The sequence below is a fragment of the Cupressus sempervirens genome, chromosome 10 (assembly GCF_028749045.1).
Source record: "Cupressus sempervirens isolate cs-2001-9-10 chromosome 10, ASM2874904v1, whole genome shotgun sequence".
NCBI classification, from domain to species: Eukaryota; Viridiplantae; Streptophyta; class Pinopsida; order Cupressales; family Cupressaceae; genus Cupressus; species Cupressus sempervirens.
The window spans coordinates 293,613,761-293,757,939 of NC_143127.1; the positions used below are offsets into that span (position 1 = coordinate 293,613,761).

Below are 144,179 nucleotides of genomic sequence, written 5' to 3' on the forward strand. Positions count from 1 at the left end.
TCTAGGGATTAGCCTATTATTGCGATCCTCGTAGAATAATTATTGTGGATAGAGGGTCTTTTGTGGTAGTGGCTTGGCTTAAGGGGCTCTTATCTTCTCCACATTTCAGTAAGCTATAGGTTGGTCTTCGTTTGGCTTAGATCGGACTTTGTTTGGGCTTAGTTTTGTGTACTTACTATTTGTGGTAAGTTGGTGCTGATTGAGATGGACCCTTTCTATTTTTGTAAAGTGCATTTGGTCACATGGAGAAATAATAGGTATGACTCTTATTTTAGACAACATATTTAAATGATGAGTATTTTGGGAGTTATTATATTTTTAGTGGCCAAATATTATTAATTATTAAATGGTTTATTATAAAGTTATAATTGAACTTTATAATTTCACTTAAGTTGAGAGTTGAGTTATCATTGGAAAGTGTCATTTATTAGTTAGTTAATCCAAGTCAAGTGAGAGAATCTAAAGGAAGCTTCTAATTAGTGTTGTGTGGTGAAGCTTCTTGACTGAAGTTGTGTTTTGGCAACAAAAGGAGATTTGGAGGTTATAAACAAGCCCATTTGTTGGGAAAAGCATGTTGGGATATTTATTTGCTTTTGTTGCCTTTGTGGCTTTTTTTGAGGTTTTAAAGTTTGTGCCCTTGCTAATGTATAAGGGTTTGGAGTTTTAGAATTGAGCATTGATCCTGCAGCTAAGGTATTAAGGATTAATTTCTTAAGGTTTGCATCTCCATTTTTGTACTACTATTGCTTTGGAGAATATCATTAGTGTTGTGAGTTTGTGTAATTTTTCTAGCACTTCTCTAATGTTTATTCTATGCATGAGAAGTGGATCTATGCCAAGAAAATTGACTAGTTTGGAAGACATTCAATTATCTGATATTGTTGTTGGAAGTATTGTGCTTGAATTGGGGAAATTTGTTGTGCATTCAAAGGGTTGTCGTCCATCATTGTGGCATTGTTTGCATCTAATTGTAACCTACGATTATTATCAACAAGGCTGCATTTAATAATCTGGGTAGTAGTTAAGTCTGGAAGGCTTGCGATTTGAATTTAGCTTTGTATAGTAGATTTAGAGGTGACTAGGTTGGGAAAGGTTAGCATTCAACCAACCAACGTGTATTGCAAAAGCAAGTAACAGGTTTCAAAAATAATTGAATCTGCTATAGATAGATTTTCTGCCACTATTAATATAAACAAGTTTTAGTTTTCCAAGTTTGTTGGTTGTGAATTTAAAGTGAATTATGGAGTTAAGTTCCATTAAGAATAATATTGGTTTATTATTGTTTCAGAATTTTATATGATTGAAAAGCTCATAAATTTATATAAATCCATAACAGAAATAAAGGTATCAAGCACTAACAATAGGGATGACACATTTTGGCTACTTCAAAGAACAACTAGTATATTTCCATTTCCAATTTCTTTGATGGATAGTTGATTTTCCAAGTGTTGGACAAAATGCCTAAAATTTGATTTGTGAGGGAAGTTGGTGAAATGGGAGTTGTTCTTGTTATAGTTGGGTGAGGGTTATTACAGATGGGGCTATATAATAGTATATAGTTTTATGGATTTTATAGTTATTCAAATGAGTTTTACCTTTAAGTTCAAAATACTTTTGATCATATTCTCTTTATAAACCTATAATTACTATGCTTTGTTATGGTTCTTTAAAACATAATATGGTTTCATAAATATAATGCTATAGTTAGAACTTATGTTTGATAAATGAGATCATGTGTGTGTATTAATAGATATATTACTTTCTTCCTTAAAACTTTTATGGGGTAGGTTCCTGTAGCCATTTGTCATGAGCAAGGATTAGTCTATCTGTACATTTAATGCTATCTATGAGTTATTGAGATGAATATATGTTTTTTATATTTTGCATTAGTACTAATCTCTTGTAGGAACAAGTAAAAAAAACTAGAAGAAACATGATCCAGGGGAGTAAAGATAGATTCACGTAGTAGCCATATACAAATGGTTGAGCAAAAGATCAAATCAATGCAACCATAAATTGCTCATGCACAAATCTAGAGTTATGATGTGAGCTACATTTGATGAAGACTTGTTTAATTAGGAAGAATGTGTCCTACATTGATGTATTTCATTAATGTCATTGCTAAATCCTTGTTGTTGAAGGGGACTAGATTTAGGGAAGTTGGTTTTCCTTAGATGTTATAAATAAGCTATTGATTTAAACTTCTAGTACTAAATAATGAAACTAGTTTTGTTTCTAGTATTAAACAAAAAGAATGTCCTACAACCACAAATGATAATCTTGAAGATCTTAATGAGGATTATCCTGCATTAAATGTGAATATTATTGATCAAGTTATGGAGCAGATGGTTAATGAAGGGTTAGATACTTTGGTACAATCAACCCAATAAATGGAGGTAGAAAATCCTCCACAACAACCAATAAATGATAACCTAGAAAGGGCACTAGTCTTAGGGATTAGAAATCCAGTTGACGAGACTAGAAAGGATTAATCACAAGATACTATGGGACATGTATGGATTGATATTAATAATCAAGGCCCAATGCCTCCTCCAGATCTATTTGCTGTTGGATACAATTAAGTAATTGTGTATTGTCTTTGATGTTACACAAATGTCATATCAGTTATCAGACAGAGTCTACCGAGTTCTATCAACCAGGAAAACAGTTTACAGAGCTTACCGAGCTCAGTTGGTCAGTAAAAGCCTTTTGCAGTGTATACCGAGCATTCCGGTATGTCACACGGTGAGTTAGTGTTAACCGAGTTAACTCGGTAAGCTAAGGAAAGTTTAGTTCTTACCGAGATCACTCGGGTATCAAAGGATTTTGTAACGAACGGTTAGTGTTAACCGAGTTCGCACGGTAAGCTAAGGAAAGCTGAGTTTTCACCGAGCTCACTCGGTAGTCGAAGACAGCTTTTACCGAGTCCAGTCGGTTTCCAAAGGAAGTGGCAGGATTATCGAATTTCCCAGTAATTGTAGTTCTTACCGAGTTCTGCCGGTTAACACAGGAAGGAAGTTTTTGTTCTGTATTGACCGAGCAACGTCGGCCAGTGAAAGTTTTTTTGTTCAAGCCGACTTTAGAATATGTTTAGTCAAGTTGGTTGGGCAAGCTGACTTTGGAATTGTTTTAACAAATTGGTTGGGCCGACCTGGTATTATGAATAATATATAAAGAGGTGCTCAAGATGAAAAAGAGAAGAGGTGAGAATGAATATACGAAAAGTGCAAGGAAGTGCAAGGAAGAGACTTGCGTGTGCCTAAGCAGAATTGAGCAGAGGGAAATCTTGGAGCTGCAGAGATATATATTTGATTAGTAAGGATCTCGTGGAGCTAAACTGAGATCTGTATTCAGCAAGATAAGTTGCATGTATTTTCAGATCATTCATTGTTGCTTTCTAACCATTGTAACAGTGATTCCAAAATCTCCTAACAGAGTTGGTTTAACAGCCATTTCATAAATCCTTTAACAGGGTGGCAATTCAGTTGAATTGTTCAAAAAGACCTCTTACAAGGCCACTCCTAACAGGGTGATTAAATCCTCTAACAGGGTCACACCTAACAGTGTGTTTTGTAACCTTTAACAGGGTTGGCTCCTAATAGGGCTCACTTCAGAAGAGTGAAAATTGGTGACTAGTTGCTGGTGGTTTTTCCCATATTGGGTTTCCACGTAAATCTGGTGTCTACTGTGTTAATGATTACTTTCTTTTGCATAGTCGCTTATTTCAGTAAATGCTTCATAAATTAACTAAACACCTATCAAGTTTTAAGCAGTGATTTTTGTAGCAGCAGCAACTAAGTTTAAGGCATCTTTGGGACTTTTGAAAATGTTTTTGTGGTAACTGATTCACCCCTCCCCTCTCAGTTACACCATCTTCATTTTCCAACATTTGCACCATTAGTATCAAGTTTGAGCTTATACCAACATGTTTTGATGGAAAAAACTACGTGGTTAGAAGAGAAAAAGAAACTTCAATAGATTATTAACAATCAATAGAAGGAATTATCAAACAAAAAGGAGGAGACCATAATTCTCAAGGATAAGGCTACTCAAATCACCACATTGATACCTAAGTTACTTCAATGTAGGACTCCAACATAGGTATACACTCTGTTCCTTCAAGAGTAGATGTTGAATTTTAAAATGACAAGGATTGTTCTAGGTCTTAGTTCATCTTTGAATACACCAGAGGAATTCTATGATGCATTCCAACATTCTCCTATAGTAATTAAAAATATGTTGTGTGAGTTTTATTTGCATAATGTAGTAGTTCTCGATAATATGGATTGGAATCCCTTGATCTACTTAGGAGACATTCAACTAAGGGCATTTATGTCCTAGATTCATAATAAAATTAGCAGGAAAAATTGAGCCAGACCATATAAGGAAGACAAAATGACAACACCTTTGTTTCTTAGGTTCGAAGCAAGGGATCCAAGGACTTACTACTATGATTGGCTAAAGATAGCAAATAGAAAAGTAGGGAATAAAAGATTAAGCTTCTTAGGGAAGTTTCCTATGTAGAATTTGAATAATTATAGTCAAGAGAGTTACATGAAGCAAAAAGATCAATTATCCAGAGGTGGATAAGACTTCTCCATGATTTATAGGTATGCGAGCCACATTCACCTCAAGGTTTTATTATGACAAGTAGATGGGCTCCATGGTATGTACTGTTGGGAAGGTCCATAAAGAGTTATTGGATTTCACTCAAGTTTCAACTCCCTCTACTTATGCATCCACTCTTAGGTGTCCATGAAGATGTAGATGAACATGATATGGCTACTACAGTACGGATTTGAGAACAACTAAGGGACACTAAAGGATTCTATTGGAGTTGGGACAAAGGAGAAGCATGATATAACACTACAATAGATTTTAGAATGAGAGCTCAGGTCAGGAACCACATGCTTGTTGGAGGACCAACAAGACCTTAAGTTGGGGGGAATGATGGGGCCATATAATATTATACAATTTTATGGGTTTTATAGTAATTTGGAAGGGTTTTTACCCTTAAGTTCAAAAAACTTTTTTTATCTTATGCTCTATGTAAACCTATAATTACTATGCTTTGCTATGATTTTTGAAGACATAATATGGTTCCATAATATAATGCTATAGTTAGAACTTATGTTTGATAAATAAGATCATGTGTGTGTATTTTAATAGATATATTACTTTCTTGCTCAAAAATATTATGGGGTAGGTTGCTGTAGCCATATGTCGTGAGCAAGGATTAGTCTATATGTATTAATGCTTTCTATGAGTTATTGAGATGAATATATGTTTTGATATTGGACATTTGTGCTAATCTCTTGTAGGAACAAGTCAAAAAGAACTAGAAGAAGCATGATCAAGGGATGTAACGACAAATTCATGTGACAACCATATAAAAATGATTAAGTAGAAGATTAGGTTAATCGATTGAGTAGAAGATTAGGTCAATGCAACCATAAATCACTCATGCACAAATCCATAGTTATGATGTGCTACAAGAACATTTGATGAAGACTTGCCCAATTAGGAAAAATGTGTCCCATGTTGATGTATTTCATTAATGTTCTTGCTAAATCCTTGTTGTTGAAGGATCCTAGATTTAAGGGAAGTTGGTTTTTCCTTAAATGTTATAAATAAACTATTGATTCAAACTTATGGAGTTAGTTCATAAGTGATTGTAATTCACATCAACATTCAAATATATAGTTTGTTATTTTTAGTTTGTAATATGGATGGTTCAATATCAATAAAAATGACATTGTCACTTCTCAACACTTTTTCTTGAACATTTGTTCTTTCACTCATCCAAGGGGGCCCACTTGGTGAGTGAACTCAGTTAGTAGAATTAGTTTCCATTTTGCTTAGACTAGTTAGTACTCTATTGTTCCTATAGCCACATGGTAAAAGCATTGTTGGTTGTTCCTACAACATAGGTAGACATACTAGTATCCTATTTGTATTTCTATTTCCATGCAGTAGATTAATTGTTCTATTCTGTATTCAAATTCAAAACTTCAATTTCATAGCTTAAGTAATGACAAATGGGTCAGTTTAGAGCATATACTTTGCAGATACCATATATATTAAATGAGTTCAATAGGTCATTTCATTACCACTTATGGATGTCTAATCCATGAGTTATGAGTGTAATACTCTAGTTTCCAAGCTAATAAATGTTAAGGTTGTGGCTTCATTCAGATTGATTCAATCATAAGAAAAATTGTTGTTGGTAAATCGTATATATATATATATATATATATGATCGTGGTTACTCAATAAGAAATTGGCCAAGCACTAACTTTAAAAAATATTCAAATTTTTATTTATACATTAAAAAAATTGCATCATCTAGCCAATCAAATAAGAAATAAATATTTGTCAATATTATAAACTTAAATTTTTATCAATTTCATAATATAAAAGATAAAGTTTATAAGAAATCAGAATAAAGTTTATAAGAAATCAGAATGGTTTTTAGATATGATTTCAAAAAGTGACACAAGTACTTAGCCTACCCGTAATAATAAAATAAAATGTGAAGTCATCCACATCCAAGCCCACTCGGCAAACACTCCAGCTACTTTTTGATGACATCTATTACTCTAGAATTACTTCCGTGCATTCGGATTGGTTTTACACCTTACTTAGCAGAGAAGGCTCACAGTGAAGGCAATCCAGGTCCTTACATCACGCTTCATATCTATTTCTTCTTATTTATTTTCTAATGGGTTTTCAAGTAATTTGTCACAGAAATGAGTTGCAGCTACGGTTTTTCTTTGCTTTGCATTTTATTCCAGGCCTATTGTGATATTTATTCGTTCAAATTTTAGAATTCTAAGTTGTAAGTGGAGGTCATGAGAGTTGAAAAGGAACGTATGGGAGTCCCATTTGAGTCATTTTAGGGGTTCTGTCTGGGAAATGGTTTTGGGAAAGCAGGTTTTGCATGAATGCCTCTTCGGTTACTTTTAAGGTGTCCCCCTCGCTTTCTTAAATGGACTAGCATGGTGATTTTAGTGTCATGTTCAAATCAATAATATATTTATGCGAGTAAATTTGTCTGAAACCTTATGTTGGTTTGGACCAGGATTCTTTAGTTTTGCTAGTGAAGATTGTAATTCAGTTGTTTTAACTAGATAGAGAACATGGGAACTTAAAAACCAGAGCCCCTTTTACATGGGAAAATTCTGTTTTCCCTTTGTATAAAATGTAGTTTATATTCGGTTTGGACTTCATAGTGTTTCTCGTCTGGACTTCAGTTGGGTTGTTCCAGATGAACTTCACAATACGCATTCTTTGGCTGAGTTAGAATTTGTCTCAGATTACAAATTTGAAGTATTGGGGCGTCAATTCGCCAATTTCTCACCCGAATCATCCCTCCTAAATCAATACACTTTGGATGCTGGCAGAACCCAACTGTGAAGGAACAATGCTGGGTGGCATGCGACTCCACCACGTCCCCCATGTAATGTCTACAAAAAGTACATAAGGTCTTTATACTTGAGGAAAAAACATGGGTTTTAGTATCTGGGGATATTTGTGATATGCGCGTCAAGGTGAATCCAGTATGTAGTCTAAATTGACCCTAGTTAGGAAGTTCTAAGTCTTGGTATGTTTTCTTGAACAGAGGTCTGTACTTTACATAAGAAAAAGTCGGAATCCTTTTTTTTCTCATATTTCTCTTAGATCTTTGCATAGATTAACAATATTGAGGGCTAGAGTGATGTCACAGTAATTCTCCTTGGAACTTGCATAATTTTAATTTTGGACTGGTGTCCTATTTTTATTGGTGCAGACCTTTGATGAGAAGTCACATAACCTATTGAAAATCAAATTGCTTCACATTCCATAGCTTGCCTCTGGGAGAATTGAACCTTAGTTTCTCATGGAACGCAAAGTTGCTTAGTGTCTAGACCGCAGACTTGTTATATTAGTGGCAATCTCAGTGCTCTATCCACTTTGAGATCGGATGTTCTTCTACATTGTGTTATTATAGATTGAACTTAATAGGGGGTGGAGTAATGTTGTCATTCACCCGCTTAGAATCAATGAATTTTCTTAGTATCAAGCCTTTATTAATTAGGATTATTGGAAACTTAAATGGTTCAATCACCATCGACTCTAGGGTCTACAAGCTTCAAGATTTTCCAAGGTGTTAAAATTTTCAAAACTATATAGTTATTGTTGTATAGGTTGAGGAATTAAAATTGTGTGTTCTAAAGTTTTTTCAGAATCAATACATTTTGAAATTTCGGAAAGTGTGCAAGTAGTAATAGCAGGAGTATCTTTAGAAACATTGTATTATGAAACTACCAAAATTGAAATTGCTATACATAAGAGTTTACTAGTAATTGCCCTGGCTTTAGTGTGTAGGAATTAGAAACCTTCATCATCAGGCATTTTTAGAAGCTACCGCAGCACTTATTGTTGGCACTTCCGAAATTCTAATTTTGATATTTTTAAAAATTCACTTAAGCTGTTGGACAATCCTGCAAATTCTTTTCAGGACTTTCTTCTCCAATATTTTAGTTCTTCCCACAGAAAACAGGAATAGAAAATGGAGGCAAAGGAGAAAGGAAAGAATGGGAGAAGAAATCAGATAGAGGATTGTCATGAAAAATAAGAATAAGGATGTGAAAATGGCATTTTTCTGCCCAAAATTTAACTATTTCACTCATGATAAGCTCAAGTGTTGGAGTTGTATTTCAAAACAGATTCCAAAGGGAAACTTAACGTTTTTCTTTCAAGTACTGAAGATGGCCTAACAACAGATATTTATTTTAGGGGTATATCATATTAGTTGTTGTATGTGTAAGATTACGTGGGAATTTAATCTCATGAGGTGCACGAAAAAAGTTACAACTGCAAACAGAAAACAAATGATGCAATATGCATGAACACAAGCTGTTCCATTACAGATAAAATCACTAATCAAATCACCAAAATCAACCATCAAATCAATGGATGAAGCACATATAAATAGGCCATGTGTATGTATTACTCAAGGAGATGACATGTCTAGTGGTAAGGATTTCAATTGTTAATCAATGGATTAGTTAACTCAATCTATTAGGAGAAAGAGTTCAAATTATAATGAGTGGATCAATTTGCTCGAGTAATTAAGACAAAAGTGGCCTTCAATCAAGAAAGGATTGATGACGTGGTGATGGCACTTGTGTAGTTTGAGTAAAACTGTTACACATGTCACCACTAGCTACATAGATGAGGAAACTACATCATTGACTCATTATTAATATTTTAAGTAAACTTATCAAATTGATGTAATATCATGCTTGGGATAGAGACTCATGCAAGTTGAAGTAATATTACAACATGCCACCAACACTGTGGGACTGCTTAAAATGGTAAAAGCAAGCTGAGAACCAAGTCTTCTATGCAAATCTGTAAAGGGTTAAACTCTATAATTCCTCTTAGAATTCTAGCTATAGTTGCTGCATGAATAATATTAAAAACAATAGGATGCGGAGTTACCCACTTTGTAGACATTAGAGCAAACTGCTGGTAAAGTATGGAGCTAGACCAATGTAATGACAAAGGAATCCCTTGCTCTGCCAATGTAATGGGAGCCTCCACCAACACCAACATAAAGAGAGGGGAATCCCCATCTCAATCAATGCATACTTATGATAGAGTGCATTTATGCTTTTGTGCTAATGAAATGAGGCTGAGAAGTGGGAGGGCATGTGTGCTCTTGTGTTCGACAAAAAGGAGGCCAAGGAGTGGGAGGACATTGATGCTCTCATGGCAACAAAAGGAAACTAAGAGGGAAGGGCTTTTAAGCTCTTCATCGTTGAGAGTGGAGGGAACAACTGGGCTTGTTGAACAGGGTGAATAGCTATTTGGTGGGGGGGGTGCGGGGCAGGCTTATCTCTAGACAAAATGCACTGAAGACAAAACAAAGTCAAACCTATTTTTTTCCAGATTCACGAAAACGTTGTGATTTTTTTCCAAAATTTTTGTTGTTTTCAACTACAAACTATGCAGATCATGAAGATCAAATGCTGAAATTTTTGGAAAAATCCACGATGTTTTTGATGTTTTGAAAATTGGTCAACTATACAGTTTGTAGGGAGGATAGCTGTGTCCATTTTGGGGGGTGGGGGGGGGGGGGGGGGGCGGTGGGTTACCCAGTTATTCACAAACACTTTCTTGTGTCTTTTACCGAACTAGTAAACTCACAAAACATCAAATGATAAACTTTTGTTCTATCTATAAGCACTTACAACACTCAAACTTATATTAGATATGAAAATGAGAACCACAAAATATCAACAAAATGAACACCAACATTTACATGGAAATCCAAACTGGGGAAAACCACATAGAAGCCAATTTTCATGAAATGAACACCAGTTAAGGTTATTTTCGCAGATGGCTCACTGTCAGTTTGCTTACTACAATTTGGTTCATTGTCGGTTGGGCTAACTACCCTTATACAATAGATGTATAACAACAGAGATGTTTTGTAGACAAAACATGAAATGATAAGATTGCATCTGAATATGCACGAAACAGTTCTACTATTCAGCATAGTTACCACATTCAACAATAGATTTGATTGCTGATCTTCTCACTGCATGCTACTATTGTATCCATTGCAGCTCTGTATGCAAAGCCTTTCTTGATCTCTCAACAATCTTCCACACTTGGCTTCAACTCACATATATCACTGCCAAGTACTCACAGTCTCGCTCTATATTGTTCCACACTCTTATGCCATAACCCAGATACAAAAGGTTTTCTTTATTTATATAAGTATTCGAACATAAATATGTTGGCCATACCAAAGAATATGTCAGATACAATTAAAAAAGATATTACAATTGTATTTAATGCACTACCATTGATCGTAAATCTAGGTCATAGTTAAGAGATCTTTTACAACACATTACAACAGGACCTAAATATAGGTCATACTTAAGATGTGTGCTATGCATTTTACAATCATCAAAACTGTTGGAACGCCACAATCAAGTCTAAGACTTGATCCAGAAACTATTTAAACCAACTGGTAGATGAAACTAGATTGAACCTGTCTAGAACATGATATAGCCATTATATCAAAACCATCTGATGAACTGCAAGATTTGTCTAGATATTAGGAGCACTTGGAAAAACACTGCAAGCACAGCAGTCAATAGGTATCGGTAGAAAATTCCATTCAACTGTAGTCACTAAAAGCATACAAGAATACGAGAAGATGTAATCCTTAAGTAGATTCAAGTACACCTGTCACTAAGCACCAAAACTGAACGTACTGAACCTGTTCTGTATATAACCTAAACCATTACTTTACCAACAACCAATAGGTATCCAATTGATATTGCCAACAACCAACCAATACTGCCAAAATGTTGGTATGAAGGTTTTGATATCAATGACAACAATAACAACATCTCAATATGTCTAACAATCCCCCCCTTTGGCATTGATGGCAAAACACCAAAAACCACAAGAACTCCAAACAACCAAAAGACCCCCCTTGAGTAGACGCTTTTTTATTTTCATATTTTAGCCTCAATTGCAAAGGGCCAAAATCAGAATATAGAAAATGAAAGAAATACTATAGTCTTTATGACAATTTTTTTTTATACCTTTCTTTCATGATTGCCAGCTTCTTCCACTCAGCAACAACCATCTCCATCCGGGTACATAGACCATCATGCTCCATCAACATGTCAAAAGATGAACTCTAGTTTGAAGATTGAAATCACTATTCATAATCCTCTGCTTCAGGAAAAATAACAGAGATATTCTCTAATCGAACCTCAACCATGTTGTTCACCAACCAAAATGTTTTCACCAGATCTTCTCTTTATTTCTGGAATAGTAGTAATTCAGGTTGTAGCTTACCAATCATCACTATTTGTTTTCCTTCCTTTTCCTTGAAACAGTTATACAGTCGTAAACGGAAACACTTTCATTTGAGACCTTTTAGTCCTCCTTAGTGTGGTTTGGTACATTAGGACCTTCCTTTGCATTTATTTACTTAAATCAAAGTCCTTTCTTCTTCCAAACTTACTCAAAACTCTATGTTGGCACCAGTTTCTATGCATATCTTTCCTTTTATTCACCCAATCACATAAGTCATGCTTTAAATGCATATTTGACCGTTTTCCCTGCATATATTGCCTTTTTTGTTCATTCCCACAATATTTTCAGAGCCCATTTTTGGGCCCCATCACCTCCAGGTCAGCGATAAGGTGGTCCCTTACTTAGGTGTTTTCTTGAAGAAATTTGAGACCCAATGCTAAATGTTGCTTTTTTTCGCTCTCCTGAGTCGGCCCTTCTCGGGGTTTGCTTTGAAATCGCTATAAAAGAAGGCCTTCTCTCCTCATTTGGCTATCCACAAGCATTCATATCACATTCACACGCAAGTTACTCATGCTCAAGCTCTCAAGGTGCATTCCAAGCTCTCAAGTTCATTCAAGGAGTTTCAAGTAAGCAAGACATTCTTCATTCAATCATTCAAGATCCTCAATAACCATCATGAATTCTTCCTTTTAGATCTAGCTTCCATGTGGAGCTTGGCCATCAAAGAGGAGATCTACACTCATACAAGCATTCATCATTGGGGCATATGCAAACATCTACATACTTGAGGTTTTGTCTTACATGATTTCCTTTTGTTTTTTTTGTGTCGAGTCACGGCTATTGCTCTAACATACTTGATCATAGATCAAACATAATTACATCAATACTGCAATGATAGTCTAAATTGTTATATTTGCTTCTACTACACGTTAGCATTCCTTTTCCTTAACCAAGGCTTGACTGAGGCAAGTACTTGTTACAAGCTAGAGTTGCCATTGCACCAAAAGATCGACTTGTCAATGCCCGATACAACCACTAGACTTATAGAACACAGGAGGCGGTTAAGCCATGTCACCAATCCCAAAGGGGAATGTTGGCGGCTAGTCCAACAATCCCCCCCCTTAGCGTTACCTGAGGAGATTCGAACCTGTGAGCAAGCTTTGATACCACTTGTTACAAGCTAGAGTTGCCGTTGCACCAAAAGATCGACCTGTCAATGCCCGATACAACCACTAGACTTATAGAACATAGGAGGCAGTTAAGCCATGTCACGAATCCCAAAGTGGAACGTTGGCGATTAGTCCAACAGTGCTTCCCCGCCAATCCATTTCCCTCCTTGCGCGCAAGTGCAGATTCAAAAGAGAGTTTTAGGTGTGGATCCAAGGGCTATTATAAAAACACTTTCCAATTCTGTATTTTATTCCAAGATCCAACATTCTGAGGCAAGGGACAAGGTCTTCCTTGACCCTGCAGTTACAACGATAGGAGAATTGCAGATTTGACAGTTTAAAGTACAAAATTGGAGATTTTGGCTTCAATTTTTGACCAGGTAAGGGATGAGGTTGTCCCTGTCCAACCCAGAAACAGTTTCCAACCCAGGTCAGATTTGGTGATTTTCGGGGGTTAAGAGCAGAAATCGCGTCAATACGAGCTTTTTGATCGGTGGTAAAACAATCATTTTGCCTTTTCTCCTCTTATCTCTACTTCTTACAGATCTGATTTACACATCTCACGCACATTTTCATAATTTGGGATCAAAACAAAGGAAAGCCCATCAAACTTGCAAGGTCAAGGTCCTGTGCTTTAGCCCTTTTCACTTTAGTGGTTTTAGCTGGATCTACTTTGTAGGTTTGATCTCTTCCTCTTGATCTCCCTGTTGTAAAGGAGGAATTTCAATTGCACCCACATTTTTATGTTTTACCTTTTCCCCTTTATAATAGTCATACATTCTTACCAACTCATTTAATTCTCTTTCAATGACTTCAATTCTTCCTGTACAATTGTCTACAATGACAGGCCACTGAAGACAACATGTGTACATATTTGTACTTTCCTTTATACAATCCTTGGTCTTATTGATTACTCTAGATAGTTTCTATTTTGCATCGATACAGTTTTTCTCAATAGACTCCTTGATCTTTCTGCAATTAACTCCATTATGCAAGAATCCGCTCTCAATATTTCTGACCATTTCAACTAGTAACATACCAAACACACTTGAAACAATGATCGTACATTAGGTGATCAATCACTGACTCCTCTATCTCTGTCCTGCGCAACGGAGAGCAACCAATCCATAAGTCACCAATCCTATCAAATTCATCATCATCTTGCATGGACTGGGTCACATTAGAATCCACAAAGTCAGATGCAAATGGAAAATTCACATTCTTTTCCTCTTTCTCTTCCTCTTCTTTTGCATCTTCATCTTCCACTAGGTCTTCTTCATCCTCTGCGATAGTGACAAGTTCTTTTCCTTTGATACTGGTTTTTCTCCTTTTAGGTTCCAAAGAGGAACAACTGACAATGACAACATCCAAATGCTTTTAACTAGAGGAGGAACCCTCATCACATGAAGCAAAAATATTGGAACAAGCACTCATCTACAATGAAATGAGATATGCTTTACATGCATATGTTCTGTTTTCCAGAAACCCTAGGTATCTGCATATTTGTTTAGTAACAGGGATGATGCTGGTCTTTCACTCTACATTCTTTCTACTTGGCAACGATATCGTGAAGTAAAATGCGATACACATGATTAATGGACCAAATCTAAATCCATAACCTTCCTCAACCATCATCTCCACATTCTCAAGAGAATTTATCAATAACATTTTACACAAATCAAATTGAACATTCTTTATAATCATTTTATGAGCAGTGTGAACAACTATCACTTAAAGTAGTACCATCATGATTCTAAAATTAAATTTTGTAAGAGATGCCGCAGGCAACATAGCTGTATTGGATCTTCAAGGGTATTTATCAAGAGTGTGCACTAATCATGATCAATTCCAGACTTCCTTGTCCTGATCGTCCTCTTTCCTGGCAATTCACCAACATGATACAGTCCCGTGATGACTTTAACTACTTCCTTTGTTACTTGATAAGGTTTGTACAAAACTAGGTTTGCATCCTGAAACTGACTCAACAAGAACAACATGAATTCCTCGTCATTGCACTCGGGGAATTCTCCCCAGTATTTAAAATTAAGAATTCTGTATTATCTGCAATTATTTCATTGACAAGCCTCTCTTCAATTGCCTGATTCTGCTAAGATCAAATTCCTCTAGCACAATCTTCTTTGACACAATTGCACTGGTACCATGAACCACCAGTTGAGACTCTATTAGTAATCTTTTTCAACCTTTCTCTCAAGCTCTGCTAAGAACTTCTAATTTCTTCTTGCAACATTCCCAAATGATTTCAAAAATTCCCCTTTATAACCTCAATCCAACATAGCTGCCCTTTTCCCATTGAACTTTGATTATTGCTAACATAATCAAAATGGATTGTGCACATCAATCAACATAGCTATCTGCAAGCATTATTTCATCATCTAACATATTGGAGACAAGCTAGTTACAACTGGTATCACTTCAGATCAGTGGAAGTGAATAATATAGCATATTAATACTACCTCTGGGCCAAAGTATTCGGCCCAGCTATCAGAAGAGCCAGTACTGGGATTCGGTACCACTGAACTCTACTCATTATCAGATTTCTTCCTCCATACTGTGTTATTCTTTTGAGACTCACTTGATAATGCAACATGATTACTATTTCTAGTATATACTAGAGCACCACCAGATCGACATGCATTAGCTAAATGACTAATCTGACCACATTTGAAACAATTAACATTCCTTTGACACTAATTGAACCCTAGATTTGGATTGATTAGCCTTGTGACCATAATTGTGACATACATAGCGATTCCCATGAAATATATTATTCATTGCATTTTTCTTAACCGGATTGGAAACTTGATCTCTATGCTCATTTGCTTTAGGGCCAAATTTAAGACAACTAAAGCATTGAACCTTCTGTGCCTCCTTCATCTTACATTAAACTGCTGACCAAAATCGTTGCAAATGTAACAACAACCATTAAAGATAAGTACTGTTGACCATTCCGCTGCCTTACCAGATGCCTTCTTCTAGATGTATTTGGATTTCTAACCTTGTTTGTTAACTCAACTTTTGCTTTATTTTCAGCTACCTTCTCTTTGCCTTTGTCCTTCAGATTTGAATATTCACTGGTAAACCTTAATCCTTCTTTATAGTTGTGACCTTTCTGCAGGGCCAGAAGTTGATCCCACGGCTGCATCTTCTCTTCTGCATTTCCCTATTGCTGTGGCTGCCATTTTCTCCATTCAGGTTCTAATCAGCTAGCAATTGACTTCTTGTTAATGAATAGCGTCAGTCAGTTCTCCTGAGACTGCAAACTTTATATATATATATATATGTATGTGAGTGTATGTTTTACATACTCTCACATATATATACATATTATAATCAGATACCGACCAAGCACATCTGAGATGAAATACAATGCATTTATGTATTGCTGATCGATCAATTTGAATATATAAAACAGTCACAATTAGTTAGTATTAACTAACTAATCAGATCTTGTATGAGATTGGATTACTTAGTTAATACTAACTAAATCAGTAAACAAATCGTGACTCTTGTATTAAAAGATCATGACCGATCTTGAGAAGCATCTATTGAAGACAATATATATGTGCATCATTTATTGTGGTATTGACATTGAACTCATGATGAATACCTACAGCAGATCAATAACCAATATCATCACTTATTCTCAACAAGTTGTTATCCAATTTATATTCGCATTTGCAGGTCACAATTCAGTGTGTTCTTACAGGTCGAGATTCAGAATTAGAGATTGACATTATCACAGATCGGATTTATCACTGCAGATCGAGACTAAGACTTGAAGTCTAGATTACCAGCAGATTGTGCTTCTACATACAGTGCGAATTACATCTATTGCAGACATTAAAGATTGATCAAAACTGATAAAAGAACATACAGTCTGATATAAGTTTAATTCATTTACATGGTATTAGAGCTATGATTATAATAAACTTAAAGTTAAACTTGAGAACTCAGACTGCAGACCTTTAACTTATCAAATTCATCTTTCAAAATGACAAGTGCAATAAGACTCGCGGATCACCTTGAGGGAGCTAATAACTTCACAGAATGGAAGTTACGAATCATGATGGTATTAGATGAAAACAAAGTAGACTCATTTGTTAAAAATAAAAGTATTGAGCCTGAGAATGAGCTAGAAAAATCACAATGGATTGAAAACAATGATAAAGCTATGAAATTAATAGCTATGCTCCACGGGGACGCGTCCCCTGCCTCTGTACCCTAGTACCCGTACCGGGTACGAAACGGGGACGCGGGTACGGATTTTGGCCGTACCCTGCGACGTCCCTTTTTTGAAGAATTCAGAAACGTCTCCGAAACGGCCAATTTTTTTGGGCAGGAAACTTGGGGACGGCTAGCAGTATCGGGGACAGTTTTGCCGTCCCCTATCCGTCCCCGAAACTGCTGGCCGTCCCCTTTTTTCCAGTCAATCTGGTAAAGGCAAACCATCCCCAAAAAAACATTTTTTCCTAATTTTTGTTGTTCGTGTGGCCCCTCGTCATCTTAAAGACATAATAACAATATGCAACCCATATTTGGTCCATTAAAACACTAACTCTTCTACTCATTTTTCGATTTAACATACTTGCTAAGAGGAAGGAAAAAAACATAAGAGCAGTAGCAGCAATGAGCAAAGATTGTGTTTAGTGAGGCAAGACTGCGTTCGGTATTTACTATTTACCAACTATTTTAGTTGGACTTCTCTTTATTTCATTCTGATTTCAGCATGATACTTGAAGCCTTTAGGCATTTTAATTTTTGCTATATATGTATGTGATATTGTTATAATGGAAGCACTTAGTATTTGCCATTTGATAATATTCCATGTATTTATCTTCTAAAATGTCTATGGTGAATGGTTTATCAATGTTATGATATACATATTTGAATTTTGTCTCTATATTAAAAAAAATCCCCTATGTTTTTAATCGCCATCCCCTGATGTCCCGTCCCCTAAATTTTGGCTTCGACCTGTACCCGTACCGGAAACACGTCCCCGTACCCTAAAACGTCCCCGTCCCGGAAACTCCGTGGAACATAGATTAATAGTGGATTCCATAAGGAATCACATTGTGCCTATTCTAGCAAAACAAACAACTGCATACCTCATGCTCAAATTCGAAAACACATTTGAGGTAAATAACACCAGAAAAAATTTTGCATAAAAAACGCAACTGAATCTCATTAGCATGAACAAAGGTGAATCCATAAATGCCTACTTTATGAGAATTATAGAATTAAGGGATCAATTGTCCAACGTTGGGTATAAAATAGACAGTAAGGAATTATCTCTAACGGCACTAAGTGGCATCCCAAGTTCATGGCAACTATTCAAACAAGGCATTATTGCAAGATCAAAACTCCCAAAACTAGATTGACTAAGATCTGACTGTCTACAAGAAGAAGCCAGGCTGTTACCAAAATGAATCAAACAAAAATCCTTAGAAGACATACAAGTTCTTAATACAAATACGAAGAAGAAATGAAAGAATAATAACTTCTAAAGAAAGAAGAGTTTTCATGGGAAAGGAAAATATAGAAAAAGATACTTCACAAGTCGAATGTTTTAGATGTGACCAATATGGGAACTATGCTATAAACTGTCCTGATTGAACAAAGAAACAAACATCTTACGCCCACGTTGGAAAAGTAAACTCTCAAGAAGAATCTGAGAAGTTTTTATTTTATTCAGCACTATCAAATCAAGTATTAAACAAATCAAGCACCTGAGTAATTGATAGCGGATCATCCAGACATATGATAGGATTCGGAGAAAATATGGAACTATGGTAGAAGAAATTGATGGAGAAGTGACCATCGGAGATGATTCTACACATCTTGTAAAAGGTGTAGGGACCTGTACCATCAAACTAGAATCAGGCGGAAGTTCAACTAAAGGATGTACTATACATACCTGAAATCAAAAGAAACTTAATATCTATATTGGCTCTTGAAGGTAATGGATACAAAATCACATTCATGAATGGGAGAGTTTTGGCATGGCATAAATCCACCACATTTAAGAAAGCCAAACCTATAGGAATAAGACAAGGTTATCTATATAAACCGTGTACCAAACCTAAACAAGCTCTCATTCTTGAATCTCCCAACATAAATGAAATTTGGCACAAAAGGTTAGGGCACATACACTTTCGAGCCTTAAATGCAATGGATAAATTGGTGACCGGACTACCCAAACTAAACTCCTCACATTGTGGAACATGCAAAGGATGTACTCTAGGGAAAAACACCAAAGGATCATTCCACACCAGTTCAAGCAAAACCAAAAATATATTGGAACTAATCTACTCTGACCTATGTGGACCTATGTCAACACCCTCCAAGGGAGGAGCCCTATACTATGTAATCTTCATAGATGATTTCTTAAGGAAAACATGGATATATTTCCTAAAATGTAAAGAATTTGAAGAAATCCTAAATAGATTCAAAGAGTTCAAAGCTCTAACTGAAAATTTCTCTGGAAAGAAACTTAAGACCTTGAGAACTAACAATGGGATAGAATATGCTTCAAAATTGTTCGAAGAATATTGTGTTAGTTTAGAGATTAAGAGGGAGTTCACTGTACCCTACAATCCTCAACAAAACGGGGTAGCTGAAAGAAAAAAATAGAACTATTGTGGAGACAGCAAAATCCATGATGTTTGATCAAAATCTAGATTCCTCCTTTTGGGCAGAAGCATCTAGAGCAGCTGTTTATATTCAAAATAGATGTCCACATTCTCATCTTGATAACAAAACACCCGAAGAGACATTTACCGGACATAAACCTGACATAGCCATCTAAGGATCTTTGGCTGCCCAGTGTACATTCATGTACCCAAAGAGAAGAGAACAAAACTAGAACCCTCTGGAATAAAATGAATCTTCGTGGGATATAGTAAAACTTTAAAGGCATATGGAATATTCATTCCTGGACAAAGGCAAATAGAACTTAGTCGAGATGTAATATTTGAGGAAGATATTGCCTTTAAAAGGGCAAATAATTATGATGAGTAAGAAAATCAAAATCCAATCATAAACAAGGATATATGTTCTACTCCTAAAATTCTGTCAAAACATCCTGAAGACACCTCAAATGAAAATCCACCTGAATCTGAGATTCAGAAGGAGTGTCATGATGAAAATCAAAATTCCAACAAAAGAAAACAACCACTTTGGGCTAGGAAAATTGTGAAGGAAGCTGAAAACTTTGCAGCACCTAATGGCACATTTAGAGAAAGCAAAAGACCCCACAAACTGACATATAATGCATTAATGAGTGAAATTCTTGTCTTTGAACCAGCCAATGTTGATGAAGCCCTCAAACAACAAGCTTGGAAAGATGCTATGACAGAAGAATACCACTCCATTTTAAAGAATGATGTTTGGGATATAGTTCCTAGACGAAAGGGAAAATTAGTTGTTTCTTCCAAATGGTTGTTCAAAATTAAACATGTTGCAGATGGTAGCATAGAAAAACACAAAGCACGTTTTGTGGCTGGAGGATTCTCTCAGAAGGAAGGCATTGACTACAAGAAAACTTTTGCACCTGTAGCTCGATATACCTCTATTCGAGCTGTGTTAGCCATTGCAGTAGCCAAAGGTTGGAAGGTTCACCAAATGGATGTTAAGACTGCATTTCTAAATGGAACAATAGAAGAAGAAGTCTATCTGGAACAACTTGAAGGATTGATAGTTCATAATATAGAATCTCTTGTATGCAAATTAAAGAAGGCTCTATATGGACTTAAACAGGCTCCTCGAGCTTGGTATGAAAGAATTGACAAATACCTCATGAGATTAAAATTCTCTAAGAATGTTGCTGAGCCAAATCTCTATTTTAAATGTATTAATGGTGATATGCTAATTTTAGTTCTTTATGTTGATGACTTTTTACTCACAGGAGAAGATCATCTTATTTCTCAATGCAAAAGAGATTTAACTTTAGAATTTGAAATGAAAGATTTGGGTTTTCTACACTATTTTCTAGGATTGGAGGTATGGCAGAAACCTGATGGTATCTTTCTAAATTAGGGAAAATACATTGTTGATATACTTAAGAGATTTGGAATGTTAAACTGTAGACCTATGTCCACTCCCATGGAGACAAACTTGCACACATTAAAAGAATCTACATCAAAATCCAGATTTGCATATTCTACACTTTATAGATAGATTATTGGGTCACTCAGGTATTTGGTTAACAGTAGACCTGATATATGCTATGCAGTGAATGCCTTAAGTCAGTTCATGTGTGAGCCTCATGAAATTCATCTTGTTGCTGCTAAACACATTTTGAGATACCTACAGGGTACTGTTGGATATGGCCTTAAATACAAGAAGATTGATCTTGATCTACATGGATTCACAAATTCAGATTGGGCTGGCAATGTAGTAGATCGGAAGAGCACATTTGGGTATTGTTTTAGTTTAGGATCTGCTATAATCTCTTGGACAAGGAGAAAACAATCCTCCGTTGCACAAAGCTCTACTGAAGCAGAATATATTGCAGTAGCTATGGGAGCTAGAGAAGCTATACGTCTTAGGAAGTTGATTGTGCAACTATTTGGAAGACCTCTAAAGCCTACTACCATTCTATGTGATAATCAAAGCTGTATCAAGCTGTCATAAAATCTATTGAAATTCCTTTCACTATGTTAGAGATATGGCAGAGAGGGAAGCAATTCACTTAGAGTATATTAATAGTAGTGATCAAACTGCAGACATTCTCACCAAGCCTCTTTCCAGAGTTAAAGTGGAGCACTTCAGAAAGAAACTTGGTATGATTGAAATGTAATCGAGAAATAGTCTCTAAATTTATTTCATTTGTAAAATTATATATTAAAGATGTTTAATGTGTAAACTCTTTTTGTCATATGTGTGACTTTAGACTTATGGGCCCTCTCCCTGTGTACATTACATTAAGGTGACGGTCTTTTTGATGATGTACACTTGTATTAAACATTGTGAAGTGACAACTTCATAATGTTTCCTACCATGATGGATATCATGTGACATGATATCTTTATGTAGTCATGATAGTAGTATCTCTAGAACTTTTTGATGGATATCATGAAATGTGATACCTTTACACATCATCATGTTCTTTATGAGATAATCATGGTGAGATGCCATTATGAGTTATGGTAAATATCATGTGACGTGAAGTCAGTGCATATAGCATAACTAGGGTATATGAATGTCATGAGATGTGATATTGATGTAGGAGCATCTTGGGTGTAAGAGCAATCTTGCATCACCCCAGAAATATTTGTATTTCAGTCTTTTCTATTTTAATAAGGACTAGTAGACAGGGTGGTTACTATTTATGGGAACTTCCTATTTTTAGTAAGTTTGTCATATGAGCTCAGAATGTTCTCATTTTCTACAGTTTGGTTCATTTTAGAGTTGTAAACCTACTATAAAAATCTCATTGCTCAAGCATAAGTATTAGAGAAGTTATTGCGGATTTTCGGTGGAAAAATTTGCAGAAAAGTCTTTAGGCTCACCGTTGGAGGCCTTAGAGTGCCCGGATGAGGTTCAAAAACTTAATGGAAGGGCACTAGCATTGTTCCAAGCCTGTAGATTAGGAGTTGGCATTTTCGAAAAGTGGTTATAATAGCCAGTCGGAGCAATGGTTTGTGAGTTATGGCCTTTTAAAGTTGGGCTACTTGAAATATCTAAAATAATTGTCAAAGATGTATTCGACCGACTCTATATGTATTGTTATAGTCTGTCGGCCCTAGGTATTAAGTTTCAATATCTAGAACCTTTTCGGGCGACATAAAATTGCCTATTTAAGAAAGGCCCGAACATTGTCTAGGATAGCTTTGGGTGATAGTTCACAACTTGTCTTGCAAATTATTGTAGTGAAGGCGCCCGTGTGGGTTAGCATATTGTACTTGAGAATTCTGTAATTCTGCATTTGCAGTGCAAATAAGAAGTCCATATTTTGTTCTCGCATTGGCTGTTGTTTCTTTGTTTCTGTTATGAGTTTATAGTTTTAAGGGGAGCACCCTTTATCAGATATTCTAAATATACTCCTTGACGTCATGAGTAAGGTGATTTCTAAAATTCATTCATCTTAATTATCTTCCCTAGCTAAGAGGGAGTGTTAATGAATAGCGTCGGTCAGATCTCTTGAGACTACAAATTTTATATATGTGTGTGTGTACTATGTTTTACATACACTCACATATATATACATATTATAATCAGATACCGACCAAGCACAACTGAGATGAAATACGATGCATTTATGTATTGCAGATTGATCAATTTGGATATATAAAACAATCACAATTAGTTAGTATTAACTAACTAATCAGATCTTTTACGAGATTGGATTAGTTAGTGTTTACTGCATAGGGTAAGAAGTTCAACACAAGTATAACACGATTCAATTCATAACAGGTACTTTATTCATGTATGCACTTGCAGATTACAATCCGATTACAATGACTACAAAGATCTCTTCCTGATTCCAAAGTCCATCTCGGACTTATACATATACCTTTCCGAAGGGGTGACTCAAGCGTCACGCGCCCGTTCGGATATTATTCTACCCGTCGGCTACATTATACATTTACCGATAACATCATCCCCCCCCCAAAAGAAAGGTCGTCTCCGGACGACAATTACAAAATATCTGAGACAAATTAACAACAAAATACATTAATTGACTAACTACAACAAGATAGATCTGTTTCTGTCGCATCACTTTCACATTCATCCTATGCTTGCACCAAACTGGTCTCCAACCCACGTTGTATCTGTAGCCTCTGCTAACACAATACTATCTCCTTAGCTGACCTTGATAGCCACCTGTGCTGCTTTCTCTGTTTCCAACTCCTGGTTACACTGAGCCAAGTGTCGCCATACTGCCTTCCACTGGATGATCAGCTCCTCCAGAGCTCTCTACACATCCACCAAGATAGCCTCACGCCCAACACCTACTCCAAGTGCCTCCTCTGACACACAAACACTCATGCCTACAGCAGTAGCTCTAGGTCTCATCAACTGGTCACACTTCCCACGATTGATATCCGCAACGACTGGGTGTCTAGGGGGCAACGCCCCCAGCGGGGTCGAGGGGCAGCGCCCCAGGTGCGCTCCTTGCCACATTAGCACTCCGAAACCCACACAAAACTGCACGGAACACACCATTTCTGTCATTTTTTTCCGATTCCACACTCTTTCTGGCAACTGCTTATGTCTACCCTTCCCTTTGGCATTATGTATTACTCATTCCGAACTGTTTCACTCTGTCGTCGTTTTTTTTTATTTTATTTTTTGCTCTTCCACTTCCTCTTTCCTGCAGACTACATAAATGTCACACCGTTATGGCAATTACTGTTCACAATTTTTCTGGCTTCCGTACTATACGGCTTCTTTGAATCCTGTAAACAATTTCTATGAGACGGCTTGACTGGATTCAACCTCCTAGGTGATGGTACGGCTTCCCTAGTATGATATTCGTTTTGCCTTAGTTTGACTCTTTATGATCTCTTCAATTCCCCTTCTGTACTGCTCTAAATTTCTTGTTTCTTGATCTGTACGGCTCCAACTCATGGCTTATGTGAATTCCTTTTTGATTCTACCATACAGACTCTGTTCCTCCTCTGTACGGACTTCCCTTTATTCCATTTACCTCTGCCTGCTACCGTACGAATTATGCAATATTTATCTGTTATTCCTAGCTGGCCGTACGCTTTATCTTCCTAGAGAACTTATCTCTCAGCCGTACGGTCTCTTGATCTTGTTGTCGGCCATACGATGTCACTGTACGGAGGTTTTGCTATGTTCCTCGTTACTGTACGGTATCCTGTACGGACCTTAGTCCATACTTCCTTGCTTCTGCCTGAAGCCATACAGACATCTTGCTTTCTTTATCTGCCCAGTCCGTACAGGTCATACGATCGTCTGCTCCTAGCTGTGCGGTATCACTGTATGGACTCCTCAGGTATCCTGTATGGGCTTCTCGGGCCGTACGGACTTCAATGCACTCTTCTTTGTCTTAGTCTGGTCGTATGGTCTTCAATTTATATCTCCTATGCTCCAGTCTTGGCCGTACGGTTGCACCTTCAATATTTTCTAAGTCCATACGGAGTCTTGGCTTCTAGCAATTAGCCGTACGGTCTTTCTTATAGTCTTCTACAGTCGTACTACAGGCTTTTGTTCCCCCCGAAAATTCCAATATGTTTTATGCTTCATGTTTCATTTTATCCAAAGTAACAAGAATCGGAATCGGATCGGAATCGGCAAGGCCGAATCAAATTGTGAATCGGCCATGAATCGGAATCGAATCGGCCATGAATCGGAAAATTTAAAAAACCCTTGAAATTTAGTGAGTAACTTATTTCATAAACCCTTTATCGCTGATTCGATTCACCGATTCACAAAAAATCGTTTGGCTTGAATCGAATCGCCGAATCGCGTGAATCGCATGAATCGCCGTGATTCTTGGAACTATGATTTTATCACTTCCTACTTTTACAGTTTATCACTTGATATTTTAACTATATTCGACTTTAATATTATACATATGTACATTATTTACATTATTTACAAACATCTTTTCTTCATTCAATTATTTGCACACAGAGGATCCTTCCTTTCCCTATATATTTTCAACTTTGATCCATTTACGACATCTAGAATCTCTTTTCCATCCAATGTCCATAATTTAATTGCTCCGTTATACCCAACTTCCCGTATCTTGTGTGGTCCAACCCATTTAACTTTAAATTTCCCAAGCCTTATTTCATTTCGTCCATTATACTTTAGTACTAACTGACCAAGTTGAAATCTGTTTAATTTTAAAAGCTTCTGACACCATACCTTCCACCTATTTTGTGCAACTTTCGTGGCCCATGCTACAAAGTTCTTATTCCTTCGGTACGACCGCTTCTGTACAGGTACCGCACCTTCGATTAATGGTGTCCGGTGGACACATAGCTCTAGTGGTACCCCTGTTAAGTCTTTATACGTCCAAGCAAAAACATCTTTATACTCCATGAATATTCTGAATGCTACCACCTTTAGTACTGGGTTCCAATCATCTCCTACAAGAATGTTCTTCGGATTTTCCTCATCACCCAAGTTCATTGTTTTCACCGTCGGCTCTTCATACTTCATCGGTTTATCTTTACTGAACGTATGGGCTGGTGTTTCATCCACCTGCGCTTCTCCTTCCTTCAGTTCATTGTACTCCTTCGGAAACTTATGGCCTTCTTTTCCTTCCTCGACACTCAAAATATTGCAGCTTGGAAAGACCTCATAGTCTTCCATTTGCCAATGTAGCAATCCGTTTACTGAATCTAGGTCGTCATCATTCGACACTCCTATTCTCAGCACCCCTTCATCATCTGGTTCCATCCTCTTTTTCCCTTCGTCATCACTCTCGCCATCGCCTTCTGAGTCCAACGACGTGGCTTTTTCTCCTACCATCTGTGTATGCAAATCGATTATAAATCTCCTACCTCCCTTCTCCATTGACAGGGTGTTCCTTTTCCAATCATGCTTTACCTTAGCCTGCACCAACCACCCCTGTCCTAGGATGGCATCATACCCTCTTCTCTTTAATGGAATAACTACAAAATCCAGTAAAAATGGTTGTGCCCCAATTGTTACTGGCTGCGCCATTAGAGTGCCCAAGGGTTTTATCCCATGTTGATCTGCTGTAAGTAACTGAAAGGTGGGTGGCCATAGTGTAGGTTGTCCCAGTTTTTTCTAGATATCTTCCGGCAGCACGTTTACTCTCGATCCTCCATCTACTATTGTATCCGTTAGCACCGTACCCAAAATGCCCATCTCCACCACTGCTAGATGTCTACCTGTCGTAAGTGCTAGTAACATCGGATCTGTTGTTGTTGCTGTGGTTGTTTCCGTACTATCCTTTGCTTCCTCCATTACTCTCGGGGACGGTGTCATATTTATAATAGCCGTACGTAATTGTGGCATGGTGAGAAGAAGATCATTTAATTTAATTGGTACTTCCATTTGCATTATCTGTTTCACCATGTCTTGTTCCGCCAATTTTCTTTTCGAAGTTTTCGCAGTGTCTTTTACTTGTGACTTCTCCGCTCTCATCTGCTTCTCTATCTCTGTTCGGGCTTTTTGTAACCTCTCCTTCTCTTCTTCCACATTCGGATATTTTGCCTTCCTCTCCTGTTCCCGCGTGATCGCCAACACGTTCTCATTACTTGTTTCAATACTTAATAAATTTATGCTTTGCTTTGGACACTTTGAATCTTCATGGTTCCCTGGACCACACCATCTGCACAGTAGTTGCGACGCCTCTTTCGTAGTACAGTCCCTCGCAAAGTGACCCCAAAGATTACATGCCCGACACTGTATCATCGACCTTCCACTTGCATCATATTGTATTCTACTTCGGCCTCCATTGTTGTTGTTATTGCTTCCGCCCCTTCCACGTCTATTGTTATTTCTATATCCACCTGAAGTTGCATCATTGCCCGCGTTATTGCTATTGTTTGACGCTTCCTGCGTGAGTAACACCTGTTGGTGTCCTTTTGCTTTCAAATTAAACGGGCACTCTTTCAAGGAATGCCCCGCTACTTGGCAGATGTCACAAAACTGCTTCTTCGGGCATGAACCCTTCGTATGTCCGTCCTCCTTGCAATTTTTACACCATAGTTCTCCTTTTACTGTATCTAGATTCTTTTTCAAATTTTTGAATTCTTTCATCATCCGCAGCATGTCTTTCTGTAGCGCTTTCACCTTCTTGTTTGATTCCTCATCACTACTACTACTCTCCGAGGATGAATCACCTGAATCAGAGGACTTATGTTCCTTCTTCTTACTCGTCTTCTGTTTGCTTTCTAAATCCATGGTACGAGTGTATGCATCGGTGTACGATGATGGTGGTACAATCTTCATTTTCTTTTTAAGAGTCGGCCGTAGCCCCTCCACGAACCACCATTTTTTCAACCCATCCGCTGGTTGACTTTCCATCTTTCCGATCAATTCCTTCAGTCGCCTGGCATTGGTTCGGACTGTCTCATTCTTTCCTTGTTTGGTGCTGTAGATTTCTACCACTATTTCATTATCATCTCGGAGTAATCTGAATTTTGCGATAAATTCTTTTTTAACATTCTCCCATGTATTAAGTTTTTGAGGACTAGTGTCAGAAAATCAGTCTATCGCCACACCCCATAGGGTCGCTGGAAATTGTCTTACCCAATCATCCTCATCCGTCACACCATTTGCCATCCATATGGTTTCACACGTTTTACAATGTCTGATAGAGTCTGCTGAACCATCACTGTGAAACTTGGGTAACTTTTCTTTAGGGCCAGCCATTGTTACTTGTCTTTCATTCTGAGGTACTTGTGTACCCGCGCTATTCTGAGCTCTCGCGCTGTTTTGGACTCCCGCGCTGTTCTGTGCTCCTGCGCTGTTCTGGACAACAGTTTTGTTCCCAACAACCGCGTTGTCTGGTGACAAGTCTTCAAGTGATGTTCTATTCTCTGTCTATATCCGTTCGTCCAGTGTATCAGGAACGAAGAGATCCCTCCATGCTTGTGCTCCCTCGACACTCTGAGCCGTGCGGGTTGCTTCCCTTCCGTTCGGACACTCTCCCCTCGGCGTATACAGGTTAAAGAATTCTTCCCTTGTTTCCTCCACCAAATTCAAGCGTTGTCGAGTTTCTTCCAGCAATTCCTCGGCACTCCTCAGCTTACTAGGTGAGTGCACTCCCTCCGTCTGTGCCTCTTCACCCCTTCGGTGCCCCTCGGCAATCTACTGAAGTCTCTGTTTGCGTTCTGCTTGCTATGTTAAAATTAAAATTTCTTTTGCTGTACTTAGTTCATGCTTATCTTTCACCTTATTCCGATCTTTGTTTGGCAAATTTGGCATCAATCTTCATATCATTCCTTCGTTCCAGGTTCGTCTGGCAACGACGCCAAATGTTTACTGCATAGGGTAAGAAGTTCAACACAAGTATAACACGATTCAATTCAGAACAGGTACTTTATTCATGTATGCACTTGCAGATTACAATCCGATTACAATGACTACAATGATCTCTTCCTGATTCCAAAGTCCATCTCGGACGTATACATATACCTTTCCGAAGGGGTGACTCAAGCATCATGCGCCCGTTCGGATACTATTCTACCCATCGGCTACATTATACATTTACCGACAACAGTTAGTTAATACTAACTAAATCAGTAAACAAATTGTGACTCCTATATTGAAAGATCATGACCGATCTTGAGAGGCATCTATTGAAGACAATATATATGTGCATCATTTATTGTGGTATTGACATCGAACTCAATATATGGTCAATACCTACAGCAGATTGATAACCAATATCGTCACTTATTCTCAACAAGTTGTTATCCAATTTATATTCGCATTTGCAGGTCACAATTCAGTGTGTTCTTACAGGTCGAGATTCAGAATTAGAGATTGACATTATCACAGATCGGATTTATCACTGCAGATTGAGACTAAGACTTGAAGTCTATATTACCAGCAGATCGTGCTTCTACATACAACGGGATTTACATCTATTGCAGACATTAAAGATTGATCAAAACTGATAAAAGTACATACAGTCTGATATAAGTTTAATTCATTTACACTTCTTCCCATCGATTTGAAGAGGCATAGCAAGCAAAATGAGCATGGTTCATGCATTCCCATCAACAAAAATCTTTACTTCGAGTAGATTGCCCTTCTTCATCCTAGTCATGCTTCATTGTATATGGAAGTTGAGTCAGTTGTACAGGTTTTGAGGAGTTGCAAGGCTCAAACGACAGAGTTGCAAAGTGGAGGGAATAGAGTTGATTCAAGGCTCAAATGATAAAGTTGCAAAATGGAGGGAGTAGAATTGATTCCAGGTTTGAATGATAAAGTTGCAAAGTGGAGGCAGTATGATTGATCGAAAGGCTCAATGAGGATTTGTATCTTGGGACAGAGTAAATGATTTAGAAAACTTGAAGAAGTTTGGATCTAATGGTTTTCTAGTCAGGCACTTTTGTTGAGGTCTACAAATACCTTGGCATCAAGGTGCAGGTTCTCTGTAGCAATGCTATATGTGAACACAATGTTGTTGCAGGGATCCATTTAGCTGCTACAGGTATCCTATAGCTTGCTGCAGGTGATAATAGACCAAATTTCTATAGAACTTTCAATGGTGCAAAACTAGAATCAATCAAATTGGCTACAACTGGATTAAATTCTAAAATTAAATTCTTTTGAATTGTTTTCTATAAGGGGTTCAATTTTTTTGTGCTAACAGTTTCCCCTTCCGCTTCTGACTCTGATGCAGGGTAGAACCTTGTTCCTTACCTGTTCTTTCCTCTTGATCTTCCAACAGTCATCTTTTAGAATTAGACTTCTCGTTCGCTAGATTTCTTTCTAGTGCATTGCTTTTTATATACTACTTGTTCTAGAGAATACCTGTTTAGGTTACACCTTTCCATCTAGGTCATTTTGCCTCCTATTTCTCTTCTAAGATTTAATATTTTTGGCTGGTGGATCCTTTTAGCACCCCTTTTGTTATACTTTTGAGCTACATTGACTTACTTTGGTCTTAGGAAATCTGTTGGTGAGGTTTCTTTTTCTCTAAACTGAAATATCTCTCAACTAAATAAGGCTAGGGATTTCTGATCTTTATATTGAATGAAGGTCTTCAGTGAGCCCTGCAAATATTGACAAGGAGTGATAATGATAACAAATTGCATGACAGAGACTTAGAGAGGATACCTGAAGATTAAATGATCCCTGGATGTTGGTTCTAAGAGATGTTTTTCACTGATTCAAATCCATCTTGAGAGTTGATATTCTACCTGCATTTAAACCTGTAGAAGAATGTTAGGTCTTTGTATCTACTGCTTAAGTTATGCAAAAATCTGTTGACAGTTGGCTTAAAGGATACATCTCTGTCGTTCTTGAATGACATGCTGCGGTATTTCTTTGATGGTATTTTAGAGCAGTCCTTTCCCTTATAGTCATGGTTGTCTTATTTGCTGCCTGCAACTATAAATGCATGAAATTTATGGTTGTGTTTGTTAAAGATCATTGGACTTGGACATTCAATGAGAAAATAAATCTATTCAATGAGAAAATAAATTGTATTGCTTTTAGTATTGTTCCAAAAGTAATGTGAAAGATCTCTTTATTAATAAACAATAAGGAGAAGATATATAGTTCAATGTGCTTTATGTTCATAAATTTGCAGGCCGCAGTAAGACAGATTTGGCAGAATGCTACTGTGTGTGACATGCCCTCCAGTGCCATACAAGCCTTGTCAAACTTCAACAATTATATCTAGCCAAGCAATCTCCAATTCACGAGTACCTGCTAGATGTTCGTTACGCATTGAAGGAGGAAGTTCTTTCCATAATAATTCCAAACCCTGGCTGTTGGTTGGATTGGGAAATCCAGGGAAGAAGTTTGAAGGCACCAGGCATAATGTATTTAGTAACTTATTTTGTTTTTGTACATTTCTGCCTTCAATTGATTATGCTTCAGATGTTTCCCCAATTTTGCTTTGCTTTCCAGAGTAGATTTTTTGGAATTAGAGCTATATACTTCCTGTAGCTCATTTTGATCAGCTATTTCAATGTTCAAAATAGGTGGGATTTGAGATGATTGATTCCATTGCTAAAGCTGAAGGCATTTCCATGAATGCAATTCAATCAAAAGCACTAATTGGAAAAGGTAAGAGTTTGAAGTGTCCCAGGAGAAACATGACTTTGTTTTTCTAAACAATAGTCAATGCTGCATTTGCAGAGTGAATGCCAGAATGTGGAACATGTAAACATCTTAGTAATCAATAAAAATTGTTGAATTGAGGTTTTTTGTTCTAAAAAATCAAGCAATAGAGAATTTGGACAGAGTCAGTGTCAAATGGCCTGCCCATTATTTTGCTGCTAAAATATTGATACTTGAGCTTATTTTTGCAGGCTATATTTGCAATGCACCAGTTCTCCTTGCTAAACCTCAAACTTATATGAACTTAACCGGTGAATCAGTGAGTGAGAGATTCATATCTTCATAAGTTTATCTTTATGAGTTAGGTTCATTGAGTTTTTTAAACAACATTCTAAATATTTATAAAGCTTCAATACCAACATTCATTACTTCTAGTCATTCTTAGTTAGCCTTTTGAAAATCTCATTAATGAATGGAAATGAGTTACCATTCTATAGTTAATTTGTGAAGTAACTAAGATTTTATGTTTGGCCTTTTAGGACTGCCATAGACTGCCTAGAGATCCCTATGGTGATGGGACTTGCCTTTTCCAGCTATTCACATGTCCTTGTTGGCCTTTATATTGATGCTTATTTAGATAGTTATGTAACATCATACTAATTGACAACCACAAATCGTATAACAGACATACCAATGGTTACACAATTATGCAATACGAATAGATTATAATATTAATTTTCTTTCCCATAAATAGACATTTATAATACTTTAGAAATAACATTTGAAAACATATGAAACCTTCTAATCATATTAGCCAAGCATTTTCATAACAGTTTAGAGGTCTAATACTACAAAGGAGTATTTCGATGAGAAAATAAGAGTCGTCTACTCTTTAAATTAGTAAAGCAATCATTAGATATAACATTGTATGCCAAACCTCTTTTGCCCTTTCTCTGTCATCTAGAGTGGAAAAGGAGAGACAGTATCACTGGAACGATTTCCACCCTGTGATGAAGTCATAGGCTTCTTTGTTCTACCCCATGACAGGATCTCAACTCATCATGACGAGTCTAGTAATGTGTTGCCAACCTGTGTGAAATCTGTGCAACCATGGAATAACTGACATAGCCAACCTATCAATGCTTTTTAATACAAATGTCTATGCACATGCCCCTTTACCCACGAAGTGACTCAGTTTAATTCAAATTATTGTTAATTATTTAAATTAACAGCTTTGGCCAAAGAATATTTGAATTGTCCTTTTACCCATGAAGTGATACAGTTTAGTTCAAACAATCCTTTTTTTTAATTATTTGAATTCTTTGCTTTGGTTAAAGCATTTTTGTATTTTGTTGTTCCCTCAAAGCCTACTTCATAGTCACTTTGCACCCTTTCACGTCCCACATATAAATTTGTTTTTATGTTGTCTCAATAACAGATCATTTTCTTGAAACTTAATAAAATGAATTTGAACTCATACAATTGGGAGAACGATACTGTTTCAAGTGGATAACAATGGATTTTTTAATTTTTCCCAAGCTGTCTTAGTTAGGAGTGAATATTTCTGATGATAGGTAGAAGTATTAGTACGGTATTACAGTTGTTCTTGAGAAGAAATCGATTCTCTTTGGTGTTCTGAGAGACTTAACTATTAGTTGTAAAATATATTTGTTTAAGTACAGTATAGGTTTTGGGAAGAAGTATGTAGAAGTCAGAACTACTCTTTTGACATGTGAACTGTGAACATAATAAATTGATTGGTATGCTTTTGTGAGGTGAGTGAGTGACTTTATCATGGAGATTGCAGGAGACAGGACTGGCAATTGAAAATAAAAAATCAAACCATGCCAAGTAATTATCCTCAACTGTAAACTTTCAGAAGTGAAAGTGAAGAGTGGATGACTCTTTTTCCTGATTCCACCTATGATTCTGGTAAAATCCTTAAAAGTGTCCTTTTTGCTGATTTCATCATGAAGCCTTTTTTAAGCCCATGACCAAAGAAATAATAAACTATGGTAAGTTATCTATGAAGACTTCTTCCTTATCCAATGTCAGAATAAGGTCTGACTGCTTATTAGGATTGATCCATTGAAGTTCCTAGAGTAATAACATTTACCTAAATGGCTGGCCTCAAATACCAGAAGCATAGCATCATTTACCAAAGACAGATCTTGATATGGTACTGGAAAGTGCTTCATTAGTAACACTAGTTGGTACAAAATTGTAAATAGTTGCAACTTAAGCCAAAAAGGATAATGGAAAGATGAAAACTTCAACTTATTAGACTATTTTATTAATATACCTTTTCCACAGTGCAATTTTCTTTCATAGCATTCTGAGTTTGTCATAAATTGTCAATCCATCTGATTCTTGACTTGTTTGTGCATTTTAGGTTTTATGCTATTTCTGATCTGTTTTGGTGTGTGTTTCTTAGATTTTACTGAATGCTACAGCCATGTATTTTTCTTAAATTCTTTCAACCATATATGTCTATGTATTGTACTGTTCTGTTTACAGTTAAACTGATATCTTCTTTTCTTTATTGGCATTAATTGTTCAAGGTTGGACCACTTGCAGTATATTATCGAATACCTTTTCACCGCATTCTTCTGGTACATTTCTGCCTCACACATAATTTGATACTGTGTCAGATAAATATCAATCTTGAACATTGCAGTTTATTTTGTAAATGTCCAGATTTGACATTTTATTAATTATTATGTTTTTGACATGGGTTTTAAATTTCTGTTTCTTTAGATAGTTGACATGACAGAGCTGGCATGTGGTATATTGCGGCTACAAGCAAAGGGTGGGCATAGGCTCCATAATGGGTAATTGCTTTGAAGACACGATTCTTTTCTTCCTTTTTGGTTGTGCATATTCAATCAGCCAACTTGTTAAATGCCATGGAAAATTTAATAATTTAGTTATCACCATTAGTTTACCTTCCCACTTAGCACCAGTGATGTTTGCAATATTCACAAGAAATACCATAGTAGCTATTATCCACGCTCCTGAACAGACTTGGAAGCTAGTGAAAGGATAATCGAATGATATTTCATTGTAAACAAAGGAGAAGAATACTTCTTAAATAAACAATTACAAAATGATCTTTTCATAAAGGAAACAATTGAGAACTAAAGACAACAGAAAGTTACTAAACTAATTAAACTACTTTAAAGAATATAAAATCACTAGAAACTGACTGGCACACTTAAAAGGAAGTTACATATGCGCTTATTATACTAAATATCCCAATATTACTTTAGTACACTCCCTTAATGGTCATTGTACTGACTACCTGCTAAAAGATTGACATAATCTGTAGGTCATTTGGCCAGGAATGCATAGTAGGTTAACTCCTATTTAGTAATGCCTTGCGACATGAGCCTGCGGCTGATACCCTCCCTGATTGCTGCATTTGGCAAAACTTTTGCATTTGACCAAGAACAGGAACAAGTTGAGTGCCTTCCAACATGATGTTGGGTTATGAAGCCATCCCTCCCATCATCAAGAGACCAAAATTGACTTCTCGAAAAACATTGATTTTTGCTGATAAAAAAATGGCAAAAAACTTTGAAGTCGACAATTTCGCCAAAACTTGTCAAAAGAAGTTGATGCACAACAACATGATTTTGTACTATCAAACCCCTTGTTGAATTTTGAACCAGAAAAGAACAGAACCAATTTCCTGAAACTCAGAAAGACACAAGAACAAATTGTACAATTATTTATCCTGGAAAGCTCTTCACCTGAGGGTGAAAAAACCAGCCACATTAAAAATGATCCTTTATTGAATTCAGAAAATCTGAATACACTGTTATCAAGCTGAATCAGAAGAATATCTAATTAGAGATTGTTAACTCTTAACAATCAGCAGAAGTGTCTGTTAACAATTCGAGCTACACACTTGCTTAGCAACAATAATATATATGAAACCTTATGCATCTCACAAATACTAAGTATGAAAATGATTTACTCCTCAAAATTGATCATACATTGATCATACACACAAATGTTTGAAGCAGATGAAACAATAAACAGAAGTAGTAATGTTTAAATTAGACCCAGAGATAGCTGCTCACCATTACAATCACCAACTTATACTTCATTGAACACCAAAAGCTTATCTTGAAAATAAGAGAATTTCACTCTAGGAAGTGGCTTGGTGAGAATGTCAGCTGTCTACTCATCTGTGCAAATGCACTTGAGCTCAACTGCCATTTTTTGAACCATATCTCTTAAATACTTATCTGTGCAAATGTATTTCAGCTCAACTGCCATCCTTTGAACCATATCTCTTAAATAATGATGCTTGATCTCCACATGCTTGGTTCTATCATGAAAAACAGGATTAACTGAAAGCTTCACACAACTGTGGTTGTCACAAAGAATCACAGTTGGTTCCAAAACCTGCCCAAACAGACACGCAAAAAGCTTTCAAAGCCAGACTACTTCTCGAGTTGCCACACAAGTTGCCACATATTTAGCTTATGTTGTACTTTGAGCCACACATGACTATTTCCTACTGCAACAGGAAATCATAGCTGAAACTACGCTGAAACAACTACCAGAAGTTCTCTTCCTGTTAGGCATATACCCTGCCCTGTCTGAATCGGAAAAACTTGCAATTTCAGAACTTCACAAGAAGTATGTTTGAGACCATATCCCACTGTCACACATATCTTAATATATTCTTAGCCACAACAAGATAAATCTGTCTAAGCTCACACATGAACTGACTGAGAGTATTAACAACATAACATTTATCAGGCGCTTCGTATTGACCAAATACATTAGTGAGCCAATCAATTGTCTATACATGGTGGGATCAATTAAATATGAATTGGCTGCAACCTCATGTAACTTTTTCAGAATTGCTTCCATAGAAGTTGACATAGACTTGCAGACCTAACATACTGAATCTTTTCAAAATGTCAGAAGCATATTTCCCTTGACTCCGGATTATCTCATTTGGTCTTTGCCACATTTTTAATCCAAGGAAGTAATGCATAAGACCGAGATCTTTCATCTCGAGTTCAGAAGCTAGCTCTTTCTTACATTTGGCAATAAGCTCATCCGCTCTAGTAATAAAAAGATCATCAACATAAAGAACTAAAATGAATGCTTTATTATCAATTACCTTGAAATAGAGATTTGGATCTGCATCATTTTTAAGGAAGTCCAAGCTCGAATAATAATGGTTAGCTCTTTCATACTATACACAGAATTTGCTTAAGGGCTAAGCCTTTTTCAATCTGCATACAAGTGATTCCTTGTCATGAATCATAAAGCCCTCTGGCTGCTTAATAAATATCTCTTCTTCACTAACACCATTCAAGAATGCCCTCTTTACATCCATTTGATGTAATTTCCACCCTTCAACTGCAATTGCAATGCTAGTTTTGATAGACGTATACCGAGCTGTAGGAGCAAATGTCTCCTCATAATCTATACCTTCCTTTTGAGAAAACTCTCTTGCCACAAATCTAGCTTTATACTTTTCAGCACTTCCATCAGCTACATGTTTAATTTTGAACAACCACTTAGAAGAAACAACAGATTTACCTTTAGGCCTAGGAAAAATATGCCAAACTTCATTCTTGATAATGGATTGATATTCTTCCATCATGACATCTCTCCATACTTGCTAATTTGAAGTCTCTTAACACTTAAAGGCTTGGAACGGGAAACAAGGGCAATAATATCCAAATCTTGAGAAGTCTCATAAGGTTTCATACTTAGGTCTCTTACTTATGAGATCTCTTCTTATTAGGTTCAGGGGCTGAATCAGAATTCGTATCTCTATACCTCTTGAAATTTCTTTTTCTTCCTTTCCTTTTAGAAGTTTGGGCAACAAGGGCATAATCTTCTTCATGGTGAGATTTGCGCCCATTTCTTCTTGCCTCCAATCTACATTTCTCTTGGATACAACTCTGAAACATTCAAACTTGGGAATTTCATCTCTTCTACTAATCCCTTGAATGAAAGATTCCCAAGAATGAGGAAGGCCATTCATATCCAACGTGATCTGGTCTTTGTCCTAATTTGAATCTGGGATTCTTCAATTTTGTGATCTTCATGAAGAAAGAAACAATAGATTCTCCTCTAGCCAATTTAATATGAAGGATTTGATGTCTCAAGGCTAGAGCTCTACTAGTGTTTTTGAATTTATACAAGCTTTGAAGACTCAAAAACATCTGTTTAGCTTAATTCAACCTACATATATCAGGTGCCAGATGATGCTTAATAGAATCAATCAATATCTTCCTTGCCATGCTATTGTTCATCCTCCATTGAGCTTTCTCAATGTCATTAGAAGGTTCAGCTACATCAAACTTCACGTAGTTGAGAAGATCGTTCTCTTCAAGCACAATTATGACTTCAAATTTCCATTAAGTAAAATTAGATACACCATCCAACCCATCTTTATTGAAATATAGTCAAAGAAAGAAGTTTTAAGATTAAACTCAAATAATACGGTGCTCTCAATTTGAACACATAATATATGGCTAATATATAGCCACTTACAAGCTAGAAGATATCCTTTTTTTAATAGTGAGGTGTTATAACAAATATCCCTTCATATTATTCACGTTCATAACATATATTGTTATATAAAAAATATATGCAACTAACCATCCAAACCTATACTAGTGATTTGTTTATTAACAACATAACTACATTTACATAATTATTAGCACTTAAAAAATAATGTAAACATTAATTTTCCTTACATTCCCTCCCCCCACCCCGCCCCTCTCCTTAATGTTCACATGGTAGAAAAATATTCATGCACTCTATTGTAGTACGCTCACCCTTGTGGCATGTCCAATTGATTCATGACCTTGATCCAAAGAAAGTCTCTCCTCCCATGGTTTTAAAACAGGGCTTACTACAAAGACAAGAACCTCCACCATCTGTCCAACTCAGCATGGTTTTCTGGATTTTCTCACAAACCCTTTTAAAATCCATGAATTGACTTACTCTAGTGCTTTGTTCGCCACTATGCTTGCACATTAGGGAATGGAGATCCCCAAACATATCACAAACTGGGAATGGAACATTGTGCATTATTCCTTCTCACGATGTGAAATTTCTTCTTATTCACACCACTTGCAACACTGAAAAACAAAATGTATCAAGCTTCATAAACTGCAACCAAAATTAATGAGCGGCCTCGTAATTGGCAATTGACGAGAGCACTTTGATTGTTCTGTAGCCTCCAATGCTTCCAATCTCTAGTCTTGGATTTATCTAAAGTAGATATTCTTTATCACTAGGACATGATAGCTCTTCATCCATGGTATGGTTTTCCCAATCAATTTCTTTAGGTAATTAAGCATGATGATCTAGTTTATTGTCTAGTAGATCTTGTGCCCTCTTCTTGTAACTTAAGTTTACATGCCCCATTTCATTACAATGTAAGCATTTGATTTTTATTTTTGAAGGAATATGCTTGGATTTGTGTTTGCCTTTTCTTGCTTTGTTATGTACATATAAAGCCTCTTCAAATTCTGAATCTTCATCGAGATCAAGTACAGTAGATATTACTCCTTCAAGACTAGTAGTTACCTTGCTTAATTTGAACACCATTCTAAACATATGTATAGGCAAACTATTCAAAAATATTTCTTTAGCATCATCATCTTTTACTTCCTCACTAATCCTAACTAGCTGGTTTAGAAGAGAGTGAAACTTTGTAATAAGCCTTGTTGGCCCCTCTTCAAATAATGCTGTAGAATAATTTTTTTTGTGTTTTTCGAATTTTGCAAATTTGTTTTTAGGAGATATATGATTTTTTGTTTTTTTCAAATATATAGAATAAATGCTAAACTTGAATGCAATAAATGGATAATAAGTCCTCAATTTTGACATCATAAAATTGAGGCAACCCTACGGAACTTTCTCATGGATTTGTAGGCAAATCCTCTTTGTTTCAATGCATTGGTCAGGCTTCATGAAAACAATTTTTCATCTCTGAATTGTTCTTTTTGTAGTCTTGTCTATGTGTTGTTTTGAAGATTCTTCGTCAAGATTATCCCTAATTCTCCGAGGAGTCATGTCCTATGTATCTCTCTGGGGTCATTCAGAGTTGGTTCTCACCTTCTTCATGCTCAGACCGATCATCATATTGACAGAGGTGAACGTATCTGTGAGTTGTGTACTCTTGATGAGATCAAGACAGAGGCTCACTTTATCTTCCGATTTCCTATCTTTTATGAGATTAGAGGGAGATTTGATTGTTTGTTCCATGACTATTGTTCTCTCTCAACCTTCTTCCATTATTATGACTAGCGATGTCTTGCTCTTTATCTTTAGGAGGCCACTTTGCTTCGTGCGAATACTTTACAGTCACTACTTACTCACTGGCAATACCTCTGATCAGCTTATTATTGCCTTTTTCACACCCTTATCTCCTTTACGGGTTATGAATAGGCCATCTAGTTTTACCGGTTCTACTGGCCATTCCAGATCTGTCAGGCCCGCAACGGTTATTTACGTCAGTGACACTCTTCCACGAGTTAACGCAGACAGTCTAGGGCTTCTATCTACTCACAACCTTATCCTTCTATGGCTGATTTCTTTTTGCCAAGGAAGGACTCTTAGTCTTTGCCTTGGCCTCTCTTTTCTTGTTTCTTGTTTCTTGTTTTTCTTTTCTCTGACACCGTTTGGTGCTCATGCTATTGTCAACTTCCTGGTTGTAAACTTTCAGTACCATAGACCTTTTGTGGTCTTTTGTTGGACATTAATAATCTTATCTTATCTCACACTATAAACCCTTGATTTTTTGTAAATAGCTTTTGGTCTTTTTTTTGCCTTAGGTGAACAACGATTGGAATTCCGCTTGATTCGAGCTAACTTAGATTCAAATTGGAGTTGTCTAGCTCAAGTTATAAGGGAAAAAGTGCGGGTTTTCAGGTCAACTGCATATTTTTATTAAAAACCTTATAAAAGTGGGCTTCTTATTGGCAATTGCACGATATAAAATATTATCTAATGTCTAAGGTGGATTTTGATGTCCATTTTAAAATTTCAACTCAGTTTGAGTTGATTTGAACATAGTTTTTTATGTTTTATGAAAATAGCCTATTTCAAGACTATTTCTGATGTTACTTTATTAAAAACTATATTTGAATATTAAATATAATTACATGAGACAACTTAAGTGCATAAAGTGGGAATTTAATTTCATATTGCATATACCCACATGAAAATACTTAATGAAAATCCACTGCCAATAAATTTTAAGTCCCAACATCATTAAAAGTGTGCCTTTTAAATACAATTGCATATTTTATTGTATTAGAAGTTCTTTTTTAATAATCAAATACATATGTATTTTTAAATCACCATTTAAGTGGGTTTTTGAAATATATTTGCATGTCATTATAACATGTGAATGTATGATTAAAATGAGTTCTTCACCCACAATAAGCCAAAGTGGCGATTTTGTACCCAAATACATATGTTGTTGATTATAAATACATTGTCCCTTTTAACTTAGAGCATAGGTGGCAAATTCAAGGCCAAAAGCATATATTACCAATATATGTTAATGAGTTCCAAAAATGCGTTTGCTCTTCCATTCCATGTTGCTGGAGATTTTTGGTGCTTTGGCATATATTACAAACCCATGTTTTTGACCTTACATAATGCGTTTTGTTCCATGAGAACAAAAGTGGCGATTTTCTTTGCAGAAACATGTTTTTCGAATATGCATGTTTTTCTAAAACACTTTCCTCTTTTTCTTCTATTTTACATGGACGACAATTTTTAGTGGATTAACATGTGTTGAAACACATGCCTTTGCTTTCTTAAAATGCGCTTTTCTTCATATAGAGAGGAGTGGAGATTTTCTTCATATAGAGAGAAGTGGCATTTTTCCAAGGGAAAACATATATTATAAACACGACTTCCGAGAAATGCGTTTTGGTGAAAAAACATCTCATCTTTCCCAAGTGGCGATTTTTAGAAGGAATGCATTTGTTTGAGACATGTAAGAACTCCTCCAAAATGCGTTTTTTCCCTATCTATTCTAGGTGGTGATTTTTGCCAAGAAAGCATGTTTTTGTGATATGTTAATGCTTCAACAAAGGGCGTTGAAGGCTACAAGTTCATTATCAAGAGATGGGCGGTGATTTTTGAAGGATTTGCATATGTTTTAGCATATGCATTTTGCCAAAAACAGCCTGTTTTTATTACGAAGTAATTGGAAAATATTTGCTTGTTATTAACACAGACCGAGAGGTCTATATATACAAAAGAATAAAGCGATGTTTCCTTAGGAAACTATAAAAAAGAATAGAAAATACTATTCTAGTAGAGAAAGCTAAAAAAGGGAAAGCTAACTAGATATTTACAATAGATTACCATTAACTAATAATAGACAATTATCTATTATTGTAATACCCTCCCTTAATGGTTAATCTATTTAGAACACCAAGCTGTTCTCTGAATTTGACAAACTTTTCAGGATCAAGAGGCTTGGTGAGAATGTTTGTAGTCTGATCTATGGTAGGAACATATTGCAAATCTATAGTCCTGTCTTCAACCAACTGTCGTATGTAATGGCAGTGAACATCCACATGCTTGGTTCGTTCATGGAAGACTGGATTTCGTGCTAACTTGATAACACCTTCGTTATCAACAAACAGAGTAGTCAGTCCTGCTGGTGACATCTGCATATCCCCAAGCATCCGACGAAGCCAAACATCTTCACATCCTGCTTTAATAATCCCTATGTATTCGACCTCTGTAGAGGAGAGAGAAACTGCGTGCTGCTTCTTACTGGTCCATGTGACTGCATTGGATCCCAAACTGAACACATCCAGAAGTTGACTTTTTATCATCAATAGAGCCTGCCCAATCTAAATCTGTGAACCCACTGAGTTTAGGATTAGAACTTTGAGAGTACAGAAGTCCATAATCTGAAGTGCCCCTCACATAACGAAGCACACGCTTTGTTGCCATCCAATGATCAGCCTTAGGAGCTGTCATAAAGTGTGAAATATAGCTGACTGCGAAGTTGATATGAGGCCTAGTAGCAGAGAGGTAGATGAGGCTGCCTACTAGTTGCCTGTATGTAGTATCATCAACGGAAGGAGATGTAGACCTTGCTGATAATTTGAGACCTTTCTCCATAGGTGTAGATGTAGGTTTGCAATCCTGCATATGGAATTTGTCTAACAGGGCCCTGACATATTTGGACTGAGAGATGAATATACCAGAAGACTGCTGCCAAACTTCAACGCTTAAGCAATAATGCACGAGCCCAAGGTCAGTAATATCAAAAGACTGACATAAATTTTGTTTGATTCCCTGATCAAAGATACCGAATTGCCAGTGATGATTAGATCATCCACATAAATAACCAGAAGGATGATGTCACTGTTAGTAGTCTTGATGTACAGATTTGAGTCTAAAGAACTCCTCTTGAAGCCTTGATGACTTAGGTACTTATCAATTTTCATGTACCATGCCCGAGGGGCTTGCTTCAAGCCATGGAGGGCTTTTACCAATCTGATAACCTGATAGTCTTTACCAACAACCTTGAAACCAGGAGGCTGCATCATGTAGACCTCTTCATGGAGATCACCATTCAGGAAAGCACTCTTGACATCCATCTGATGAACCTTCCAGCCAAATTGTGCGGCCATCACTAGGACTAATCTGATGGTGCTCATCTTTGCAGTAGGAGCAAAGGTCTCCTCATAATCAATGCCCTGACGCTGAGAAAAGCTCTTCGCCACTAAACGAGCTTTGTACTTGTCCAAAGTACCATCCGATTTGTATTTGATTTTGTAAACTCATTTGTAGCCAATGGGTTTCTTCCTTGATGGAAGATCAAAAAGGACCCAGGTGTTGTTCTTCAGCAGGCTTTGGTGTTTAGATTGCATGGCCTGTTCCTGCCCTGGAATTCCTTTAGCTTTTGAATGTGTTTGAGGTTCAAACACATTGTGAATGTTGGCGATGAGAGGAAAGTTAACAAAATCTGTAGTTTTGCTTTTTTTTTCCAAGTAGTTCTCCCATCAATGAGCTCATCATCACGAAGATCAACAAGTGTCTTAGCACACCACTTAGGCCGGATAGGAGAATGACCAACATGAGTATTAGGAGATGCATGATGATTAGGTTCCTCATCAGAAGAATCTAGATCAAATTCAGGTGAAGCATCTACAAAGCGAGGTGATCTTGCAGGAGAAGCCGGAGGTGTCTGTACAGGTATCGTTGGTATAAGTGGAGTTGCAAGAGCTACTAGAGCCCTCCCAATAGGTGGACCTAATGGAAGCCAAACTCCCAAATCATGAGCTTGCATAGGCTGGTCTGCTAGATTAGGAACAGGAGAAATAGGCATGAAAGGTCCTTCCTGCTCATCAAAGACTACATCACGACTGTAGATGAGACGAGATGTCTCAACATCGATCAGGTGGTAGGCTTTGTGAAGATTGCTATATCCAACAAGCATGAGTTTTTGACTCTTGGCATCCAACTTGGTGCGTGACGCATTAGGGATCCAAACAAAAGTAAGAGAGCTAAAAACCTTCAGGTGACTGATACTGGGCTTGCGACCTGACTAGGCCTCTTCCAGAGATTTACCTTTGCCTGCCACTGTGGGTGACCGGTTCAACAGATAAATTGCAGTGTTAACTGCATTTGCCCAAAACTGCTTCTGAACATCTCTGTGTTCAAGCATGGATCGAGCCATCTTAGTGATTGTCGTGTTTCGACATTTAACTACACTGTTCTATTGCGGCGTGTGGGATGTGGTTAATTGGTGTTTGATGCCATGTGTATCCAAGAAGCTGGAGAAAACATTAGAACAAAATTTTCCCCCATTGTCTGATCTAAGAGTAATAATAGATTTCCTAGACTCTTTTTCAACTAAAGGTTTAAACTTCTGAAATACATGAAATGCATCTAATTTCTTTTTAAGTAAACCCACATTTTTCTACTGAAATCATCAACAAACAACAAAAAATACCTGGACCCAAGAACAGGAGTTGCCATAGGGCCGCATATATCGACATGTACAAGTTGAAGTACCTGAGAAGCTCGCCATGAGTTGCCATTGGTGAAAGGTGTGCGATGTTGCTTCCCAGCCTGACATGCATCACAAACTCCAAGCTGTTGAGTCTGGATCTTTGGAAATCCAAGAACAAGCTCATCTCAAGCAAGTTGTGAGATATAATGCACATTTAAGTGCCCATATCGTTGATGCCAAAGTGTGCTGACAAAAGACCGCCGAGCAGCCATAGCTAAGTCCTGAGAATCACTAGAATTAGTAAGTCTAAAAAGACCACGATCCTCAAGACCCATGACAACAGTAGACTTAGTTGCCCGATCAATAATGGTGCATTGATGTGAACTGAAGGTGACTGCCAAGTGTGGAGAATGTCGCAGCGATTGACTGATAGAGAGTAGATTTAGTTTAGTCCCTGGAACGTAGTACACATCAAGTAATATGAGATCTGAATCTGAATGTTGCCTTTGCCGACAACCATGAACTCTTCACCACCAAAAATAACAGTATGAATAAGGCTGGTTGTCAGTAAACCAGTCTCTGTGGTGAGTGAAATGACGAGAGGCACTTGAATCAATGTACCAGGCAAATGAATTGACATGATCTGCAGGTCTTTTAGCCATTAAGGTGTAAAAGGCAGATTACGCCTGCTTAGTGTGTTCTGCATTGTTTGCTTTGGGCTGCGAACTTGATTTCTTAGACTGTGTAGCTAAGCATTTCCGACATTCAACCTTCATGTGTCCAAACTTGTGGCAGTAGTTGCATTGAATGTTCTTTTGTGCTCCATCTGATGTTGGAGCAGAAGACTTCTGCTGAGATGGCTGCTGAAACTTGCCTTTATCCTTCTGAAAGGATTTCACAACAAAGGCTTGCTCTATGGAGGTGGAACTGGAGTTGTTACGGAACTGTTGTTTCCACCGATCTTGCTGAAGCAATAGTGTGCAGAGATTAGTTAACTTCAAATCAACACTAGAAGATGTGACGTTGAGAGTCTCAATAAAATGCTCATAGGACTTTGGTAAACTCCAAAGAGTGATAACCACAATTCTCTTCCTGCATCTTGCGACCGATGGCAAGTAACTGATCGTGGATTTCTTGAATCTGATTCAGGTATGCCTGGAGTGAGGTGCGCTCATCCATGACAATAGAAAACAGAGTGTTTTTTAGAAAGAAGGATCTGCTTTTGTCAGAAGTCTCATGAAGACCTTTAAGATGTGTCTAGATTTTGGCAGCTGTTGTGCCGGATGGAATCTGCGAAAGCTGATCATCAGCCATGAATAATTTGAGAAGCATCACCGCCTCCCGATTATTTAGATCGCATGTATCTTGATCAGAACCAAGAACAGTCGAATGTTTCGTAACACCCAAAACAATTTGATCGGTGTTCCAATATTCAAAAATTGCGATGATCCGTTGCTTCCAAGTGCCATAATTTCGACCATTGAATTTGGAGTTGTGCTCGAGCAGAATGTTTGTCAAAGATGCCATGACACGTTTTCCAATGAAAAACTATGAAAATTTGTGAAGGCACTTTCTTCAAGGCAAAAAACAGAAGACCTACAAAAAATAGAATGACCCAGAAGAGATCTTGAAAAACCTAGAAGGAATATGTTGTCATTTTTTGGATCCGCTGCCTCGAAAATCGAGGTACCCAGGAAAAATGGATGACAATCTAGTTGAGCTCTTGAAAAACCCACCAAGAATCTGAAATCAAAATATTTTTTCGAGCTTAGAAATTAGGGTTTTCAAGAAAACCCTAGTCGGTAGGAATGGAGGCAAAAAAATGGCAGAAAAAATGTTTGTAGGCAGAAAAATGGCCTATTTCTTCTATAAAGATTGGTTTCTTGCCAGAACCTCACAGATTATGAAGAAATAGACATGAAAAAATGGTGTTTCAGGCACGTTTTTAAAGAAAAACGACAGAAAAACGTGGCTGTTAAAAACGTCTTAAGTAGGAGTTTGCTTCAGATCACGACCATGGAAAAACGACAGCCTTTGCTGTGTATAGGTGTGATTTGTTCTTCAAAAACAAAACCAGACAAACCCTAGTTCGAAGCAAATATTTCAGACAAATAATTTTAGAAAGGAAATTATTATTTTCGAAAAAATTAAAAAACCCTTGCTTTGATACCATATTACGAAGTAATTGGAAAATATTTGCTTGTTATTAATAGAGACCAAGAGGTCTATATATACAAAAGAATAAGGCGATGTTTCCTTAGGAAACTATCAAAAAGAATAGAAATATTCTATTCGAATAGATAAAGCTAAATAAGTGAAAGGTAGCTAGATATTTACAATAGATTACCATTAACTAATAATAGACAATTATCTATAATTGTAATAGTTTTGGGCATAATCTACACCAAAAAATGTTGTTTTCAAAGGTGTTTTGACATTGAATCCCTTCAAGAAGCATTCTAGGGCAAGTGCTCTGATTTCAAACTTGTTTTTCATTATTTTAACAAGCTAATCTTTGCCCTAGACGCCATTTTTACATGCCTTTGCATATAGAGTTGCTAGGTCAAAATTTGGTCCACATTTTGGGCATTACATTTCTCTAACCATCTCCACATGTTCAAATTCGAACCATGTTGTTTGGAGTTCAAAAACTATTTAAGTCTTGGTTTTGGACAAATCTAAAATCCTAAATCTCTTGGATTTATTTCAGATTTGCTCAAGTTTTGGACAAAGACTTGTTTTTCTCATTATTGGTGGAGTTGAGGTAAATTTCCTTGGTTATTTTCCGTAAGGCATTTGTATATATTTGTTTTGATTGTTCTTGCAAATCTTTGCCATTTCCATTTTCAGATTTCCATCTCTTTTTATGTGCATGAAGTTGCTTCTTTTATCTTCCGTTGTCTTTTCCAAGTTGCATATGCAAGGTCTCATTTTACTTGCGTATGCAGTCCGGTGTAAAATCCCGTTCTTAAAGGAAAGGCGAATTCATTTTTCCCTCACATGCGAATGCAAGATAAAACCCCAGCATTACGCATTCCATTTACCTCCATATGGCTGCCCTATAGTTGAAGTTTCTTCCACATGCTTACCAATTGGAGTCTCACATTTTGCATTTGTTAAAACATGTGATGCTCAATGTGTTACTCATTTTTCCCTTGTTCACTTAATTCCAAGCTTGCTGGTCGCATATGCAATTCACTCCAAAAATCCCGTTTTTGGCTATTTTACTCATTTTTTTATATTCTAACTATGATCATATCAAAGTGTTCCCTTATTTGTAACTTTATGGAGAATTTATTTTGCACAAAATTGAATAAATCAAAGTTGCTATTTTCTAGAGCAAATTTGTGTTGTTCACAAAATCAGGACTGTTCTTCCAGTCTTTGGCAGGAACTTTTCTACAATGCAGCTTTTTTTAATTAAATGATAGTGAGAAGATCAGTTCTGTACTTTTCCATGGGAATACTTGCATGGGGAAGTGTGCATTTATTCTCACTATGAAGAGGCCTCTTTGATGGACATGAGCGGGAAGCTTTCTGCCCTCAAGCAAAAGGTAACCACCACTGGTTATACCATGTTCAATTGCTTCAGTAAGGTTATGTTTTAAAATGGAGCCCAAGCAACAAAAGTCCCAAACTGATCATTTGAATTTTAATAATCTTTATAACGCATGCCTACAGGAAGCAAAGATTGAATTCACAACACTGGAAACTACCTTTAGTAGACATGCCATCTGGGAACGACCAGGAATAGGTGCCATACTTCTGGGGATTTAATTTAGTTGGAGGACTCTGTGCTGCTTGTCTTAGGATGTTCAATCTTAGATGCAAACAGTGGTCTTGATATATTTTGTCTATCCAGCTTAGGACTCAATCTGTCCCAAAGTCTTCCAATTAAGGGGGCTGATGAAATCTTGTAATGAGCACAAGTAATTGTTAAATCTCCACAAGACTTTGGGAGAGATTGAGTCCTAAGTTGGATAGATAAAAATATATCAAGCTGGCCAGAAAGTTTTAAATCAGTTTGTTAAAATTGCTCATACTTATGACAATTGGAAATTGATCAAGTTTCAGGCTGGAATTGTGCCAGCCCTATCTGAAAACCATCAACCCCTTGAATTGAACAGGAAATTATATTAAGATGCATCGATTGCAATAATTGAGAAACTAATCTCCATGTTACAGTGCAACCATCTTTGGAAGAAATAATATTGTCTTAACTGCTAATGGTTGCAAGTGGTTCAAGGTTTTTGAATGCACAACATCAGAATTTTTTTTTTTGGAAATGTGGAGACTTCTTAATCCTTTGGCAAGATTAGTTAGTCTATAAATCTCCACAATCATGTTGTTTATAATATATATTATCCAAGTTTTAGAAAAAAAAATCTTAAATTATTTCATTATTGAATTTACCATTGTATGAGTGTGATGGTAATTGATGATTAATTGAATGGCTGAGAGGATACAATTTTGTTCCAGCTTTGACACCATACTATGTGATATTGATCCAGTATTGCTCATTAGAAGAAATGTAGCTCAGTGTCAGAATTGGTTATTTTAGCTACTTGGATGAAGGCTTTTTAAAAAGGATGGCTTGTGTATTGAGTCAAAATGATGGTTAGGCCACAGAGGGGAAAAAATGTATACTGACGTGGCAGAAGAAGAATGCCACCACTAAAAAAGCAAGTCTTCAGAGTTGCAGTCTTTGAGGATACATCTCTATCAGGCATTCTGTCAAACAGTTCACGTGTCTTATTTATCTTGCATATCTTGCTAATATGTCCTAGATTCTACCAGGGCAGATAAACTATGCAAAAATCTCCCCTTCCATTATTGCTCGATAGATGTCCGTACCTTGTTCCAAAGCTGCAATTTCGACACAGGAAGGCAGGATGCTGGAAAAACTAGTGGAATTTGGCTTTGCATGTGCCAATTGCAATGGCTTGAATGTTACAAAGGACTTTTTTCAAAAATCCAAATTGTTAAATTCTGCAGCCATGGCATTCATAAGACTAAATTTCTTTGAGACGTTATGTTAAATGATTCACTGCCTTGTCTATGCCTCCACATTTTGGATACATAAAACAAATTGCAGGTGGTAAATCAATGTAGCTTCCTTGTTGAAAGGTTGGGAAAAACTGATACCCCCTTTCAACATTAGCACTCTGGGTAAACAGTACAACTTCATTCAAATCATTATGGTGCTATGAACCCAAGGTAACCTAAATCAGTCAAACATACAAAAAGTTATACACAAATTATTGGATGAAACAGTCATTCTTGAAGGAAAAAAAAAACCAACCCTTTTTTCTCTGCAGGTCTATGCCTTGAGCTGGCATGTATCCCTATTGGCAATGCAAGGAATTCTGCTTCATCCTTGACCTTCAAACTCCAATAAATGTCCATCGCAATGGATCCAAACATCATATCCTATCAATCAGACAACTTGGAAACTCATATACACCTAATACAAACTAATACCCATGACTGATGTTTTTAAAATTAAAGCACCCCAATCAATCAATAAGAATTTCCTGCAAAACCCTCATTTATAACCCAACTTAAAACCTAAATACAAACCTGATTTTGGTTGAACTCATTAGTAGGAGCCATTGCAACCTGGCCATTAAATTTGGAAGGCAATAGTCAGGATTAGGCTAGCAGTAAATCTTTACAGTGTGTCCGTCTAAAGGAGATAGACTGTAAGAACTATATCTGTAAGAGACATGAGCAGGTTTCTGCTGATTGTGGTGTTGGTGATGACTCTCCACTGCCATAACTGAAAACTGGATGTTTGGTGGTTTTGGAGGCGTGAGACAGGTTTTCATGCATTTCATACATGAGCAAGCTCACAGGAAAAGCCTATCAGCAGAGTTACATACAAAAGATGACCATTAAAGTAAAAACAAATTAAATATTTGAATAATTATTCTTGATATAAAACTGGATACCCTTTTGTCTCTTTATCAGCCATAGCTCATTTTTTGGCCAAAATAGACCTGCCAAATATAGACTTTCTACAAATACTAAGTTGTTCCAAAGTCAAAAAATGGTCAGTTTAGGAGGAGGCAATGAAATTCACTAAAAATAGTCAAGCTAAAAATAGTAAGTTGTTACAAAGTCAAAACAAGGCCAATTTAGGAGGTAGTGGAACTTACTAAAAATAGAGATTTCGAACATAGCAAGTATGTCAAGATGTTCAAAACCTCAGCAACATTCATTTTGAAATATCAGTTCTCATTCATATTGGACCTAATCCACATACAAACAAATAGTTTCCATTCTAGGAGCTAGGTGGACAAAACTTTTCTTGTTTTGAAGGATTTTCTATTATTCTTTGGAATCCATGCTTTGCGTATTTTGGGTTCTAGGCGGACTTTTCTTGTTTTGAAAGATATTCCTTCATTCCATAGAATCCTTGCTCCTTGCATTTTGGGCTTTTGGCAGACTTTTTTTATTTTGGAGGATTTTCCCACATTTGGTGAAAATTTCTTGTTCTGAAGGATTTTCCATCATTCCATGGAATCCTCTTGTTTACTGATAATCTGAACCTTTTCACACTTCGTGAAATTTGGTGTTTCTTTCAGATTTTCCACTTTCAATGCTTTCATGTTCTTTATCATTTTCTTGGACACATTTAGTACCTGTTCAAACTACAATTCAGAAACTTGACATGACAAAAATAGGGGCATCATAAAGATTTTGACATCTTGTTGGCTCTCATAAAAAGATTCACTGTAAAACCCGACACCAAGATACATTTCAAAACTGAAACTTTGAATGGTAGTGGACTAACCTTTACTTAACACTTGGTCAAAATCTTCCACTTCACAGCAAGAATGGAAGGGACCTAGAAACCTCTTTAAATTTTATTGCTCTTGAATGTAACTGTAAGTTTCCCAGTAATTTGTGGAAGGAGTAATGTAACCTTGTTGTTTAAAGTTATATATTAGTTCTCATACAAAATTTCATTCTGTTCTTAACCATTATCAAACGAATTTTACTGTTATGTCTTTCTTCCCAAATCTTGTAATTATACAGAGAGCGCAAACAGCAAAATTGCAAGGTTATCTACTGATACTTTAATTTCCTCATTAAACCATAATAAAATTAGGAGATATTGCACCTGTATGAAATGTTGAATTTGTTCACCCGACTGTATTTTGCCGTTCACCAGAAATCTTCTATGGAAAGGAAATTGAGTTGAATTACCCAGGATTCATGACTCGACTAATTCTGAATAGTCCACAGCTGCATTCATGCAACTTCAATGCAGGTTCATTATATTGACGATATTTGCCAGAACATCCACTGTTAACCTTCTGCGTGCCGGTTACTCACAGGAGTATTGATTCTTTCCTTTCACTAGAATTGAAAGTTGCATGATTAATGGTCATCACTGAATTCCATAATGTCGAGGATGAATGAGTCCCCCATAAAATTCTCTTCTAACTTCTCAGAATCACGAGCCCGCCTGTAATGCTTCCCTGTACTCACGTCCCTTCTTCAGAAATCACCAATTGCTATATGAGAAACTCTATGTTGACACTTTGTGGATGTTCACGATAATCATTCTGATTCAGAGATTTCTTATTGTTTTCTCCACTAGGTCAAACGGTGTTTGACGAAAGGACTACTTTGTCGCATATCATGACACCTGAAATCAGGTTCAATGTTTACTATCAAAACCTTTGATGCCTTCCTCACATGAGGATTCACAATTTATTGTGATCCTGTATGTTCCTGTGGAATAACTGAATGCGGGCAGGATCTATGGAATTTGAATTAACAAAATTTGTTAATAAATATTAATTATAACTCAATTAGTATTTATTTAATATAAGCTTTTTAAAATTATTTAAGCAAATATTAAATATTACTAGTTAATACTGATTTTTAAATAGACAGGTCTGGAGGATAATTTGGGACATTACAAATCTCCCCTTCCCCATGTTGCTTGCCCACAAGCAACTGTAAATTAGGATATTGTAATATATGTTCACTTTCCCATGCAGCATCATCCACGTGGAGATTTTTCCATTGAATGAGATACTCCTTGATAGACCAGTTACGCAACTGCTTTTCATGGGTATCGAGAATCTTCTCAGGTATAGTTTCCAATTTCCCTTCTAAGTCCAATGGGGTTAAATTTGTTGATATAGTGATCTGTTTACCGAGTGTCTTTTTGAGACAAGAGACATGGAAGACATTGTGAAGGTGATTGCTCTCAGGTAATTTCAAGTCATAAGCAACTGCATCAATTTTTCTGACAATCTGATAGGGTCCATAGAAACAAGGTTTCAACTTTTCAGCTTCACTGCGTTTAAGTGAAGATTGTCGAAATGGTTGTAGCCGAAGGTACACCAATTCACCTTCATCAAAACTACACTTGGTACGTTTCCTATCTGCATAAATTTTTTGTTGATTTTGTGCAGCTTGTAAATTGGTTTTGAGGGCTTTTAGAATATCCTAAGTTTCCTAAAGCCAATTCTGCGCTTTGGGTACATTACTATGGGCAAAAGCAAGATCAACAAAAGATATGTAACAAACGGTTTTTCATATCGAAAACAAAGACAATTTAAATAAAGATTTTCTAACATTCATTGATAGATAACTGAAATCTTTTTCATATGACATTATCAGTTTTAACACTTAACTGAAAGAACCATAACCATATCAATGATCATCTGAAAATAACTAGTTTAACGATTAACTGAAGGTAACTGTATCCATGATCATCTGAAATAACTAGATTAACAATTAACTGAACAAAACTGTATCTATGATCAACTGGAATAACTATATTAATGATCAACTGAAAATAACTACATTTATGATCAACTGAAATAACTAGATTAATGATCAACTGAAAATAACTGTATTTATGATCAATTGAAATAACTAGATTAACGATCAATCTAAAATAACTGTATTTATGATCAACTAAAATAACTAAATTATTGATTAACTATCCTTTCTACATACATGTAAATGCTTATCAAGAAAAGAAGAAAAGAAACATACAAGTATCATCTGGAGGGTCTTTAGTTGGTTGTGCAAGCCTCGGCTTTGGTGAGAGGAGAAGCATTTACATAGGCTTAACCTCCCAACCTTGGACCATACTTATCCCTGCACAATCTATTGAATTAGAAAGGCCCTCCCTACCTTGGGATCGAGCTTGGGATGTTCTTAGTCCAACCACCTGAGCATCCTGGTGTTTAGAATGTCCGCACAGTTATGAAATGGACATGTTTGCATAATTGGCACCATTGACATCAAGTGATCATTAGATGGCAAACATGCCTTTAAACTACCTTGGTTAAGGATTTTTGATGGGTCGAACGATTCAATCACCACCGCTCGACTTGACAACAGGAAACATTTTTAGGGACAAGCATAAGCTATTAAGTATGTTTAATTAATTTATAATTCATATCTGATTTCTCTTTTTCTTTCTTGCAGGTTCATTCCACCTTTTGACCTTACTTGGCTATATAGCCGGTGAGTCCCAGGTGTTTGGAATTTTTGAGCAATTTGCTCTATGCATAAATTCTATAAGGATTTCACTGCTTAGGATACTTATCACGAACTGTGACCTGAAAGATTATGTTCTTGAGACTAATTGAAAATATTATTGGATTTTGATTTCCATACAACATATTTCATTTCAAGTTTTATTGCATTTGGAAAACTCTTCCATAAGAGATACTATTCGACTTTTTCTATGATGATTTTGGATGTTATGAAAGTTAAGAAGAAAAATCAATAACAATGACATAGAATATTCAGCAAAGCTTATAACTTATTCATGGAAAGGAAAGAAGTCTCAAAGCTTAATTGGCTGCTATGGAAAATTGATTTAAAACATTGGAATATCACAATCTCGAATGATTAACACATGACCTGATATAAATTTGGAATTGTCTGAAGTTTGCAAATGGACTTGAAATCAGCTTCCCTCCAGTTGCTTGAAGACGTCACCACAATGTATAGGAACTTATATGTTCAGCAAGAAACACTAGTACGACAGGGAGTACAAAATGATGCTGCTTTGAATAAGGTTTTATAAAGAGCGTTGCAGGTATCTGCTAGGTCTAAATGCAGAGACTCGATTGGGAATAAAACCGCATAAGCAAGGAAGTAATGTGATGATGAAAGGAAGAGACGGGAATGAATACTCTCTTGTATCTTTCATCTCACCCGACTCAAGATATAAAAAGGTCTTAAAAGACTTTTTGGCTTTCGTAACTTAAAAGATTATTTGTTAATTAAAGATGCCAAATGTTCAATCGGTTTCAATCAAGAAGAAAAAAATAAAAAGGATGGAAGAAAAGTTGGAAAGTTATAATTCGATTATTATTGTAATTTATATTTACATATGGTCATGTAAATATATTAATGTGGTAACATCATTTTATTATATTATTATAATATAATGGTGCCATTTCATTTTTATATCTATATGTACGTATATACTTATATATTATAATAATATGGTAAAAGATCATTTAAAATCCTTTGAGTTACATTTTATATTTTAATTAGATTATTTTACGTTAGAGTATTTATTTAATAGCTCATGTGGGTCCCACAGATGTATCCTGTGTTCAAGTCATTAGGTCCTTACCAAAGAAGTTTAAGGTCATACCTGTCAATCCTATTGACTGGACTAAGCAAGCATCCCGTTCTGATGATCCTGTTTAGCAACGCTTCCCCCCCTTCATCTTCTCTTGTAATCACTCATGAAAATACTTCCACCATAATAATTTTTATATAAACATTTAAAAGACTTTAAATTATTAACTATAATTCCCAAAATTAAGCAATTGCTAAACATCATATAATAGTTAATGGTTAACGACCATCTTTATTAATAGTTAATACAACAGATATAAATAACTACCTACTTCACATGATCATGAAAGAAAAATTCGTTAAATCCAACGATTATGAGCAAGTTTAAAATTAGGTCAAAAATTTGGGATGTAACAAGGTACAACATCATATCCATATAAAGCTTTGAATGGAGTTATATTGATAGACTTATGATATGTTGTGTTGTAGCAATACTCCCTTAAATACAATCACCTGATCCAAGCCTTTTGATGTCCAACCACATAATTACGAAGATAACCTTCAACCCATTTGTTCACAATTTTTTTTTGCCCGTTTGTTTGTGGGTGGTAACTGGTACTGTGGTTCAAAGCTGTACCTGTTAATCTGAATAATTCTTCCTAGAATGTACTAAAAAATCTGCTATCCCTGTCGCTGATGATATTTTGTGGCAATCCATGTAGGCAGAATACTTTCTTGAAAAATAATTCAGCAACTTGAATGGTGTGAATTCTGTGGTGATAGCAAAGAAATGGGGAAATTTCGTCAGTCAATCAACTACAACAAAAATACAATCTTTACCTTGCACACGGGGTAATCTAGTAATGAAATCTATGGATATACTTTCCCGTTTCTGTGATGGAATGGGTAAAGGCTGAAGCAATCTTGCTAGATAGGAATGCTTGGCTTTATTTTGCTGGCAAGTGATACATTTCTTTACGTATTGTAAGACATCATTTTTGAGCCCTTTCCATGTGAACCGTTCATGGATTTGCCTGTAAATCTTGAAATAACTAGGATGTCCCACTAAAGGTAAATCATGAAATGCCTACATAATCTTCAATTTCAATTTAGATTATGGTACAAGGAAAATTCTATCTTTATAATAAATGATCTCATTTATGACCTTGTATCTTTCATCCTGAATATTCCCATCCAATCAGCTGTTACTCTGGAAATAGCATTTATTTCAGGTTTTGGATAATGCATCAGCAACCACATTGTTCTTACCTTTAAAATATTGAATTTCAAAATCATAAGCTTGGATTTTACTAATCCACTTCTGCTGCCTGTCATTCAAATCTTTCTGGCTCAAGAAATATTTCAAATTGTTATGATCAGTTCTAACTACAAATTTGCCACCAACTAAATATTGCAGAAATTTAGCCAATGCATGCATAATTGCTAACATTTCCTTATCATATATTGAATACAACCTTTCAGCACTAGTGAGTTTCTTGCTTTCATAAGCTATAGGGTGTTTATTTTGCATTATAACTTCTCCTAATCCTTCACCTGAAGCGTAACATTCTAATACAAAAGACTGATTGAAATCAGGGAGTGCAAGAACTGGACAAGAACTCATTACCTTTTTGAGTTTGTCAACAACCTGTTGTGCTTCTTCAGTCCACCTGAATGCTCCCTTTGTGGTAAGATCTGTCAAAGGTGATCTAAGCTGTGAAAATCCCATAACAAATCTTCTGTAGTAACTGCATAGACCTAAGAAACCCCTTAGATCTGAAAGATTCCGTGGAGTTGACCAATCCAAAATGGCTCTAATCTTCTCCTGATGAACTTGCACACCTTTGGCACTGATCATTTGATCTATCATACCAAATTCACATTTTGATGCTTTTGCATAAAGGGACTGTGATTCCATTATACCCAAAATCTCATCAATATGATGTAAATGTTCCTCCCAACTCTTGCTGTAAATTAGTATATCATCAAAGAAAACTATCAAAAAATTCCTCAGTTGTTTGTTAAAAATATGATTCATACAAGATTGAAATGTTGCTGGAGCATTTGTTAGTCCAAATGGCATGACTAAAAACTTATAGTGGCCATAATGGCAATGGAAAGCAGTTTTATGAATATCCTGTTCCTATAATTTTATCTGATGGTATCCAGAGCTTAAATCAATTTAAAAAAAATATACAACACCATGTAATTTATCTACTAGTTCATCAATGCGGAGAATGAGATACTTGTTTCTTATGGTCTTTTAATTGAGAGCATAATAGTCTATACACATGTGAAGTGTTCCATCTTTCTTTGTGACCAGTACTACTGGAGAAGCAAATGGACATGAACTGGGCCTGATATGTGCCATATCCAACACTTCCTTAATGGCCTTTTCTATTTCATCTCTGAATGCCTTAGGATGTCTATAAAGAGTAGTAATAACTGGTTTTGCCCCTTCTTCCAATTCAATAGTATGTTCAAAACCTCTGTCTGGAGGAACTCTTGGGGGTATATCACTGAAAACTAGAGTATGTGAATTTAAAATCTATAACAAATCATTTTGATAATATTTAGATTCAAAACCTGTTACCTTGGTGGAGATAAGGCATTGTGTTGACCAAGCTACACCATTTTGTTAGCAGATACAACATGGGGACCTCCATTTGACATTTCTCTTAGGATTACCTCTTTTCATTTAATTTTGAAAGAGATTTCTAGTCGTTTGGAACTCTTTAAAGATTTATCCAAAGTGATCAACCATTGAATGCCCAACACAACATTAGAGTTAGCCAAATCAACCACATAAAAATCACCGGTTACTGTATAATTACCTAGAGTAATACTTAATAGAGGAACCTTATGTGTGCTTACTAAAGTAGTACCACCTGCTACTCTGACATCAAAACCTTCATGTTTCACTGTATGTGAGTTGCATTTTTTAACAAGAGTTGTATCAATGAAATTATGTGTAGCACCACTATTTATCATAACAATGTCTTGTTGCCCCTGTAAAACTCCACTTATTTTGAAAACATTAAAATGCAGAGTTCCTAGCATTGTTGCTATTTCACCCTTCCCTGGTGGATCTTCTTGATCTCGTCCTATAGTTTTAGGATCTGGTACCTTATTTAGATCTGTATTTTCCTCATCTTCACTATTTGATGCTACTTCAATGTAATGGATTTTTACTTTTCCCAAACATCTATGACTTGGTACCCATGATTCTTTACAATTGAAACACAATTTTTTCCTTCTGAGTTCATCACTTTCTTCCTTTTCGAATTTATTTCTAGGTGGTGTGTTGTTTGGAAAAGGTTTTTTATCAAAATCCGGCTTAGAGGATGGCCCTTTGTTAAATATTTTTCCTTTATAAGTGGGGTCTAGTTCTCTAGCCCTTTTATGGCTAACTGCAAGGGGGATTTAAGGACTTAACCTAATCTTTGATAGTATCAGCTAATCCATCTATAAATATCACTGTTTTTATTACGAAAGTAATTGGTAAATACTTGCTTGATATTAACAGAGACCGAAAAATCAATTTATACAAAAGAATGAGACGATGTTTCCTTAGGAAATGATCGTAAAGAATAGAAACATTCTATTCTAGAGAAAGCAAAAAGCGAAAGCAAACTAAAGCTTATTAGATATTTACAATAGAGATCCATTAATAAATAATAAATGACTTATCTATTATTGAAATACCCTCCCTTAATGGTTTATCTAACTAACACACCAAGCTGTCCTTTGAATTTGACAAACTTATTAGGACCAAGAGGCTTGGTGAGAATGTCTGCAGTCTAATTTGTGGTAGGAACATACTGTAAATCGATAATCTCGTCTTCAACCAGCTGTCATATGTAATGACAGTGAACATCCACATGCTTGGTTCGTTCATGGAAGACTGAATTTTGTGCTAACTTGATAATGCCTTCGTTATCAACAAACAAAGTAGTCGGTCTTGCTGGTGACATTTGCATATCCCCAAGCATTTGACGAAGCCAAACAGCTTCACATCCTGGCTTAATAGTCCCTCTGTATTCAGCCGCTGTAGAAGAGAGAGAAACTGCCTGCTACTTCTTGCTAGTTCATGTGACTGCACCGTATCCCAAATTGAACGCATATCTAGATGTTGACTTTTTATCATCAACAAAGCCTGCCCAATCTGAATCTGTGAACCCACTGAGTTTAGGATTAGAACTTTGAGAGTACAGAAGTCCATAATCTGAAGTGCCCTTCACATAATGAAGCACACGCTTTGCTGCCATCCAAGGATTAGCCTTAGGAGCTGTCATAAAGCATGAAATATAGTAAACTGCAAAGTTGATATGAGGCCTAGTAGCAGAGAGGTAGATGAGGCTGCCTACTAGTTGCCTGTATGTAGTATTATCAAGGGAAGGAGAATCAGACTTTGCTGATAACTTGAGACCTTTCTCCATAGGTGTAGATGTAGGTTTGCAATCTTGCATTCAGAATTTGTCTAACAGAGCCCTGACATATTTGGACTGAGAGATGAATATACTAGAAGATTGTTGCCAAACTTCAACACTTAGGCAATAATGCATGAGCCCAAGGTCAGTCATATCAAAAGACTGACATAAATTCTATTTGATTCCTTGAATCAAAGATGCCGAACTGTCAGTGACGATCAAATCATCCACATATATAACCAGAAGGATGATTTCACTGTCAGTAGTCTTGATGTACAGATTTGAGTCTGAAGAACTCTTGAAGCCTTGATCACTGAGGTACTTATCAATCTTTATGTACCATGCCCAAGGGGCTTGCTTCAAGCCATTGAGAGCTTTTACCAATCTGAGAACCTGATGGTCTTTACCAATAACCTTGAAATCAGGAGACTACGTCATGTAGACCTCTTCATGGAGATCACCATTCAAGAGAGCACTCTTGACGTCCATCTGATGGACCTTCCAGCAAAACCGTGCTGCCATGGCTAGGACTAATCTGATGGTGCTCATCTTTGCAGTAGGAGCAAAGCTTTCCTCATAATCAATGCTCTGATGATGAGAAAAACCCTTCGCCACTAAACGAGCTTTGTACTTGTCCAAAGTACCATCCGATTTGTATTTGATTTTGTAAATCCATTTGCAGCCAATGGGTTTCTTCCTTGGTGGAAGATCAGAAAGGACCCAAGTGTTGTTCTTCAACAGGCTTTGGTGTCCAGATGTCATGGCCTATTCCCACTCTGGAATTCCTTTAGCCTCGAAATATGTGTGAGGTTCAAACACACTATGAATGTTGGCCATAAGAGCAAAGTTAATAGAATCTGTAGTTTTGCTCTTTTTTTGAGCAATTCTCCCATCAATGAGCTCATCATCATGAAGATCAGCAAGTGTCTTAGCCCACCACTTAGGCCGGATAGGAAAATGACCAATAATAGTACTAGGAGATGCTTGATCAGCAGGATGCTCATCAGAAGAATCTGGATCAAACTTATGTGAAGCATTGACAAAGCGAGGTGATCCTGCAGGAGTAGCCGGAGGTGTCTATACAAGTATCACTGGAATAACTGGAGTTGCAGTAGCTACTAGAGCCCTCCCATCAGGTGAACCTAATGGAAGCCAAACTCCCAAATCATGAGCCGTCATAGGCTAGTCTGCTAGAACAGGAACAAGAGAAACAGACATGAAAGGTCCTTATTGCTCATCAAAAACTACATCACGATTGTAGATGAGACGAGATTTCTCAACATCGATCAGGCAGTAGGCTTTGTGAAGACTGCTATATCCAACAAGCATGAGTTTCTGACTCTTGGCATCCAACTTGGTGCGTGACGCCTCAGGGACTCAAACAAAGGCAAGGGAGCCAAAAGCCTTTAGGTGACTGATTCTGGCCTTGTGACCTGACCAGGCCTCTTCTAGAGTTTTAGCTTTGACTACCACTGTGGGTGACCGGTTCAACAGATAAACTGCAGCGTTAACTGCTTTTGCCCAAAATTGCTTCGGAACATGTTTGGGTTTGAGCATGGAACGAATCATCTCGGTGATTGTCCTGTTCTGACATTCAACTACACTGTTCTGTTGTGGTGTGTGGAGTGTGGTTAACTAGCGTTTGATGCCATTTGTATCCAAGAAGTTGGAGAAAGCATTAGAACAAAATTCCCCCCTATTGTTTGATCTAAAAGTAATAATAGATATCCCAGACTCTTTTTCAACTAAAGGTTTAAACTTCTGAAATACAGGAAATGCATCTGATTTCTTTTTAAGGAAATACACCTACATTTTTTTTACTTAAATCATCAACAAACAACAGAAAATACTTGGACCCAAGAACAGAAGGAGTGGCCATAGGGCCACAAATATCGGCATGAACAAGCTGAAGTACCTGAGAAGCTCGCCAAGAATCGCCACTGGTGAAAGATGGGCGATGTTGCTTTCCAACCTGGCATGAGTCACAAACTCCAAAGTGTTGAGTTTGAATCTCTGGCAATCCAAGAACAAGCTCATCTCGAGTAAGTTGTGAGAGATAATGCACATTTAAGTGCCCATATCGCTGATGCCAAAGTGTGCTGACAGGAGATCGCCGAGCAGCCATAGCTAAGTTCTGAGAATCACTAGAATCAGTAAGTCTGAAAAGACCATGATCCTTAAGACCCACTGCAAAAGTAGACTTAGTCGCCTGATAAGTGATGGTGCATTGATGTGAACTGAAGGTGATTGCTAAATGTGGAGAATGTCGCAACAACTGACTGATATCCCTGGAACGTAGTACACATCAAGGAATATGAGATTCCTCCCAACAGATTGAATCTTAATGTTGCCTTTACTGACAACCTTGTACTCTTCTCCACCACCAAAAATAACAGTCTGAATAAGGTTGGTAGTCAGTAAACCAGTCTCTGTGGTGAGTGAAATGATGAGAGGCACCTGAATCAATGTACTAGGCATATGACTTGACATGATCTGCAGGTCTTTTAGCAATGAAGGTGTAAAAGGAAGATTCCACCTGCTCAGTGTGTTCTGCACCGTTCACTTTGGGCTGTGGACTTGATTGCTTAGATTGTGCAGCTAAGTGTTTCCGACATTCAACCTTCATGTGTCCAAACTTGTGGTAGTAGTTGCATTGAATGTTCTTTTTGGAACCATCTAGTGCTGGAGCAGAAGACTTCTGCTGAAACTTGCCCTTATCCTTTTGAAAGGATTTCATAGCAAAGGCTTGCTCTGTGGAGGTGGAATTGGAGCTGCTACCGAATTGTTGTTTTCACCAATCTTGTTGAAGCAGCAGTGTACAGAGATTAGTGAACTTCAATTCAACACCAGAAGATGTGATGTTGAGAGTCTTGATAAAATGCTCATAGGACTTTGGTAAACTCCGAAGAGTGATAACCACAATATCCTCGTCCTCCATCTTGCGACCAATGGCAAGTAATTGATCACGGATTTCCTGAATCCTATTCAGGTGTGCCTGGAGGGAGGTGCGCTCATCCATGACAATAGAAACCAGAGTGTTTTTCAGAAAGACCCCTCTGCTTTTGTTAGAAGTGTCATGAAGACTTTTGAGATGTGTCTAGAGCTCGGTAGCTATCTTGTGGGATGGAATCTGAGAAAGCAAATCGTCAGCCACGGATAATTTGAGAAGCATCACTGCCTCTCGATAATTCAGATCCCATGTATCTTGATCAGGACTCGGAGAAGTCAGACGCTTCGTAACACCCAAAACAAGTTGATTGGTGTTCCGATATTTAAAAATTGCAATGGTCCGCTGCTTCCAAGTGCCATAATTTCGACCATTGAATTTGGAGTTATGCTCGAGCAGAATATTTGTTAGAGATGCCATGGCATATTTTTCAATTAAAAATTGTAAAAATCTGTGAAGGCACGTTCGTTGAGACAAAAAAACGGAACACCCAAAAAAATTAGAGGGACTCAGAAGAGAGCTCGAAAAACCTAGAAGGAATATGTTGTCGTTTTCTGGATCCACTGGCTCAAAAATTGAGGCACAAAAATCGAGGCACCCAAAAAAGCGGACAATCCAGTTGAGCTCTCAAAAATCGTACCGAGAATCGAAAATCAATTTTTTTTCTAACCCCAACTTAAATAGGGTTTCGGGCAAAAAAATCAGTCAGCGGCCATAGAGGTTGAATCTGCAAAAAAAATGGCAGATTTGTGCTAAATGAACACCCGAAACAAGTAGATTTTGCTGGCAAAGAAAGTCGTGAATGTGAATATATAAAAACGACCCTTCAGCAGTTTGAAATACAAGTGTTTTAGCTGGCGTTTTGTGGCTCCCGTAGGTTTTGTTGCAGATGTTTTTGGAAAAAATACAAACATGATTTGGAAGAAATCGCGTAGGTTTCAGACGTTTTTCTAGTCGTGGGTAGCAGTAAATCGCTCGAGATACAATAGTTTCTAGTTGTGGGTAGCAGAAAATCGCTCGGGATGCAGTCAAATGGCCGAAACGGTGGCTTTTGAGTTGTAGACAAATTTGGGAGATGAAAAAACCCTAGCCGAAAACTATTACAGGTGTGATTTTTGGTTACAAATTTCTATGATTCAAACAAAAAACAGAAACCCTAGACAGGTTTTTTCTGAAAGATCAAAAATAATTTCAAAAAATCTTAACAAATAATTTCAATAGAAATTATAAATTTTTCGAAAAAGTTTGAAGTATTTGCTCTAATACCATATTACGAAAGTAATTGGTAAATACTTGCTTGATATTAACAGAGACTGAAAGGTCAATTTATACAAAAAAATGAGACGATGTTTCCTTAGGAAACCATCGTAAAGAATAGAAATATTCTATTCAAGAGAAAGCAAAAAACAAAAGCAAGCTAAAGCTTATTAGATATTTACAATAGATAACCATTAATAAATAATAGACGACTTATCTATTATTGTAATAGTTTTCTGCCTCTCAGTGATTTCTATTACTAATATTGCTAGTTTTTCAAATTCAAAAATATATTGTTCCACCATACTTGTTTGTCAAAGCAGAGTTAAATCTTTGAGATGGAGTTCAGGATCCTTAGAATCAAACCTGTCAATAAGCCTTTCTGTGAAATCAACATAAGTATTAATCTGGTTATGTCCCAATGTAAGCTGTCCATGATGCCACCATTCGTGGGCAATTCCCTCCAAATGTAAGGCAACATATTTGATGGCTTCATTCTCGATCATTGGGTTTAATTGTAAAAATGTGTCAAGTTTTTCTACCCAGGCTCTAGGAGTGGTTTTACTTGACCTGTCAAAATAAGGGACATTTTACCAATCTTCCTTTGTGATTCATTATTTTACCCCCTTTGCCCCTTATTCTTATTTTTCATCTTGACATCCAGAGATTCTCTAAAAGTCATTGAGGATCTGAATTTGTCACCTGCTTGTATACAATCTTGGTATACTTCTTCCTGGAGTTCTCTAATGGAAGGTCCTCTTTCAGGCTGCAGATTTCTAGGAGTGAAGGTTGGCATGAAGGGTCTTGTTGAAGTTGAACTTTTCGGTTGTCTGTTTATTGATTGGTTCTCTTGTTCACCTATTTCCCTTACAATATTCTAATTCTGATTCCTATAATTGTTCATGAATTGTGCCATCAAATTTGCCATACAGTTTACATTGTTTTGCATATCTTGTTGGCTCCTGAGTAAGGCAGTTATGAGATCCCTAGTATCATTTGTGTAACCCATATTGTTTTAAAAAATTATTTCCTCGTCTGACTCAATATGACTATCTTCAATGTCGACAGGTATAGAGGTACTAGATGATTTTAACAATCTATGCTGTCTGACCTTGGTAGTACGGAAATTATAATTTCCTTTTGGCATATGTGTGTTTGTACCCACAGGTTGGCAGGACTGAAAGCTCAGATACCACTGTAAGATTCCGAGTAATTTGTGGAAGGAGTAATGTAACCTTGTTGTCTAAAGGAATATAATAGTTCTCATACAAAATTTCATTTTGTTCTTAACCATTATCAAACTAATTTTACTGTTATGTCTTTCTTCCCAAATCTTGTAATTATACAGAGAGCACAAACAACAAAATTACAAGGTTATCTACTGATACTTCAATATTCTCATTAAACCATAATAAAATTAGGAGATATTGCATCTATATGAAATATTGAATTTGTTCACCCCCAACTATATTTTGCCATTCACCAGGAATCTTCTATGGAAAGGAAATTGAGTTGAATCACCCAGGATTCATAATTCAACCAATTCTGAATAGTCCACAACCGCATTCATGCAACTTCAATGTAGGTTCATTATATTGATGATATTTTCCAGAACATCCACTGTTCACCTTTTGCGTGCCGGTTACTCATAGGAGTACTAATTCTTTCCTTTCACCAGAATTGGAAGTTGTGTGATTAATGGTCATCGCTAAATTCCATTATGTTGAGGATGAATGAGTTCCGCATAAACTTCTCTTCTAACTTCCCAGAATCACGAGCTTGCTTGTAATGCTTCCCTGTACTCACATCCCTTCTTCTTTAGAAATCACCAATTGCTATATGAGAAACTCTATGTTGACACTCTGTGAATGTTCATGATAATCATTCTAATTTAGAGATTTCTTATTGTTCTCTCCACTAGGCCAAACGGTGTTTGATGAGAGGAGTACTTTTCCACATATCACGACACTTGAAACTAGGTTCAATGTTTATTATCAAAACCTTCGATGCCTTCCTCCCATGCAGATTCACGATTTATTGTGATCCTATATGTTCCCGTGGAGTAACTGAATGTAGGCAGGATATACGGAATTTGAATTAACAAAATTTGTAAATAAATATTAATTCTAACTCAATTAGTATTTATTTAATATAAGCTTTTGAAAATTATTTAAGAAAATATTAAATAATTACTTGTTAATATTGATTGTTAAATAGACAAGTCTTGAGGATAATTTGGGACATTACAGTTACTCTTATTTTTTTCGCCACTTTTCCTCTATCTTACTTGTAACTCTTGAATCGAGCATGTATTTGAAAGGGAAAGCTTTCTCTATTTTTGCAATTGCCTTCATAGCAGTGCTCTGTCTTCCGTTTTACTGTAATGCCCCAACTACAATGAGTAAGTGATGTTCACTATTTGGTGATTTTCGGTGCAACAAAGAGTGCAACTATGACTGTATAATAGTGAGAGAAGGGGGCCTTCAATGTTTCCTTATGTACAGTGTGATTGTGGCAGATTGTTGCATGTGTATAGTGGGTTGATTGGTAGCGTACGGTGGAGAGGGTATATGTATGTTCGTATGGTGAGGAAGAACAATTGGGTTTGTACGGAGGGAAGAATGGGTGCGGTTTATGGAGGATGCCGCATGGATGTGTGCGCAGGATTGACGTACGACAATATCGAGGCAAGGCAAAAATTGGATGTTCGGAGGGAGGTGAGGGCATATGGAGTATGAAGTGGAAACTTAGAGACTATACAGTGTTGGAAGCTTGCAAATTGTATGTTTGGTAGGCCGTACGGTCGAAGCCAAGATGTTGGAAACCAATGCAATTTGAGTTAATAAGATAACAAGACCAATCACGATACATACCAACACAAGTATTTACAAATCTATTGAGGAATATAATTGCAGACAAAGATGGTGCTCTAGACGTGCCAAATCGAAGCAAAGTAATACAAAAATGGAATAGGGAGTGGGTTGAATCCTAGCGAAATTGGAATAGCCAAGTAGGGAAGATCTTTCACTTCCGAAATGACGAATAATGAAGAACTCCAACTAGAATTCACAGTACAAAGAAAACAATCCAAATTGCATACCAAAATAACTCAACCTCACAAACATAAGTACCTCGTCAAGGGAGAAACTAAATGCCGACCGGAGGCACGACAAACACCTATGGAGACAATTAAAATAAAATGGGTCCGAGATAAGCTAAATCAATCGGCCCATAAACAATTAATAATTTATTTATTTTATGATGAGAACATTACAGTTCTCCTGTCCCAAAGTTTTCTTGTCCTCAAGCAAACACAACACCGGATGCTGAAGAATGTGTTCACCTTCCCAAGTGGCGTTGTCGAGCGACAAGTGCTTCCATCGTACCAAGTATTCCCTCATGGTATGGTTCCATAGTGTCTTCTCTTGAACATCGATGATTTAGTTTGGTTCCAACACCAGTTTCCCTTCTTCATTGAGCGGTGGAAGATTTGTGGTTATTGTGATGTCTTGTCCCACGACTTTCTTCAGATATGATATATGAAAGACATTGTGGATGCAACTTCCCTTTGGTAGTTCAAGTTCATAGGCAACTTCACCAATGTGGCATGTTATACGGTAGAGATCGTAAAAATGCGGCCTTAGTTTCTCTTTTCCCTTTGCCTTCAATGACGATTCCCTATACGGCTAGAGTCTAAGATAGACTAGATCGCCTAACTCAAAAAATTTCTCGTCTCGATGTTTGTCGGCGTAGGTCTTTTGTTGATTTTGTGCCCTTTGCAAATTTTCCTTCAAGAATCTCAAAATGTCCTGTCCTTGTTGCAAACATTCTTTTGCCCTAGGCATGTGACTCTCATTCAAAACCATGTCCACAAATGAAAGGGGCTCATACCCATAGAGTGCTTTGAAGTGTGCCATCCTGATGGATATGTAATACCTTGTATTGTAACAATATTCCCTAGGATGCAACCATTTGACCCATGCTTGTTGTTATGCTAAAATATAGTTCTGGAGGTAGCCTTCCAACCATTTGTTCACAATCGTTGTTTAACCCATCGGTCTGAGAGTGGTAGTTGGAACTTGGCAATAATGTTCGTGCCATCTGAAAAAATTCTGTCTAGAAGGCACTGAGAAATCGACCATCTCTTTCACTGACAAGTTTCGAGGTAATTCATGCAGGCGGCAAACTTCTCTAGAAAAGAAGTCAGCCACTTGAGCAGCTTGGAAATCTAAGGAGACGGTGAAGAAATGTGTGTACTTGGTCAACCAGTCAACTACCACTTACCTTTTGAAGTATGATGATGAAACCCATAGAGATGCTCTCCCATTTTTTTCTGGAATTGGCAAGGGTTGTAATAATCCGGTCGGCAATGTGTTTGGATTTGTTTTACTGGCATATTGCACATTCCTGCTAGTATTGTAAAACATTATCTTTAAGTCCTTTCCATGAGAACCTTTCCCCGAGCTGTCTATAGGTCTTGAGAAACCCTGGGTGTTCGACCAACGATGAGGCATGCATTTCCTTCAAGATCCTCTACTTCAGTTTGGACTCAGGCACTAAGTAAATCTAGTCCTTGTAGTAGATGATGTCATCAACTACCTTATATTGGTCATCTTGAATGTCACCATCCATTAGCTTACATGCAAATGTGTTGTTGGAGTATTCCACCAATAAGTGTTCTTTTTAATCGGCTAAAACCTATGATAATGAAAAAATGACGGGTTTTCTTGATAGAGCATCTTCTGCCACATTCTTCTTTCCCTTCACATATTCAATGTCGAATCAAAAGCCTAAATCTTACTTACCCATTTATGTTGCCTGTCATTTAGATCCCGCTGCTTCATTGAATATCTCAATTATGATCGATACAGACAATGAACTTGGCACCCACCAGATATTGCCGAAACTTGGTCAGCGCATGCACGATGGCCAACATGTCTTTGTCATAGATGGAACATAGATGCTCAACTTGTGTAAGTTTCCGACTCTCATAGGCTATAGGGTGCCTTTCCTGCATCAACACATCGCCAACGCCCTCTCCGGATGCATTACACTCGAGAACGAATGGTTGAGTGAAGGCAGGCAAGGAAAGAACCGAGCAAGTGTTCATGGCTTCTTTTAAGTTATCAAAAGTTTGTTGTAACTCTTCATCCCACTAGAAGGAGCCCTTCTTAGTTAGATTCTGTTAATGGAGCATTGAGTTGAGAGAACCTTTTCACAAACCTTCAGCAGTAACTGCATAACCCAAAGAAACCTCGCAATTCATTGATTGATTTTGGCGTAGGCCAATCAAGGATAGCATGAATCTTCTCCTAGTGGACTTGTACTCCAAATTTATTAACATGTCCTAAGATAATATCTCCGTCATTCCACATTCATAGTTGATTGCTTGGCGAATAAGGATTGAGCTTCCATGATCTTGAGGAATTCATCCATATGCCTCAAGTGTTCTTCCAATGTTGCACTGAAAAATGGATATCATCAAAGAATAGCAGCAAGTACTTATGCAATTGTTTCTTGAAGATGTAATTCATGTAGGATTGAAAGGTAGTTGGTGCATTCGTCAATCCGAATGGCATGACTAGGAACTCACAATGCTTGTAGTGACAATGGAAAGCCGTCTTTCCACATCTTCATGCATGCAAATCTGATGGTATCCAGAATAGATATCTATTTTAGAGAAATAAACTGCATCATGTAACTCATCCAACAATTCATTGATCCTGGGAATAGGGTATTTGTTTTTTATTGTTTTCTTGTTTAACGCACGGTAGTCCACCCACATGCATAATGTCTCGTCCCTTTTCACCAACACCATTGATGATGCAAAAGGGCTAGAGCTAGACGAATCCATCCCTTCTTGAGAAGATCGTGAATTGTCTTCTCAATTTCATCTTTAAATTTTCTAGGATAGTGATACGATGTAGTGATAACAGGTTTGGTATCTGCTTCCAATTTGATGCTGTGCTCAAAACCATGACGGGGAGGTATGCTAGGAGGAATGTCTACAAAAACTCTATCATATGTATTCAAGATGGCTTGTAGCTCATCATCTTGATACCTCATTGCCCTTTTATTGGTTCTGCCAAAGTGAAGCAATGTGCAACACATACAATGTCATCATGCCAGAAAATGGCTTCCATGCGTTGAGTGGAAACTTCCTTTGGTCCCTCATTGGCCATTCCTTTGAGAACAACTTTTTTTCCATCGACAACAAAAGTGAAGTCTATCCTTTTTAAGCTTTGTGTGTATTCATCTAGTGACTCCATCTACAATATGCTAAGAATAACCTCCATATCATCAAGATCTGCTATAAAGAAATCCTATGTCACTATGTGATTAGCCATTATAATACTCAGTTGGGGAACAAGGTGCGTGCACGGTAAGAGTGTTCTTTCGATGACCTTGTCTTGGAATCTTGCATGCACCTCCATAGGTAGACCTCTTTGTTTCACCAAAGATGAGTTTATAAAGTTTAGAGTGGCTTCGCTATTGAGCATCACAATGACCCTTTGTCCTTGAAGGGTTCCCTGTACCCAAAATATTGTACATCTTGGGCTTTCAGCCAAGGTGACGGTTCCTCTACATTGTACCAAAGTGGCTATCTTCTTTGTACGCTTTAGGTTGATCATCTTGTAGTCCTTTTGTGGGTGACTGCTTTCATGGGGTAGATTTTCTTGATCGCACTTATCATCAGATGCAACTTCAATGTAGTATATGTTTCCTTTTCCTAAGCATCTGTGCCCAGGTTTCTATGGCTCCTTATAGGTGAAACATAATTTCTTCCTTTGAAGTTCCTATTTGGTAGCTTCATCCAATAAAGGTTTCTTCGGTGGGGGCTTGTTATCTTTGTTTCTTTGAACCAATGGCAATTTGGAGTGGGAGTAACCTCAAGAGGATGATGTTGTTGATGTTGCCATACTTCAGGACTTTTTTATAGCTTTCGAGAGGGTTGGAGAATTGATACACTTTATCCACCCCCTCAGTGGTTCTATCAATCGGCCCATGAATAGTACTATCTATCTCCTTTTAGAAACGTCTGTAACTAGAAAAAGGAGTTTTTGGTTGACTACTCCTATTTGGCTTAGTTGTGCCAATTCTTTAAAATTAAGTTCCAGATCTTTACCATCAAACCGATCTATCAGTATTCCAGTGAATTCTGCATAAGTATTTACTTGGTCATGTCCCAACGTAATGGTGCCAGGATGCCACCATTCATGTGCCACTCCCTCCAAGTGGAGTGTTGCAAATTTATTTGCTTCCTCTTTTGGTATTCGATTGAGCTAGAAGTAGGTGTCGACCTTCATTACCCATGCCTGGGCAGATATGGATCCGGATCCATCAAATGGCGACAAGTTCACTTTACTCAATTTCCTTATGAGATCATCGTTAAAATATCCTCGGTTTCCACCTCCAGAATATCACATTCTCAATTCCGTGTAATCTTTGTAGGATATATCTTCTTCCAAGTTTGCATTCTTCCAGACTATTCTTGAACTTCCTCAAAGGTATGTTGCCTTCCTCCATGTGGCACCTTTGTTCATTGAGGGAAAGTTGGTATGGAAGGTCAAGAGTGTACTGGATGAGGATTTGTCTTTCCCAAGACCGAATTAGTAGTGTGACCATTTTGTTTGCCAGATATCTTACTTTTTGCTAATTTCTAGAAAGTTTCTTCCATAATTTGTTGAGTGTCATGGATATATGCCTGATTCCTCGAAAGATCCCTCAGTAGTGCCATGACTTCAATAGGAGTGGGTTCTTGATTTTCCATTCTATCAATTGAGTGGGATCTCCTTTGTTTCCGGCTATAAATTTTCATTTACTGGCCATAGGCTGGCAAGATCACTGGCTCTGATACCACTATAATGTCCCAACTATAATGAGTAAGTGATATCTGGTGATTTTTGGTACAGCAGAGAGTGCAACTGTTATCGTACGGTAGTGAGAGAAGGGTGCCTTCAATGTTTCCTTATGTACGGTGTGGTTGTGGCAGATTGTTGCATGCATATGGTGGGTTGATTGGCAGTGTATGGTAGAGTAGAGTCTATTGTATGGTGGAGGCTACTTGGCAACATATAGTGGAGAGGGGATAGGTATGTTCGTATGGTGAGGAAGGATAGTTGGGTCTGTATGGAGGGAAGAATGGGTGCACCATACAGAGGAGGATGCTACATTGAGGTGTGGGCAGGATTGATGTACGAAAATATCAAGGAAAGGTGGCAATTGGATGTATGACAGAAGGTGAGGGCATAAGAAGTATGAATGGAGAGACTTAGAGACCGTACGGTGTTGGAAGCTTGCAAATTGTACACCTGGCAGGTTGTATGGTTGGAGCCAAGATGCCAGGGACCAGTGCAATTTGAGTTAATCAAATAACAAGACCAATCACGATATGCACCAACACAAGTATTTGCAAATCAATTGAATATAATTGCAGACAAAGATGATGCTCTAGATATACCAGATCTGAAGCAACATAATACAAAAATGGAATAGGGTGAGGGTTGAATCTAACCGAAATCGGAATAGCCAATTAGGGAAGATCTTTCACTTCCAAAATGACAAATAACAGAGAACTCCAACTAGAATTTGCAGTACAAAGAAAATAATCCAAATCACCTACCAAAATAACTCAACCTTACAGAGATAAATACCTCATTGAGGGACAAACTAAGTGCCAAAACGAGGCACAACAAACACCTACAGAAACAATTAAAATAAAATGGGTCCGAGATAAGCTAAATCAATTGGCCCATAAACAAGGGTTTGATAATTTATTTATTTTATGATGGGAACATTACATTTACTGTGATTGCTTTGCCATTTACAATCTTCTTTCAAGGTGTTGTTGATTTGGACTTGAGATTGCATTCATATTAGCCATTGTTCTTAATTGCGATTAGCTCTTCTAGTGCCATTGTTGCATATCTGAGTCTACATTCATAATAGTCATTGTTCTTGTTTGCAAATTGCACTTCTAGTGTTGTTGAAGCATATTTGAGTTTGCAATTATATAAGCTATTGTTTCTCATCTTCTATTTGCACTCATAGTGCGGTGGATTTCCCTACGATTTACATCCATATTAAGGTTGATTCCATACTTGCAATTTTCCTTCTGGTGGATGTTTCAACCAGTGATCACTAGAGGCCTAATAATCTACAACCAAGGGGCCATGCCAGGCACTCCAATTTTCACCAGCAATTGAGGGTGATAAAATCTCAGCTTTACAAAGCTAGGTTATGCATGCTTTTGCACTTCTTCTTTCTCTTTTATTATATATATAGGCTTTGAAATTCTACCCTAAAATCCAAAGGAAACATCGTTAATTAAATAGAGCCAGACAGACTAGGATCTGAATTTGGACTTTATGATTGCATAGATGATTGTTTAGTCGATCTGAACTTTCAGTTGTTGATAATTTCTTTTTCAGAATATAAAATAAAAGAGGATCATTTCAATTATGTGCAATTCTTATACAAAGGCATAGTCCACATCTCTGAGGTAAGAAAAGACTCCATCAGAGATTTATTAATAATAATGAAATGCCAATGAACCTTCTGTTATAATTTGTTATAAGCCCAAGTTGGGTAGAGAAATCACATCTATAGAAAATAGAGTTTGATCAGGAATCGTTGACAGCCACATTGGGATTCATCAAGGATGACCAGTAAGGTTGAGATGAAGGGTGTGAGCTAGTAATCGATGATTATGTGAATTAACCTACAAGTCAAAGATGAATAATTAGTACTAAACAAACCAATAATTGAATATAAGTAAATAACTATAGACCGAGTCAGCTCATGGTGATCAAATGAATATAGTTGTTGTTGTCAACTGGAGCGGTGGGTGATCAGGCACATAGTGTCCATGTAAATCTTTGACCAGGGTAGGTTTAGTGGTTCATGATGCTGCTATGATCGCTAGAGGTCAGGATAGCTTATAGCTGGAAGGATAGGTTGATAAAAGGTATTCATAGCCTGATCGACTGTGAGTTGACACTCTAACACCAGGATGCTTAGAAGGCAAGAGAAGTGGTGTCTCATGCCTAATCCCGCACAGGGAGGGCCTTTCTCTGTTGAGATTGTGTTGGGATACTTAGGGTCTGCAGTTGGGAGGTTAAGCCTCTAACAATGCTTCTCCTCTCCACCAGATGCAAGGATGTGCACAAGACAGATCTATGTTTTGTATTCAAGTTGTCATCTCTTATCTGGTTTCTTTACTTTTATGTACTTGCAAGTGCAATTGATGATATGTTAGATAGTTGATAGTGTTATAATCATTGAAGCAGTTAATTAGTTATTTTCTTCCAATTATCTAGGATTTAGTTAATCTGTTAAAATTGTTAATCTCTTTCATTTGAATATGCAAAGTAGTTTTTATATTTGTCTTTCATGGGATTATGGAAAGAAACATATCTTTCATTTATATTAAATTGTTAAATTTTGGTTTGGAAAATAGCTTGTTACATATGATATCAGAGCCTTGGGTTCAATGCCGAACCTTGGGGCTCATCACTGTCTTCCAAGAAACTAAAAATGCAATTTTAAAGTGGGATAGGATGAAAACCCGAATTACTCCTCGAAAGAAACCTCACAATTCTGTAGTCTTCTTTTTGATTAAGAACATGCCAAAATTGGATTACTCGTATTGTTTTGTACCTAAAGATGATGAGACTCTAGCCCATTCCTTGGTCTGGATCAAGAAGCATATAGTCAGGTGCACTCCTACTAGGAAGGCAATTATGAGAAACAAACTTATTCAAACATGGGATGCCAAGCAAACAAATCCACTTATGATTTATCATTTACCTTGTAAAAGGCGGCAGGATAAGCCCAAGGAAGGAAACAAACAAGATACCCAAGGATAGGGTGTCTGATTTTCTTAAGAATTTGTGATAAACTATCTTGTTATACCCTTAGAAGAGGGGAATTTTGTAAATAAGTATGGTTGTAGTTGCAATAGGCAAAAAGATTTCTATTTTGTTTATTGAAAATAATGAGGACAAATATCATTTCGTACTTGATTCATTTTGAGCAAACAATTGTACCTTCTCTCTTTCATATGTATATAAACATAATATTGATAAAGGAACCAATTGTATATTTTAGGAAACAAAACATACACTACGGCAACCGATGGAAACAATGTAGAGAATGAGGTGTCTAGTGAGGCCAACCCTCAGAGTTCAATGGACTTGCTGGTCCAAGTTTTGTGAGACACAATCAAGAATGGAAAATATGGAGAAAAGAATGAATGATTTGGCAGCCCAATGTGGGCTGGGACAAGAGGATACTCACTCCTCACCCCTTCCTAGAACTGAGCTAGAGTTATCTACTCACAGTGCACAAGAAACAAGACCTCCATTAACACCATTTGAAATGCAAAAGAAACAAGAAATGGTTAGTGATCTGTCAACTGACATTAAGAAGATTAAACCCCCTAGGTTTTTAGGGTCTGAATTCGGTGAAGCCTTTGAGGCTTGGTTAACGGAAACAAATAAATACTTTGAGATCAGAAGTTTCTCTGAATCCTCCAAATTGGTTTGGGGAATTTATCACCTTTCAGGGGAAGCAACTACCTGGTGGGGAAACACCAAGATAGAATTGAACATTAAGACTACTGACATTACTGGGATATGTTTGTCACTAGCTTCAAGAATTGATGGTTGCTAGGAACATTTTATGATAAAAAATTGTTAGAGTTTTGAAACCTTAAACAAGGGGACCTGAGAGTGCATGGTATTGGGAAAAGTTCACTCGTCTTTTGAAATATCTTTCAGCCTGTCAGCAAGATAGGAACCTAAAAATGAGAAAATTTGTCATGGGATTGAATAACAAGATTGGAGGAGTAGTGGATGTATTAGCTCCATGAACCATGGAGGAAATTCTTGAAAGGGTCATCTGTTAGGAACACAAGGTTAGGAAGGATGATTTCATTTGAGATAACAAAAGAAAGGTTGATTGGTATGCCACCAATCCTGAATCAGGAGCTCACAAAAAATGTTTTAAAAACTCTAAGTTGAACAAATCTGATTTAAGGGGAAATAGTAAAGAATCAAAAGGAAATTTCAGCAATAACAATGACAACAAGGGAAATGAGAGGAAGCGACTGGTCAAGGGTTGTTTCACTTGTGGTGGAGACTACTATGCCAACCATGTCCTAACAAAAGTACCTCTAACCAGCAAACAAGACCTTGCTTACCTCCTCAGTTGGCTGTCTTCTAGTAGAAGATTCATGCAGCTTTGGATAACCACCAAGCAGAGAAGCAATTGGACCCCATAGAAACCCTGGGTAAGATTTATGGAAATCCCATCTCTGTACTAATTGACACTGGAGCCACAAAATGTTTTATATCCCCTAAATTGTTGAGTAGATTTCCAAAAGGAACTGGATTTATGGAAAACACCTAGACTATTGAATATGCAAACTAGTCGAAGGCTCGGGTAAATCAATGTCTATTTGAGGCTTGAGTAGACTTCCCATATTTCTCTATTGAGGTTAATTTGTATGTAGCACCTCTAGGGTCCTATGATATTATCATGGGAATAAATTGGCTTTGTGAGCACCAAGTGAAGGTAGATTGCCTTGCAAAGATAGTGGGATGCCTAGATGACTAGGGAAACCCTATGAACATTCAAGGAATAATGCACGAAGTAAACCATCGTCAGATTTCAGTTATGCAACTTAAGAGATGTAGAAGAAAAGGTTGTGAAATCTTTGCCGTAAAAATAGAAGACTTGAAAGAACAACTCAAAACCTCGTACCAGGATGATTACATTTTATAGGATGGGGAGATTGGAGAAAAAATGAAAGAATCCTTAGAAGAAAAACACCCTTATCTTAAGAATTATCAGGATGTATTTGCAAAGGAATTGCTTGGCTTACCCCCTTCTAGGGTATTTGATTTTACCATAGACTTGGTACTTGGAGTGGAACCGATATCAAGAGTGCCATGTAGGACGACCATTACCGAACTAATGGAAGTACAAGTGCAGTTAAAAAAATTATTGGATAAGAAGCTCATCCGACCTAGTGTTTCACCTTGGGGAGCCCCATTACTATTTGTCAAGAAAAAAGATGGAACTATGAGGCTGTGTAACATCCACTTTTACTGGGTCTTAATTAACAACTAGTCATATCAAAGAATACAGTTAATACTTCATATTCATAGGAAGATAGTTATAGCAGATGTGTTCATGTGAATGAGATTAATGTTTACAATTAGTTAAATAGAAATTTCATAACTAACAATTGAAGACATCGTCAATGAATTTAACAAGGAATTTAAAATCTACATACCGTAGAATTCAAAACCGAAATCCGTCTAAGGATGCTTCGGCAAAACCCAGGATAGTACATATATACTGCTTAGGAACAAATAACTATACCACTATATCATTTAGGGCATCAAATACCACTGCATCATTTAGGGCATCAAATACCACTGTATCATCCCTTCTCTTTTCATTGCTAACTATGGCAGTAACATACAGTTAGAAGATACGCTTATATTCATTATTTACATAAATGAAAGACTGAAATAACAATCCATCATATAAACCTATCTCTTGCATATAGATATATTCCATGTTCAGTTGGAAGATCAACCGATGTAACTGGTTACCAATTACATTGACGAAAAAAATTGCTTTCATTAAAGGAAATAACTGAATCGATGATATAAATCAATCCATCATATCTTCTACTTGTATAAACATTATAAAAGTAAACTACCTATTACCAACAAATGTTTGAATGCATAACTTATCTTTGTCTGGTGCATGTCTTGACATCTAGTGGAGAGGGGGAACATTGTCAGGGGCTTAACCTTCCAACCGTAGACCCTTAAAATATCCCCACATAATCTCATTCGAGAAAGGCCCTCCCTACCCAGAATAGACATGGAACACCTTGTCCAGTCACTGAGCATCTTGGTACTTAGTTCCATTGCTTGACTTGACAACAGGGTACGTATTGGACAAACATGAGCTTACTTGGAAATCTGTAGAAATTTATTATAAAATTTATCTTCTATTATAGTTTTGATTTCTGTTCTTCCTTTTGCAGGGATTTTCTTTACCTCTTCACCCTCCCTCATTGACCATTCCGTCTAGCGAGAGTCCTTGGTGCTTGTTCAACTTGTAAATCATGGAATTCTTTCCATTAGCAGGTACACCGCTAGCATTCAACTATCATGTCCCCTTTTTAGCTTTGTCTAGCAGTGACATGAGAGTTAGCCTATTATGGAGTCTTGTAGGTTGGCAGTGGTGATCAGAGACTTAGTCAGGGTTTTCAGCACCCGGATTTGGTGTTACAAGCAATAGTAGATCAGTTGAGAGCAATTCCTTGATTTTAGGAGGCAGTTCCTTGATTGTAGGAGGAGATTCCTACCTTTTAGGAGGTGGTGATGTTTCCAGAGTTGAGGTTCTATGAATCACCCCTTGGTCTCAATTTCAGGAGATTTGGGTGTGTTCCCTATATTTTAGGAGTATCCTTAGATTTGAGGGTGTGACTGCCAGCTGGCCCAGGTTGTGCGGCATCAGTCACAAGCAGGTGACAAACTCAGGTTCATGTTTTAGAGGTGTTTGGGTTGTTCCTTGGCTACTTGGAAAATATTTTAATATATTTAAATATTCTCCTAAGTTAACATTTTAATAATTTAAATAAGGCTAAGTGTTTAGCCATTTTGGAGTAATAAGGAGTTTTTTTGCTCCATTTGGATCAATTTGCCTATGTGTGATAGCTCGTTGGAAAGAGCTCAGTCTCTAGTATTTGATTTTCACTTGCCGTGACTTATTTGATGCTTGGAGCTATTTGTCATTAATAAAGTAACAATTTTCTTTTATTTGGATGCCTTTATTAGGAAAATAATGTTATATTATAAAGTTCAAATGCAATCCACTTTAGGGTTCTTTTAAGGTTCGAATTGCCTTGGAGAGGGGATATAAGGAGAAGGCAACCTAAAGAGGAGTATCTTTTTATCATTTTATCATCCTATTTTGGATTCCATTGCTCTGGAAGAGCATTCCTCACCTGGGACGCAAACCCTAGTGCTGAGAGCAGATTTGTTGGGATGTAGCCCTCAACAAGATCAAATTCGAAGGTTCCTATGCATACAATTTGATCAAGGCAGTGGATCGGTTTCTAGTATTGTAGTTACACTTTGCAGGCAGTGGATTTTTAGGGAAGGCCACTTTGGTTCAGCCTGGCGTTTATTACAGCAGCTCACCTGGATCCCATTTTCAGTTGGCATCCATCTTGTTTGAAGCACATCTGTATTGGTCCTATTTTGGAATAAATCAGACTTTGCTGGTATGGTTCTAGAATCATTTCTGGATTAGTATGTATTGCTGCATATTATTTCTATCACTTCTATTTATCAGTTGTTATTTAGTCATTGTAATACCTATATTATAAAAAATACAAAAAGAAACAACATTCTTCTGCAACTTCTGTCTAGCTCTATAAGATAAAAGAAAAATCTACAGGAAAATATAATTTATATAATTAAATATTATAGCAGCAGTAGAGCAAATATTCATTTGGGATATTATAGTGGTATCATAGTTTGGTCTTGCCAGCATGTGGATTTGATTACAAATCTATGCATCCAAGAGCTGAGATCAAAGTAACGTGAATCGGAATCGGCAAGGCCGAATTGAATCGTGAATCGGCAATGAATTGGCGATGAATTGACAAATTTGAAAAAACCCTTTAAATTTAAAGATTTTAACAATTTAAAACTTATTTCATGCACCCTTTATTGAATATAACTTAAACACACTATACCATCATCAAATAGAAGTTAAAACTTAACATACATAAACATGGAACATAAAATCCATCACATACGTAACTATGTTATCTAAAATGTGAATTGTAGGCTAGCTGAAGTAAATAGAAATCAAATGATCATAATGATTTAAATCATAGAATGTATGTAAGATGATCCATAAGACATCAAATCATAAATGTGTGTAAGAATCTAAGATGAAGATCCATGAAAGTTTGAAACATATGCCTATCAATGATTCAGTATCAATATCTGTAAACAAAATATAAAAACAAGGCTCCAGCTCAAGCCTCAGGCTCATAGTCATCATCATCCTCAACACCATCCTCAAGCTCGGCTGCAGCCTCAGCCTCAACCTCTGAGTATCCAGTCTGCCTAGTAGCAAGGCGTCTAATGTAGATCCTAGAGGACTGCCGAGCCATATCTCCCGCATGTAAGATGGGCTCACGAACGTCGCTAGGGCCTGTGTCTGTGCGTGCATGTGTGTGTCTACCAATGCCTGAAGAACGTGCTCTAGATGGCTTAGCCTCTATATCCACCTGGTCAATTCGTGCACGGTCTTCTTCAGTGAAGACTGGATCCACAACCTCTGTGAGCCACTTTGATTCTGGATCAATCTCCTCCAGAATGATCAGAGAGGAGTCAGTGCCCAAAATCTGTCTGATCCTAAGACGGAGGTTGTAATGAACAAAGACAAGATCATTCAACCTCTGCACTGTCAACTTGTTTCTTCTCTTCGAGTGGATGTGCTCGAACATGGACCAACTGCACTCACATCCAGAAGTGCTGCTTGGCTAACTCAGAATACGGATGGCAATTTTTTGAAATTTTGGGGTTGTGGCTTCAAACATTTGCCACCATCTATCTGAAATAAGGGAAAATAAAAACAATTAGTCTCATTTACAAATTACAAATTACAAGTTAACTCTAAAATTACATAATCAACTTTAAGTTTAGAATCTAGATTCATAAATATTGAATATATTATTTAATTTTTACCTGGTTGTATTGTTTCCTGAGCATCTATGGCCATCCTGCTAGAGAAAAGTGGCCCTTCTGTATTATTGAACTTATCAAGCTCAATAATTGCAGCACTGCTATCCTCATCAGTACTCAACCTTTGGACCACTGTATATAATCCGTTGAGAACCTCCTCACCCACCTTGAAGTCAGGATGGAAACGAAATGCCGGATTCAAAAAGTAAGCTGCTGCATGGATGGGTATGTGGAGCTGATTTTGCCATCTTTTATCAATGATGTCTCAAATAGGGGCATACATCTCCTGCACTCCTGCATACTGGGCTCTAATGGCCTCCTTGGCCCTATCCATGCCCTCGTATATGTAGCCCATAGAGGGCTTCTCCCCATCAACAGTTCGTAGGAGAGATACAAGGGGCTCAGTGGCCTATATATAAAGTAAAACAAAAATTTGAGTCAAAACTTAAATATAGAATAATTCAATAATATAACTTAAGCTAAAACTAAATCGTTAAAGTTTTAAACAATTAGCATAGTAAACTGTAAAATATTAAATGTTAAATTGCAATAAATTTACCTTAAGGATTTCTCTAGTAGGTTTCCAAAAACCATCATCATCAAATATGCAATCCACCACATCTATCCCTGCAGTGGTCGTAGCATAGGAAGATGAAATCCACTCCCGCCCAACAAACATGCTCCTCAAATCATCCCTTGATGTCAACAAGGACTGCAAGGTGATGAAATTCGAGGCAAACCTCGTGATCCTTGGACGAGCTAACTCTTTGTCTCTTGTGTACTTCCTCATTGTGCTAAGGACAAATGAATGATTATAAATAAACTTGCATATGTTTTTTGCCCTTTCCACACATGACTTGACCCACTCAAGTTTGCCAATTTTCTCCAACACGAGGTCAATGCAGTGTGCTGCACAAGGGGACCAAAATATGGTGAGGTGCCTCTCCATCAAAAGTTTACCTACAACAATTTTAAGTTAATTAGAAATTCAAATTTCAAACATGTTAGAACTTAGGAAACTTAGAAATTCTAAGTTAGAATTAGAAAAAGTTCAAAATTCAAATAATTTTTTTTTCAAAACTTGAAAAGTTAAAAGTTTACCTGCTGCAACATAACTTGCTGCATTATCCATCACCACATGCACCACATATTGTTCCCCCACCTCTGCTATAACTTCCTCAATAACCTCACATATGTGGCGTTTTTTACATGAGCAGAAGCATCAATGGATTTGAGGAACATGGTATATCCTGCAATTAACAAAACAACGAATTATAATTACTATTAGCAATCAACAAATCAAAATTTGAAATAGTCAATCACGATTCAAAATTATGTATGTAGGAAAGTAGAATGATCAATCACCTCCACTGGATACAAGAAAATTGAGGAGTGTTCTTCCCCTCCTATCTGTCCAACCATCAGTCATGGTGGTGCCTTCCTTTTCGATCCACTCCTTTCAATTGTCCTCAAGCCCATGCCTCATATCCTCAACTATTTCATCCAGGAGATATCCACTCAACTCAGCCTCAATTGGGGCTTTAAACCCCGAACCACAAATGGCAACTGCATCTATCATGTTCTGCCAATAAGGAGCCCTGTCACAAATAGATAATGATATTGATTAGAAATTTATATGTCAAAAACTCAAATCATAAAACAAGTAGATATAATTAAAGTTTTACTTTTACTTTTAACTTTAACTTTAAAGATAACAAAAAAAAAAAATCAATTACCTGGCTGCAATAAATGGAATGTTGCAAAAGTACCAGAATTTGCAAATTTCTTTTTTGGCAGCATCATGAATCTCCTTGTTCAAACCCATGCCCTCAAGCGTGGGTTTGGAGCCAAGAGTAGTGCGGGGCACAAAGTAACTATCCATTTTTATTTTTTGCACTCTAGGCCGCAATAGGTTGGCGTTGGACTCTGTCTCAGTATAAGACCGACTACCACTAACACTCGCATGAGCAATAGCACTAGGATGAAAATGAGGCCTGGAAGAACTCTCTCCAACACAACCTACGGATGTGGAAGCTGATGCAGATGTAGATGTAGATGCGGTTGCGGATGTGGGAGCACGGGAGCCAATACCTCTTAAGCCTTCAAGTTGCATTTTCCTATTCAACTTGTCTTGTTCAATTTTTTCTAATGCCACTAAACAAGTGCGTTTTGCCTCAGTAGTTTGATGAGTGCAAACTGTGACATCATGGTCAGGTATGCCAGCAATGTGGTATTTCAATCTAGAGATACCTTCCGAATTTATTTTTTCTTTGCAAAATATACATTTTGTTTGATATTTGTTTCTCCCAGGAAACTCTTCATTATATTTCCAGCATTCATCTTTTTTACCCATTATGGAAATTGGAAAATGAAAGCAAAGGGCTGCTCCAATAAAAAAATTCATGTAAAATATCAAAGATTGCAACTAATAAACAAAAACTACAAAACAACAAACCCTAGTTTGCAATTTAGTAGAAATAAAAAACATTAAAGATATGCAAATGAACACTAAAAAAATTTAACAAAAAATGCATAATACACTAACATGCAAAAAAAAAATCAGCACTTACCTCTTGCAAATGAGTTGAGGAGTGTTGATATTGACTCCTTAATGCTCCCAATGTAATTTATGGGCTCCCCAGATGGACTTTTGATATTTTTGGTGCTCTTCCTTCTTGCCGGTTGGAAACCTATGGATTTTCTTTTCTCTTCTTCTCTCTCACTCTTCCTCTCTTCTACTCATGCTAAGCAAATAGAAAGCTCTTTAGGGTTATAACAAAGAGGAAAGACAAATTAGAAAGCAAATAAAACATGTGTTTTTTTCTAAAGTCCAACTTTTTATGCTTGCTGACGCGTACAATTTTTGGAGATACCCGATGGCGATTCTGGCGATTTTTGCCATGAATCGCCGATTTGGGCGATTCAGGCAATTCACAAGAAAAAATTGCTGCAAGCGATTTCCGATCCCAAAAAAATCGTGAGTCATGAATCTTATCACCAAATTGGCGATCTTGGCGATTTCAAGGCGATTTTTGAAACTATAGCTGAGATACACAAATTTTATACGCATAGGAGAGCTCAACTTGAGCAAGGCTTTGGAATTGAACAGGGAGTTCCTACCAGCCTGTTGGGTTAGTTGTAGGTCAATACCGTGGCTAGAATGAGAAATGGATGCTCTAAGGTTTCATCTCCATCAATAGGTACAAGTAAGAGGCCTCCTGCTAAGGCTGTTACATCCCAATTTTTGCCCTAAAGTTTTGAAGCTGTTTATAGCCGTTGAACCAAATTAATTTTTCATATTCATGTGAAATAGAGTTAATTCATTATAGCCGTTGATATATCATGTTAGTTATAGTCGTTATTTATTTCTTCATGTTCATGTGAAATTGAATCAGTTAATTATAGCCATTGCATCGATTTGATTATCAAATGAAACTAGTCAGTTAAATCTAGTCGTTGTGTTCATGTGAAATAGAATTAGTTAATTTTAGCCATTGTACAATGAAATTTTCTAACGATCACTGGATGATTTTGTTTAACAAATTATGAATCTTGAATTGATGTTTTGGCGATAATGTTGTTTAAAAATGTTTACAGGATGAAGACCAGAGAGAGGGGAAGCATTATGAAACGAGGTCATCGGAATGGGATGGTCATAAGATTCAGTCATCAGAAATGACAGGTTTGACCTAAAAGTCACCCTGGCAAGGTTATTAGGACTTGACAATAAATTTTTTAGTGGAAAATTGCATGAGCTAAAATTAAAAATTAAAAACAATATAATTATAAAAATAAATAAAGTTCTTACCGTTATTAAATTTATTAAATAATAATATCACTTAATATTATTTTACTCTCTCGATTAAGATCATAAATAAATAAATACAAAGTGACACCATTACATTAGAATTATTAATCCAATAATGCCACCTTGCAAATACGTATTTATAAACTTAACCAAGATGATAATATAATATTAAATAATATTAATAAATAAACTTTTCATCTTTCCTTTTTCCTTTCAAATTTTCCCTCTTCTCTTATTCTTCTTTTTCAAACTGATTGAATATGAATCGATTATGAATCTTGTAATGGCAGGAAGCCGCAAAGTCTTTTCCAAAGTTACATATATGTTGGCCTTGTCGTATTCGGGCACACACAGAGATATCCGGCTTGTTCTTCATTTTACAATTTCTTTTGATTTTCCCTGCTCTGATACGGTGTCCTTAGCACCTGAATTTATACGTATTTGCATGCTATAATCAACTGCTTTCCGTAGGATTTGAAGGAGGTGTCTGAGTCCAAGTTATAGCCAATCCGATTGCATAGCAGTGAGTCACGTAAGGATGCATCTTGTATTTCTTTCCTTATTTTATTCTTAAAACCTGTTAGGCTGAGTCAGCTTTTTGAGTTTTGTTCCATGTTTTTCCAGTCAGTAATAAAACAAGCCGTCTTCCTCATGTTCTGGTATATACGTAAATCATTCTTAAGTCTGTGATTACATTCACGTAATACTGCATTTAAAGTATAACTTCAGTTGGATGTAATTGTTATCCAAGTGATATTTCAAATCAGTCTAATGTCTTAGGAGAGAATATACCCATGATTGCCAATCTTATGAATAATCTCTGAAGATTTTCATTTAAATTTTATCTATGAAAATATGTTATAATATTTGGTAAACAGTAATAAAAGCATCAAGGATATCACCCGGCTAATGCCAGATTGAGGTGATGAAAGTGCAAGATATACAAATAAAGACAAATGTTCAGGCACCAAAGAGTCATCGACTTGATGGCTTGATAATGGTGGGGAGGTGTAGATGAACTTGTAAAAAGAAATACATGAACGAGATCAGTATTCATTATTACATAAATAAAATCTCATGAAATTAACTCATGCAAATTCCATTTTCGAAATTAGTTGTCAAGTTGAGTGGTGGAGATCAGGTTATCAACCCACATCTTGAAATCCTTGGCCAGGGTGGTAAAAGGCATATTTGCCACAACAAATTGATCGTGTTGTTGTCCTGATGCTTCAGTTATTCTTCCGAAAAGCTATTGGGACTTCAACCCACCTAATTACTCCTATGGCTGAATCAATGAACGTCCCATGCCCAACCTTGGGGTAGGGAGGGCCGTTCTATTAATTTAGAACTTGTAGGGATAAGTAAAAAGGTGGGAGTTTAAACTTATCATAATGCTCCTCCTCTCACCAAAGTCAGAACTTGGACAACCAATTAGAAAGTCTCTCATCTAAAAACAATATGATCTATCTAACCTGTAAGTTTAGTAATTTTCTTTTCAAGCTGTAAGTTTCTTTATTGAAAGTTTAGATGTTATCTGAAAATTTAGATAGTTGTTCAAGAACATATTAAACTGCATTTTTTTCATTTCAGTAATCTATAATTAGTTTAGATTTATTTCAGCCGAATATGTCAGTTATTAGTTAATGATAAACTTATTTCAATAGAAAAGCAATCTAGACTTAATTTCAGTTTTTAAACCGTTTTTGAATTCTATGTCAAGTCAATATGAATTGTAAATCAGTTAGTTTAAGGTTGAAATTAGTTAGTAGAAATACTAGTTGTTCCATATGGTATCAGAGCGCTAGGTTCAACATTGAACCTAGGGCACATCACTTTCCTAAAATCTAATAAAATTGAAAAAACCGAATACAAGATGTTAGTATGTAGAACACCTTGCAAGAAAACACGACATCCTATTTTTTCTTACCTCATCAAGAATATGACTAAGTACGATTATTCTTGCTGTTCCGAGCCTCAAGATGATGAAACACTGAGCCAGGCCATTCTACGAATGAAGAAGGAGAGAATTCAATGGACCCCTGCCAAGAAGGCAGCATAGAGGAATAAACTAATTCAGGATTGGAACGCTGGGCAGAGCAACCTTCTCCATTTTCATACATCATGGATGGTACGAGACATGTACCAAGCATAACCAGAAGCTATAAAACAAAAATAAAGATATTCTATGGACGTAAAACTACTTCAATAGATGAATTTTGTAAATAAAGATTGCTTTGTTGAGCAATGAAAATGAAATTTTGCTTTCTTGAGCAATGGATCTAACTTTGTAAATAAAGATTGCTTTGTTGAGCAATGGAAATGAAAATTTTGCTTTGTTGAGCAATGAATATAATTTTGTAATTAAAGATTTGCTTAGTGGAGCAATATAAATGAAAAATTTCTAATTAAAGATTGCTTAGTTGAGCAATGAAAATAAATTTTGTTATTGGCAAACAATGAGAAATTTTGAACAACAGAAATGAAAATTTTCTTTTTGAGCAATGGAAAACTAAAACTATAAATTTAACTATGTAAATTGGCACGTGAAAGACTTGAAATACAACATGAGTAACAATGAGAATGCAGAAAATTGAGAGATAGTTCACGAGAACCATCAATCCTCTAGCGAACTACTACTTCAAATTTTACAAGAAACACAACTAAAACTAGAAACTATGGAGAGAAGAATGAGCGAGATGGCAGCCCAGATGGGGCAACATCTTGAGGAAATGCAAGACACACCTAGAGCCGAGACATAAGTCTCAAGCCATAATTAAACCCCCTCCCCAAAACAAGTTGATAAACAAAAGAAAAAGGAAATCGTGGCTGACTTATTAGTGTATATTAAGAATTAAACCCCCTAAGTTCTCTGGTACTGAGTCAGGAGAAGAAGCCGAGGCATGGCTGACAGAGATGGAATAATACTTCGAGATCTGAAACTTTTCAGAAACCTTAAAAGCAGTTTGGGGCATATATCAATTCACTGGAGAAGTAGCAACTTGGTGGGGAAACACCAAGGTGGAACTGAACATTAGATCTATTGAGATTACATGGGAAAAGTTTGTAGACCTATTTAGGACATGATGGCTGCCTCAAACTTTTTATGACCAAAAATTCATGGAATTTCAGAATTTGAAATAGGGGGATTTGTCAGTTCATAGATACTGGGAGAAATTTATGAGGTTGCTTAAATACGTACCACCCTATCAACAAGGTACCAACCTAAAGGTAAGAAAGTTTATTATGGGATTGAATAACAGGATAGGGGGAGCTGTAGATGTCCTTGCACTACGAACCATGGAAGAAGCCTTGGAAAAAATTGTTCGACAAGAACATAAGGTTAAAAAGGATGATTCTATTCGGGACAGTGAGAGAAAGACCAATTGGAATTCAGAAGGTGCTGAATTTGGACCACCAAGGAAACAATTTAGGGACTTTAAGAACAATAAACCTGAAAACAAAAGCAGCGGAACCGGAAACATTCAAGGAAATTTTCATGTGAGCAAAAGTGACAGGAATAATGAAGGAAGAGGACTACCAGGGGGTTGTTATATTTGCAAAGGGAACCACTATAACAGACAGTGCCCTAACCTCAATTAGCCACAATGCTCACCTTTGCCACAACAGCAGCAGGTTTTTCAACAGAGAATTCACGCAGCCTTGGATAACAGACAGGTAGAGCAACAAATAGGCCCCATCGAAACATCGGGTAAGATTTATGGAAACCCCGTGACTATACTCATTGATATCGGAGCAACTGAATGTTTTATTTCACCTAGACTGTTAAATAGATTTCCAAAAAGAACTGGTTTTATGGCGAAACCATGGACAGTCGAATATGCAAACCGGTCAAGGGCCAAGGTAGAGCAATGCCTATTTGAAGCTCAAGTTGATTTTCCGAACTTCTTTACAGAATTGAATTTATATGTAGCTCCATTAAGATCTTATGACATTATCATTGGAATAAATTGGCTTAGTGAACATAAGGCTAAGGTAGATTGCCTTGCCAAAACCGTCAATTGTGTGGATGATAGGGGTAGACCCACAAGTATTTTAGGGATCAAACATGAAATTAGAGCCCAATAGATTTTAGCAATGCAACTTAAGAGATACAAAAGGAAAGGCTATGAAATATTCGCAGTAAAGGTTGAAGATACAAGAGAAACCACGTATGGGGATGATTATATTTATGAAGATGGAGAAATTAAGCAAAAACTAAAAGAATCATTCGAAGAAAAATATCCCTATTTGAAGAACCATCAAGATGTATTTCCTGAGGAACTCCCTAGTTTACCCCCTTCTTGGAAATTTGATTTTACTATAGACTTAATATCAGGAGCAGAACTTGTATCCAGAGCCCCATATAGGATGACCACCATAGAGCTAATGGAATTATAGATTCAATTGCAGGATATGTTGGATAAGAAGATGATTCGACCTAGTGTCTCACCATGGGGAGCCCCTATGTTATTTGTAAGAAAGAAGGATAGTGTTAGTGTAGTTTTTTATTTTTCCTATTTTGCTACACTTTTAATAATCTCGCTTAGGTTAATAAAGCATGTCTTATTAGGTGAATGGTTGTGAGGTGTCACCTTCCTACATTTGAGCATCCATTAGCTATCTTGGGAAGATACTTTGCTATCTTTAGTCCGATAGATGGTTGCTCCTCATTGGTTTGTGTTGCCACCTCCTCCCTCTTCCTAGCCTATATAAGCATGCTACCTGACTTGTATTTGCATCTCTTGTTTTTGCATCCTCTTAATGCTATTTTGCTTCCAGCATTTACATTACTCTCTTGGAGACTAACTCTATGATGCTATTTTGATTTTGTATCATTTGCATTCATAGTTTAGATATTTATTCTTTGCACTAATTTTCTGGGTTATTAATCTTATCAGATTCTAACATGGTATCGGAGCTTTTTTATGTGCAAGAGTAGATTTTAGTTTCCTTATTTGAGAGCTTCGGGGGGGGGGCTAATAAACTTTATTATAGTTTTTTGAAAAACGAAGTATGCTCTTCTCTTGCATCTTTGGATGATTCTGAGAATCAGAAAAAGTTTTGACAAAAACTATTTTTTGCTGGGGTTTCAATCTCAAATCTGACAACCAACTTGCATATTTGGAGTTTTCAATCAGTATTGCAGGTTCCTGCATGCCATTGATGGACTTAGGAAGTTGATCCAGCATTTGCATGTCATATTTTGGTTGTTGGGGTCGTTTTTTGATTTTTGGAGCCATTTTTTACTATTAAAAACGTCTAATTTACACTACAGCAGCATCTTCTATACATCAACAAGAAAAACGCTTTCTGGGTTTTGTTCGCAGCCTCGAAAAACCATTTGCGTATCTTTTAGATTTTGCATGCAAGTTATATATTTTGCAGAATCGAGCATGAAAGGCTACAGCCATACCCCTCTCCGTTGGCAGTCACAGATTTGAACGCAATTTTCAAATGTCTCATTCTTGCTCATATGGACTCCGATTTTGATGATTCTTGTTATGAACTTGGCTATTTTTTGGTGCTCTATCCACTAGTGGAGTTTTTTAAAATTTTCATGCATGAATTCTTCAGAAATTGCAGATTCTCAACCGTGACTGTGCACAGTTCTCGTTTTGGAAATTTCGGAGGATCATAACTTTCTCATACGACCTCGTATCGAGGCGATTCTTTTTTTGAAAGTGCATGATTTTTCGAGTAGATCGTAGTGGTGCTATTTGTTTCCTTGATTATTATGCCCAAATTTCACTTTTAGCATATGCTCTTCATGAGGGTTTGTAATGCATTGAAATCAAGAGCACTAAGTGTTTCTTTCTAGTGGTAGTTGTAAATGCACTAAAATAAAGTGCCAAATCATATTTCTTTGGGGGGGGGGTTCTTTGATTGAGTAAAAAGGGGGGGGGGGGGCGGGGGGGGGGGGGGGGGGGGGGCGCATTGTCGTGGCTGGGTTCTCTTCTTTTTAGCATTTCTTTGCATTTCTTCATCATAGATCAAACAAATATGCCCATCCTAACTCCATACAATTACTTTGAGTGGAAATCACACATGACAATTCACTTAAAGAAAGCTGGATTAAATATAATAACTATGAGACTTGAAACTGAACCTGTTAAAGATGAAGACAAGCCTAAGTGGTTTAACAAATGTGATGAGGCATTTGGAACATTGTGTTTGTCTGTTTCTCCTGACTTGCTATTTCACATTGAGTCTTTGGATACACCAAATGAAGTATGGACAAAGTTAGAAACACTATTTGGCACACAAGATTCAATGAGGGGTCATATGTTGGAAAATGAATTAATTAGTTTGAGTCCAGGCAATTTCAACACAATCCAAGATTTCTTCACCAAATTGAAATCACTAAGGCTGCAGTTAAAACAATGTGGAATTGAAAAGAAAGATGAACAACTGATTCTTAGTATTCTCTCTAAGCTAAGTTCAGAATATTCTGTGTTTGTCTCTACCTTCTATGCTGCTAAGGGTGCACTTGGTACTCAATTCACCATGCCATCTTTAGATGATTTTGCTGTCAATCTCACTCGAGAACAGGACAAGCTAATCCAGATGGGCACTCTTAAGTCCTCTAAGTCACATGCCTTGGCTGCCAACCAAGGCACAAAAGAACAACAAGGACAAAGTAGTAACAACAATAGTAAGGACAAGAAACAAAAGAATAGCGAGGAGAAAAAGGATCAGATATCGATTTCTTCAAAAGCAACTATTGATACACCATCTTCCAAGGGCGATAAGCCTAAGAAAAAAAAGGTCAAATGTGCCTATTGTAAAAGACCTGGTCATGATGAACATAAATGTTTGCAGAAACAAATTGATCACTTGACATACATTCTTGAGAAGAATAATATCAGTGTTCCTGAGTCTATCAAACAAAGTTTTAATGAAGGGTGTAACAAAGAAAAAGAAAATAGCAAGGGGAAAGGAAAGGGCAAGGCCCTTTTTGTAGTTACTTCCTCACCATCCACTTGGGTTCTTGATTCGGGTGCTTCACACCACACGACTTCATCTAAGGAAGAACTTGCATCCTTGGAGCCATGTACTATGCCTTCTATGTTGATGGGTGATAACACTCCTGTTGAGGTGTGTGGGAGAGGGTCTGTTAATGTGGGGGATGGCATATTCCATGATGTTCTTTGTGTACCCTCATTGTCAACTAATCTCCTATCGGTATACCAGATCACTCACACAAGTTTAGGCAAACGGGTTGAGTTCACTCCTAATTCAGTGGAGATACGTGAGTTGCACAATGATTCTACAGTTGCAGTTGGGAGAGCAGATCATCAGTCATGACTCTCTATGTTTTCTCACTTTGTTCCTGATCCTCCTTTGACTATTTTGCTCACTCACTCTAATGATGTGAGCAGATTATGGCATGAGCAGTTTGGCCATCTTAACTTCCACTACTTGCATCAGCTTAACCAGCAGAGCAGGGTCACAGGGTTGCCTTCTACTTTGACATTGGAGTCACTTGGAATACATGATAGATCTTCTAATGGGTCAGATTCACTTGAGCAGTCTTCTACCTCCACTTTTGATGCAGAGAGTGATTCAGAGGACTCACCTCCTTCCTCTCTTAGTCATCATTCACAGGTTGATGATTCTCCTCTAGATTCTCCATCTTTTGGTCCACTTTGGGCTAGACAGACCTTGCAGTTTGCAGGTGATTGGGTTGGGGATCCATCAAACACCAAGCAGACTCGTTCACAATTCCAGGATGCTCTGCATATCTTCATTGCTACTGCCTCAAATCCACAGTCCTTTCATGAGGCTTCTGGTATTTCTGAGTGGGATACAGCTATGCAGGAAGATTATAGTTCCTTGATGAGGAACCACACTTGGGATCTTGTCCCTTTTCCTAAGGGAAGAAAACTTGTTCGATGAAAGTGGATCTATCGGACAAAATTTGCAAGCTTTGCTGGGGGTGCAGGATGCTTCATCTTTTGTGGGGGCCTCTTCCGCTCACTTGGAGTCCTAATTTTCTTTGGGGAGTCTCTTTTCTCTCTCTTTTGGGGGAATTTTATGTACATGGGTACCTCATCACGCTTGACTTGTCGGAACCCATTTCTACATCCACCTAAGCTTCGCTTATGGGGGGGTGTTAGTGTAGTTTTTTATTTTTTCTATTTTGCTACACTTTTAATAATCTCACTTAGGTTAATAAAGCATGTCTTATTAGGTGAATGGTTGTGAGGTGTCACCTTCCTACATGTGAGCATCCATTAGCTATCTTGGGAAGATACTTTGCTATTTTTAGTCCGATAGATGGTTGCTCTTCATTGGTTAGTGTTGCCACCTCCTCCCTCTTCCTAGCCTATATAAGCATGCTACCTGGCTTGTATTTGCATCTCTTGTTTTTGCATCCTCTTAATGCTATTTTGCTTCCAGCATTTGCATTACTCTCTTGGAGACTAACTCTATGATGCTATTTTGATTTTGTATCATTTGCATTCATAGTTTAGATATTTATTCTTTGCACTAGTTTTCTGGGTTATTAATCTTATCAGATTCTAACAGATAGAACCATGAGGCTGTGTATAGACTACAAAATGCTTAATAAAGTCACCATAAAAAATCGATACCCATTACTCAGGATAGATGATCTCTTCAATCAAATGAAGGGTGCGACTGTGTTTTCAAAAATTGACTTAAGATCAGGATACCATCAACTGCGAATTAAAGAAGACGACATACACAAAATTGCTTTCAGAACTAGGCATGGACATTATGAGTTCACGGTGCTACCATTTGGATTAATGAACTTAATGAACTTAATGAACAGTATTTTTCATGACTGTCTGGACAAATTTGTGTTGGTATTTATAGATGATATTCTTATATATTCTAAAAATGAAGAAGAACATCAGAGACATTTAGAGATAGCATTACAGAGACTTAGAGAACATAAATTATACGGGAAATTATCAAAGTGTGCTTTTTATTAGAAAGAAATTTAGTACCTAGGGCATATAATTTCAGCACAAGGCATAGCAGTAGATCCATCTAAGATTAAAGCAATCAAGGAATGGCCCATACCTAGAAATGTATCTGAAGTCGGGAGTTTCATAGGGTTAGCTGGATTTTACAGAAAATTTGTCAGGAACTTCTCAAGAATAGCTTATCCAATCACATCACTTCAGAGAAAGGAGAAGAAATTTGTTTGGACAGAAAAATGTCAATCAGCTTTTTGAGTTTTTGAAAGAAAAACTGACTACTGCACCTATTTTAAGGGTACCTGATCCGTAGAAACCATTTTTGGTAACCATTGATGCTTCAAGTGAAGGATTAGGGGATGTGTTAATGCAAGAAGAACAAGTCATTGCCTATGAGTCTAGGAAGTTGAAGAATTACAAACAAAATTATGCACGTCATGACCTAGAATTAGCAACCATAGTACATGCTTTACAAATGTGGATGCATTATCTAATTGGAAAACCTTTTGAGCTCAAATCCAATCATCAAAGCTTAAAATATATTTTCACTCAGCAAAATTTGAATGCAAGACAGAGGAGATGGTTAGAGTTTTTGGCAGATTATGAGTTTAACATAAGCTACATTAAGGGGAAAGAAAATAAGGTGGCTGATGCTTTAAGTTGAAGAAGACATATTTCAGCAATGACTAAGGTAAAATTTCAGTTGAGGGATCAAATCTTATAATATTTAGAGCATGAGGAACTTTATGTAGAAATAAGCATGACACTTATTAGAGATCCACAAGACCTCAAATATTCAGATTTTAATTTAGAAGATGATGGATTGTTGAGATATCACCACAGAATTAATCTACCCAATCATCCTGAGCTGCAAAGATTAATTTTAGGTGAGTATCATTCAACCCCATATTTAGGACATCCGGGGGTAACAAAAATGTTATCTGACATAAAACCCTTATACTTTTGGAAGGGAATGAGAAGAGAGATAATTGAGTTTGTAGCAAGTTGTTTAGAGTGTTAGAGAGTAAAAGCGGAACATAGATACCCAGAAGGATTGTTGCACCCAAATGAGGTACCTGAATGGAAGTGGCAAGTAATATCCATGGACTTTGTACAGGGGTTGCCTATGACCACGAATCGACATAACACTATTTTGGTCATGGTTGATAGATTGACTAAGGTTGCACATTTTATTCTAGGGAATTTATCTGATGGAGCACCTGAGATAGCCCATAAATTCATAAAAGAAATATTCAGATTACATGGGGTTCTAGAGAAAATTATTTCAGATCGAGATACAAGGATAACTTCTAGATTTTGGCAGACACTATTTTCAGCCTTGGGCACTAAATTGAATATAAGTTCAGCTTATCATCCTGAGACAGATGGTTAGACAGAGCGAGTGAATTAGGTATTAGAGGACCTTCTAAGGGTTTATTGCATGGATCGGCAGTATCAATGGGAAACGTACTTATCTTTGGTTGAATTTGCATATAATAACTCATACCAGTCTTCGATTAAAATGGCTCCTTTTGAAGCCTTGTATGACTGTAAATGCAGAACCCCAGTAAGTTGGAATCGATTAGAGGATTGGGTCATTGTTGGGCTAGAAATGCTACAAGAGATAAAAGAACAAGTACTTCAGATTCGCTAGAGATTGAAAGAAGCAAATGACAGGCAAAAAAGTTATGCTAATGCAAAAAGAACACTGAGAGAGTTCTCAGTAGGGGACAAGGTGTTATTGAGAGTTAAACCTCAGAAGAGTACTATTAAGTTTGGCAAGAATGCTAAATTGGCCCCTAGATATGTAGGACCTTTCGAAGTTTTGGAGGTTGTTAACCCAGTGGCCTACAGGATTGCTTTATCTCCAGCCCTTGCCAGGATGCATAACGTCTTCCATATGTCTTACCTTAAGAAGTTTGTTAGTCATCATGAGCACATGATTGATTGGAAATTGTTGTAGGTGCAAGAGCCAGGGGTGGTAGAGGTAAAACCGCTCAGAATACTCGAGGTACATAAGTTGCGCTTACGAAATCGAGAGGTAACTCAGTGCAAGGTCCAGTGGGACCAGTATTCAGTAGATAATGCTACATGGGAAGATTATCATGATATTTTTCAGAAATACCCCTATCTATTTACAGAAACTAGAAATTGAATATTTTATTTCTTTTATTTTAATCCTTAAATACAATTTGATATTATTTCATCGTGGATGATGAAAAACCTAAGGGGGTGGGTATGTTACATCCCAATTTTTGCCCTAAAATTTTTAAGCTGTTTATAGCCGTTGAACCAAATTAATTTTTCATGTTCATGTGAAATCGAGTTAGTTCATTATAGCCGTTGATATATCATGTTAGTTATAGTCGTTATTTATTTCTTCATATTCATGTGAAATTGAATCAGTTAATTATAGCCGTTGCATCGATTTGATTATCAAATGAAACTAGTTAGTTAAATCTAGTCGTTATGTTCATGTAAAATGGAATTAGTTAATTTTAGCCATTGTCCAATGAAATTTCCTAACGATCACTTGATGATTTTGTTTAACAAATTATGAATCTTGAATTGATGTTTTAGCGAGAATATTGTTTAAAAATGTTTACAGGATGAAGACTGGAGAGAGAGGGGAAGCATTACGAAACAAGGTCATCAGAATGGGAGGGTCATAAGATTCAGTCATCAGGAATGATAGGTTTGACCTAAAAGTCGCCCTGGCAAGGTTATTAGGACTTGACAATAAATTTCTTAGTGGAAAATCGCATGAGCTAAAATTAAAAATTAAAAACAATATAATTATAAAAATAAACAAAGTTCTTACCTTTATTAAATTTATTAAATAATAATATCACTTAATATTATTTTACTTTCTCAATTAAGATCATAAATAAATAAATACGAAGTTGCATCATTACATTAGAATTATTAATCCAATAATGCCACCTTGCAAATATGTTTTTATAAACTTAACCAAGATGATAATATAATATTAAATAATATCAATAAATAAACTTTTCATCTTTCCTTTTTCCTTTCAATTTTTCCCTCTTCTCTTATTCTTCTTTTTCAAACCAATTGAATATGAATCGATTATGAATCTTGTAATGGCAGGAAGCCGTAAAGTCTTTTCCAAAGTTACATATATGTTGGCCTTGTCGTATTCGGACACACATAGAGATATCCGGCTTCTTCTTCATTTTACAATTTCTTTTGATTTTCCCTGCTCTGATATGGTATCCTTAGCACTTGAATTTATATGTATTTGCATGCTATAATCAACTGCTTTCCGTGGAGATCTGAAGGAGGCGTCTGAGTCCAAGTTATAGCCAATCCAATTGCATAGCAGCGAGTCATGTAAGGATGCATCTTGTATTTCTTTCGTTATTTTATTCTTAAAACCTGTTAGGCTGAGTCAGCTTTTTGAGTTTTGTTCCATGTTTTTCCAGTCAGTAATAAAAAAAGTCGTCTTCATGTTCTGGTATATACGTAAATCATTCTTAAGTTTGTGATTACAATCACGTAATACTGCATTTAAAGTATAACTTCAGTTGGATGTAATTGTTATCCAAGTGATATTTCAAATCAGTCTATAATGTCTTAGGAGAGAATATACCCATGATTGCCAATCTTATGAATAATCTCTGAAGATTTTCATTTAAATTTTATTTATGAAAATATGTTATAATATCTGATAAATAGTAATAAAAGCATCAAGGACATCACCCGGCTAATGCCAGATTTAGGTGATGAAAGTGCAAGATATACAAATAAAGACAAATGTTCAGGCACCAAAGAGTCATCGGTCTGATGGCCTGATAATGGTGAGGAGGTGTAGATGAACCTGTAAAAAGAAATACATGAATGAGATCAGTATTCATTATTACATAAATAAAATCTAATAAAATTAGCTCATGCAAATTCCATTTTCGAAATTAGTTGTCAAGCTGAGTGGTGGAGATCGGGTTATCAACCCACATCTTGAAATCCTTGGCCAGGGTGGTAAAAGACATACTTGCCACAACAAATTGATCGTGTTGTTGTCTTGATGCTTCAGTTATTCTTCCGAATAGCTGTTGGGACCTCAACCCACCTGATTACTCCGATGGCTGAATCAATGAACGTCCCATGCCTGACCTCGAAGTAGGGAGGGCCGTTCTATTAATTTAGAACTTGTGGGGATAAGTAAAAATGTCCGCGGTTGGGAGGTTAAGCCTATGATAATGTTTCTCCTCTCACCAAAGTCAAAGCTTGGACAACCAATTAGAAAGTCTCTCATCTAAAACAGTATGATCTATCTAACCTGTAAGTTTAGTAATTTTCTTTTCAAGTTGTAAGTTTCTTTACTGAAAGTTTAGATGTTCTCTGAAAATTTAGATAGTTGTTCAAGAACATATTAAACTGCATTTTTTTCATTTCAATAATCTATAATTAGTTTAGATTTATTTCAGCCGAATATGTCAGTCATTAGTTAATGATAAATTTGTTTCAATAGAAAAGCAATGTAGACTTAATTTCAGTTTTAAAACCGTTTTTGAATTCTATGTCAAGTGAATATGAATTGTAAATCAGTTAGTTTAAGGTTGAAATTAGTTAGTAGAAAAACTAGCTGTTACAAAGGCTTTCAATGATGCAATAATGAGCAGCTACCATCAGTATCGGTCTCTTCCTAAGGAGATACAAGACATGCTTGCATTCACACAATTTATAGGTATATTGGATGTCGAGGATGATTTGGTATCCAAAAGTTCATATCAGCAGCAAGGAAGGAAAGAAGAATCAAAGGATATAAAATAAAGTATTGGGAGAGAAAATAAGTTAACAAAGGAAACACGGACCAACAATAACCAGCAAGAGGAATTACCAGAGGAAGATCTTGAGGGGTATCAAAAGAGGATATTGAAGAGAGCCTTGCTCTTCAATGGCAGTCCACATCCTTTGCTTATGGATTTACACATCCCCGAGCTTATTTTGGAGAGCCAACTGAAGGTTGGTGAAGAAAATGTCATTGCAGCCTTGTCACATTTTGACAGTTCTCACAAGTTAGTAGAGAGCTACATTTGGAAGGTCCAACTTGAGGGAAGACATAAATGTAAAGAGGAGGCTTCATCAATCTCTGATTTGCATGTGCTTAAGACAGCCATGGAAGCAATGAAGAATAATTACTTAAACCTCCTTTCAGATAGAGATCATCTTTTTGACCTTGGTGTTATTTACTCTATTGCTTTGAGGGGGAAAGAAGAGGAGATTGATCAACTTATTTCAGAACTTTTAAAAGTTAGAAAAAATTTGGAAAATTCTCAAGTAGCTCTCCTCATGGCAGAAAATCAGATTGAAGAACTCAGTAGGGAGTTGAGTTTAATCCATGCATTACCTACAAAATCAAAAAATCAGTGGGAGGAACTTTGTGTGGAGCTGTGTCTACTACATTCTACTTCAGCTCAATCAGAAAACCTGCCTCTTGCAATAGCCTGTTTAGATAGACAACATATTCATGAGGTGAATGAGGAATAAGAACCACTTGATGATACATTATCTAGTGACACTTGTAGTTCCATTATTATTGAGGATATACAAAATGATTCCAAAGAAGGTATAGAGGAGGATTCCAAAATTTTGAGTTTGGATAGTAGCAATTTTACTTCCCATTCTCATGAGTTTGCTGCCTATAGTCTTGAAGAAGTTGCTGACATACATTCAATCATTGCTAATAACCCCTTTTCTAAGATGAGTGCTGATTTGATTTTAGATAACCCACTCTTTGAATTGGATGATGAGGAGGCTCTTGATCTTGATGACACAAATGGTATAATGAGCTCAATCTTGGAGTATGATTGTGAAGTTGAGCATACACTTGGTGGGCCGACCACTCAAGAGTTGTCCCTTATGGGCATGGATGACACATATACTTCTGTTAAGAGATGGCCTCATGGTTTCCTTGACTTGGTAGAAATGACCTTGCTGATTGGTGACTTTGTACTGTTCAATCCATTGAGGATTAGTGACTATCCTAGTGGGGATCTTATGACTCATTTGAGTTTTTCATTGTCTACATTAGGTTTTCAACAGTATGGGAGTGTTGGGAGGTGCCTCTATAGGTTAGCGATGGAGTGGGGAGTGTTTGTTGTTGATTAGAATTGGTTTGATAGTATGTTTGATATCACTTGTGTTGTTGGTCAGAGTTATGACAGTGAGATAGAGTGGCCATTGTTGATAGTTTTTGAGCATGGAAGATATTATTCACCCATAGTTATGGTGTCCTGCATAAACAGAGGGTTACTTGATAGTGATGGTGATAATATGAAGTTCTTCTACATCACACAGTACGATGTGTTTTGTTATGGGACCCAGGTATTGATTCGCGAGGTACATCACTTTACATAGGCTTCCATATATTGCTTCATGGTTTGGAGTGTTTGAGCATTTTTGTCAGAATGGAACAGCTGGTTGTATGTTTGAGAGATATGGAGGGTCGCATGGTGTGGTTGAGCATGTTATTTTGTCAGTTTACCCGGATTGCATTAGATTCAAGGATTGTTAGTAGGGACCTCATAGAGAGGCATTGGCAATATGGGTTTGCATATCTATTCAGATAGGTGCAATATGAATATGTTACATTTTTCTTGAAATTGGTTTGGAATCCAGGAATCGACATGTATAATATATTCCTCCAGTGGATTCATGGTGAGATGCTACACTTTGAAGATCTTGATGTTTATATCAGAGTAGCGCAACAGAGGACATGGGTGCGTTGGTTGCACTTGGGCAAGTATTGTTAGAATACTACATATCATATGTCGATTTCTATGACTCCATTTAGAGCCCTCTATGGTTATGATGCTCTATCTTTTGTTGATCGGGTGATTAGTGACAACAGGGTTCCTTTGGCACAGGAGAACCAGGACATCATGAGATTTCTTAGAGAGAATCTTTAGCAGGCACAAAATTAGTAGAAGGTCTACGCTGATCAACACAAGATTGAGAGGATATTTGAGGTGGGGGATATGGTGTACCTACAACCTGCAGCCTTACCGACAGAGCACCTTTTAAAGGGGTGGAGTTGAGAAGATTGCCCACAAGCAACTGCAAAGTTGGATGCTGTAAAATATTCTCGCCCTCCCCAGTGGCGTCTTCTATAGGGAGACCTCTCCAGCGAATCAGATACTCTCAAATCACCATGCTTTTCAGCTGGTGTTCCCTCTCTTCCAAGATCTGGAGATATAATATGTTGTCCCAGTGCCTTTAACCTTGTTTTTATGGACCATACAAGATTATCAGGCGTGTTGGAGAGGTTGCGTATGAGATTGAGTTACCATTTGGTAGTAGGATTTATAATGTGTTCCACGTGTCGTGTCTAAAAAGGCACTAGGACAACATATTATATCTCCAGATCTTGGAAGAGAGGGAATGCCAACTGAAAAGCAAGGTGATTCAAGAGTATCTGATTCACTGGAGAGGTCTCCCTATAGAAGACGCCACTGGGGAGGGCGAGACTATTTTACAGCATCCAACTTTGTAGTTGCTTGTGGGCAAGCATCTCCGAGAGGGGAGGATTTGTCATGTCCCATTTTTAGCTTTGTCTAGCAGTGACATGAGAGTTAGCCTATTATGGAGTCTTGTAGGCTAGCAGTGGTGATCAGGGACTCAATCAGGGTTTTTGACGTCCGGATTTGGTATTACAGGCAGTAGTAGATCAGTTGAGAGTAAGTCCTTGATTTTAGGAGGTAGTTCCTTGATTGTAGGAGGAGATTCCCACCTTTTAGGAGGTGGTGACGTTTCCAGAGTTGAGGTTCTATGAGATCACCCCTTGGTCTCAATTTCAAGAGATTTGGGTGTGTTCCCTATATTTTAGGAGTATCCCTAGATTTGAGGGTGTGACTGCCAGTTGGCCCAGGTTGTTTGGCATCAGTCACAGGTAGGTGACAAACTCAGTTTCATGTTTTAGAGGTGTTTGGGTTGTTCCTTGGCTACTTGGGAAATATTTTAATATATTTAAATATTCTCTTACATTAGCATTTTAATAATTTAAATAACGCTAAGTGTTTAGCCATTTTGGAGTAATAAGGAGTTTTCTGGCTCCATTTGGATAAATTTTCCTATGTGTGATAGCTCGTTGGAAAGACCTCAATCTATAGTATTTATTTTCACTTGCTGGAACTTATTTGATGCTTGGAGCTATTTGTCATTAATAAAATAACGATTTCCTTCTATTTTGATGCCTTTATTAGGAAAATAATGTTATATTATAAAGTTCAAATGCAATCCACTTTAGGGTTCTTTTAGGGTTCAAATTGCCTTGGAGAGGGGATATAAGGAGAAGGCAACCTAAAGGGGAGTATCTTTTTATCATTTTATCATCTTATTTTGGACGCCATTGCTCTGGAAGAACATTCCTCACGTGGGATGCAAACCCTAGTGCTAAGAGCAGATTTGTTGGGACGTAGTCCTCAACAAGATCAAATTCGAAGGTTCCTATGCATACAGTTTGATCAAGGCAGTGGATCAGTTTCTAGTATTGCAGTTACACTCTGCAGGCAGTGGATTTTTAGGGAAGGTGGCCACTTTGGTTCAGCCTGGCGTTTATTACAGCAGCTCACCTGGATCCCATTTTCAGTTGGCATCCATCTTGTTTGAAGCACATCTGTATTGGTACTATTCTGGAATAAATCAGACTCTGTTGGATGGTTTTAGAAACATTTCTGGATTAGTATGTATTGCTGTATATTATTTCTATCACTTGTATTTATCAGTTGTTGTTATTTAGTCATTGTAATACCTATATTCTAAAAAATACAAAAAGAAACAACATTCTTCTGCAAGTTCTGTCTAGCTCTATAAGATCAAAGAAAAATCTACAGGAAAATATGATTTATATAATTAAATATTATAGCAGCAGTAGAGCAAATATCCATTTGGGATATTACATTGACTAATGCAAAGATGAAAACTCAATTTTGGCTGTAGGCATTCTTATGAATCAGAACCACACTTGTTTAATTAAAAGTCGATTCGCAGATGTAACATAAGAAGGAAAGGCTTGTTCTTACTGAGAGCCACACATTGTGTATATCGGTTCCAAATCTGATCCTGATAGTCTGCATTTGATCTTGAAGGAAATAAAAGAATATCGACAGAACATGAGCCGAGTATACATATAATTCGAATGTACAGTTGATACATATTTGAAAGAGGGACAAATGCATGATTTGTCTACGAAGAAAAATACTTGCATTGATTACAAGCATGAAGCAAGAATGTAAGTAACATCAACATAATCCTAAACAATGCTTGGTGAGATTTAGGAAGTCTTGGCCGAGCAACTCAAGCCAACTGGACTTGAAAGAAAAATGCTATTCTTTGGTATGGAGAAACCTGTAAAGCAAATAGAGTATGATGCTTGGAGCACAGGTAACAATTAGAGCTGAGAGAAAGGAAGGAGAAGAATGCCATTTTTAGCAATACGAAATGTTTTTAAATTGAGCCGCGACTCAAGGTGGCAGTTTTCAAATCAAGACCATCAGTTTCTTAAGTTCACTGATTCAAAAAGAAAGGGGCACCAAGAGTACATGTGGCCTCTCATAGAGAGTTATAAGTTTGAAATATTAAAGAGCTTCTTTGAAAATCTATTGAAAAATAAATATCTCTCTATATATATGCATACATATATATATTATTTTCAAAATGATGCCATCATGCTATTATTATGTCCAAAGTTGTACGCATTAAAATACATATATCTTTATACATGCATAATTCGAAGAATTATGATTTATCTTAACCTCATATCCTCTCGATATATATGCATGTATATATTTATACATATGTTAATAGAGATGAACTAGAGATTTAATATCATGGTGGCATCACACACACACACACACACACACACATATAGTGATGAAGAAAAATGGAGACGCCATCATAGAACAACAAAAGTAATGGTTCTAAACATGAATTTTTTATTATGATAGCTATATATATTTTTTATATGTTTGACCAAGTAGCTCATGGTATTGCCCTACGTACACTCTTGCTTGCCTAGCCGTTTACCCTTAGCTATGCTGATTCAAGATTCATACTTATTTGCCCAGTGATGGTGGTGCCCCAGTGCCCAATTCTTTTTTGACAATGCTTCCACCCCTTTGACGTGCTCCCTACAAGGAAATTGTTCACAATTAAATCATATTACCATAACAAATTATTAATTATAAACAATCATAATGACTAACCACCTTTTCAATTCCCATGAATTCATGATAAATAACCAACTTTCCAAAATAGCATTAGAATATCATCATGACAGTTAACTAGCATGCCAACTTCATATGAGATTATAACGATTAATCATCTTACCATTTCACATGATTGTAATTAATTTTACCTGTCAATGGACTTTACATGATACTTCAGCGGTTATATGAACATTTCAAATGGAGCAAAAAATTGGGACATAACACTATGCATAGACTATAGAATGCTTATCAAGGTCACCATTAAGAACATATATCCACTTCCCAGGATTGATGATCTATTTGATCAAATGAGAGGAGCGATTGTGTTTTCCAAAATTGATCTTAGATTGGATTACCACCAACTTTAGATTAAATAAGACATTCACAAAACTTCTTTTAGAACCCCCTATGGACATTATGAGTTCATAGTTCTACCCTTTAGACTGACTAACGCCCCTGCAACTTTGAATCTCATGAATAGCATATTTCAAGATTTCTTAGAAAAGTTTGCGTTGATTTTTGTTGATGACATTCTCATCTACTCCCAGAATGACAAGGAACACCAAAAACATCTTGAGATATGTAATGTCCCCATTTTTGCCAATGTCGAAGTTTCAGGGATTAGCCTATTATTGTGATCCTTGTAGGCTAATTATTGTAGATAGAGGGTCTTCTGAGGTAGTGGCTTGGCTTGGGAGAGTCTTGTCTTCCTCACAATTCAGTAAGCTACAAGTTGGTCTTTGTTTGGCTCAGATTGGACTTCATTTGGGCTTAAATTTGTGTATTTACTATATGTGGTAAATAAGGTGTTGATTGAAATGGACCCTTTCTATGTTTGGAAAGTGTGTTTGGTCACATGGAGAAATAATAGGTGTGACTCCTATTTCAGACGACATTTAAATGATGAGTATTTTGAGAGTCATATTTTTAGTGGCCAAATTATTATTAAATTATTAAATGACTTATTATTAAGTTATAATTTAACTTTATAATTTCACTTAAGTTGAGGGTTGGGTCATCATTGGAAGGGGCCAATTTTTATATGCCTAAGCCAAGTATTAAATATTTAAAGTGATGTTGTGTTGGAAAGTTTCGAGAGCTGAATTCTTTTGGGAAACCTTCCTAGTTTTTGAAGTTGAGTTATCTTGGAAACTTTTATCAACAAATCATTATAAATATGAACTCACTTGATTGGAAAAAGCATGCTTGGATATTTATTTTCTTTTGTTGCCTTTTTTGAGGTTCTGAATTTTGATGCCCTTGCTGAAGTATAAGGGTCTGAATTCTGAGTTGTTCCATTGGATCTACAGCTGAAGTATTGTAGATTCAAATCTGAGATTTTGTTCTGAGTTGCATTGACAATTGTGTTGAGGTATACAATTGGCCATCTCTCCTACTGTATTCTCCTGTGGCTAAGGAGAAGTCTACTGCTGAAGATTGTGATCACTCCATTTTTATTGCTGAGGTATAGTGGACTTGGTATCTGAATTTCTGATATTGATGTGGTGTCTTCCATTACTGCCTTTTCACTGTTGCTTGGAAGCCATTGTTGTGATTGGGTTATATTTGATCTTGGATGCTCATCTTGAAGTTTATTTGTTAAGAATTGCTACAGTCCCTTACTATGTTCACTGTGATTAGAGGACTGTCCATTTATTGCAGAATTGAATTGATTAATTCATCTTGGCATTTAATATTGGCAATGCCACCCAATTCTGGTGTAGTGCTGCAATCTAGGCGTTTTCCTCGAGGCCATATAATATAGTTTGTTGTTGTTGGGCGATAATTTTCCTGGAACAACTGCGATCGGCCCTATTCTGTTATTACCATCGTTTGGGGTCTAGCATTATCTGATTTGGCATGACAAGGAAGATTGGGACTGCTGCTAATCGCTAGGAGTACAGGTTCATATCTGCTTTCAAATGCCACAATAATATTGCAACAATAGTAGATGAAACAATTGAATATATACATATAGATACTGTAAGGGTTTCTGTGTGATAACTCTATTAGTTACATTAAAAGTACTGATTGTTCTGTTCCAAAATTCCAATCTGTTATCTTGGCATAAGCTTTCTTGCAATCTGATTTGATTAGATATAATGGCCTTGAATTATGAAAGTTATCAGTTTCATCATAGATAAGTTTGAATGTTATTCTATCCTTTGGCATTGTATATTTTCTTGGAGAAAAGTTCAAAATTATACATATCTCAATTTAAAACAAAAAAGAAATCAAATTTTCAACAGAGATTGTTTGAGAGCCAATACGGCTCATTAAAAGATAGTTTTATAGAGATTGCGTGAACATAAGTTGTATGGGAAGTTATCTAAGTGCTCCTTTTGTCATAGGGAAATCCAATATTTAGGGCATATTATTTCATCTAAAGGAATAGCAGTAGACCCCGCCAAGATACCTAGGAATGTGTCAGAGGTTAGAAGTTTCATGGGTTTAGCAGGTTATTATGGGAAGTTTGTTAGATATATCTTGGATAGCACATCCCATCACCACGTTGTAGAGGAATAGAAAGAAGTTTACTTGGTCTGAAAAATGTCAAATGACATTTTAATACTTCAAGGAGAAGCTAACTACTGCACCAATACTTAGAGTACCAGATCCCAAGGGTCACTTTCAAGTCATCACAGATGTGTCGGGAGAAGGACTGGGGGATGTTCTAATGCAAGAAGACCGGGTCATTGCATATGAATCTAGAAAGTTGAAGAATTATGCACAAAATTATGCGCCACATGACCTGGAGCTAGCAGCTATCGTCTATGCTCTACATATGTGGAGACGTTTTCTGATTGGGAAACCATTTGAGCTCAGATTATACCAACATGGATTGAAGTACATATTCACCCAACCCAATCTCAATGCTTGCCAAAGGAGGTGTTTAGAGTTCTTAGCAGATTATGATTTTGTGATCTGTTATATAAAGGTTAATGAAAATCGAGTAGATGACGCCTTGAGTAGGTGAGGACATATTTTGGCTATGGTAGCAATAAATACCGGGCTTAGGGAGCAACTATTTCAATGTTTACCAAGAGATGGATTCTACAATGAGGTACGTCGAGCACTCCTAAGGGATACTCAAGATATTAGATACAAATGATATCACCTGGAAAGAGATGGACTTTTAAGATATAAAGGTAGGATGTACACACCTAAGGACTCAAAGATTTGAAAAATGATTTTGGGAGAAATCCATGCCACTCCTTACTCAAGGCACCCTGGAGTAGCTAAAATGTTGGCCGACATGAAACCATTATTATTGTGGAAGGGCATGAAGAAGGAAATAGTTGAATATGTGGTAGGTTGCCTTGAGTGTTAGAGGGTCAAGGCTGAACACTAAAACCCAGTTGCATTGTTACAACCAAATGAAGTTCCAGAATGGAAATGACAAATGATCACTGTTGATTTCATCCAAGGGTTACCTATGACCCAAAATAGACATAACACCATCCTCGTGGTAGTAGATCGATTAACAAAGGTAACACATTTTATTCTAGAAAACTTAGCAGATGGGGTGCCAGAGATTGCGCATAAGTTTGTGAGAGATTTTCAGACTTCACGGAGTTCCAGAAAAAGATCATATCAGACAAAGATGCTAGGATAACACCTAGATTTTGGCAAAACTTTATTTTCAGCGTTGGGAACGAAACTTAATATCAATTCAACTTACCATCCAGAAACCAATGGCCAGACAGAAAGAGTAAATCAAGAATTATAAGATCTCTTGAGAGTATATTGCATGGATCAACAATAGCTTTGAGAGATGTACCTTCCCTTGGTTGAATTTCTTATAAAACTCGTACCAGTCTGCAATTGAGATGGCGCCTTTTGGAGCTCTATATGAGCGCAAGCTCAAAACCCCCATAAGTTGGAACATGATTGAGGATCAAATTATTGTCAGGCCTGAGATGCTTCTAGAAATGGAGGAACAAGTAGTTCAAATCCGTCAGAGGCTGAAGGAGGTGAATGATTGACAAAAGAGTTATGCAAATGCAAAGAGGATTCCTAGAGAATTTTCCGTGGGAGACAAGGTTCTCCTAAAAGTTAAACCCCAAAAAAGTCTATCAAGTTTGGTAGAAACGCCAAGTTAGCCCTAAGATATGCGGGATTCTTTGAGGTGTTGGCAGTCATAAGCCCTGTAGCCTACAAAATTTCCCTACCTCCAGCCCTTGCCAAAATTCATGATGGGTTTCATGTTTCTTATCTTAAAAAATATATAACCATCCATGAACATGTTATTGATTGGAATCTCTTGCAAGTGTGAGATCCAAGGGTGGTGGAAATAAAACCGCTTAGGATATTCGAGGTGCATAAGCTACACTTGCAAAATCAAGATATCACTGAACACAAGGTTTAGTGGAACTAGTGTGCTGAAGAAAATTCCACTTGGGAAGATTATGATGAAATTTTCTAGAGATTTCCAAATTTTTTCCAAAAACTTGAACTATGGACTGAAATAAATAAAATCGTGAACTCAATTTGAACTATATGATAATTTCATACTGTTATAAATCTTGTATTGTGAATATTCTTTTAAACGTTTTATTGTAAGTTCATTGAGGACTATGAAACACAAGGGGGAGGGTATGTTACATCCCTATTTTTGCTTAAGTATAAAATATTCTCCATGGCTATTTAACTTCATGCAAAGTGGAGTGGTTGGTTAAGTAAGTTAATCGATATGGTTTAATGTGAAATGGAAGTATTGGTTATTCGTTGTATTTTCATGTGAATTTGGAATATTGGTTTTGCTATGATGTTATATGAAATGAAATGGTTTAGCGAAATGATTATTTAATTTTTATTAAAACATTTGGAAATATGTTATTAATAGGGGTGAATTTCTTGTTGCAAAAACACGACGAAGGGGAGAAGCATTGCTAAAGAGGGAAAGGGCATGAGGGCACCACCTACCTTTGAGCTAAGAGGTATAGGTCCTAAACCACCTTGGTCAAGTGAAAAATGGACTAGGCAAGAAAGGGTATACCAAGTGATCACCATGAGCTAATTGGGTCAATGTACTTAATAAGATGATAAAATAATCAACTAGAACAAATTGTTACCTTTATATATTGGGATGATCTCAGAGCTTCCCATTATATCAGACATGTCTTCATATAAAGATACCATGGTACCTACTTGTACATGTATATACATATATATGAACATATGCATAAATTCAAATACGACATACTTGAATGTAACACTTACTCAAAATATGACGTAAACACAAGGTACGCATATTTAAAATATTAAGTATATATGTGTATGTGTCCATGCATATACGAGTATATGTAGCTACAAGATGGTGTCTTTATATTCACATATTGTGAACAAATTATTAATTCCACCTTTTGGCAATGTTTAGTATTATTGTTTTTGCATAATTAACCCTTTAAATTTTCCATTGGCCTATATTGATATTGTTTGAATTAGCCAATTGTTTTATCGACCTCTTTTAATTTTATGGCTCTTGAACGCAACTCTTATTTTTTCCCATCACATTACCTCTATATTGCTCGTAACTCCTATATCGAGCATGCATTTGAAAGGGAAAGCTTTCTCTATATTTGCGATTGCCTTCATAGCAATGAGCACTCTCCCATTTTACTGCAATTGCTTTGCCACTTACGATCTGCTTTCTAGGTGTCATTTATTTATACTTGAGATTGCATTCATATTAGCCATTGTTCTTACTTGCAATTAGCACTTTTAGGTACTTTGTTGCATATTCGAGTCTGCATTCATGATAGCCATTGTTCTACTCTACGAATTGCAATTCTAGTGTCATTGAAGCATATCTGAGTTTGCAATCATATTAGCTATTGTTTCTCATCTACTATTTGTACTCATAGTGCCATGGATTTCCCTACAATTCGCATCCATATTAAGGCTGATTCCATACCTACAATTTGCCTTTTGGTGGATTTTTCAACCAGCGATCACTAGAGGCTTGATAATCTATAGCCAAGAAGCCATGCGAGGCATTCCAAGTTTCACCAACAGTCGAGGATGATAAAATCTCTACTTTACAAAGCCAGGTTGTGCATTCTTTTGTACTTTTCTTTCTCTTTTGTTATATAAAGGCTCCGAAATTCTAGCCTGAAATCTGAAGGAAACACTGCTAATTAAAACAGAGCCAGACAAACTAGGATCCAAATTTGGATGTTATGATTGCATAGATGATTGTTTAATCGATCTGCTTTTTCAACTGTTGATAATTTTTTTAAAAAAATATAACATAAAAGAGGAACATTTTAGTTCTGTGCAATTCTTATACTGAGGCATAATCCATATGCCTCTAAGGTAAGAAAAGGCACCATCAGAGATTTTTTAATAATAATGAAATGCTAATGAATCTTCTATTATAATCTGTTATAAGCCCAGGTTTGGCAGAGAAATCATATCTGTAGTAAACAGAGTTTGATCAAGAATCATGGACAGCTACACTGAGATTCATCAAGGATGACTAGTAAGGTTGAGATGAAGGGTGTGAGCTAGTAATCAACGATTATGTGAATTAACCTTCAAGTCAAAGATGAGTAATCAGTACTAAACAAACCAGTAATTGAATATAAGCAACTACAGATTGAGTCAGCTCATGGTGATCAAAAGGGTATAATTCTTGTTGTCAAGTCAAGCGGTGGGTGATTAGGCACATAGTGTCCATGTAAATCCCTGGCCAAGGTAATTCTAGTGGCTCATGATGTTACTATGATCACTAGAGGTCAGGATAGCTTACAGTCAGAAGGACAGGTTGATGAAAGGTATTCACAACATAGGGGACTGTGAGTTGACACTCTAACACCAAGATGCTTAGGGGGTAGGACAAGTGGTGTACCATGCCTAATGTCTCGCAGGGAGGGCCTTTCTTAGTTGAACTTGAGATTGTTTGGGGATACTTAGGGTTTGCGGTTGGGAGGTTAATCCTTTGACAATGCTTCTCCTCTCCACCAGGAGCCAGAACTTGTACAAGGCAGAGTTATGTTCTTCATTCAAGTTATCATCTTTTATCAGGTTTCTTAATTTTATGTACTTGCAAGTTCAATTGATGATACACCAGATAGTTGATAATGTTATAATCATTCGAGCAGTTAATTAATTATTTCCATCCAATTATCTAGGATTCAGTTAATCTCTTTCATTTGAATATGCAAAGTAGTTGCTATACCTGTCTATCATGGGATTATGGAAAATAACTTATTTTTCATTTATATTTAATTGTTAAATTTTGGTTGGGAAAAATTAGCTTGTTACACACAACAGGTCCCTCAAGCGAAGGCGGCAATTTAGAGTTATCAGGATATTCTCAGGTCAGTAAAAGAAAACATTCAGCATGCTCAGAATCAACAGCAAAGGTATGCAAAAGAGGTATAGAGGTGTGAGAACATTTCAGATTGGGGACTTTGTTTTCTTTTGTCTAAAACCATATAAGGCAATCCACGTTAAAGAAGAGTTGCATAGAAAAACTAAAGCCATGTTTCTATGCGCCCTACAAGATAGTAAGAAGAGTTGCTGGAAGACAGTAAGAGTCATAGTGTTTTCCATGTTTCTTGCCTTAAGAAGACATTGGGCCAGCATGTATTTGAATCTCAAGAGCTGCTCCCACTTGACAAAGAAGGAAATCTGGTATTAGTTCCTGTGTGCATTGCTGATTGGAGAAAGTTGAGAAACAAAGTGGTCCAGGAATATCTGATAAAATGGATGGACTTACCGATTGAGGATGCGACATGGAAAGGTGAAGGGATTTTGTAGCATCCTAATTTGCGATTGCTAGAGGACCAGTGATCCTGGGAAGGGAGGACTGTAATGCCCCCTTTCGCTTAATAAAGTAATAAATAGTTAAGATTGTTAGCCGATTTATTTTTCACCCCATAGGCTAGTTAGTAAGTTAAAGAGTGAAAATTTTAATAATTTAGTCTTTGGGAAAAACGTTATGGTTATGGATTTAATTGTTAATTGTCATCACTAAGGAAAGGGCTCCTTATCATTCCTAGTCAATATAATGGGAGTGCTTTGATCAAATAAGATACAATTAATATTTTTCCCTAAGTTGCCTAAGTCAAAGTTATTTAATTGGTGGCTGAACATGTGGGTGAAATAAATATTATAAGCCTATGTTAAATGTTACATGCTTTATGGGTGGCAAAGACGAAATATGAAGAAGGCATAATCGTGGAGCTCGGGATTATTCATGATTTGGTATTTTTCTGATTTTTGGATATCTGAAATCACCACACCTGTGAGAATTTCCAGGATGGAACCCCTAGCATTCCTTGGCATTCTTTAGTATGAACAAACCCCAGGCCAATACAGAACCTACTGGCAGAAGATGGATGCAGCCATTAGTTACAGCATCTCTGTGAAGGGTTAAAGCAGTGTGCAGGACAGGTTTAAACAGCTGCTCCAACCACAATTCTATATCAGGCAATTCATGTAAATTTCAGACATAGCTATTAGAGAAGAAATTCCAACATGAAACATCACCGGAATGAACAGATTATATCATGATTATCAACAGTGATTTGTCAATAACTTGATATGTGGCACAATAACTTTTAATATCCCTCTTGAATATTTGCAGCAATAATGATCAGTTTGTGTTAGACTTTGAGATTTCTGATTGCAATTAAACATCTAGTCTCAGTGGAAACTCTATTATTTAAATTTAACTGCAAATTTATGTCCGTGCATGCAATATAATTCTTATGACCTGAAATAAACCACATGAAAATAGTTGACAAAATACAGGCTTAAAAATGAAACTGAGCAAGGGATATTTGATAAAAATGTTTTGTACAGGAGAAAGTATCCAAAAAGGCTCTAAAAGAGCATTATGCTCCTTATACCTATCTAAATAAGAAACTACTTCTGTTAACACCTGCATGGTCCCCTAAACCTACTCATTAGCCTATGGAAATCTCATGTATAGGTTAACGGTCTTTCCATGCCAGACTGGCTTAGGAAGGGGACATTTCACCAATTCTGTTAAAAAAAAGAAGAAAATTTAGAAACATTAATAGAAGTTTATATGATTCTGCTAACTGGTCAACTAGGAAGCTCTCAATGCCATTTCTTTCTGCCAATGTCACTGCTGAACATACCTCACAAAACGCAGAAAATAGATTAGTTAGTTGCCATCATTAGCATAAGAAATGGCAACTATAAATCATAATATCTAACTGCTGCATACAAAATGAATCATTATATGCATTGATTCGACATGTGCTGATTTAGAAGATAATCCAACTAATCTTATCTACTATCTAATACTGAGTGTGCAAGTGTACTGTCCATATTAATTAAATATTTAGACATCAATTCACATAAATATTAATAAGTTTTCTGGGGTACTACACTATAACCAAGTAACAAATGACCTAACTTAACGTTGTTTGTGCTTCCTTGAGTGCTTCAGATGAGTGCCTCTTTTTGTGGTTCAGATTACAGTGTGGTGTAGAGAACTGATTCTGGACTTCATTCTAGGTGGTAATCAGTGGGTCTAACACTTAATTGATAAAATGGTCAGCACATATTCTTAGGACATTTCCTTATTTACTGTATGTTGGAAACCTTTGTTCCAGATGATGGTTTTGCTATGGAAACTTACTTTTTCTCACTCAATTGCGGTCTAGTTTTAAATTTACAACTGGAAGTTCCTTTTCTTTTAAAGACATTGTGAATTTCTCAAAACCTTCTGTTGGCATATTTTTGAGATTCACTCAAATTGTTGGGGAGGCCACATTGGTTTTCTTTGCCAAAGAATATTCTCCTGGTTGAGGTTTAATTAAAAGTTATTGCCATAGGGCTTGATTTATTGTACAAGATCTCAACTTCAAGCTTACTTTTGTGCATGTTAGTCATGTACCTTGGTAAATTGCTTTTCTCTTCTGTGCTAACACAATATATGCTTGGTTGCACAAGGAATGTAGTTTTTTTTTTGGAGTAATTTGTGTGTTCTATTTATATGTAACATGATAATTCCTTTGTTCAGTCTATGATTAGTTTGTTTGTCTTCTTACGTACATTTGCAGAATGAAGAATGTGATTGACAATTTGAAAGGGAATCACAACTTTCCTAGGCTATATATTGGTTAGTTCTCAATTCATAAGCACATAATTTGTAATTGGTAATTTTCTGCCCTCTTGTGTCATTGATATTCCTATAAGCAGCAATCACACTTCCATTTTCTTTTCAGGTGTAGGAGCCCCCCCTGGACGTATGGATCCCAAGGCTTATGTGCTTCAGCAGTTCAGTCCAATGGAGCGTGAGAAGGTTAATGCGATTAACATGCATTCTATATTGAACATATTGTAATTTCTGTACTAAAATGCAATTAGGCTGAGAATATTTTTTGCATCGGAGGCTTGTAGAAAGAATGAAGACGATTAAACATGGGAAAGAAATGTAAATGAAAAAACTCAAAATTTGATTTCAAATAGACTGTAATAAGTAAAAAATTTTAAATTAGAAGTTGAATAATGATTTGTTTACTATAATAAAGATTGGGCATAATTTTAATATTTATGTAACAATCTCATATTTATTAGTAGTCTGCAGTTACATGCATTTGCTGATCATCTAACCTGGCATGAGCTTTGAGTGTCTGAGCAGATGAATGTTTGTTTGCAAGAAGGAGTTGAGGCAGTGAAGCTTCTTATATCTAAAGGTTTTTCTGAACATATAGACAGCTTCAACATAAAGCAAAAGTACAAGTATCATAAAGTTTGATGTTTTCAGCTGCAACAAAGGCTTGGGAAACATTTTGTGCAACATTTGATATATGGTATGATGCTCTAAGCCCTGCACCTATATGTTGTTATCTTTGATAAAATTCACACTACTAAGAGATATGGCCGGAGGAAGAGAAAATGTTAATGAATAGATGAGAGTTTTTATTAACTTATCCTTGTGTATTTTTCCTTTTCTGCATATAATGTTCTGTTTGATGGCAATGTGTAGAGTAGTATTGTCCATCCTCTTAATATTCAGAAGAATTTCAATTTTAAATTGACAGATACAACTCTGAGGTCCATTGAAACATCAAATGTTAGTTTTGCCACATGGTTGTCTTTGTGGTGATAAGTCCCATTCGATCTTCTCTTTGAAGACTTGCTTCAGTTGTAAAGTACAGTATTTTTTGCTTCTCAGGTTTACACTATTCTACCTAAGTGGATGCAAGAGAGAATGACATAGCAAGTAACTACTTTCTGAAGATGTAGTCCACTTAACCGTTTGGTCAATATCCATATCATTTGGTTGTAAGCATGCCAATACATGTTAAAGAAAAAGTGGACAGAACATGAAAGAAGCATTATGGAACAGTTGAAACAGACGTATGGCCACAAACCATGATGAGCAGTTATATTAGAACTGAGGTTCTGAACAAGATACATTCTGCTTTATTTTCTACAATAAATAGCTGTTTGATATGTCAATATTCTATTGGAAATAATATATTTGAATATATGCAAGAAAATAAGCATGAAGAGTTTATGTAAAATGGAATCCATATCTATGTACTGAGATTTTCATGATGCTTATTGTAGTAATGTATGAATTAGAGACCCGTCAATCAGTTTCTGGCAAAGAGTACCACCATAGCATCTTCAGAATGGTGGCACTGTAGGATATGGAATATAATATGTGAATGAATACAGCAGTTAATTTATAATTTCTTTTCTCCAAATGTGGCCATAAAACAGGTGCAGTCATCTTCACTTTTGATGGTGAGTTTTTGGTTATATTTCCTTTTCTAGAGTAACCACATTTGGCAAGTATCTATAACGTGCATGTAATATTATATTACATTCAAGAAAATAAGTTATCTAATGAAGTTCTCAGAATCACATAATCAATTCCAGGGTGCTTTCATAGAGTCTTTTCTTATGACTGGACAATCAGGTGCTGTGACAAAAACTCTTTCATGTAGCATTGCTGTTTACAGTGGCAAATGATATCTGATCAAATACATGGGTTCTTATATATAGTTTTAAAAATGACATCCAGAAATAGAGTAATGTAACTGAGATATGTTTTACAAGTTTATGTATTTCTTCTTTTGCTCTGTCAAGTTGGTTCCTTTGTTCCAGCATTAAGTTCGTTCCTGCATGTTTTTGGAATCTAATATTTTTTGGTGATGCATGAAACTAAGAATGAATCTTTCTAAGTGCAGTGCCTGATAAACCAGTTTTTATTATTTTGTTTAGGGTTATGTTCACCATTTCATTAGCTGACATGTTATTTAGTTAAAATTTACATCCCACTTGAGGTCAAGTAGAGATCAATGTAATTGTTTATGTTGGCAAGACACATATTTTTATACAACACTTCCACAGATGTATTCTAGGCATGTATTTAAGTTGACATGAGCTTGTGTGCACACACAAGGGTTTATTACTCGAACATTGATTCTTTGGTTATCGAAGGTTGTTTTTATTCTTTTGATACAATCTTTACCGATTGTTGCATATGTTTAATGCAATAATTGTTACTAAATCTGGACAATTTATACAATTATAAGGATAACACATTCTGAATGCTTTTGTTCTTGTGGTTTTTGTGAACTGTATCTCCAGATCCTTTGTTTTTGCATTTCCAAAATAATAGACTATAGCTGAAGATACTACCTATAATGTGTGTTGTATGTGAAGTTTCTTTCATAAACTATTATAGTTAGTTGTAGTACACATGGCATTCTTCGTTACTTGTAGAGTCTCAAGAGGAAGATACTAACCTATAATCTGTGTTATATGTGAAGTTTCTTCTATAATGTATTATAGTTAGTTGTAGTACACAACATTCTTCCAGCATTTTCATACGTGCCTCTCATCCCTTGGTAATATAACCACCTTGGATTCTTGAAGTTGATATCATCACAACAAATCACCTTTATTTTGATCGTATAATGTTCATAAACTACTGTAAATAAATGTCCTTTGGTTTAATCTAGGAAAGTGAATGCAAAGTGGATAAGATGTATTTTGTTTTGGTTCGAAGATGAATAATTTTTATATAGTTTTAGAACCTATATTATCTTAGTATAAAAAGTAAGATAATTAAGATTCTATATAATGTCTTATATTTGTTCACAACTTGTCCTTTGCTTGGATTGAGTTTGTGCCTCTAGATCTGTTCTATGATGCATAGGTCCAATTTTAATAGGTGTACATATTTTCTTTGCAATTTGTCAAATTTGCTATTTTTTTTCCTACCATGAAGATTACTAGTGTTAATAACAAATTTTAAAGGATTAGGTTGGCCTCCTTTTTTGATCTTAGATGCTTCCAAACTGGTCAGTTAGCCACAAACTATTCTCTCTTTTGTTGGTGTTGGTGCGTGGTGGAAGAAAGCTAATGGTGATCACTTAGTTGTCCAGAATTTGGATTCTTCTTTTGATGACTCTTGTTGATGATGACTCCTCCCACAATGATGTGAGCCTTTTGTAACTAATGTGAACTCATGTTTAGTATATCCTACTGCATCTCTGTTGCTCTTGTTTTGTTTGAGCCTATGAGGGACGTTGTTTCCACTTGTCAACATTTTTGCTCCATGTGCCGACAAACTGTTTGAGGAAACTTGCCCTTATGCATCCCCCTTTAATAGTGTTATTGTCTAGATTGTTGTTTGTTAGTGACATAAAATTTGCTCTTCCACCTCTTCCCAAACTCTTCAAAAAGTTGAGTGAAATTCTACCCACCCTTGAGGTGGGTTACTAGCATAGTTACACTGCTCTGGGGGACTCAGAGATGGGGAGACAGGGGACAAGTTTCCAGGACAGGGGGACAAAGGGGCGTCCATTTGGGGATGGTGGGGGGATGACGAGAAGGGATGAGAGGGGGGAATGTGGGGTATATAGTATATACTATACATATGATACTTAAAATGTTAATTATGAAAATATGTATAACAATATAAGACATAAATATGAAGTATAAGTTCATCAAGTTTGCTATTGCTAGTTTTGTTTTACATTGCATTGAACATTGAACAATGAACTACAAAAAAGATCTAAGTTCTAACTTCTAACTTCTATCAAATAACTTAAATAATCAAAGATTGAAGATTCAAATTCAAAACTTAAAAGTCATAGATATCTATTATGATATACCATATTAATTATGAATTTAGCAAAAGTATGAGTATCATTATCTCATCAATCATTCAATGGCATCATACACTTAATTATATCAAATAGAAACAACCATGATATGATCACAATGTTCAATGTTCAATGTTCAATGTTTCAAACTTCAAATATCCAAGTCTCAAATACAAACTACAAACTTAGAAAACTATGAAAACTCTTCTTGTTGCTATTGCAAAAATTAGAAAACTATAAAATGAATAGAAATGAGAAAACATAGAGATTTAACGGGATTTCAACATCTAGTCCAACAAAGCCATGACTTGATGGCTTCTAAGGCTTTCCAAATGTTTTTCACCACAAAAGTGCCCTGGATTTGAACATGTTTAGGGGTAATAAGAAGGGTTTGAAAACCAATCCCCTTCCAAGTAGCTCCTTTGATAGAATAGCTTGAAGAAATGCAATGCCTGAAAAGAATCTTCCAAGCCTCATTGCTAAAGAGGGCACAAATGATCCACTTGGCGCATAAGGCCATGCACTATTTCTGAGTGGAGTTAACGGCCTAAGCCCCTAGACTCTTTTGGCAAACAACAATAATCCCAAGCAACTCTATGGAAGCCATGATGTGTAGCATCCGTGGCCCAGAGAAAGTCTTGTAGGAGATGCTCAAGCTTCAAGTAAGAGGCGGTGCCAAACAAGAGGAATAGTGACAACCAACAATTTGGAACAAATTTGGAATTTACCAACCATGGAAAGAGGCTTGGTGATCTAATACTCTAGGTTTTTTTTCAATTCTAGCAAGCACAACATTCCAGAGCTTGATGAGAGAAGCCTGGAAAGCAAAAGGAATGCTCAGAATGTGGAAAACCTCATAGTGTTGAATCCATTTCCAGTTATACTGTGAAAGCCAAACATAACCTGGAAAACCTCGTAGTGTTGAATCCATTTCCAGTCATATTGCGAAAGCTAGACATAACCTGAAATAAAGGACTGTTGATAACAAAGAGCTTTGTGCTACTGAATAGCTGAATCGAAAGCAAGGCAAAAGGTGTCTTTGCATTGCAAAGCATTAGCAATGTTTTCCTCATCCTTAATGAGCGTGAGGAAGGAATCATCTACAAAGTGGCCATTGACCAACTGAGTGGAAGACTCAAATAGAGAAATTCCATGAACTTGACCATAAGAGATGGTGTTGCAAGCAACCAAATCTCTCAACAACAAGCAATAAAGAGCGGGGGCCATAGGGTAGCCTTGATGAACATTGATGGTGATGCAAGCAAAAGCATCCCCAAAGAGCATTTGATCTGATTGCAAAAACAAGCAGCCCAAACCCAAGCGCTTGAAGCATCTCAAGAATGAAAGGCCACTCTATGCGATCATAGGCTTTGCCGAAGTCAATTTTGAGAAATAGGGCTTGTTTCTTGGATTGACAAGCTCATTCCATGCCTTCCCATGTTGCAATAATATTATCCAGGATGTACCTGGATTTGATGAAGCCAGTCTACTTAGGTTGCACAATCAAGGGCAGAATATGACGGGCTTTAAGAGCTAGGGCTTTGGCAATAATCTTGTAGGAGATGGTCAACAATGTGATGAGTCTCCAATTACAAATATCCTCAGGATCTCCAACCTTAGGTATGGATTTTATGTTCCCTTTACTGATTATACTACCTAGAGATTTAGATTGAAAAGCTTCTAGATAGACTTTATGCAAATCAGGGCCTATGACATCTCATAATGTTTTATAAAATTCACAGGGAAAACCATCACACCTAGGAGCCTTGTCATCTACCATGGAAAAGATAGCTCCTTTGAGGTCATTGATACTAAACATTTTATCACAAAAGGCATGGTGCGTAGGCGCAAGCCAGTTGGGAGTGACAAAAATGCAAGTTCGTAAGGCTTGTTCTCTGGCAACAAAATTTCCTTGCATAGGGAAAACCTTCTCATAGTGGTGCACAAAAGTGTGGAGAATATGAGAAAGCTCATATAGAGTGTCTTGACCTTTCTTGATTCTTTTAATCTCCATAGTGGTATGGCAAGCTCAAAGAGCTTTAAAAAATTCCTTGGAAGCTCGATCCCCAACCTCCAACCACTGGAGACAGGCCTTGATCTGAGCTCCACGAGAAGCATAATTGTCTGCAACTTGCTTCTGATGGTGAAGGTTGGCTAACCAAAGTTGCAGGTCCATATCAAATGGATTCATGTCCAAGGCCTCAAAGATAGTACAAAGCTCTTTGGTAGTGGTGTCATACGATCTTCAGTGGTACATTGCTAGTTGTCTATTGTAACTACAGAGAAACCTCGTTGTATGAGTGATGACATCATCCACATTGAATCCACCCAAAATGGGTGTGCATCGAGGCTCAATATTTCAACATGCAAAATATGACCTATAGTGGGGGCATATCCAAGAACAAACATTTAAAAAGAAGAAGGTATTTTAGGACATTGCTGAGCTGTTTGTCAAACAATAGAAAAGTAGATGGGATAGTGGTTTGACAAGGTCACATTAGAAAGAGGAATGACAGGTAATTCCTGATCTTTAGAAAAAGACAAGAAAGATTAAGTAGAAAGCATATCACGATCAAGCCTTTTAAAAATCCTATTAGAGTCGGCTCGAAATTGGACTAAGTATATGCCAAATCCCACTAGGACAATAACAATTAACATTGGGATGAAAAAGGCCCTATTTATTGCACATGTAGTATCAAGTTTCTCTTTTCCCAGTTGTCCATCTAAAAGATAGAAACCCATCTTTATCAAAAGCTGTCTCAACCATACTAAAATCCCTACACATAATCTAGGTGGCCGATGGCAGGTGATCCACCATCCAATGCCACATGTGAGATTGTTCAACATCATTGGGGGCATAAACACTAACTATGCCAAAATAACGATTTTGAAAAGACAACAAAATCCACACTATTCTTTGCATGGGGTGAGATTCATGTGAAATAAAAGAAGAAATGAAACAAGGGAAAATAAAAGTAACAACACCACCTCGACTAGCTTCATGTTGAGAAGAAAACATGGCACTATCTGGCCAAATAACTTGACAAGTTGAGTTGAGAGGAAACCTTGAAATTTTAACCTCCTGGAGACAAAGAATATCTAGGTGACCAAATCGTTGTCTAGTATCATGAACAAAATATTTTTTGGGTTGGTATGTAAGACCTTGAACATTCCATGAAAGAAAATTCATTCTAAAAACTCTTGCATGTCCTCTGAGTCCCCAATAGAGGAGAGATTGTTATGCAATAAAGTAGTAGCGGGGTTGAGAGTAAAAGAAAAATCTTTGCTTCTCCCCACAATTGGTATTCTTTACCTAGCCATCTAAGCTACAAGAGCATCGAAGAGACGGGGTCGAAATCATAGAAGCAACCTATAGAGTACAAACCAAGTTGGGTCGAGGACCACTCACAGAGGCTTTTGTCATGCCCTAGGCAACAGGGTTTGAAGGAGGTACCATGTAAAAAGCAATTGGCAAAACAGGCAGACCTGCACTAGTGGTGGCCTGGATAGGCTTTGGGGAAGTTTGAGTGGCAGCTCAAGAAGCTTTCTTGGGAGACAACGGGTTTTTGCCCTTATGGACCACAATTGTCCATTTATCTTTTTTTAGGACCTCGATAGGCTTGACCTCTTTGGGAGGTTGTTTGTTGCACTCTAGCAATGGAAAATCCTTGATCTTATGCTCAACAGACTAATACTGAAAATAGGTGTTTAGTAAATTCAAATAGAGCACCTTATGGGTGAAGGTGGTACTTCCAATCTTGATAGCCATCGTTTCTTTAAGGTCATGTGAGAGGTGAACCTCTACACAAACCCTTCTTTGGGGATGGGCGTTATAAAATTTATTAGGCTCTATGTAAACCACCTTGCCAACAGCTTGCGCAATAGCACACAAAAAGGTCCAACAAGGAAAGGGGAGACCAAAAACTCAACCCACACAGGGACTTGAAGCTTCTCCTCATATCTGATGGTAAAGTCTTGAGACCACCTCTGAAAAACTAAGAGGGAAGACCTAATAGTCCAAGAACCGCGGGAAAAAAACTTGGTCAGGTTGTCTAGGCTTATCAAAACAAAACAAAAAACAATCCTTTGGTGAGACTTTGAATGCCTTCAAGCCATATTCCATAAGGAAGCTAGGCTTTGGTGACCCATTCCTTAAGCATGCTTCCATAAGGAGTGCGACCCACAAAATACCCAATTAGGGTTCACTTCTCAACCCATGCACATGTATTATCAAATTCTTGAGAATTAAGAACAATATCATGAGACAAATTACCTCATGGAACAAATTGGGTATAAACTTGTAGGGATATTTTCTCGGGGGAGACTTTAGCGCCAACAACATCAACTATTGGGCCAAAGTTGGTCGCAAGCATTATAAACTTAAATTGTCCCACAATAATCATAATGTATATATGAGTAAATCTTTTGAGATTGATTATTAGTATTAATATAGAACCAAATTCAAAATTATAAGGCACACTCAAATTCTTGAAATATTAGTGTCAATGTTAATTTCATTGTAACATACATTTTTCAGCTTTCCTAAGGATCTAGATCTTGTGGAGCTACAAACAATCTTCATCATCAATCTTGAAGAATCTGACCATAAATTAATTTTTGTTGTTAATGTGTTGTTTCATGATACACATCTTCTTTGATCTAATTTAGAGGGAGCCGCTACTATCTAGAATGGTTGACCAAAGCTTTGAAATGGATAATAGTGTGCGCTTGCCCTCATGAATAACGAATGACATTGATTTGGTACTTTCCCCTGGAACTAGATCCCTATCACAAGGCTAGTTCATTCCTTCTTCCCAGCGCAACTTGACCTGAGCTATAAGAACTACACTATCATAGAGCAATCTCACTTTTCCATATAGCACTTGCTATTCAAGTCACATCAATTTGACCCCAATGCTAAAGCTAGCCTTAGAATAATAGAGGCCACTCACCCTTTCTTGAATAGTAGGGGCCCAATGACAATGTAGTGTGGGAGATCCATAGTTATTATTTAGAGGGGCTCCTACTATTCCATGGACCATTGCTCCACCACCCTAGAACTTTAATAGCCATTGGGTTGCAAGGCCCTACTATTTTGGTAAGGGAGGCCCCACAATAATATAAAAGGGGCCCCTACTAGTACAAGGGAAAGGGCTATGGGTAGAGGTTTGTGAAATGAGAGTCAATTGTTTTGAAGGAAAGGTTCAAACAGAAGGCAATGTGATAAGAAGACAAAGGTTCAAAGAGAGGGTGCTATGACAGAGGTTTATAGAGAGTTCAAAACGTGAGGTGAAAAGAGAGGGCATTCAGTGAGAGTAAAAAATGATATTGTAAACAATCACAACTATCTATCTTGTCATATGAGCATTTCTTAGATCTCTCGATCTCATGTGACACTTTATTGGGACCATCTACAAGTTCCAATAGAAGTCACTCCTCTTACCACATAAACCTATATATCATCATTTTGAAATCTTTCCATTGAAAATGAAATGAAATGAAAGAGTTTTGATGACGTTTGTGAGACCATCGATCTAAGGAATCAAAGGAAGAGTCAATTAAGCAACCTATTGTAATTTCTCTAGGTTATCCCTTTTGTTGTGGAATTGCATTAGGAAGTTAGTCATCTTGTGTAATCTTGTCTCCTCAAAAGGTTCCTTCATGTTGTTTACCTACAGGCTATCCTTGTATTGACTTTGAATATCTTCATATGCAACTCAATCTTTGACAAAGTGCCATTCCATTACCAACACAATCTTAATATATAATAGAAGTCAATTCCTAGATGTTTGTGCTCCTCCACAATTTCTAATGAGCTGCCCTCCAATATTAATGTATGTTGTTTCTAATTCTTTTTCAAAGAAAAGATCATGACTTTAGTCTTATAAGTATTGACTTCCATCCCTATCTCTAAGAAAAAAGTCTTTTTTTTTTTTTTTTTTCAAACACTCTTTCTATTCTTTAAGCAATTTTAATAATAAGGATAATATCTTCAACATAAAAAAGCATAAATGTAACAACCAAACAAAGTAGGAGACAAAAGATACCCCTAAAAATTCTATAGTGATGTAGCTCCAAAAAGGTTCCAAAAAAAGTGGGGTTCTCCAATGAAGAAATACCCTTTAGTCAAATTAATCACCATGTTGACCTTCTCAACATGGATGTCCACATAAGACACTGTTTAAATCCAATAGAACAAGAGGGCTCCATTGGAAAATTTGAGTTGTTGGAAATCATCAATTCTTGAACTAATGTAGAATTCATTAAAGTCAACTCAATTTTCCAATGAATTCCATCTCTTTTGCCATATCAACATCCATGTTAGAATTTGTATCTGTTTCATTGGAGCCCCAAAAAGGTTCCAAGAAAATGAGAAGTTCCAACAAAAATGATATCCTTTTGTCACATTACCTGCTATGTGGATCTTTCTTTGTGTTTTTACAAGGGTGCTAGAGCCTTGTAATGGTTCCAATGGGTGAAGAGTTAAAATGCTAAAGTATAAAAAGTTTGATTTTATTGATTCAAATTTTCAATGGATACATTTGGATACAACTGAATGATTCACATTGATATTTGAACAACTTTATATAGCTTTATTTTCCCTTAAAAAAACTACTTGTGGGAAGAACTTCCCAACAACTAAGTATCTAACTTATTTATTTATTTAATTTAAACTTAGAAACTAACCTAGTTAATGTAATAAGTGTTGTTGTACTGTATTTTGTCACCACAAAATGTAGGTAACAGTACAAAAAAATTCAACTTAGTTTCACATTTCTCTGAGTTTAGTTCATTATTTAATTGGTTAGTATTGGTCAATCAATCAACCCCAATTGACATAATGATTCCTCTTAGTGAAGGCTTTTGTCGAGTCTTTTTAGTTTTTTTATTTGTTGAGCCTATGCTTACTTTTTGAAGCCTTCAATGTCCCTTTTATCATTTTTGAGTCTTTGTTTGTTGGCTTTTGGTCTTTTGGTTTTGCTCAAATCTTTGCCTTCGGTTTTCCCTTTGATTAAGTCAGTACTAGAGCTCAATCGAACTTGGTAGTCAAAAGATATGATCATTTTAATGCCCAAAACATGGACTTTCTAGGTGCAACTACATGATTTACAAAATCATGTTAGATTTTAATGTTGACATTTACCTTTTGAAAAATATAACTTGAAATCACTTAATGTTATATTTTTAAGCTACTTTATTACTTAAATTTATCACTTATGTGATTATAGTGCACTTTATGTTATATTTTCATGTCGAATTACTTTGTAAATTTTTTCACTTAATTGACTATACTAACTATATAGTTTGATTTAATTTTTGAGTTTTAATTCAAAACATCTTAGTAAATATTATGTTTTGAATGATATTTGCACATTATATATTAAACTATATAGTGTAAAAAAAATTTATGACCCAATTAAGTGACATTTCTTCAAAAATCAATTAAACATGCACTTAATTGATCACTTGAGTTGTGCAAACATGTACTTTTAACCCATTTACACATAAAATATGCAAATGCTCCTAGAGAATGTGTTTTGAACTAAAGGCATGCAAATATTTTTAACTCAAAATATGCAATGGACCTCCTTAAGTGAGCTTATGCAAATTCAATTTTGTAAAATATTCAAAGGCTCCTGGAGAATGTGTTTTGCGCTAAAAGACATGCATATTCAAGTTTTTAAAATATGCAATGCTATTCCAAGAGTGTGCTTTGCATCTTGAGGGCACATGGCATATTTTTAAAACATGTAATGGCACTCTAAGAGTGTGTTTTACATAGCAAGTCATATTCATGTTTTTAAAATGTGTAATAACACTCAAAGAGTGCATTTTTTACCAAATGCATATTTTAAAACATGCAAACACTCCTCAAGAGTGCGTTTGTCATGAAAAAGGCAAAATGTATGTATTTTAAAACATGCAATCTCTCCTAGAGAATGTGTTTTGTATGTATTTCATGCATTTGCAAAAGGTGAACCTGAATTTGAAGATTTAAGGGTAGAAAACTTCATGTTTTCTTCCTCCAAGAACATGATTTCCATAAAAAAATGCTTAGATCTGTCAATATAATAGTTTGAAATCCATCACAAAGGGGGCATTTTTCAGTTTTAATGCATACATGTGCATTTGGGGGTCATGATTTTCCATATCCAAGACAAAAATGACTTAGATTTTTGCATTTTTGAGCCACGTCTTGGTGAAAAATGCCTAGATTTGGGCCAATTTTAATCACGTTTTGGCTCAAATAGAAGTTGTTTTGAGGTTTTGATCTATATATTTTCTACTCAATTAGAACACATTTTTGCCTTTAAATGTAAAAAATGCTTCATTTCATGCCTTCTATGAATCACACTTTTGCTAAAACTCCCATAAATTTGGGGTTTATCCACTTTTTTGCATTTTGGAGTCATGATTTTACATTTGAGTCCATGTACATTCATTTGGGGTAGACGTTTCTGCATTCCCTAATAAAAAAGGACTCAAATACATGCATTTTGTTGCCATGTTTTTGCGAAAAATGAGCTATATTTTTTCATAAAAAGGGCACATTTTTGTTAAAATCACCCAAAAAATGGCATTTCCAGCCCATACGTTTGGATCAATAGAGGTTGTTTTTGAGTTTTAATGCATGTTATTGCCTTTGAAGACCATGTTTTCGGCATTCTCATGTCAAATTTGACCATTGAATGCTCATTAGAAATTCATTATTTGCAAGTGTGGAGGAAGTCAAATAGTTTGTAAATCTAGATTTGAGGGAGAATTGGTCTTTAAGTCTATAAAACTTGCTATTTTGGCTCTTTGATCTCCTATTAAGCGAACATTTTCAATCTTGCTTACTAATTCATGCCTATCTTTCTATTTTGATGCATATTTTAGCTTGATGTTGCACACTTGTTCATATATATGCCATGAAAAGTGCATTTTGCCTTTAAATATGATGAAAACTCTCATTTTCACACTTTTTTGGATTTTTCCCAAACTCTAAATTCAAATTTGCACATGAAAACAACTTGCTTGTTGACATGTTTGAGTCTAAAACCAAAGGTATGTGTTTTTTTTGTGCTTGTTTTTGTTGGTTATTTGTTTGTTTGCTTTTTCATTTTTCTTCTTGTTGAAGAAATTGCAAATTCATTCCCAAGAACTTAAGAGTTTTTCCCTCCATTCCATCTCTTCACCCATTTCATGGAAGTGCATTGTTTCATTCCATCTCCATCATTACATGCCATAACACATTTCATCTCATTCTCCACATGCAATTACATGTAATCTCACCCTCCATCCATATTTACATGCAATCTCATGCTTTGTTTCCATTTACACACATTTCAATCTTCTGAACCTAAATGCATGTTCATTTTACATGTAATTCACTTTATGTGTAATGACATCTAGAGAACCCATTTTTGACTAAAGGTCAGACTTTTAAAGTCAAAAGTTATCATTTGCACACATTCCCATGTGGCTAGCCTTCATTCCTCAAGACATCTTTATAAGAATCCATCTTTTTCCCATGTGCACTTACAAGTCATCCATCTTCCTAAGTCCCATTTTAGCCCTCTGCATATACTTTCCATGTCACATCCAATTCATTACATATGCTCCACAAGTATCTAATTAATGCTTTGAATATACTATTCCTCAGATATCCATTTTGCCAATATTCTCATGGAATTAGAATCCATATCTTCCAATGATGGATTCAATCCCATTGAAACTTTCATGTTGCAGATATGTTACAATTTCTTCAAAGAATAGTGACATATGTTGGTTCCTAAATTAACAACTTTTGAATAACCCAATGATAGGAGCTAATACATCTAGAGGCAGCTAATTCCCATCTTCAACATACCTACTCAGACACCAGGGCCAACTATAAGGCTATACTCCTCCTTCTCTACAAGACCTAGGCTGGTTAACCTATAGATTCGTTCAAAGGTACCAGTTCCAAAGCATACAATCTGAATCTATACAAAGTAGATAAAACCCTTATTTGTCCTATACTTATGCAATGACAAAGGTATGTAGTAGAAAATTGCAAATCCTATTGAATTCACAAGCTAAGTGAGGGCATCCTTTCAACTCTTAAATAGAAAGGGAAATGGATAATTGATTTAAGTTTGATATCAGTAAAACCTAAATATGAAACAACAAGAACATGTTGATCTTGTAACTGATAAGTTCCTTATCTATTGGGCATTTGTACCAATCACAAACATACATCCATGATATCAATGACATATCCCATACATCAAGATATCAGATCTATCCTACCACTTTGTGAATCAAACATCACTGTTCATAAAAACCCTCAATACTCTTGAAATATCCTTATCATGAAACCTACAACTTTGTCAAATATATCAAGTATTTACTTGGCTCTTTTTTTCAACAACAAAACATACTGAGACATACAACTTAAAGGAGCCATAAATAGGTTTAAGTTCTTTGTTCCTAAACCACAAAACATTGCAGACAATAGAGATAGGAGACAAGAATTAGATTGAAACTAAGAATTTCGATGTTCCTTGTATTCATTTCTTTGAAACAATACATTCAAGATGCATGTACATAACTGAGAAACAAATCAATAGATCATACTTGCACATAAAACTCCATTAAATGTTGTCCATACAAGAGAGAAAATGCTGAAGAACGGTGGAAACCTAACTTAGAACTTGCTCAAAACTTGGGAACCAATTTTAGGTGGTATCACAGCAGTGGAAAAAATCTCCAATAAACTGGAACAACTACTCTACATCTTGGAAATTGCTTTATAGAAAAGAATTGCAGCAAGCTTCAGATGGGAGGACAAATGTCAAAATCTTACTAGAAGATAAATACAGAGATATTTCTATAATGTTACATTTAAAACCTTCTCTGTATTTAGAAAAAACTAGGGAAGTAGTTGTAAATTGGTAGGTGGCACTTACTGCAGGAGTCTTCAATTTAATTATGTTTGTCTTCTATTGCTTTTAGTTGTGTAATTCTCCAATTGCTTCTTACAGACATAGCCTTAACATTTCCCTTTTGGTGGGTCGCTCAATGCATCTGATTTCATCTAAATCTCATACTGCCTTTCTCTACTTGAAAATTCGATCTCCATCATTGGCGTATAGATTGAGCATTAATGCTCATCCCCCTTGGTTGTTCAGTGCTGATCTGTGCCCTGTTTCGATCTGCATCATTTAGTTGATCCCTCAATGATGCAACTTCAGCTTCCAACATCTGAACCGTAAAACTTAATATTTTCTGCCACCTCAATGGAGTGTAGACATAACGTCCAACTTTGAACTCTGTACTTTTCTTAAATTTCATTGACTGAGGGCTTTCTGTCATTTTCCTGCTTAGAAAAGTAAAATGTTTTTTCATGTCAAACTTACCCTTCGTATCTTTGAAAGAGGCCTTTTAACCATTGTCTTTACCTTTTTGGAGAATAGGATATGTGTCATCTCGTTACTTTCTCACTTTAGCTAGAGTTTGAGCAACTCAACTCTATAAAGTGAGAAAGTGATGCTCGTCAATCTGCTAAGATCTGACAATCACGAAAGATCTTGGTTATATTTGTATTTCTTTATGAATCGAGGCCCACTAGGACATGTGTTGAATAATCACATTCTCACTTTGGTTATTCTTCATGCAACTTCATAAAGCGAGAATGCGACAGACGCTGAGCTTTCTTGATTTGACGGTTCTTATAAAACTAAATTTCTGTTATCACAACCAACACCTTCGACCAATCACAACTTTCCCTTATGAAAACTCATTCTAACACCTTCCTTTTTGCGGTCCTCAGTTGAGTTAGGTCCCACCATTCCCACATGTTGAGTGTTCACATTTTCACTTTGGCTATCCTTCATGCAACTCTATAAAGAGAGAAAATTACGAGCGCTGACCTACATTTGATCAATGGCTCCCATAAAATGAAGATCTTTTATAACAGCCAAAAACTCCAACCAATCTGAGTGTGCCATCTGGACATCTTATTTTGACGTATTTCCTTGCTTACGGTCCACATCTGAGTCTTGTCCCACCATGTCCATGTGGTGCAATTCCAAACCTCGGAGCCTCGTGGAGACATTGGCGTATGAAGAAACCCTGGAATGGTGATGCGTGGCACCATCTCATGTGTTCTCTATGAGGAGTTGTCAAAATTGAGATATAACACAAGTCATTAGATCTTTTAATCTAGAACATATAATAGGGCCCAAAAAAATATTAAGACTTAAGAATGAGTAGGAAAAAATGTGATTAATTAAATACAAGTAGAGACAGGGTCAAAACTTAAAGTGATTAAATCTAACTAGCAGGACACAACTTAAAAAGGAAAAGGGACTCACACAACTAGGTAAAAGGTAATGATGAAAAAGAGAAGACCTAGGGTAAAATGTGATTAGGGTTTTTTCTAGGGAAAACTCTGCAATAGAAAACATAGAAACCCTAAGTGCACAATTTTAAAACATGATTTTGACAATAGGTTCTTAGCTTTTTTATGATGGTGAAAATACAAGCCAACAACATCCTATTAAGAAGACATGCTTTAATTCTCAAGAAACAATTATTCATGTAGTCTCCACTTTTCAATGACGACATTAGAACTTGAGTTTGTGTGAGAATGCGGCAAGCACTTTTCTTGGAAAAAGAGAGACAATTAAAGTGTTGATAGAAAGTTTTTTTGAGTTTACATCTGGACACCATTGAGAAGGTTTTCAAAGTGTTAGAGACTCTAGTTTGTGTTGATCTACAAAGGAGAATTCACAACAACTTGAAGGAGAAAATATTTGATCACGTCAAGTTTTTAAATGACAACATACAATCCATCAAAGAGAATTAAAGACTATCAAAAGATGCAACACCAAAATTATCAAGGTGAATGCAATGACACAAAATTCTGGAACTCCTGATCCTATTATCATCTAAGATTACATCATCAAGTACAAGTCCTTTGCCGATAATCTACATGATTGATTTATCTAGAATCAACAATTTTAATTTTCTTCTTCTTTCATGTTTGTAGATGCAGAAGATGGTGTTGCTTATAATCCATTCACATATAACTCAAACATGTGTAATGCAATTTTATGTAATCCAATCATATGTAACTCAAATGCATGTAATTACATGTAATATGATTTATATGTCCTTATGACATGTAATCCAATAATCTCTCTTCTTGGCTAGACTTGGTCAAAGTTGGTTGAGTTGCTCCCACTTTATCCTCCTTTTTCTCAACTCCTTTGTCTATATGGAGTGCCTCCTAATTGTCAAAATAATCTTTTGATGTATGCAAGAAAGATCTATCAAAATTGTGCAAGCATAACTTTGATTGTGTAGAATGAATTTGGCAAAAAAATGAATAAAAGAAACAATTAGATTCAAAGCTTTGACTGGAAGCAATTGTGATAGAGAAAATTAGGAGCTTTGACTATAGTTTGTGCCTATTATCTTTGATTCATGTTATATTGTGTGTTTAATAAAAAAAACAGTGAGTTAAGAAGCAATCATAGCTAAATCTTTGAATGGGAGCAATTGTGGTGATACATAGACTAGGAGCTTTTACTGTAGCTTATATTACCATCTCAAATTCATGAGAAATAGTTAGAATTCCCTACTTCTAGAAGTCTTTGTGTCCCAATGGTATAGGTTATTCTTATAGAATAGGTTAAAATAGGACTTAGAGCCAAAATAGTACACTTTCAATCAACCTTTGAGTTGGTGTGAGTTTATTAGTATCACCATTTCTAGCTATTAGATAGAAGTATAGCTAGCGATTTCATCTTGCCCATTAATCACTCCGTGAGTAAGTGAATTCTTTTCTGAAAGCTAAGAGGAAAGAATATTGGTAACACCCTTCACCATTAGCAAAAACGACAATGCAACATCCTATATTTGAAGATAGTGATCTTGCTATTCTCTTCTAGGAAAAGGAAGAAGACATACAGGTGACTCTCATATCTAGTGTGCGCAGTCTCAAGAGGCCAGTGATGAAAAAATGAAGTAAAATATTTCTTCCAAAATTCAAAATAAACATGTCATAAAAATGGACATGCAAGTATGTTCCAATCAAGATGAAAATGATGTATTTGTGTCTCAAGGTCATCAACTTGAGAACACCGTGCATAAATGTTCTACCTTGGAGCTTGAAAAGGAATTTTTCATAAACAATAAAGATTTTCCCAAGTCAAAAATTTGTGAGTAGTATGTTTAGCTATGAAGTGTAGGCATGTCATTACTGAAATCACATGAGCAGGATCATCTTGACCATCCTGAGGTGTTGGTGATTGATGAACTAGTCAAGCAAGTTGTAGTTGGCAAGAGAAATTTAGAATTTGTTCAATAAAAAGGATGTCCAATCCAACATCTTGCATGGTTGGAGGCTAATGGAAATGCAATTCAAGAAGAAATCAAAGAAGTATGTTCGGTTCTGGAGCATTAGTTTCAATTTATGGACCTTTCTTGGAGCAACAATATACATGATTCATCTCAAAAAGGTAAAATCTTCTTTCTCTTCCAAGAGGTGTTACATCAGACCTTGACATCATTTCTCTGGTTGTTCGTATTCAATCTATATGAAGTTCCCTGTGAACATACAAGGTAATTCAAGCAACTAAAAAAAGGTAGCTATTTTTTTGAACTAGTAAATGGTTTCATATAAAAATTTGCATTTGTGGCTAGTTTTAATTAGGTAAATTTTTCTTTGTTTTTAATAAGTGTTCTTGCACATTTTTGTTTTACTAGTTTTGCTTTACTTTAGTCGTGTTAGATTAGTTTATGTTTTTGGTCGCTTGACTCAATAGACCAATGGAGTGGATGAAGGCACATAGAGAACTAGATTCTATGTCACTCTTTATTTCTAAAGACAAACAAGTAACATTCCCTAGACAGAGCCAACTATTGTCCTACATTTTGTCAACACAAATTGTAGATAACAATATGAAACTTTTCAACTTACTTATGCATTTATCTTAGTTTAGTTCATTATTTAATTGGTTAGTATTGATCAATCAATCAAACCCAATTGATATAATTATTCCTCTTACCCAATTGATTTAATGATTCCTCTTACTAAAGGCTTTCATCAAGTCTTTTTAATTTTTTTGTTTGTTGAGCCTATGCTTGATTTTTGAAGCCATCAATGCCCATTTTCTCATTTTTTAGTGTGTTTGTTAGCTTTTGATCTTTTGCTTTTTCTCAAATCACTACCTTCAATTTTTCCTTCGATTTAGTTTATACTAGAGCTTAATCAGACTTGGAAGTCAGAAGATATGATCATTTTAGTGCCCAAAAAGTGGACTCTCTAGGTACAACTGCACAGTTTAAATTTTTTTGTTAGATTTTAATGTTGACATTTACTTAAAAATATAAATTAAAATCACTTAATGTTATGTTTTTATGTTACTTTAATACTTTAATTTATCACTTAGTGATTATAGTGCACTTTATGTTATATTTTCATGTTGAGTTGCTTTAATTAAATTTTTTTTTTCACTTAAGTGACTATATTAACTATATAGTTTGATTTAATTTTTGAGTATTAATTCAAAACATCTTAGTAAATATTACTTTTTGAATGATAGTTGCACATTATATATTAAACTATATAGTGTAAATATTATTTATGACCCAATTAAGTGATATTTCTTCAAAAATTAATTAAATAGGTCTTAATTGATCACTTAAGTTGTGCAAACATGTCTTTTAACCCATTTCCATGTAAAACATGTAAATGCTCCTAGAGAATGCATTTTGAACTAAAGGAATGCACATGCTTTTAACTTAAAATATGCAATGGACCTCCTAGAGTGAGCTTATGCATATTCAAATTTGTAAAATATGCAAAGGCTCTTGGAGAATCTGTTTTGTACTAAAGGACATGCATATTCAAGTTTTTAAAATATGCAATGCTCTTCCAAGAGTGCATTTTGCAACTTGAGGGCACATGACATATTTTAAAAACATGTAATGACACTCTAAGAGTGTGTTTTACATGGGCAAGTCATATTCATGTTTTTAAAATGTGTAACAGTACACCAAGAGTGTGTGTTTGACCAAATGCATATTTTAAAACATGCAAACACTGAAGAGTGCATTTGACATAAAAAAAGAAAAAGACATGTATTTTAAAACATGTAATCTCTACTAGAGAATCTGTTTTGCATGTATTTCATGTATTTGCAAAAGGTGAACCCGAATTTGAAGATTCAAAGGCACAAATCTTCATGTTTTCTTTCTCCAAGAACACATTTTCCATAAAAAATGCTTAGATCTGCCCATACAATGGCTTGAAATCCATTCCAAGGGGGGCATTTTTGAGTTTTAATGCACACATGCATTTGGGGGATCATGATTTTGCATATCCAAGACAAAAATGACATAGTTTTGCATTTTTGAGCCACGTTTTGGTGAAAAATGCCAAATTTTGGGCTAATTTTGATCACATTTTGGCTCAAATAGAAGTCTTTTTTGAGGTTTTGATCCATATGTTTTCTAATGAAGAATATGTTTTTTCCTTTAGATGTAAAAAATGTTTCATTTCACGCCTTCTAAGAATCACATTTTTGCTAAAAATTCCCAAAAAATTGGGTTTTATCCACCTTTTCAAATTTTGGAGTCATGTTTTTGCATTTGGAGAGGATATTTTTGCATTCCCAAATAAAAAATTACTCAAATACATGTATTTTTTGGCCACATTTTTACAAAAATAATCCAGATTTTTGCATAAAAGAGCACATTTTTATTTAAAACACCCAAAAAATGGCATTTCTAGCCCATACATTTGGATAAATAGAGGTCATTTTTGAGTTTTAATGCATGTTATTACCTTTGTACACCACATTTTTAACATTCTCATGTCAAATTTGACCATTGAATGCTTATTAATCATTTATTATTTGCAAGTGTGGAGGAAGTCAAATAGTTGTTTGTAAATATGGATTTGAGGGAGAATTAATCTTCAAGTCAATAAAACTTGCTATTTTGGCTCTCTGATCTCCAAGTGGACATTTTCAATATTTCTTGCTAATCCATGCTTATCTTTCTATTTTGATGCATATTATAGCTTGATATTGCATACTTCTTCATATATAAGCCATGAAAAGTGCATTCACACTTTTGGATTTTCCTCAAACTCCAAATTCAAATTTGCACATGAAAACAACTTTCTTGTTGACATGTTTGAGTCTAAACCAAATGTATGTGTTTGCTTTGTGCTTGTTTTCGTTGGTTGTTTGTTTTCTTTTTCATTTTTCTTCTTGTTGAAGAAATTACAACTTATCTCCCAAGAACTTAAGAGTTTTTCCCTCCATTCCATCTCTTCACCCTTTTCATGTAAGTTCATAATTTTATTTCACCTCCATCATTACATGCCATAACACATTGAATCTTACGCTCCACATGTAATCTCATCCTCCATCCACATTTACATGTAATCTCATCCTTTGTCCCATTTACACACATTTCCATCTTCCTTACCTAAATGGATGTTCATTTTACATGTAATTCACTTTATGTGTAATGACATCCAGAGAACCCATTTTTGACTAAAGGTTGTACTTTTAAAGTCAAAAGTTACCATTTGTACACATTCTTATGCACCTAGCCTTCATTCCTCAAGGCACCTTTTTAAGAACCCATCCCTTTCCCATAGACATTTTCATGCCATCCACCTTCCTAAGTACCATTTTCACCCTCCACATGTACTTTCCATATCAAATCAAATTTATTACATGTGTTTCATACATTTCTAATCAATACTCTGAATATACTATTCCTCAGAGATCCATTTTGCCAATATTCTCATGGAGTCAAAATCCATATCTTCCAATGATAAATTCAATCCCATTGAAACTTTCATGTTGCAACAAGTCAAGATATGTCAAAATTTCTTCAAAGAATAGTGACATCGTATGCTTTAATTCTCAAAAAGCAATTTTTCATGTGGTCTCCACTTTCCCAATGGTTCCTTTGGAACCTGAGTTATTGTGAGAATGTGCCAAACACTTTGCTTTGAAAAAAAGAAGATTTGAGTTAAAGGTGTTGATAGAAAGTTGTTTCGAGTTTACATCCAAACACCATCAAGAAGGTTTTCAAAGTGTTAGAGACTCCAATTTGTGCTGATCTACAAAGGAACATTTGGGAGAACTTGAATTAGAAAAAAATTGATGACATCAAGTTTTAAATGAAAACAAAGAATCCATCAAAGAGAGTTAGAGACTATCTAAAGACGCAACACCATGATTATCAAGGCAAATGTAATGGCACAAAAAATAGGAATCCCGATCCTATTATCATTCGAGATTGCATCATCAAGTACAAGGCCTTTTCCAACAATCTACGAGATTGATTCATTTAGAATTAACAATTTTAATTTTCTTCTTGTTTCATATTTGTAGTTGTAGAGGATGGTGTTGCATGTATTCTGATCACATGTAATGCAAATGTATGTAATTACATGTAATACAATTTATATGTCCTTATGACATGTAATCCAATGATTTCTCTTGTTAGTTAGATTGGGTCAAACTTGGTTGAGTTGCTCCAACTTTTTCTTCCTTTTTCTCAACCCCTTTGCCTTTATAAAAGAGTTACCCCTCATTGTAAAAATAATCTTTTGTTGTATTCAACAAAGCTTTGCCAACCTTGTGCAAGCATAACTTTGGTTATGTTTATGAATTTGAGAGAATAATGAATAAAAGAAGCAATTATTTGAAGCTTTAACTGGAAGCAATTGTGATAGAGAAAATTAGAAGGTTTGATTGTAGTTTGTGCCTATTATCTTTGATTCATATTATATTGTGTGTTCAGTAATAGAGCATAGTGAATTAAGAAGCAATCTGAGCCAAAGCTTTGACTAGGAGCGATTGTGGTAATACATAGACTAGGACCTTTGACTATAGCTTGTGTTACCATCTCAAATTCATGAAAAATAGCTAGAATTTCCTACTTCTAGAAGTCTTTATGCCCCAAAGGTAGAGGTTATTCTTATTGATGTAGAAGCATCTTGGGTGTAAGAGCAATCTTAAATCACCCAAAAATATTTTCTTTTTATTTCTTGAATAAGGGTTATCTAAGTGTAGAGTTTTTATTTCTGGAGGCTTGCTACTTAGTAAGTTAGTCATATGAACTTGGAATGTCCTAAAATTAGAGGTGGATATTCATCTTGGATATATCAACCTACCAGTTGAGGCTCAATGCCATATCATGAGCATAGATTTATGCAGATTTTTGGTGTGCAAGTTTTGTATAAAAACTCTAGGTTCATTGTTGGAGGCCTAAATATGCTCGAATGAGGCCTGAAAGCTCAATAGATGGGCACTTACGCAAATCCTATTCTATAGATTAGGAGCCGATAATTCTAAAAAGTGGTTATAATAGCCAATAAAAGCAATGGTTTGAAAGTTACGGCCTTCTGAAGTTAGGCCAATCAAAACTTTCAAAATAAATGTCAAAAATGTATTTGGCCAACTTTGTATGTATTGTTAGGTCTATTAGCCCTAGGTATTAAGTTTGAGTGTCTAGAACCTTTCCAGGTGGCATAAAATGGCCTATTTAAGAAATGCATGTATATTTTCTAGGATATCTCTGGGTGATAGTTCACAACTTTGTCTTGTAGATTACTATAATGAAGGCACCCATGTAGGTTAGCATATTGTAATCTTGGATTGTGTAATTCCACATTTGTGGTGATAATGAGAAGCCCATATTTTTGTTTTCACAAATTACTGTTATTTCTTTGTTTCTATTATCTATTTATAGTATTAAGGGGAGCACCCTTGAGCAAGTGGTATAATAGCTGGAGTTCTTGAGTACGTGGACAAATCACTAACTATGAGGAAGTTCACACCAGGACTATGGTTTGGGCTAAGCATGTAGACCGATCACCAATTGTGAAGCAGTTTGCACTAGGGTTTTAGTAGAAGCATGAAAATGCCTCCATGAAGAGAGCATGGTGGAAGAGTTGTAGGTGTTACAACTAAGGGTTTTAGAGCTTTCTAGAAATAGATGCAAGCATTGGAAGATCAAATGTGTAGAGGAATAAGTCTTGCCACAAGAGATGAAAGCGAGGATGAAGGTGAAGAAGAAGAGAATGTTGAAGTAGAGGCAGTTCTAAAACTAGAGGAAGAAAGAATTTTCAAGGTCATCTCAAAGATCGGAAAAAAAGCTAAGTTTGAGCTTCCCACATTTTTAGAAAATATTAACACAAAGGAGTTGATCAACTAGATCAATGAATTGGAGGAATACTTTGAGTATGAAGATACTAAAGATCCTGATAGGGTCAAGTTTGTGAAAATGAAACTGAACAAATATGTGAAGATCTGGTGGAAAGAAATTTAGTTGGAGCGAAATAGAAGAGGAAAGGAAAATATCATCAGATGGGATCAGATGATAGCTAAATTGAAGTGACAGTTCATTCCCGTGGATTATGAGCTTGATTTATTGAAAAAAATGCAAGGGTTGAAGTAGCCAAGAAGATTTATTCAAGAGTATACCAATGCGTTCTACTAAGTTCTCATAATAATCAGCCATGCATAAGCTGATAAGGAGAAAGTATCCCATTATCTTAATGGGTTAAGGCCAAGAATTTAGGAGGAGTTGAGCCTAATTTGAATGACTAATATTGAGGAGGCATACCAATTTTTCCTAATAGTTGAGGAGAAGCTAACAAAGAAATATGATAATAAGAATAGTTGAAGAGGTTGCAATGGAAGATCTGGTGGATGGTCTTATGGAGACCGAATGATGACCAAAAGAACAAGGATGAGGTTAATAATAGCAGTCAGAACCAAAGAGAAAATTATTCTAATCATTTCCATTACCAGAACAATAGAGATCAAAGAGGAAGAGGTAGAGGGCAAGGATATGGAAGAGGAATTTTCTGTGGAAAATGTTTTCACTATGGAGAAGAAGGGCATAGAGAATTTGATTTCTCCCAATGACAAGGAAGGACTAATAGAAGAAATGAAGGCTGGGCCAAAGTTGCACATGCTGTTGAAGATGATAGATCATCACATTCTGAAGATACTAGAAGAGGAAAAGTCTTAGTTAATAGAAGAGTCATTTTGAGTGGTGAGAATGAATGTAATCAAAGAAGGAGCTTGTTTCACACAAGGTGAAAATGTGAAGATAAGTGTTGTGATGTGATCATCGATGGTGGAAGTACTGACAATCTAGTGACAAAAATATTGTCACAAAGTTGATACTGAAGAGGTAGAAACAACCACACCCATCTTGTATTGCCTGGGTGCAAGATGACCACAAGGTCATGGTTAGTGAGAAATTCTTAGTGAAGTTCAAGATTGGAATCTACCAAGATGAGGTGATGTGTGATATCATACCTATGGACATATGTCATATGTTGCTGGGTAGGCCATGGCAGTTTGACATGCATGTTGTACATGATGGGTGTGCAAATACCTAAACTCTAACAAAAGATGGAATGAAACATAAGATAAAGCCATTGGAGGATAAAGATGAAAGGTATGTACTGTTGCTAGATTTTTTTTTGTCGATAGAAAGAAGTTCTTAGAGGTTACGAGGCGTGAGCACATGCATTTTACTATAATTCCAAAATATGGAAAATAAGAAGTAGAAGAAGTACTTGTAGAATTTGTAGATTTGATGGAAGAACTTCTTGATATTATATTTGAGAATGTACCTGATGGATTACCACCAGTAAGGAAGATCATTCACCAGATCGATTTGATTCCAGGAGCCAGTTTTCCAAATAAGGCAACACATAGAATGACACCAATATAAAGTGAGGAGTTGAACATACAAGTGCATGGGTTATTGCAGATGGGGTTGATTTGAGTGAGTCTAAGTTCATGTGTTATACCAGTAGTATGAGCATCAAAGAAGAATGAAGAATGGAGGATGTGCATAGATTCTTGTGCTATCAACAAGATCACAATCAAGTATAAATTTTTATTACTAAGGATGGATGATATTATGGGTTATTTGAGAGGAGTTGTGTATTTCACCAAGATAGATATGAAGAGTGGATACCATCATATTCACATCAGATAAGGAGATGAGTGGATGATTGCCTTCAAGAAAAGGGAAGGATCGTCTGAGTGGTTAGTCATGCCTTTTGGGCTAACCAATGCATCGAGCACTTTCACATGGTTCATGAATGAGGTACTGAAAGAGTTTCTAGTAAGTTTGTCATTGTTTACCTAGATGACATTTTGATATTTAGTAAGATGTTGGAGGAGCATTTGATGCATATTCAAAATATGTTTGATAAGTTGAGGGAAGAAAAGTTGTTGATAAACCTGAAGAAGTGCAGTTTTGTGAAGAAGTTGGTGTACCTAGGATTTGTAATTTCAGTAGAAGGTCTAAAAATGGACCCAGAGAAAGTGAAGGCTATCCTTGAATGGCCTACTCCAAAGTGTGCTACAGAGATAAGATCTTTTCATGGACTGAATAGTTTTTACAGAAAATTCATAAGATGTTTTAGTAGTATTTGTCAACCCTTGACTGAAATAATGAGAGGGGATAGGAAAGAATTTAAGTGGACTATATGAGCAGATAAGAGTTTTAATATGTTGATACAAAAAGTTACAGAGCAACCTGTTTTAGCACTTCCATATTTTAACAAGGTCTTTAAAGTAGATTTTGATGCTAGTGGTACTATAATAAGAGCTATTTTGAGCCAAGAAGGTAGACTTGTTGCTTATTTCACTAAGAAATGGAATGATGCCAGAAGGAATTATTTTTTATGATCAAGAATTTTATGCTATTGTTTAGGCATTGAAGAAGTGAAGACATTATCTTCTTCCTAAGGAGTTTGTTTTGTATACTTATCATCAAGCTTTGCAATATTTGAATATTCAAGGAAAATTAAACTAGAGACATTTGAAGTCATGGTATAAGATGTGAAAATGAGGTATAAGAAATTTTAGATTAGAGACGAAGTCATGGTTCATTTGAGAAAGGAGCATTTTTTAGTGGGTACATATAATAAGCTGAGAATGAAGAAGTTTGGACTGTGCAAGATAGTGAAAAGGCATGATTATAAAAATGCCTATAAAGTGGAGTTGTTTGTTGAATTGAATATTTCACCAGTATTTAACATTTTAGATTTGATAGAGTATTATTAAGGAGCTAATTTTGATGAAGTTGCAAAAGCACAATGGAGCATTCTAGCAGCTAGTTCAGCTATAAAGGAGATTAAGGAGATACTGGGCAGTCATGTTGGAAAAAGTACAAGGGACAAAACTTATGAATAATACCTGGTCAAATGGAAAGGGAGGCTAATAGAAGATTCATCATGGCTAGCACAGAAGGAGACTAATAGTCTTGGTTTTCCTCTGAACACCTGAGACATGACGAGGTCACTTCTCAAATTACCCTAGGTGTCTAATGTAGGAGCATCCTGGGTGTAAGAGAAATCTTGCATCACCTAAAAATATTTTCTTTTTGTTTCTTGAATAAAGGGTTTTTCAGTAATGAGTTTTTACTTTTGGAGGCTTCCTACTTAGTAAGTCAATAATATGAGCTCAGGATGTTCTAATTTTATAGGTGGATATTCATATTGGATATATTAGCCTACCAGTTGAGCCTCAGTGCCATATTAGGAGTATTCATGGATTTATTGCGAATTTTTGGTATGCAATTTTTGTGTAAAAACTTCAAGCTCATCGTTGGAGGCCTAAACATGCCTAGATAAGGCCTAAAAATTTGATGAATGGGCACTTACACTAATTCAAGTCTGTAGATCAGAAGCCAAGGATTCCAAAAAGTGGTTATAATAGCCAATTAGAGCAATGGTTCAAAAGTTATGGCCTTCCAAAGTTGGGCCAACCAAAACTTACAAAATAAATGTCAAAAATATAATTGGCTGATTCTATATGTATTTTTAGGGTCTGTCAACCCTAGGTATTAAGTTTGAGTGTCTAGAACCTTTTTGAGCGATATAAAATTGCCTATTTAAGAAATGCTTGTGCATTGTCTATGACAGGTCTGGGTGATAGTTCACAACTTTGTCTTGCAGATTAGTGTAATGAGGGCGCCCATGTGGGTTAGCATATTGTAATCCTGACTTCTGTAATTCTACATTTGTGACGATAATAAGAAGCCCATATTTTATTCTCACAAATTGTTGTTATTTCTTTGTTTCTAGTATGTGCTTATGGTATTAAGGGGAGCACCCTTCATCACTTATAGAATATGTTAAAACAAGACTTAGTCAAACTGGTACACTTTCAGTCATCCTTTGAGTTGGTGTCAGTTTATTGGTATCACCATTTCCATCTATTATATAAAAGTGTAGTTAGAGATTTCATTTTCCCCATTACTTGCTCCGCAAGTAAGTGGATTCTTTTCTGAAAGCTAAGAGGAAAGAATATAGGTAACACCCCTCACAAATCTCTCAACTTCTTTCTTACCTTGAGTTGATCCAAGGAACGGTGAGAACAAGGAGCCTTCCCTTTAATGTAGGAGATACTTTGTCTTACATGATGTGGCTGGTCTATGGTGCAGGAGCACCACCTCCATTATAAAGTTTTCATGTTATTTAATTCATCAAATCATGTCAAAGAATGATATATTTGATAATTGGCATTGTAATGGTTGATTATTCATGGAATACCTTAAATGTTGTATTACAATTAAATGCAATTGGTTGGATGGGTAGTTTTATAACTACCCAAGAGACTCTTGTTTTAAAGAGACACCATTATAATTAGAGAGAGAGGAGTTCGATAGGAAGAAAAATTAGTTTTCAGGTGATTAGCTAGAATCTCCAAATGGCTCTCTAGTGGTAGCTAGAGAGCCACATGCTTTTGTAATCTACACATGATTTTCTAATAGAAGTGTATGTTTATTGTTAATGGTGTTTCAGTTTTAATAAGTCATATCTTTACCGAGTTTGTTATTTTCCTTATACATTCAACTTTGATGATGTGGTGAATAGACATAAGAAATAGGTTTCTGTGAGCTTGTTGACAGTCCCGTATTGAGGACATTGATAGTTGTGGTGGTCGGGCAAAGATTAACATGGAGTCAAAAATGATTTTAATAACCATTATAGAACTTATGATGAAATAGAAGTGTTGATTATAGCACCACAGGATGGCGAAATCTATGAGGCTCGGGTCCTGCGTAAGCTGTGAGTAATGGTCATAGCAAAAGGCATAACCTGATACATATAAGGTTGATGAGAGTGTCATTTTTCTAGTAAGGCAAAGCTTAGTTCTTGGGAGGAACCCGAACACAACAAGAAGAGATGTTGGTAATCATATAAGGTGGCAACAATATGATGGTTTTCATGAAAATGAGAATGCGGCAAAGGCAACCCAAAGGATTGTAATAATGCTGTCAAGGTGTGGTAAGGGTGGCGGTGTCAGGACCCCACTATCTTAATGGAAGCTGGCTCTCACGATGAGTAAATAATGAAAGTAACTGCGATGGTAAGAGACTCCATCAAGTTGGCCTTTTGTTTTAGTTGATACCTATTGTGAGTTGATGGATATGGAAGTCTAGACCAGACATGGATGAATAAGTTCCTAAGTTTGGAAAGAGCAACCGAATGTATTATCAATTTTTGTTGTTGAAAAAGGTGGTGGGAATGTATTAGAACCATGGCACACAATAGGTGTTGAAGGTAAAACATCCATAGGTGTCTTTGATTCAACAATCAATCATGGAGTCATATGTTAATAGATACCATTATATTGAAATGATATTATATTAAGTAAAAAATGTTACCAATATTAGAATATTGAAAGGTGGCGAGCCTCTTAATTCAATGTCTATTAAGAAAATATCAAGCTAATATGTAGATTTGGATGGATCAATCTCTCCTCTTTGCATCAATCTACCTATTTTGTGATTTGATTTTCATAAAATGGTTAGTTTTAAAATATCCACCCAATAGTTTTTTGGCAACTCTACTAGGGACACGATGTACGCATTTGAGAGCCTCATGCTTTCATTTGAAGCATACCTATGTCCTTTTTCATTATAATCTTATTTGTTGAAGTTTTTTCAAGCATTTACTAAGGACATGTAAATGGACCGAGGTCCTTGGGGAAACGCTTTTGGACAATTGAATATAGCTTTACTGCTACATGATATTTCATGATGGATTGCAGAAGAACTTTCCCAAGTTCTTTGGTGATGAAGAACAATATCCTGATGAGAATATTGTTGCTTTCTACATTGCACACAATGTTCATGTTGTTGAGTATGAAGAGGTGTCTATAATGTTGTTCGTGGAAACTCTCCAAGGTGTGGCTACTAATTTTTTCTACTATTTACTTCTACGTACTATCACAAGCTGGGCTACCCTCATAGCCAAGTTTTAGGAAAGGTTCAAGCCTCCTAAAGATGTCCATTCATTGTTGACTCAACTTACAAAAACTATATAAAGACTGCTGCCAAAGA

The 144,179-nt window shown here is 36.3% G+C and overlaps 1 protein-coding gene across 2 annotated transcripts; it reads left to right on the plus strand.

The window, feature by feature from the left end:
* The first annotated feature begins 6,535 nt into the window (after positions 1–6,535).
* On the plus strand, positions 6,536–115,379 carry LOC149533801 (peptidyl-tRNA hydrolase, mitochondrial-like). 2 transcript variants are annotated; one of them, XM_089803385.1, is made up of 10 exons: positions 6,536–6,675; positions 31,237–31,471; positions 31,634–31,718; positions 31,964–32,031; positions 34,274–34,324; positions 34,470–34,543; positions 113,724–113,782; positions 113,889–113,965; positions 114,305–114,476; positions 114,708–115,379. In XM_089803385.1, exons 2-9 carry the CDS (start codon positions 31,262–31,264, stop codon positions 114,419–114,421), a joined length of 741 nt encoding a protein of 246 aa, XP_089659511.1. In that variant the 5' UTR covers positions 6,536–6,675; positions 31,237–31,261; the 3' UTR covers positions 114,422–114,476; positions 114,708–115,379. The 2 variants fall into 2 exon arrangements, with proteins under 2 accessions (XP_089659511.1, XP_089659510.1); XM_089803384.1 differs by having other exon boundaries at positions 114,842–115,379.
* The last annotated feature ends 28,800 nt before the right edge of the window (positions 115,380–144,179 follow it).

Bases quoted from the DNA above. Each gene is read 5' to 3' on its own strand.
- LOC149533801 (XM_089803385.1), top strand. From the start codon at position 31,262: ATGCTACTGTGTGTGACATGCCCTCCAGTGCCATACAAGCCTTGTCAA. The intron at 32,032-34,273 runs GTGAGTGAGAGA...TAATTGTTCAAG, and splicing joins TGAACTTAACCGGTGAATCA to GTTGGACCACTTGCAGTATA. The intron at 113,966-114,304 runs GTTAATGCGATT...GTGTCTGAGCAG, and splicing joins GTCCAATGGAGCGTGAGAAG to ATGAATGTTTGTTTGCAAGA.